The sequence below is a fragment of the Chroicocephalus ridibundus genome, chromosome 1 (genome assembly GCF_963924245.1).
Source record: "Chroicocephalus ridibundus chromosome 1, bChrRid1.1, whole genome shotgun sequence".
NCBI classification, from domain to species: domain Eukaryota; kingdom Metazoa; phylum Chordata; class Aves; order Charadriiformes; family Laridae; genus Chroicocephalus; species Chroicocephalus ridibundus.
In genome coordinates, this window is record NC_086284.1 from 7,126,009 (window position 1) to 7,270,187 (window position 144,179).

At 45.5% G+C, this 144,179-nt stretch overlaps 2 protein-coding genes across 4 annotated transcripts; both read left to right on the top strand.

Annotated features, from left to right (window-relative positions):
* Positions 1–60,009: 60,009 nt before the first annotated feature.
* GUCY2F (guanylate cyclase 2F, retinal) lies at positions 60,010–104,327 on the top strand. The gene is made up of 18 exons (XM_063330024.1): positions 60,010–60,748; positions 62,866–63,167; positions 64,937–65,291; positions 69,717–69,801; positions 73,045–73,141; positions 73,943–74,077; positions 74,882–74,962; positions 76,071–76,247; positions 77,102–77,258; positions 78,629–78,778; positions 80,846–80,994; positions 82,271–82,434; positions 82,718–82,910; positions 83,051–83,225; positions 88,322–88,420; positions 90,731–90,825; positions 91,899–91,984; positions 104,189–104,327. The coding sequence occupies exons 1-18, from the start codon at positions 60,010–60,012 to the stop codon at positions 104,325–104,327; spliced, it is 3,378 nt and encodes a 1,125-aa protein (XP_063186094.1).
* Positions 104,328–122,580: 18,253 nt separating this feature from the next.
* Positions 122,581–140,504, top strand: LRRC32 (leucine rich repeat containing 32). Of its 3 annotated transcripts, none has more exons than XM_063326986.1 (3): positions 122,581–122,830; positions 131,591–131,681; positions 136,801–140,504. In XM_063326986.1, exons 2-3 carry the CDS (start codon positions 131,595–131,597, stop codon positions 138,739–138,741), a joined length of 2,028 nt encoding a protein of 675 aa, XP_063183056.1. In that variant the 5' UTR covers positions 122,581–122,830; positions 131,591–131,594; the 3' UTR covers positions 138,742–140,504. The 3 variants fall into 3 exon arrangements, with proteins under 3 accessions (XP_063183056.1, XP_063183047.1, XP_063183037.1); XM_063326977.1 differs by having other exon boundaries at positions 122,822–122,950; XM_063326967.1 differs by lacking the exon at positions 122,581–122,830 and adding an exon at positions 127,124–127,719.
* The last annotated feature ends 3,675 nt before the right edge of the window (positions 140,505–144,179 follow it).

Sequence of the window (144,179 nt, forward strand, 5' to 3'; positions counted from 1 at the left end):
GCTCTTGTGACCTCAAATGCCAGGATGCCAAGTGGGATTGGGGGGAAAATTTCCCAAAGCGTCCTAGTCTGGGTGAAAAGAACAAAGAGGGAGGATTTGAAACATGAACCGTGAGGCTCTGGGAGAAGGGACGCATCTCCAAGCATTCCCTGCCAGCATCCAGGTTGGGTGACCTGGCTCGGGTCACATGCTCTCACTGAAGATGCCCATTCAATTTGTTCATGAAACTAATGAAATAAAACTTTTCTTTGAAAAGGACTGTCCTGATCAAGAGTTTGGATGACTCTTGGTGACATCGGAGCACATCTTGCATTGGTGAGATGTGAGCACATTAGAGGTTAGTTCGTGTTAGTCACACTGAGCAACGCCTCCCTCCTTACCTGAGAAGAGGTAAAGAAGCAGGGTTTGTTTGATAATAAAAGGACCTATCTCTGAACTAACAGCAAAAGTCAGTTTTATCAGCTGCTTGGCACACACAGCAGCTGTTTCCCTTTGCTGAGAATCACCCATTACTTTCTACTGACTATCAGCTAATAAATTGTCAAGACATTGACTCACGTCTGAGTATCAAACAATCATATTGCAAAGGTAAAGGTGACAAGATAACAATTGTAAATACAGTGTTTTGCTCAGGCAGCAGAGCTCCAAGTGGGCTGAGCGTGCTGGGTGTTTTCTGCTAGACAGCTCTGCTGATGAAGTGGTGGGACAAGGACTTCTTCCTTTGCAAAGTTCACGCTGGGGAGTCCTGTTTGTTTAACCATCAGCTGCTGTGTCAGGAGAGTTCACCAAAAGCGTATCACCGGAGTTCAAACTGTGTTCCTCTCCTTTGGAAACCAAAGGGAAAATTCAGACCAAGCTTCAATTTAAAGATGAATAGAGCGTTTGCAATTACTGATGCCAATACACCGAGAGCTCTTTAACCACCAGTAATGAATTTGGGAACCTACAGTGTCTTTTGGTGTAAAATGCTTCTGTTTTGTGTAACCACATCAGAGGGAACATCTTGCGTAATAATTGCGTCCTGTTTTGAAGATCCTTAAGCCAAGATGCACCTAAAATGGGACCTAAATGAAACATCAGGGGATGTCCACACAAGTCCTGATCCTGAGGGAACCCACATCTAGAGACTCAAAAGGCTGAGGAGCACAAAAGGGATTTGCCCTCAGGTCTGTACAATGCAGATGTGCAGAACAGGACCCAAGCTCCCTTCGAGGCCATGAAGAGCTGTCATCTCATGACCTTTCTGTAGCCAGCAGCAGCAATCAGGCTTGCTGCCTCGCCGTATAGAGCTGACACAGGGTCACACCAATCCCCCTCCCTTCCTAGTGTCTTCAGGACACGCATAGCTCCCACCGTTTGTCTGCGTGAAGGGGAGAAATTCAGCTACAGGGTGCCACCTTTCAGAGGACCATAGGATAATTTGGGCTGGAAGTGACCTCAGGAGGTACCAGTCCAACCTGTTGCTCCAAGCAGGGATGGTTGCAAGCCTGCGGGTATACCCTATAAATAAATACTCTTTGAATTGTTCATGGCTGGCGCTAGCTGCAGACTGAGATAGTCTGGTCTGAATCTGGCTGTCAAGGACCGTCATTTTCCAAAATGTGAGTCCTGAATACAGCCCAAAGACATTGATGCCCTCGGGTCTTAAATCTTCTCAGCTTCCGCTTAGGGATCTGGCCCTTCCTGTGGGGTCAGTGGGAATGTCCCCAGGGGCAGCCCCTTGTTTTCCCTTTACCAAAGCACTGGTCATACAGCAGGCAGGCTGCCCACGGTGCCGTGAAATGGGGAGATCCCAGTCTGATTTATTACCTGGGATCTGCTCATTAGAGACCTGTAATTTCCAGAAGGCCTCGTGCAAGCAAAAAACCAGCTTCCATAGGCTCTCAGGGGAAAAATCATCATTTCCACAGCCCATGTGGCATCTCCCTTAAAATTTGCTTGCAGCGCCTTGCAGCCCAGAAGCCAAGGTTACAGCAGATACCTTATTTCAGCTTTACCAGCTAATTATATGCTGCAAACGCAGCTAACATCCATGGTCTAACATTGCTTTAATGAAATCTCCCCAGTGGGGACTCGAAGGGGAAAAAAAAAATAAAAAGGGACAGGTATACACTATCTGTCCTGACGAAGTTGTTAATTTCACACTGACGACAGCAAAGCCCTGCGGTGTCAGAGTGCTCTTTGCTGACTGCCGACAGAGACTTCATTCATGGCATTAAAATTGCGGCCTTCTTGTAGCGTTCAAGGTCCCTTGGTCTTCCTACGTAGAAATGCCCTTGAGGGGAGCGTTTTCTTTCCCATGCTTTTGGCAGGTCAGGGACTGAGGCCTCGAAAATTGCCGAGATGCACGTCATCGAGCAGCGTGAGGTCAAAGGATTCATTGTGTGAGAAAGGTCTGGTTAGAGGAGGATTTGCAAAATCAAACCCAAACTGACTGTGAATTGTGCTGGCCCGGGGGAGCCACGTCCCTGGGATGTGAGAGTGCCACTTGTTCCAAATGCAGTGGGAAAGACTTGGAGCTGTCTTGTTTTTTGGCCCTGATGGCTGCTGGGCATGGTCAGATGAAATTTGTGTTAAAGTGTCCTGAACTTAACTGGACCTGCCCTTTTCTCTCCAAAAAAAATCCAACGTGCATCCTGTGCTACCTGCAAGGAGGAAATGATGGTGGTGCCCCTTTTCTCCTTGTGACCGTCTTCATTCATGACCATCTTTATTCATTACCATCTTCATTCATAACCATCTAGATTTGTCTCCATCCTATGGCAGTTCCTGTCCTTCGGGTGAGCAAGACTGGACAATTCCCTGGACCTTTAATCTGAAACACCAGGGAAATGAAAGCAAATCAGACCCCATTTTCATCTTCTACGTGTTCATCTCAGAGGGATTCGCTAGGCAGTGGTTTATCCTGCAGTTACTTCTGAACTGCGCCCAGTAAATTGTAATCGGCCTAAGCAGATTTTCAGAGAAAATATCAACTTTTAATTTCCAAAAGAAAAAGGTCATATATTCCAACAGCTAATCATTTATCTGTTATTTCTGTCTCTACCTTCGGGTCAGTGCACCCTTTGCTATTAGATCAGCAGACCATTTTAGTGCAATCAAATGTCCTTCCCAAACACAATTTCTAAGGATATGTCCTTAAGGAAAAGAAGTGGCCAAGGGCACGTGGAGGTGCTAGATGGGCAATGTAACACCTTTGGCTCCTTTGCTGAGCAGGAGGTGCTCACTGGGGCTGACCAGGATGGATTTCAACTTGAGTCTCGCACCTTTGCCTTCCCAAAAAAACGCCGTTGCCGTTCCAGCACCAGCCTCCCCTCGCTGCTAGACCTCTGTTCAAGTCATTAGCTGGAAACTTGGACTCAAGCCTACAAACGCGTGACCCTCCCTGTCATTCATTGCTAGCCTCTGAGCGAGTGATTTAATAATCCTGTGCTAAAAACATGGAAAGAAGAACGTGACTGTAAGAACATTGTGGGAACGGCGGGAGCTCAGGAAGTACCATATTCCTGCAGAGAGGAGCCTGAAAACTGAGCACAACAAAGCGTGGCCCAGCTCCAGAGAGGTGGTGAAAAAGCAGGAGAAAATCCTCTTTTTCACACTAAAAACCTTCCCTGTTTTATCGGTGCTGGTTAAAACAAATTCTCTTCTTCAGGAGCAGGGGTCTTATAATTGCACAGCTTCATACCTTTAAATAGAGAGCTCCTCTGACATATGCCTGCTGGCAGCGAGCACTTTCGTTCCATATGAATGGCTCCTATTTCCCTTCCTTTTCCTCAGCCTCACTTGTACTGTCACATCACGCACAGCATTTAACCCAGCCGACCTCCTTTTGATACATCTATTTCCCATATTTAGAAAACATTTCCCATTTATTCCGAGGGGCCAGAGTTCCTTGACTTGGATTGCTTTTATATCCAGCCTGGGGAAAGGGAAAGGTGGGGGGGACGCAGGGAAAAGTTCCTCCAGATCAGCAATGTTGGCACGACCGTCCCCGCACGGCATGTGGTAAAACATTACGGTCAGGGAAATGTCGGGCTGATTTGGCCTGAATGGCTGAGAGACGGGAAAAGTCCCAATTTGCCTGGCTCAGCATAATCTTTTGGGCCAGTGCCCTGGATGAGTATTATTGCAATATCCGTCCAGATCAAGCCCAGATATCAACAGGAGCCCATCTTCCTGTTTACCACGCGGTTAAACAAGGCCAGGGAGCAGTATGCAAGTATCTAAGGCATGTCAGAGCCCTTGAGGAATTTCATGTATGCCAACTGTACTGGTGAAAGGCTTCCTCACCTGTGATACAGTTGTCCAAGGACACTGCTATAGGAATATGTATCATCTTAGGAGGGTGGGCTCTCCACGCTCCATTACTGACTCCTCGTGTCATCCTGAGCAGGCCACGTACCAGCTGCTTTTTGGGTTGAATTCCCCAGCTGCAAAGAGGGTTTAACTCACATGTTCATCTTCAGTTAAGAGCAAGGAAATCCATGCCTGGGACATTTTATTTCTTAACGCCATGAAATTAAAGCTTTGCTCCATTCAACCGTTTCAGTTCATTTGGAAGATGGGTTTTGTTTTGTTTAGTCTGCAAGTTTTTTTCACTGTGTTCAGATGTCTGATTTCAATACCCATCCTAAGGAGCAGAAAGTGCCGTTTTCTGGCAGTTACTTCATGAGCATCTCTGATCTCAGGTCTTGGGAGGAAAGGCAGATTAAGAGAAAAGAATTCTTTATCAGGTGGATCTCATTTAAAATTAAGAATAACAAGAACTTTTCCTAATTGGGGGGTAAACTTGATGTTCCTCCTGCTCTGATTGTAAAATTATTTTTTGTCTGGAAATTAGCAGTCTGTTGTCAAAGGGAAGGAAGTCACTCAAGTTCGACAATGGCTCCTCGTAAGGCAGAAAGTAATCTGATTTACACAAAGTGATGCTTGCAAATATGTTCTGCACATATATCACGAGGTTCGTTCGGAAATGCTTTTAAAGGATTAGGGCCAAAGTCTACCTTGGTGATTTTGGTGCAAATCTGGATTAGTTTCACGGAAGTAGTAGAATTAATTCTGATCAAGGATGCTGGAAGGGAGTAGTGTTTGGCTCTGAATCTATTAAATTGTTTTCTTTGCCACAGTAAGTGCTCCAAAGGCCCATTTCTCTGGATTGCACAGAGGGATCCACTTTGCAAACCACCTTCTCATGCTATTACCTTACAGCTGTGCTAATTTTTCCCATGCTGGTGTCCTGACATTGGGAAATCTGACTGCTGGCCTTCAGGGATCTCACCCGAGAAGGGAATTATCAGAGTCTGATTTACAAAAAATGGACGCCTCTCTTTTTTTTGAGGGTGGGGTACCTCATAATCAACAGTTATAGGATAATATCAAACCAGACCTCTCCTCTTTCCTCCTCTTCCTCTCTCGCCTCCATCATTTCTGAGGGTGGCTTAATTGTCTTCATCTGTAATGTGGTGCTGGTACAAGCATCTTTCCAAATCTACAGTTCTCCCTGCGCATGGAGTTTTACCAAAACCATCTCTTCCCCCTTGGTTTCTCATACCTGAGATTGTAGTGTTGTCCCAGTGGTCCTAGCTAAAGACTAGGTAAGATTTTCTTCATGTATTGCCTGGCAGAAAGGCTTTGCCCACACTCCTTTCGGCATGAGCAGAAAACCCTGCTCAGAGGAAAGTCAAACTGCCTTCTGAGGCAGCATTGAACTTGGCTCTAGCTGGACAGAAGCAATCATGCCTTGGAGAGGGATCTAAGAGCACATCCTGGGGGTAAAACATGAGAAATGGAGGCTGTCTAGCATAAAGAAGCAGAACTGGTGAGGAGATGAGAGAAAAGTATATTCAAAGCTGACAGAGAGAGGAAGAAATATATTTTTCTTCTTGTTTGTGCTGTCAAGCAGCTCAGGTTAGATGCTGCCTTTGACAACTTTATATCTCAATCTGGTTGCCAAGGGCAAACATGGTGTGGCATCACATATTACAGTTGTTGGAGTTATTGCAATTTAGATGTTTTGTGGTTTGAAATTGTCGAGAATCATCAATTAAGAGGCTCTTTTGAGGTTCCTAGCAGTCTTCTTCATTGTGGGTCTGTGACCATACAAAATCTGTTAACCAGCATCATACCAACGTACCCATTTCCCTGTTTTAATATCCCGAGTGTCTGAAGGAGAATGATGCAGGGTCTGTTCCAAGAAAGGACACGTGCTGCTGTATTTTAATGCCCTTTCTGCCTAGAGGTTGGTGTTCACCCCTAGCTGCAATTTATATGAGGAGGACGGAATCTTCAGCCCCTCGGACTCCCCCATGTTTGACCTGCTTCCTTCCATTCTCCTGGTGATCTCCAACCATTCATCTGCCATCAAACCTTCCCGTTTCTCCCACTATTTTCCCTGCTCCTCTTCTTTTTCCAGTAAAACCAATGTTTTTCTCCTCTGGTGTCCCCTCAAAGTCAACAATGTTCCCCCGCTTCTGAAACTGATGTTCCTTCCAACTGTTGTTCCCCCTTGCTACATCTTTCAGTGTTCACAGGCGGAAGGGGAGATGAGGGTTAACTTCCCAGTGAACCTCTCCTTTCCTGCTATTTTTTTACTTAATCAAGGAAGCTGGAGAGTCTCTGTGGTTATGCTGGCTTGGATCTATCCCTCAGTTTAGTCCTTCCACTGGGGCAATTCTGTAGCTCTAATTTTCCAATGAGGTTTTTCTTCTGGGGAAACAGTGGACAGTTCTGTTGTTCACAGATATGGATCGTTAGCAAGTTGGACAGAAAATGGGAGCAATTCCTGGTCTGGAAATGACTTTTCCATCAGAAGAACATCACTTGGGCTTTGCAGAAGTGTCTACGAGAGGCTGCAGCCGCAAGTGCTGAAGAGCCATTATGTTTGGGACCTTTTTGTTGAACATAGAGCAGGAAACAATTGGCTTGGATTTTTGGACAAGTGGGCAGTTTCTCCATTTCCTGTTTTATCCCATGAGGAAATTTTTGTCTTGTATATGAGAAGGAGCGGAGACAAAGAGGGTAAATTGCACCTGTGAAGTTACCATTGTTGAGCAAAACTGCTTTGTCCCAGCGGGAAGACCTTTCGTTCAGTCTTTTTTCTTTGTCTTCTTTTTGTTTCACTGTTATTAAATCTTTTCACCTAAAAATATCCATTGATATTGGCATTGGGAGGAGGATACCATTGAGCAGCTGGTGATCCCTTGAGGTCCCCAGCAACTTACCCTAGGAGATCCTTACTCGATCTGAATTGTGTTGGGTTTCAAGCACTTGGCAAAAGGGTTTTTGTGGAAAGGACACAATTCAATTGACTCTAGACCTCTTAACAGGTACGAATATCACCTCTTCAAGGCCTGGCTGCTCCTGTCATTGCAGAGAGAAGGGAAAAGACAAAGAGATGGAGCCGATAGCTGTGAGGGAAACCTCTACTTAGGGGTCAGAGGATAGGAGACAAAGGCAATGAATAATGCTGTTGTTGCCTTATCTCCCAGAGGTCCACAGAGGATCTGTGACCTCCTGGTCTTCTCTCAGCAGCAAAGGTTGTTGAGAAAGTTGTTGGTGATGGTGGAAATGCTTTGGGATGGTGGTGGTATGCCTGACTTTCCAGGATCCTGACAGGTAGGCAGGCAGTGGGGCCAAAGCTTTTCAGGTGCACTGAGCATGCTGCTGCCCAAAGCGTTGCACCTCTCTGCATCAAACCCAATGAGACGTCTAGAGCACAATGTACTGCGTTCAGCCCAGCTTGAGAGACACCACATGTGGCTGGAGAGGAACCAGCCAGGTGGCAGCAGGTCTGAGCCTGTCCTCGCTTTCCTGGGCTTTGTTGCCAAAGTGACTGAAAATCCAGCTGAGTGCCTGGAATGGCAGATCTGAGTGTGTCCCTTTCTCCTTCAGCATCATGGACTGACCCTATCAGCAGCTCATGCCATCCTTCCTGCTGACCATTTTTTTGCATAAACGCGCCTAAATCAATCAGCAGGAAGGTATTTTACAGCTTGTCCTGAGTCCCACCCGTAACATTTAACAGCCACCATTAGTTTTCACAGGTGTTCATTGCTCCAAATCCCCATATTCCCTGGTTTTATCCTGAAAGCCATATTGCACTGGAGTCCAGACTTGTGTTTTGGGGTTGATCTCAGTCCTTACAAGGACATACAAATGTGGAACCAAATATAAATGGCTCCCAAAGGCTTTCAGGCTGAGTTCCTCCTCGGGTGCCCTGTGGGACTTGTGCCTCTCACTTTCCTGTTCCTGGACCATTTCTGTGGCCTCTGGCCTCCACAGTAGGGATGAACTGGTTTCCAAGTGAAAAACTCAACAACGTTGCATGAACTTGCAGTAAACAGCTCCCTGTGCTGGGAAAGCCATCAGGTTGTACTGACAGTGGAAATAGGCTCTCAGGGAAAGTGGAACATTTGAGGAGCTCTTTTTCTGCTTTCTCTCTCTTTTTTCAAATTAGGGCTGTGAGCTGGCACTCAACTCCTGCTGTGAAAAAATAACACAGAAAAAAGAAGTACCAGAACTCAGTTGTTTAGAGCTGCTGCCACAGCTCATGCCCACATGCTGGAATATGTACATCCCCCTGAATAATCCCTAGAGGCCAAAAAAAATTAATTTTTTTTTAAAAAAGTAATTAAAAAAATATATATATGTTGTAATGCTCTTGGAAAACATCATATTGGCATGGGCAGGGTCTGTCCCTAGCATAGAGGGGAGTAGGAAAAGTATCATGGACTGATAGGGAGCACAAGGTTGTGTGCTGGAGCAGAAAGAGGCACCCCAAGCTCCTGCCAAAGGAGGCAGCAGTTTCCATGAAGTCACAGGTCTGCCATGCTGCTTTGTCTTACCAGGAAGGGCTTCCTGGTGGAGTGTCTTCTTATGAAGACTTTGTCCTCATAACGAAGAGGTTTTGGTTTGGCTCTCCATTTTGCTGTGACCTCCCCACAGATCATGCAGAGGTAGAACCTACAGAGGGGCTGAGGAACCCCTAGTCAGCGTGTAACCCCCTCACCCTCATTCCCTTGGTTTTCAGTACTTAACAGGGGCCTCCAGGAAAGATGGGGATGGACTCTTGGTCAGGGAGTGGAGCAGTAGGTTGAAGGGTAATGGTTTTACACTGAAAGAGGGGAGATTTAGGCTAGATATTAGGAAGAAATTCTTTACTCTGAGGGTAGTGAAACACTGGCCCAGGTTGCCCAGAGAAGCCGTGGCTGCCCCATCCCTAGAGATGTTCAAGACCAGGTTGGATGGGGCTTGGAGCAACCTCGTCTAGTGGAAAGCGTCCCTGACCAGGGCAGGGTGTTGGAACTGAATGATCTTTAAGGTCCCTTCCAATCCAAACCATTCTATGGTTCTATAATTCTAGGAACTGTGGCTCCAAAGGGACTTATCATGGAGCCAAAACTGGCTTCAGCGTCTCTCACCCTGCTCCTGGTTGCTATTCCCTTCCCTGTGCTTCCCCATCCCCCTCCCACAGCTTTAGAAACTTCTCCTTTTTTTGGCAAGGTTATTTTTAACTTGGATCAATTCACAGGTTCAGCACAGGGCCCCCAGCCTGCTGCATGGGAAGGACTCAAAGGAGTTGTATGCATACAGCTGGGGAAGGTACATTGGGGTGGGGAAGAGGTGGGGAAAGAGTAGTTGCATCTGCTCTGCCAACAAAAATATCGCTGATGTTTTACCAACAGCTGAGGGAACATGGTTGATGCCAAGAGATTCCTTCTGCCAAGAGATTCCTCTCCTTGGGAGAGGCTGCTTAGGAGCAAGGGAGATGGGAAATGTGGGAGAGGGAAGGGAAGCAACCCCTTTTCAATGGTAATAAATTGCAGCATTGGCTTACTGAAGGGGGTCAACCACAGCCCAAAGACCTTTGCAAAGCTGGCTTTGGGAACAGATGAAGTCCTGAGTTGGTCATGGCCAGTGGTAACATTCTTAAGCACTTTGCGCCCTGTCCTGAAACACCCCAAAAGTGGCTTTACCCATTTTGTATTCCCCCCATGCTGGCTACAGACCAAAGGGAGCCGTAAGAGCCCATACTGGGAGATTCCTTTGGTTTTGTTTGGGAAGCATCATTTATCACCTTCAGCTTTTTAATTTTACGCTTCTCTTGCTGATATTGAGAGGGATCCAGAATGGAGGTGTCTTTGACATTTTGCATGCGTTTACTTAAATTCGGTTTTCCTTTTCCATTTGATTAACTCTGTTTGTGTTTGTTTTATTCAGTTGGTGATGGAATGTAGGATCATGCATGTCTGAAAGACTCTGTAATTGCATTGCCTGTCTTCTGATAGTGCAATTAATCAGGCATATTAATCATCGCTGCTTTCCAATTATTGCCTCCCATGTAGATATATAGCCCTGAAAATTCAAGCATAGACTTAAATCTTTACAGACTTATTCCTATTAATAACAACTATAGACGTGGTGACTTCCTCCATAACCTCTGGGCACCTTTTGTGATGAGTTATTTATGCCAGCTTGATTTGATTTGAAGACCTTGGTCATTTACATGGTTTAATTAATGGAAGTTATTTCCTTGAAGCTTGAAGTCTTATATTTGATTTATTTCCTGAGAAGAACAATCTGTTTATAGGTGCCCTGGACAGACAGTGTTTTGTGATATTTCTGTTATTGCTTTACTTCCTAATAGTCTACAAAAAGGCTGTTAAAAGTCTTTAAGTTGCTTATTAAGAGGAGTCTTGAATAATATACGGCTTGACTAATGTATGACCTACATGGATGGCAATGCATAGGTGGATTATAAACCTGTCAAAAGGCACTTTGGCTTTTAGTTATGTTCTTTGGCAGGAAATAAATGCCATTCCTCTATGAGCTCTATTATCTTAGGCATATCCGTGCCTCATCTGTAAGGAATTGTTAAGATTTATTGCCCAGCATTGGGCCATTGTGATACCTGAAGAAGTCTCCTGTTGCTGTGGCGGTGCTAGGTGGGAGAAGGGGTTCCTGAGGTGAGCAATGTCTACGGAGTATGGAGTGTCTGTGAGATTTTGGTGTCTTTGACACCCTGAGGTCCTCCATATTGTTGCCCCAAAGCATGAGAGCTCATAACAGTGTTACAACAGACCTAGAGTCCACTCTTGCTGTGGTGCTGGGTCTTTCACAGTCCTGAAATGCATGTCTGGGGACCGTCTGTGTAAGCCTCTGTGTGAAGGCAATATTTTTGTCTCTGGCTTCAGTTCTATAAGGTCAGGACTGGACTTATTGGGTGCTGGACTTAACCGCTGAAGGTCCGTGGTGTATTTTCGTTAAGTAGGTGGTTTGGAACAGGAGAGTTTTCAACAGAGGGAATTTCCAAAGCACTGAGCAACTCACTCCTGGTAGATGAGAGTGGAAACAACTGTAAATAGCTCGTTGCACTAATTATGCAAATGATTGTATTTACACTTATAGGAACTCAAGGAGACCACTCAGCTCGGACTGGATGCACACAGGTGTAACTAGAAAGCGAAGCCAAATCCATCATCTGTCTTGGGTCAGGACCTTTACAGACCCCCAGTAACCCATGGCTGATCATGGATCATGTAGTAAAAGGCTGTTCTCAAGGACAGAAACTTGGTTCAAAGCTTTTACAGAGGAGCATGTGCATGGAAAGACCTATATTACTGCTGTCACTGGGGTACAGAAGCTTTTTCCCTCCTTGCTATCCATTTTATTACCAACAGTTCTCATTTTCCTAATTTAATTAGCTAGCGAAAGACCATTTACATTCATTAAATAAATCAGCATTCTGGTTCATTGTGAAGCTAATGATCCAGTCTCTAATTCACGCCGTTACAAGGAACTAGATAAACAAAAGTAGCTGCTGCCAGCAAGTGCCTGCCCTGGTGAAACTCGGCTTTGCCAGCTCCATCCATTCAACGCTGGCCACCTGGAGAGCTCTGTGCCCCCTGCCCTGTCCCTTTCATACCTGGGTGCTGTAGAGTTCAATGGAAGATGTGTGTGGTCCCCGTTGTCTCCCTCTTCCAAGGGCATGGTGAGTCCTTGCTCTGTGTAGTACATGCCTGCTTATCCACAGCATTGTAGGTGTTGTACAGGGGGATGCCTGGAAAAGCTTACAATTTAGCTCAAAATTAAGTGTTTGTTTTTTGCAGCTTTGGAGGCTGTTGGTTTGATCTTGGGTACTGTGAAGGTGGGAAGCCTCAGACAGTTTCCAGGAATTGAGAAACATCCACAGCTCAGAACCAGTCACACAAGTAGCAGAAATAAATAGGAAGTGGACGACTAAAGAATTTCATAGTGTAGGATCCAGGGTGGAGGTCCAGGGGGGAGAAAAAGGACGTAGGTGCCCCTGCTTCATGGTGTAGAGCATGTGGTGGGCTTTGGCTCTTCATGAAGAGGAAGGGTGAGAGGACTGTGATCCAAGTGTTGAACTTGCATTGAACGTGGTGTTGAACTTCGAGGTCGCGCCAGATAGGGACACTCTTAAGGAGATGGGTCTCATTTTCTCACCACCATGGTAATGCAAGTGGTTCCTCTTGAGAAACCATGAGGATCTGATTAGAGTCTCATCTCTTTTACACCAGTAATGACAGTGTCACTGGAGTTACTCCAAGTTCAGACCAGAATAATCCAAGCTAACAGAGGATTCTGCTTCCATTCCCTCAAGGGTAAGCATCCAGAGATGGATGAGCCTAAATGAATCACTTCCTGCTCAATTTTTTTTTCAGGCAGCGGAGTGTCATGCTTTGAAGTCTGAAATCCCAGCTTCATCCATCTGAGATTAACTCCCCCCCTGGGAATACCAAGATGTCAGGATGGAATTTGGCTTTCCTGTCACTGCTGGGATGTTCTGCTGACAGCTCTGTAGACCTTGACTGCGTTGACCTCCTGTAGCTCTGTTACTCATTTCTTTGAATTCTAGCGAGGGGAGGTATCGCTTGCAGACCAGTCCATGGCTTTCAAACTCAGCCATATTTCTTAGCAGCTTCTTCTGATGGGCTTGTGTCAAACATTTTTGAGATAATCTAGCCAGGATGTCATGGAATTCTAACTGAAGTATCTGAGCTGAGACCCTTTTCAGACCGATATAAATTACTTCAACCTTCAGAGAGGGACTGAATCTAGTTAAGATTCAGGACTGTAACCTTGGGCCTTTACTGCAGCTTGGTCACTCTCTCTCTACAGGCAAATAACTTCTTAATGAATTCCAGATGATGAACTACACAACAGAAAGCTGACAAAAATGTTAAGTTTAACTGCAGCATTGTTCCAAAGCATGAAAATCTATTATCTTTTTCATATTTCTGAGCCAATACCCCTGCTGTTTCCTGAAAAGTCTTCCTTTTTTTGGTCCGTCATTAAAAACAAAGCCTATCTACACTTGTGCACAGAATAATTGGAAAGGAGTATTAGACTGAAAGGTAATGTAATAGCTCTCTAAGCACTTACAGGAAACGAAGATCTGTGGAAATGAAAAATACTGGAACAGAAAATGCCTTTGTCTTTGCAAGCCACTAGTCAAAGTGTCTGAGGCTGCTTTTCTAGTGAGTGGAAAGAGAGAGGCACTTATGCAGGCTGATTCAAACGACCCTAATGTATGTGTCCAAAGTGGATTGACTGAATTGCCCTTTGGACATCTCTTTCCTTTGCCTATAGAGAGAATACTTAGACTAAATGCTGATCTTTTTTAAACATCTAGACTTAGGTGATGTGAATCACACCCTGGCACCTAGTCAAATAACCAGCAGAGACTGCAGGAACCAAGAAGAAATCTGCAGGTGCATTGGCCAAGAAACTGCCTCTGAGTCCTACGGGTACAGAAAGACAAAACCTTCTGGGGAACCTTTCCACTGTCTACTTCAGGAGCTTAGTTGGTATGTTCAGGTCATGAGCACAGTCACCTAAGGTACAGCCAGTGGAGAGAAAGAGAAACCTCTTTGGAGCACAATTCAGAGCAGGAACATGAGCTGGCTTGACAGTAGGTGTACTGAATCGGGCTGTCATGATAGGCATTAATCTTAGGTTGTTAGGATGGGAGCAATGTCTTCCTTCATGTCCGCCCACCACCGCGAGTGTCAGGGCTGCTGCGGAAACCAGCCAGGAACCTTGAACAGGCAACAGCATCCCCTGAGCAAAGGTGTTAATCACCTTTCAGTAATAAAGCCCAGCCTTAGTACGTATTTGTGGCTTCGGCTTCAGAATCAATTTGGGTTGAAAACAGAAGGCAAAGGAAAATTACAGTGCCAAAACAGTCTAAAACCAATCAAGTCATTTTTGAGATACAAGATGTTAAAACATGAACCTTGAAAGGAAATTGGGTATGTTTTTGCCCAGTATGCTTTTGTTTTCTCTCCCCATGATATTGCGTCACAGCGAAGCACGCTCCTTGGGGTTTAATGAGAACAATGTGTTTCTTTTTCTGAGGTGGTAGGTTATTCTCACTTGTTTGGATAAATGCTTGTGTTTTGTGAAGGACCTCCCAGTAAGAGTGTGGATATTGCTGTTGCTTAGCATAACAGACTGGACTTGGAAGCAAAATGGTTTGCGTTTGAAATAAGGGTGGTGTTGCAGCTGATGCAAAGTTACAAAAACAAATGACAGCTGTTGGTAAGGTGTGGTAAAGGCTGGAGGAGGTTTCTCTCCTCCTAACACAGGCACAAACCCCGGGCTGACAAACCCCTTACCTATGCCTAAATATGCAAGATAAATCGGGACACCCACTAGACAAGCAGCTTGCCTGGGTGGCCTTCTGGTAAAGTGGAAGGGTGTTATGTATTTTCCCTTCCTCTGTATTTGTGTGTATTAATTAGGGTGGTGTTCACTGCAAAACACACTCTCATGGTAAGATCCTAAGAAGGCACAGTAGGCACAGACACAGTTCCTCCGATAGATGCACTGCAGTTTCTGTCTTGCCATGCTAAAACTTCCTCCCTTTTCAGTCCTTTTCAACTTCAGGGCTTGAGCTTGAAGTTAAGGACTAAATTCCCCCTCCATATTTCATTACTGGGGTCAGAAATGGGACTTTGGGGAGTGTGACCAGCAGGTTGAGGGAGGTGATTCTCCCTCTCTACTCCACTCTGGTGAGACGCCCCTGCAGTGGTGCCTCCAGCTTTGGAGTCCTCAGCACAAGAAGGACATGGAGCTGTTGGAGCGGGACCAGAGGAGGCCCCGGAGATGCTGGGAGGGCTGGAGCCCCTCTGCTGGGAGGACAGGCTGAGAGAGCTGGGGGGGTTCAGCCTGGAGAATAGAAGGCTCCACGGAGACCTTGGAGCCCCTTCCAATCCCTCAAGGGGCTCCAGGAAAGCTGGGGAGGGACTCTGGATCAGGGAAGGGAGCCATAGGACGAGGAGTAATGGATTCAAACTGGAAGATTCGATATCAGGAAGAATTTTTTCACTGTGAGGGTGGTGAGCCCCTGTCCCAGGTTGCCCAGAGAAGCTGTGGCTGCCCCATCCCTGGAGGTGTTCAAGGCCAGGTTGGACGGGGCTTGGAGCAGCCTGGTCTAATGGGAGGTGTCCCTGCCCAGGGCAGGGGGTTGGAACTGGATGATCTTTAAGGTCCCTTCCAACCCAAACCATTCTATGATTTTATGATTCTATGACTTCCTAAGACGTGACTGTAAAATCTGCCTCACACGGCAAGATTTGGGATGGTCAGCCACCCTCAGCTCACACTCAAGAGGGAGACATCATCCACGAGTGTTGCACATTAATCTCACGCAGCTCGTTTTGAATCCAGCCCTGCAGAAAACGTGCCCACATGCATTCAGCCCCAATCCTTGTTTCCAAAGTTAATTACCTTTCTCCCCTTAAAGAGAATTCCTGCACTGTTGACATTCATCATCCGTGTGTCAATCTCGCTGTGCGAAGATGTATTGCGCTGTGTACTCCGTGCAGAGCCGGGAGTGTCCCAGTGGCGTTTTCTGAAAGTCATTTTGAGTAATCATCCCTGGAGGGTCCCTTAAGCACATTCAGCTCTACATCAAGCAGCATCACCTCTGCCTCATTAGCATTCTGCAAAGCCGTGTTCCCTTCCCCCTCCTGCCCTTTCTGCTCTTCACCCAAAGACAGACAGAAAGTAAGTCCTTCCTCTCCTCAAATAGCTCCGCTGCTGCCTCGTCCGTCTTAGCACCTAAATCAGAACTGCCTGTGTGCCTGCTGTGTGCCATTATTTTTCACTCTGTCCCATCCCCTGCTCCTTTGGTGCCCTTCACAGGAGTTCATGATAGCAGCCTTCTCCCCTGCGGCTCCGACCATCCATTTATCTCCACCTTACTGAATTGTTTGAATAGCCAAAACTATTTCTACACTGACTTAGGAGCTTGGAAACATTTCGATAGGCCTTACTGTGCTCACCGTATTCCCCTTTCCACATACTTTATTGCAAAACTTGCTTTAGATTCGGGGCTTGGAAGCACACAGATGTGGCTTAAAGGTGCACAGGTCTCGAGTTGAGTCTTTCCAAACTTTCTTCTTGTGTAGATCTCAGAGCACTCTGGTCCTCCCACCTCTCCTCCTGGGTTTCTAAGTTTGGGAAGGGCTCTGCATGGATACTGCAGATGCTTCGAGCATGGCTGCAGGCTGGTGAGGATGCAGGACCTGTGATTTACCATCACAAGTTAAATCAGGTTGAGACAGGCTGAGAGAGTTGGGGTTGTTCAGCTGGGAGAAGAGAAGGCTCCGGAGAGACCTCATAGCAGCCTTCCAGTCCCTGAAGGGGGCCTATAAGAAAGCTGTGGAGGGGCTGTTTGCGAGGGCATGGAGCGACAGGACGAGGGGCAATGGTTTAAACTAGAGCAGGGCAGGTTTAGATTAGACATTAGGAAGAAGCTCTTTACACTGGGGGTGGTGAGACACTGGCCCAGGTTGCCCAGAGAGGTGGTGGAGGCCCCATCCCTGGAGACATCCAAGGCCAGGCTTGATGAGGCTCTGAGCAACCTGGTCTAGTTGAAGATGTCCCTGCTCACTGCAGGGGGGTGGGACTGGATGGCCTTTAAAGGTCCCTTCCAACCCAACACATTCTGTGATTCTATGATTCTACGATCTTTTTCTCACGGAACAGCTGCATGAAAAACCACTAATTGAGTCTTTAGCTTCAAGGTACATTGTCTTTGATGGCTTTCCTCCCTCTGCCACCTCTTGTTCCTGCTGTCAGGCTGCTGCATGCCATCCCTTTTCCCCTGCCAGCACAGCTGCTCTGCTGAGAGCTCGTTTGGGGAACGGATCCAACTTAAAAGCAGCATAGCCAAAATAGGTTTTTGGGGGGTAATCGGTTGCTTCCCTGATTCTTTTTATCCTACCCTGCTCAGCTACAGCTTTGTGGCACTAAACCATGATATGGCACTTGGGAGGGGGTAAGGGACAAGGACTGGGAGGCAATTGTTTAAGCTGATGTTGCTGCAAAAGAAAATGTATCAAGAAACCATAGCCTGAGGTGCAAGGCCTCTAAGTGAAATAACGGGGATAGTGTCAAGTTCCTTTAAATCCCCCAAAGAATTTGATTTACTGGACAGAGATCCTTTCTGTAAGAAAAGAACCCCAAACAAACAGCCCTTTATAAATCAGGAAACACTTATTATCTCCTTCACCCTCTGCTCCTTTCTGTCCCTCTTCCTGTCAAAGTTAGAGTTGTGAGGATATACAGAGATGCAGAATAATGCAATAAATAAATAAGTGCCCTGGAGCTCAATTTTGATTGCAAATATTTTAGATCTGCACGGGTTTGCAGAGGCACCGTAAGCTGAGCAGCAGAATGAAAGCCTTGCAGCATTCGCAGCTCCAGACCCCTGCTGAGAGCTGTTCAAATACAACTTTAAAGAAAAAGAAAATCATTGCAAAGGCTGAAAAGAGCAAGGCTTTCCTTCCCTCCTCTCGCTCCTCGTTTCTCAGTTCATCAAGTCCCAATGACGTTTCCTCAGGTGTAGGATGGGTGCTTTGAAAACCTGCCAGAATCCCATCATTTTTTCTTGGTGTTAGAGTCACCAACTCCACCACCTGAAAGAAGCCCTTGCCACCGAGAAAAATGGGTCTAGCACCCCATGGCATGTACGGAAGAAAGGCACAGAGGTGTTTTTTTTAAGTGCGAGTCTGCTGTTCACATTAGTTTCTGAGGCAGCTGAAAAATTTAGCACTGAGACTTTTGGAAAACATCTTCACTTCTCATTCACTGGCATGGTCCTCCCTGGGCTATTTCTTCTGCCACTAAAAGCAGCTCAAATTCCTGAGGCATGTGGGTTGGGACCTCACATGTGCTTGACTCTTTCTGGAGGTATTTAAGAGATGTGTAGAAGTGGCACTTAGGGCATGGTTTAGTGGTGGACTTGGTAGTGTTAGGTTAATGGTCGGACTCAATGATCTTAAGGGTCTTTTCCAACCTAAATGATTCTATAATTCTGCATTTTGTGAAGAGAAATAGGTGCCTCCAGAAACTGATTTGGCCATGCTAAGATCCAAATCACTTTTCAGGAGTGTATCTGAGTTGCCCCAGGCAGTAGCACGACATTGAACAATTTGGTTCCCCACGTAGGACTTTGGTCTGGTGTCAAATGTTGGGATGGGCTCTCCAGACCCAATGCTGCTGCTACCTTTTTGGAGGCTGGGGCAGAGAAAGCATGGGCATTTCTGGTGATGACAACCAGCTCACCGTGGACTGTGTTTAAGTCTGTCTCTTCTCTTCTACCTCCTTTCTTCATCTCCTGCATCTGATTTCTCTGTGGTCCCTTGTACTCCCCCTCATTTCCAGTTCCAACCACCCTGTGCACCAGGTCCTATCTCCTGTTGTGTGCTGACATGGGAATGTCCTGGGGATGTTGGACCATCCAGTTGATGCAGCTACAGTGCTACTCATGTCTGAGCCAGGGAGTGTCATGCTAGTTTTGGTGACAACCATAGTTGCACCTTCCAACCACAGTACAAACTCTTTGTCCTCAGGTAGGAGTTGGGCTTCACAATGATTGATGTGAAACAGCAGCCAAGGAATATGAATATTAGGCATTGCAAGACCTTGGAAAATCTGTCCAAGTGTAGCACAAAGAAAGCAGCTGGGTGTCAAAAATGTATCCTTCCTAAATGTGAAAAGAAGGACCAACGTGATGGGGATGTGTGCAAGCAGCACGCAAGGAGGCAAGGCTCCTATTGCCTTTATGCTGGGCGCCGTGGTGTGACCATGAACATGGTGCTAGAATGAGGAACCACTGAAAGGCCAACCCCTTTTCTGACCCTGCTCACTAATATGAAGCTGCAGGAACAAAAATGTGGCAAGCAAACGTCTCCGATTTCATCTTCTGGTTCCAGGGCAGGCTTAATCCAGCATCAGTCTGATTGTGTTGCCCTGTGGTTTACTGAACCAGTCTGATCTTGTTCCCTGTGGTTAATACTAGCTGCTGAAACTTTTTGCCTTTAATTCTTTTTTTGACGTCTCTTTTTGTCCTAGCTTAGGATAAAGGGCTTAGCTTCTGAAACATGCAACTTGGGTATCTCTAAAGCATCCTGAGTCCTAAAAAAGCAATATTTAAGTCCACTAGTTTTAATGCACCTCTTTAGTCTTCTTAATACCCTTAGGGGTATAAGCAGGATTTCTATTCTGTGTTTATGCAGTATCTTACCCTGAGAGGGCTTAGTTTGTGGCTGGGATTCTTATGCATTGCTAAAGACATCCGCAGCTTGCCAGTCTGTTCTCTTTTATCTGTCTTTAACCAGCATAGTCCAGCTGCAGACCCTTCATAGAGTGGGCAGGAGCTCACTCAACTTCACTTACCTGGGTGGAGGGGTCCCTAAACCAAGGTATGGGACCACTGCAGCAGGCTGCCTTGGGAAACTTTAAGTAAAGGCAGATGTGTGCCACTGCTCTGCTGGGAGACCTTGAAAATCCTTCACCTCTTAAGTTTCCCTACCGTGACTTTCAGGGGAACGGGTCCAGAGGGGTAGTGTTGGTGCAGCACAGCATCCCTGGGACCGGACCACGCCATCAGCGTGGCAGCAAAACTTTTCTCCGTGGCATCTTCTGAGCATCTGCTGCACCGAGCACAAAACCCTCCCTCTGGGACACACTGTGGGGGCTGGGAGCTTCCTTCCCCCTCATCCCCAAGTCCTTCTACTTAATTTGTGTCATTTTGTTCAGATGCAGCTGGAAAGAATTAAAATGTCAGCCAGGCACAATTGCCTCCATTGAGATGAAAAGCTGCTGGAAAAAACAATGCTAACAAGCATGGCAAAGAGAAAAAGGGAAAGCCTGGTGCTGTTTAGCTGGTAATGATTAGCCCCAGAAATGGAAAAAGGCAAGATCCACTGTGGCTCCCGTTCAGTTCAGGGGAGGTCCAGTTAGGACCAGGTCGATGAGCGCCGCTTAATTGCTGCTAATCTGTTACTGGATGGAGTCTGGTCTCCAGGAGGTGCCCGTCATGCAAAAGCATGTGGCAAGCTGGTTTCAGAGAGCAAGGGCAGGCAGAGATGCTCCTAAGACTTGGCTGTTGTGGGACCTGACTGGATAGGGTTACTTGGCGGCTGGTGGTTGTGGGGGTACAAGGTTTAGGAGATCCTTTGGATATTCATGTTATCCAAAATGGAGTGATAGAAGGAGAAGTTTTCAACTTTTTAAGCCAAACGACTCATCCCACCACAGCCCAAGACACTACAGGTAAAGAGAAATAGATTCAAGGAAATCACAGAAGCTCCACAGGTTTTTTCTAGGAGAAGAGATCAAATGTGTGACTTTTGGATCAGGAACATGCAACAGCCCTGCCTTGAAGACTCAGTCTTTTAGCCCACTGATTGGCCTTTGGTTAGCCTACTGGTTAGCCTTGGATAAACATAAAAAATGGGACTAGAAAGGTCCTCCAGGGTTGTAACTCCTCCTGTGCCTGTGTCCTCATACAGAGCTTCTTATCAGGGCTGAGTTCCTGCAAGCAATGTGGAGGATGCTCTCGGTCCACCAGTCCCTCTTCCTTCCTTCTCCTCTTTCCAAATCTTCCTTGTTTTTCTGGACAACATGAGGACAATCCAGACAGACTCAAACCCATTGTGCATACAGTCTCAGTTTGTAGCAGGAGCTGTAGCCAGTTGCACTCTTCCTTGTCTTCTTCACATCCTCCCAAAGCAGTTTCAGCACAGCACACATTTACAAAGCAATCTCCTCAGATGAGAGCCTGGTGTCAGTTCTTCTATAGTAGGCACGCATTGGGAAATATGGGAATAGAGATTATTGGAAGGGCAATGACATCTGAATCACAGAATCATAGAATGCTTTGCGTTGGAAGGGACTTAAAGACCATCTAGTTCCAACCCCTTGCCCTGGGCAGGGACACCTCCCACCAGACCAGGCTGCTTAAAGCCCCGTCCAACCTGTCCTTGAACACCTTCAGGGATGGGGCACCCACAGCTTCTCACACTAGAAGTACTTGTGAACTGGAGATTGACTGTCTCTGGTCTACCCAGATCTTAAAATCTGTGATGATTTCATGTGTTGTTACAGATCTTTCTTGTTTACGTGCCCTGGGGTATGTCAGTGTCTGCCTCTGTCGCTGCACTCTGACGCTGGTGACTCAGTTTGCATCCACCATCAGGTCAAATGTTTGAAGTGCCTGGGAACTCCTTTGTTTTTTTCCAAGCTAAAGCAGTTGGCCTAATAAAAGGTTATGTTCCCTCCCTACAAATGTTGCTTAAGCTCAGCCTTGAAGTCTTTCAGGCAATATTTATCCCACATCAATGCTGCGTACACATATTATTGCTTCTAGAAGGAGAAAGATGGGAACTGGGTAGGATATGTCAAACACCAGATAAAGGAGGGTGACAGGACATCCTGGAAATAGTTTTTAAGGTGGAGACGATGGCAGAGACGTTGTACATGATTGAAATCAGTGAGTCCTAAGAATACGTTTAGTTGTTTTCCTGGCCTGATGCCTAGGAGTTGCTCCATAGCAAAAGCCAAGGCAGAGCAGTGAGACCACTGCTGACCAAAGGACTACGGCTGCACCAGATGCACCGTGAAATCTAAAGCGTACTTTTTTTTTTTTTTTTTTTAATAATAAAAAGCCTGCCCCCAACATGGCAGGCTGAGTTCATACTGAAGTGCCAACACATGGGTGCCTTTCATTGCTTTTCGAGATAGGGGCTGCCCTTCTACCTCTTATCTAGTTCAGTAGCTGTGCCAAGTGTCGTGACATTTTCACAGCAGTGCAAACACCCGACTGAAGCAAGGTCCAGCACTTCTGACATCTGCTTGTACATGCCCCATCTTTTAATGCAAGCAGCAACACCCCTCCCAATTTGGTGGGGCAGAGAGCTTGTGATCTGTCTTGGTGTGTGTTTTCAAGGGGGAGGCAAGAGAAGAGAATGGGTACTCAGACAAAGCCAATTCTTACAGTCCAACGGTCCAGTCAGACCATTGTTCCGGTTAATCCCATCTTCTCAGATAGCAACTGCTCATTGGGAAGATGAGACTCTTCCCAGGATGCAGACGGTGAGCTGTGCAATACCCTCAACCGTGTGAAAAATGGCTTTCTCACCCTCCCATGTAAAAGTCTCATGCTCTCCGAAGCATAACGTTGGATTACCTGAATAATATTGTCTTCCTGCTTCTTTTGGTTGAGCCCTTTCATTAGCCTGAGATTTCTCCAGCGAGGCACTGAAGTGAAAATCACTCCTTCATGTCCCCTGTTGTAGTGATTTTCACAATAAACATCCTCTCCCCTTCCCCTGTTTTATCTCTTCCTTCAGAACAAAGGGGTAAAAATGACAGTATATGGTTATGACTTGTTTTGCAAGCGTGAGACACGGTCCTAAAGGAGATGTTTCTCCTGTGCCTGGCAGCAAGATCCCTTGCACAAATTTAGGGAGTGTTTGACATAGGAAAGAGCCATGTAAGAGATCTCGTACGTTAAGAGATCATGGAGGATGCTGTCTGCCAGGCTGTCCTAGTTTGAATTGCACTGCAGCTTGGACACACTGAGGACTGCTTTCCTATGCCTGCCTTGGACAGGCAGCTTGTCTACCACAGCAGCGTGGAGCTCCTCTGCACTCTCCTGCTCTTCAGGGAAGGGTTGGAGCCTTCAATGAACTACAGGATGCTGCAGCACTCAAAAGCTGAGTGACTGAATACAGCAAAAGCTTCCTGCCCCGTGCTGCAAACCCAGTTAGGAAAGTGGTATGTCTTGCTGTAGTGACACCACTTTTACTGGTGAAGCATCTGGAGAACCTTTGTATCAGGCCTGGGACCCTAATTGAAGAAATTGGGTTTGCCAACTGCTAAGCCATCATCTGAGCCTGGACACCAGCCTCTGGGGTTCAGTGGCGCCGCTGCAACCAGTTTTATGAAAACCAGTTCTTTGTTCCAGATGTGATAAACCCTATGCTGGAGAAATTTAGATCTTGAATAAAATTTAGGTGCCTGTTTTCTGGTCTAGTTCCCATCTCTGTCTTAAAAAAAACTTGGTCCTTCAGTCTTTTCTCTGTGGATAGAGGTTCTACACCCAGAGGTGGTAGGTCCCCATGTCTTGCCTTGAGTTCACTCAATGGTAGTTGTGCATGGCCAACCTTACAGGAGACAAGACAACCTGATAAGTGTATTAACACCTCTTAATGCAAGTTTTGTCCTGTTTTCAGGCAGTGTTTAGCACAGTTTGCAGCTTGGTCCAGGTGTTTGCCCCAGGGCCATTACCACATCCAGGTAGCTTCAGAGAAGGACCTCCAAATGGAGCTGATGCTATCCCAAGCCCAGCACAAGAAACAGGGGCAACATCTGTGCCTGGCTTTGCCTCCCCAGAAGACCATGACACCTCATCCCCTTGCAGCTCAAAGGCCTGCGGATGCCAGGAAGAGACTTCTTCTTCAAGACGGTGCCCTGGCTCTGCACTTGTGCTCCTTCAGACGATTGCTTCCCCTCCTTCTTCTTGGTGCTGCTGCCTGCTTCCAGCCTTCGTGAATTCCTGCAGGGGCCTCGGGAGCAGGAATTACCCCTTCGTTAGCATCGGTCTGCATCCCAGGCTCCCATCAGGAGGCCGGATGAGGGGGGCTTTGCCATCAAGGCGGTCTCTTTCCTGGCTCTGCCAAATTGCCCCAGGGTGCCTCATTAAGCCCGCTGCTCCCTCACTGCAATGGAGCTCGTTTCTTTCTTTTAATGCACGGGCTGACAGGCCTGGAAATATCAAACTCGGCAGCTTTGCGCCCTGCTCAGATCTGAAGCGCCGTGCGTCGCAGCTAATTAGCTGGATTTCAAATCAGAAGGGCAACTGGCTGCCTTCTCTGACAGCCCTGTTTCATCAGGACCTCCCAGGAAGATTGTTTTAAAGTCTCCCCTTCCCAGGCTTGAACTGAAGTCACAGGAAACTTCTCTTTTTTTTGGAGGGGGGGAAGGAGGCATTAAATATTATTATTTTTTTCCTTTGCCTTGTCCAATATACTTCATAATTGCTTTTAGTCATGTAAAGATCGTTTCACACCTATCAACCACCTCCGTTTCAAGAAGCAGTGGAGAGAGAGATGTTTGCTTTCCTGGGAATCTTCCTGCACCACCACCTCCTATCCCATGAAAATCACCATCAGCACAAGACCTGCTCTGAAAGAAGCTGTGCTTTTTTTGCATATTATGAGACAATACTCCCCTGCCTGCTGCTCTGCCTCTGGGAGGCCACCATGGTGCTCAGTCTCCTGCAGGACCACAGGTTTTAGGACTGGAAGAGGGAATTCTGAGCATCCAACGGTATTTTCCAAATTATATCCAATGCTCCCCATCTTGACCCTTACAATTCCACGACAGTCAGGGCATAGCTGAAGTCAAGAGCTGAATTCACAGCTTCTGGCTCCTTATGTGTTGGCCAACAAAAGATTAGTGGTGAGTTTGGCCTGCTCAGCTTTATACAGGTAGAAGAGACCTACATTTTAGAGGCAGGTGCTTAATGGTTTTTGCAGACCAAGCATTCACTGGGGTAGCATCAAAATCTCTACCTCTCCATAACCTGCTCTGATGTGCTATAGAAATCCCCTAAAAGCTTCTTGCGTGAATTTGAGCCCACCTGGAGCTGCTATTCCCGCCTCAACCCATTCAACCCCTCCTCTGCCTTCATCTCTGGACCTTTAATCACCTCTGCGGTGGATGCTGGGTTCCTACACAATACGTTGCTATGGGCAATTGGCAGACTCGGGAGCCACTACAATAAATTCCCACCTGAGTTCTCTGGCACCAATTCAGGAGGCACTTTCTTTTTTATTTTCCCCCCTCCACACCCCCAATTAAAAGTAATATGTCATTAAATTGCCTTTCTGTTTGTGTTGGTGGGCATGTCAAATGCTTTCACAATACCAGCACTTACAAAACCTGAGACAAAGGGTCCCACACGAACTGGCTGCCCTCCATCACTTCACTACAAAGTCCCTCATTGTACATCAAGCCTTAATAAAGGAAACCTAATGAGACACCGGAGGGGCCCCCAGCAACACAGGATCTGAGACCTGAGGAGGGGAAAGGGGGGGTGGGGGTAGGTTTCAGACATCTGCAGCCTTAGGTAGCAGGGGTTTTTAACTGAGTGGAGCTGCTATTCTCCTCCAGGAAAAACCAGCTGAGCCCTCAGCAGAAGGATTTCCAATGCCACCTCGTGCTGGGGGCCCGATGTCTCTGTTTCTGCGGAGCGATGTGTCTCTCCATCATGTGTCTGCAGAGCAGGGGGTGCAGCTCTACAGGAGCTGTGGGAGAGATTTTCAGGTGAAACCTTTGACGTGTCCTACGCAGGCTGCCTTATTAGTCCCTTGCAGTCCTCCAGTGGAAGAGGGAAGGATGATTCATTCCTGGTTTGACTGAAAGGAAACCAGAGCATGAAGAGATGAAAGGATACCATAAAGTAAACTTCTACTGCGCTGTCCTGAATTAGACCTTAATTAGTGACTCTGGGTGTATCTACGTGGTGTGTGGAGACAGGGATGAAGTCACTCTGCCCATGCTGAGCTCTCTGGACACAAGAAGGACAACAGCAGAGGCAGGGCTGGGAGACTATAGCTGGATCATGCCCCTGATAGTTCCCTCTCATGCTATGGCACAGCACTGTATGTGTGGGTTTGGGTTAGGGCTGCCCAAAAGCTGTCACATCCTGGCAGAGCAGCTTTGTCCGGCCTGTCTCCAGCCATGCCAACGTGCTTAATGAGGCATTGATAATCTGGTGATGGAGAGGGTGCGCCCGTGGTGACCCCAGAACTGCAATCTGTGTTGAGATGGTGGGCTGAGCAGGTCTGCTTGGGGCTGCAAGAATGGGCAGAACATGGTAAGGAGAGGACGTGACTCAGAAGGCAGCCCATGGATCATCCTTACTCCTCTTCAGGGAACCCAGCCCTTCTCCTGAGCTCAAACCCCTTCAGTCCCATGAGTGAGATACTGCTGCCCCACTGAGGAGTGTTGTGACCAAAAGCAAATGGCAGGCAGGGAAGGTCTCACCTTCACTGGCCCTGCTCCGGAGCAAATAAGCTCTGAGAAGCTAGAAGGGTCTACTGTGGGATCAGCAGGTAGGAGTTCAAAGCCTCATCTTTGGATTTGAACTGAACTCTGTCTCTGTGGAGCACTTTGGTGTTGCAGAAAGTTTGGGGCAATCAGTGGAAAGTGCTGGGAGTGAATCACTTGTGAGCCAATGTCTATGGAAAACTCATGTGCCATACCCAGGCTTGTTTGATAGACCCCCGACATCCAGGATGAATCTAACTCTTCTTTTTCAATCAAACGCACCCCTCTCAAATCCTGCTTTGCAAATCTGTACTATTGTGATCAGTTCAGCCTTTGCTAGAGGCACTCTGCTCTGTTTGAAGGGACCATAGTACGGGTTGCCTAATACCAGCAGCGGTGTCTGCGGCTGCGTTGGTCATTGCAGGCTCCAGTGTGTTCACTGGAGCAGCAGGACCCCGGTGGCAAAACTCCCCTAGCAGAAGGTCAATAACAGCAGTGAAGCTTTTTTAGGCAGTGGGATGCAATATGTGATGGAAACAGTCATCATATGTGATGAAACCTTTATTATGGGATTAAAACAATCCCAGCTTTGCCTTGCAGGTACTGGCCACAGGGGCTTTAATCATCCCATTTATACTGGCCAGAAGAAAGGTCTTATATTGTGGGATACGATTGTTTGTGGTCCTTGTTTCCTCTCCAAGCTGAGCACATGACAGTGTCCATCCTGGAAAGGAGATGATGTGAATATTTTCCAACATCTTCTCATTTCTAGGAAGCAATGATTAAACCCAACACATTCACTTATCAAAAGTGACGGAAACCTCTGGTCCTGCTAAGTGGTGGATGTGTGAGGAAGAGGGAAATGCTGGTGGGACCGACTGGACTTGCCTTCACTCGCTTTGCATTGCTGGTGTAACAGGAATGAGCTGTTTACATCCTCGGCCACACACTTGCCCTTGTGGGCTGGAGAACCAGGTTTCTGCCCATGGAGGGAACTAATGTGCAAATAGACAGGCACATGTTTGCTCTCATGGACCTTATGTGGAAAAGATGCTGAACTCTGGTGTCCTCCCCTGGCTGCTCGCAGCCAGGTGTTTCCCTTACCATCCTTAAAAGCTATCCCGGTAGGGAAGCTGGGCCAAGGCGTGGTTTGTCATATAAAGTTATGCAGCGTGATGCTATCCCGTATCTCTGCCAGAAGGCAAAAATTTCAGGACTTCTTGCACTGTGCCTGTTTTATGAATTACCAGAGGACTGCATTTGCTTAGCTATCATCTAAAAAATATGTGCTTACCCCACCCTAGCAGGGAGACTTGTGTCACTTCACTGGAAGCTGAGTTCCCAGCTCTGCACCAAGTCCAGAGGAACCAGACTGTTGAATCAGCCCAGCGGTGATGCGGCCAAACCAAGCTAAGCAGCTAGTCCCATGGAGTTTATGGATATTGTTCCAGTCCAAATCCTACTTCTAGCAATGGTCAAGACTGGTTGTATTGGAGGAAGATGCGTCAGACAACGCTCAGTGTACTTGGTGCGTGGGGAGCTGAGCACGTCATTGTTTTGGACAACATTGCATGTAATAACATTTGCTTTGAGATCAGTCAGCATCATGCTCCGTCCAGAAAAACTGGATCCTTCTTTCAGCGTGCAGAACTGCAGATGTTTTTAACAGCTGCAATGTTTTGCAGCTTTTAAAGTCAGCATCCATCCTTTAATCCAGCTTCTGTATCACTCAATGGCCCGGTTAGCAAAGCTAACAGTGAGGATGGCTTGTCTTTTTGTTTCAAATATATTTTCAGTGGCTGACCGAGAGGTTGAAAGATGCTCACAGGGGGAAGCAGGCAGGTCCTGTGACTCAGAGACAGAGTCTGGCAGAAAAGTGACTTTGCTTTCAAGGAACAGTTGGTCCTTGTGTCTCTTGTCCCTGTTTTATAGTTGGAGAAACTGAGTGATTGAGAAGAGACTCAGACTTGGTCTGTTTAACAAGCTCAGTTTCAAGAGTACAAATGGGGTCAGATCTCTTATAAACAGATGGGTTCTTGCTGGTGGAGAAGGTTTCTCCAGAGGAAGTTTTCTTTAAGGGTAACGTGGTAGTTACAACCAGGTGAAAGCTGCTGGAGGACTGGACATTCCTCATCAAAGGGGGAATCTGAACACCACAAGCACTATAATCCACTGTACGTGTTCAAAACCACCAGGCAAGTTCTGCGCTGCTTCATGCCCTGTTTGTTGCCCATTGCCTCCAGCCAGGCACCATGGTGTCCAGAGTTTTGTGTCTGAGTCGATTCCAGGTGCCCTGAAGAACAAGGATGTGCTTCACCCAAGTGATGCTCATCATCTGTCTGGGCAGAAATTTGGAAAAAATTTGTAACCCAGCCACTCAAAGGAAAAACAAAGCCCGGCACCAAATAAACCAGGTGCTGTATTCTGAGGGTCTTGGTTTTGATCCAGCTGGATCCTAGGACCAAGGCTATATGAGAGGCCAGACCCTGCCTCAGGGCACTCAGTCACTGGAATTCTAGACTCAAAAGCCTCGAGACCACAGTCCATCACTTGGTTTTATTTGAAAACTACCATCTGAAGTCATGACTATTTAAAGATCATATCTATTTAAAACACACACACACACGCACACACGAAAGGGAGATAGAAATAGCAAGGTCTGTGAGGAATGGGGGCTAAGCTCGAATTCTTCCTCGTCTAAACACATGGTGACTTGGATGCTTTCCATGGATGGCTCACAGCTGCTGTTCCTGGACTGCCAGTGGCAGGGAAAGCAACATCTCCCACAGGTGGTGACAGCCCCATGACGTTACAGCCTGGCCCTTCAGTTTATTTGCAGGCCGTTATCTCACTATTTATAGCTGGCACCTATTTCTAACCCTGCAGACATACTCGCACATGAGAAGCATCACCACTTCCAGAGTCCCTGGCAAGCCAGGAATGTTTGAAGTGTGACATCCGTGAGGACAAAAGAAGAGAAAGCTTGACACAAAAGAGAGATGGAGAGGGCAGTCAGGGCACAAAGTATCTCAGGACCATCAGAGAATCACATAATGGCAGGGGTTGAAAGGGACGTCTGGAGATCATCTAGTCTAACTCCCTGCCAAAGCAGGGTCACCCAGAGCAGGTTGCACAGGAACGCGTCCAGGTGGGTTTTGAATGTCCACACCGTCTCTGGTCAGCCTGTTCCAGGGCTCTGCCACCCTCACAGGAAAGAAGTTTTTCCTCATGTTGAGATGGAATTTCCTGTGTTCCAGTTTGTGCCTATTGCCCCTTGTCCTGTCACTGGGCACCACTGTGAAGAGTCTGGCCCCATCCTCTTGACACCCGCCCTTTAGATATTGGCAAACATCAATGAGATCCCCTCCCAGTCTTCTCTTCTCCAGGCTAAACAGACCCAGGTCTCTCAGCCTTTCCTCATCACTAACCTACCAGAGAGTGTCTCCATCTATATGGCACCTACTGTCATTCCTGCCTTATGGCTAGGGCGATGGGAGAGGAACCGACCCTTGGATAACCCCTAGGACTTTTTCTTTTTTGCAATATTCTTCTCTCTGTCTCCTGGCTTCTTATTTCAGGTTAAATTTCTTCTCTCTACAGTTCTGCAGCTTCTGTAGACATCAGCTGTTGTGGCCCCGTGGAGGGAACCTCCTTTGGGGACAGGTGTAGAATACAGAGTCATCTTCTCATTCCAGGTACAGCTGGTCTTTCTAATAAGCGCTGGGCTACCCCATGGGACTTGCTGTCCCAAGTGTGCTGCCTGCATCCCAGCCTGAGCAGCTGCAACCCACGGGCTCTGCACTGAGCGGAGACCCGGCCGTCGGCATCCGGCACTCCGTGAAAACGTTGGCTGCCATCCGAGCTTCTCCCTGCCTGTTATAGCACAACAGCTGTGAAATGCATTACTCACAGATGTCTATAATTAGGGTCCGGCACTGCCTTCCGATGGCATCTGAACCAAAAAGGCCAACAAAAATTGAACACGCTCACTTGAGCCAGTGAATAAAAGATTCACGCTCTGTAGACCAGTTTTAGTGATTGAGCATCATCCTAACAGTGGGAACGGATGGAAGGAACCCTGGATCCAAAGGGATCATAGCTGAACTGTTTTTTCCAGCAAGGCATTCCCATATGGCCAGGAGGCTTTACGTCCCGGAGTTCTATAGGATCCTAAATGACAGAAGTAGATCTTTATTGCTGCGTTTTGGGGTGGTTATTTGTGCCTTCCTGCCTGCCATGGAAAACTAATTTGCATCTCGACTAACACCAGCTGTTTGCTACTGTTGATGAGCTTCAGTCATCTGTAAGTTCTGTCAACAACATCACATTTTATATATAGCACATTTTCCAACACGAGCCAGCACCAAGAGCTTTTCCAGCCACCACAATATCAGAAAATCTCCTATAGAAAGAGAGAACTCTGAAAAAAAACCCAAATAAATTCACAGTTTCCCTAAATAAAACTTACTTAAAATTTTGTCTTCAGGGAGCTCTGTGCAGTTTTTGGGAAAGTAGGCTAAGCTTGTTGAAGGTGTTGTGTGTCCATAGTGCCTTCTGATGGCCTCAGCCCCCAATTTTGCAAGAACCTCTGCATGTACTTTCATGGAATCATAGAATCATATAATCGCCTAGGTTGGAAAGAACCTTTCAGATCATCTAGTCCAACCATCAATCTAACTCTGACAAAAACCATCGCTAAATCATATCTCTAAGCACTGTGTCTGCCCAGCTTTTAAATACCTCCAGGGATGGTGCCTCAACCACTTCCCTGGGCAGCCTGTTCCAATGCTTGATAACCCGTTCAGTGTAAAAAATTTTCCTAATGTCCAGTCTAAACCTCCCCTGGCGCAACTTGAGGCTGTTTCCTCTTGTCTTATTGCTTGTTCCTTGTGAGAAGAGACAGACCCCGACTGGCTACACCCTCCTTTCAGGCAGTTGTAGAGAGCAAGAAGGTCTCCTCTCAGCTTCTTTTTCTCTAGGCTAAACAATCCCAGCTCCTCAGCCGCTCCTCATAAAACTTATTCTCCAGACCCCTCACCAGCTCCGTTGCCCTTCTCTGAACACGCTCCAGCACCTCAGTGTCTTTTCTGTGGTGAGGGGCCCAAAACTGGACACAGTACTCATGGTCGGGCCTCACCAGTGCTGAGCACAGTGGGATGATCACTGCCCTGGTCCTGCTGGTCACACTGTTCCTGATACAGACCAGGATGCTGTTGGCCACCTTGGCCACCTGGGCACACTGTTGGCTCATATTCAGCTGCTGTCGACCAGCACCCCCAGGTCCTTTTCTGCCAGGCAGCTCTCCAGCCGCTCTTCCCCAAACCTGTAGTGCTGCATGGGGTTGTTGTCACCCAACTGCAGGACCCGGCACTTGGCCTTTAAGCACTCAAGCGGTCCCAACAGAAGGTCTTTGTTGGGCTAAGATAACAGACAACTGATGGAGACAGGCAGCAGCACAAAAGATGATATTTGAAGGTTGGTGGCCTTTTTTGATGGGGGTCTGTACATTTTTAGGAGGGTAGGAGGAGCAGGAGAGGGTGAGGAAGAAGAGGCAGGAAAGTGCCAGCACAAAAAAGATACGGTTAAAATGAGTTCTCACCAAGATCACAGAGCAAGAACCAGCAGGAGTCAAACCAGAGATTTTATCCTTGTGTTTCCTGCTCAGATCATCTATATGCTGTTCTCTCCTTTACTGCCATTTTCCATTTATTACTGCAGTTTTACAAAAGCAAAGATTAAAGGTGTGTTGTGTTGGTTTGGGGTTGTTTTTTGGTTTTGTTTTTGGTTTTTTTTTTATTTTGCAAATAAGCTATATTAACTTCATACTTGCAGATAGTTCCCATTTGTGGCTCTGCTATTTCCAGCGATAGGATATCCATCATTCCTGGAGATACATGCAAGCTGACATTTTCTGTTAGACCAAAATATAATTAGATTTGCACACTCCAAGCACAAGGTTATCGACCACGAAAACAAAAAGACATCTCATGAACAGGGAAGAATGTCTGAGAGACACGCCAATCCATCTAGGGACCAGCAGATACAAAAGCTGAATAATAGATGGGTTAACATGATGCTATCAGGGCCAATGTCCTGTCTGATTAAATCTACTTCATCAAACATCATCAAGGACAAAATGTGCCCTTTGCCCGTAGTTGGATGCATGATGAGTAAGAAAAAATATATTACTTCTAGCATGTTACTGAATTGCTCTATGTTTTCTGCATTTTGTAGCAAGTCGTCACAAAGCACCTCTGTGCTCTGGGCATCAAACTGGTTTGCAAGTACTCCAGTTTTAGGGATGTTAATTTGTTAGATATTGCCTCAAACCAGAAAATCTGCAGGGAAGCTATCCTTTCCAGCCTGCTGACCTGCCTGCCAGTAGACCCAAGGACATGAGGACATTCATGGACCTGTTGGAACGGGTCCAGCGGAGGGCCAAGAAGATGATCAGAGGGCTGGAGCACCTCTGCTATGAGGACAGGCTGAGAGAGTTGGGGTTGTTCATCCTGGAGAAGAGAAGGCTCTGAGGAGACCTTATAGCAGCCTTCCAGTACCTGAAGGTGGCCTACAGAAAAGATGGGGAGGGACTCTTGATCAGGGACTACAGTGATAGGACAAGGGGTAAAGGTTTCAAACTGAAAGAGGGGAGATTTAGATTGGATATCAGGAAGAAATACTTTACTGTAAGGGTGGTGAGACCCTGTCCCAAGTTGCCCAGAGAAGCTGTGGATGCCCCATCCCTGGAGGTGTTCAAGGCCAGGTGGGACGGGGCTTTTGGCAGCCTGGTCTGGTGGGAGGTGTCCCTGCCCAGGCCAGGGGGTTGGAACCAGATGGTCTTTAAGGTCCCTTCCAACCCGAACCATTCTATGATTCTATGACTCTATGCTAAGTGTTGGGAGTGCTTAGGGTCCCCTGCTGGTATGCATTTTCGAACCATGTACTCATGTTTATGTTTTCATAGAATCATAGTTGAACACTTCCAGGGATGTTTAATGTTTGCACAGGCACTAAATTTGATCTCCCCAGAAGCCTCAGGCTGACTGGAAAAACAGCATGGATTCACTCAGTGGGTCCGTGACCATCAATATTGCACCCCCTGCACGGTCCCAGCCTCAGTCAGGGAGAGGCTTAGCTTGGGGGGAAGCAACTCCTGGACACACCTGCTGTCAGCGCAAACCACAAGAAAAAAACCAACCTCAAACCAGTCCAGATGACAGGGAGAGAAAGTGAGTTATAAAAATCCATCAGCAACTGACCGAGGACTTTCCTACGACATTTTAACTTTCCTGGGGAGCCAAAGAGAGGGATCTCTCTCTCTCTTCCTGCAACCTGGTGACTGACAGAGGCTACATTCATGTTCAGAACTTCTTGAACAAGATGAACTGGCAGGTAAATTGGAAGTATTGGGTGAGACAATAATTCAATTTCTCTCCTCAGTTCAGTTAATGGCTTTCATTTAGAAGGTTCATGGAGGATCATTACTCTCCATTAAGCTGCCACAGGTAGACACAGACAGATGGTAGACCAGTTTCCTCAAAACGTTCTATTAAAACTGTCTACCTGGAGACAAATTCCTGAGCCTGGCTGTCAGAGGAACCTGTCAGGCACATGGATGAGAGCCTGGGAAAGTCCCAGGAGCTGGCTCCAATGAACTCTGATTCTGGTGGGCCTGCAGGAGGTCTGCAGGGTGTATGGGCTGAAGATGACTGCTCAGGAGCAACCATACATTGCAATATAAAGGTGAGCAGAAATTCAACCCAGGAAGCTCTGTTCTTCCACTGCAGGGAGCTGTGAGCTGGAAAATCCTTTGATGCTGACTGTGTATGACTGCAGGGACAGGAGACCCCTCTCTGTGGGTCGATGCCACCTGCCCTCCCTCCTGTGCCACAGGAGACGGTCAAGAGCCCTTTAATCCACGATGTTCTTCCGGTACATGTCGTGGGTGTTTAAACAACCTCAGAAAATTAGAAGCTCTGCTGATCAGAGTCCCTGGTGCCTCTTAAAGCAGTGATGTCTCAAAGGAATTGGCAAGAAATCTGGGTTCAAAAGACCTGGGTCCACAGTCTCTTTCTACTATAGGGTGAATTTAAAGAAATCACATCTGCTTTGCGTGATGGATGGGCGAAGAGATACAGTGCACCTCTGCACCTCTGCTGTGACACGTTGGAGATGGCCTGGGGCTAGTTACACTATGAGTCAGGCTGATATAGAAAAAGGGTCACAGCTTCAACATCTGTGCCTGGTCCCTTGGCTTTCCTCCTGCAGTTCCCTCACTGTAGCCCAGGGCTAATACAGGCTATGTGGCAGAGGACTGAGGCACCACACATAAGCATTTTCGTAGAATCACAGAAACACAGAATCATAGGGGTTGGAAGGGACCTCTGGAGATCATCCAGTCCAACCCCCTGCCAGAGCAGGGTCACCCAGAGCAGGTGGCACAGGAACGCGTCCAGGCGGGTTTGGAATGTCTCCAGAGACGGAGACTCCACCACCTCTCTGGGCAGCCTATGCCAGGGCTCTGCCACCCTCAAAGGAAAGAAGTTCCTCCTCATGTTTAGGTGGAACTTCCTATGCTCAAGTTTGTGCCCGTTACCTCTTGTCCTGTCACTGGGCACCACTGAGAAGAGCCTGGCCCCATCCTCCTGACACCCACCCTTTCAGTATTTCTAAGCATTGATAAGATTCCCCCTCAGCCGTCTTTTTTCCAGACTGAAAAGATCCAAATCCCTCAGTCTTTCTTCCTAAGAGAGGTGTTCCAGTCCCCTCAACACCTTGGTAGCCCTTTGCTGTCCCCTCTCCAGCAGTTCCCTGTCCTTCTTGAACTGGGGAGCCCAGAACTGGACACAGCACTGCAGATGCGGCCTTAACAGGGCAGAATAGAGCGGGAGGATGACCTCCCTCAACCTGCTGGCCACACTCTTCTTGATCCTTCCTAGAAAGGATCTCTTAGGAGATTGCTTGGGAGACGAGAAAAGTTTTATCCAAGCTGTTCAGAACTGTCAGAAAAGGAAATTTAAACAGGCTGATGTCATTTTCTCACTGTCACGTTGAACACGGCTTCTTGGGTGGAAATGTTGTTTCCTCTTTAATTTTCTCTGACTTGTTTTGCCCTGTATTACTTAGTAAAATTACATCAAGTGCTATTTAACAACCCTTCCTTTTACAGCATGCAGTCATGTCTCCTGGGTGGGACTTGTCATTGATGAGTTATCCTGGAGCAGGAAAATGTTGAAGAGCTCCAGAAGGCCTTGTGAGGGTGTACTGGCAGGAGTTATATCAACACACTAAATAATGGATGCCTTGTGTGGTCAGGCAAAGACAGGGCCAGAGATATGCCAGGCTTAAAGAAGGAGGATTCAAGCTGGCATTGCAGATGCGAGCACTAGAATGGCCCGCTTCAGATGTCCCGCAACCCTTTGTGGCCCTACAGCTGCTTGGAGGGGGTTGACAAAAAGCTCTTGGACATTCCAAAGAAATGAGAGATGTGGCGTGGACACAAAGAAAGGGCTATCCGAGGAGCTGAACTGGGCTATGGGGTCACAGAACAGGCGAAAGCCGTGACAAGGGGTTGTCCTGTGCAGGATGGGTGCTCAGAGGGGGCTTAAAGGATTGCTGTTAGCAATCAAGCTCCCTATGGAAACCCTCCTGCCACGTGACCCCCATTTCTTCTGTCCGTGACCTGATGCATGCAGTGAGGAGAGCAGCAATGTGATACTCTCAAGATAGAGAGATGCGATAGGAATATCCATCTTTAGAGGTTCACACATGCCCTGCCAATGGTTCACCATCACCCCTGGAGGATGGAGTTAGTCTCTGTGTCATGTACTGGGAGTAGCAGACAAGAAATGACTTCCTCCTTGCAGGTAGACATCAACTTGCTCTATAAAAGTCAAACCAAAGTCTCAAAGAGTGTTACTTTATAGGAGTAATAAGCTTATTGTGGGCTGGGGCAGCTCCAAGGTAATATCCTCCTTCCCCCTAGTATTCACCTCTTGCCTTTTGCCCAAAGCCTAAGTTGTCAATTCTCTACTTTGTACCACAATTCTCTCAGGATGCCAGGGGTTTGCTACAATTACCACAAGGCTGATAATGAGCAATGAGTGACAGGTAATCCACACACCTCCAACTCCAGCTTTGCTGCCTCTGTAATGCCTTAAACATTAAAAAAAAAAAAAAAGTCCTTAGCCAAAACGGACAGATGTGTCCACAAACTGCTGAATTTTGCCTGAAGTGAGTTAACTTGAACATGCCATTTTTCCAGTGGAGACAAGACCTATTTCTTTCCCTCACCCATATTCATTAGAGATGGCTCACTCTAACGTGGTGCTCTGAGCACTGGGGTCACCAAAACCTGCCTTCCTATGGGTCCATGTCTTGTGGTTGGTCCTCTCGTGTCTAGAAAGGATTGAGGTTTTGCTTCAGGATTTCCCTCTGGACAACCAGTAAAGATTTTCTCCATTGACTACGAGCAGAATATCTTCAACTGTGGAATACCTCCGAGGTCTCCACCTTTCCGTCAAAAGTGACTGAAACTGGACAGCACGTTCAAAAATACCTGGGGAAAAAAAGAAAATGACTGAACGGTTAGGCAGGCAAAGACACAGGGAGGCAATCGCGAAGGCAGCATGATTGCATAGTACTCATTTCCCTAGGAAACTAGGGCAAACAACATTTTCATTGCCTTTGATTATGTCCTGCTGTGCATTGCCATCTTCAGTCTGCAAACATCAAAAAGCCACTGCTGTAGTAACCACATATGACATCTAATGCTGAACAGGAGGAGATTAAATCCCCGCTAACAGGGGACCTATTTCTATCTAAACTTCCCAAGCAACAATGCTATAAAAGTGTTTTGTAAAATGCAGAAGAGAATGAGAAGCTGAGAAAACATTTTCCAAAAAATTCATTTCCAATCCCCTCTAACAATTGCCATAAAATCTTGAAATTTTGTTCTCATTTCAGTGCAGAGCGAAATAAGCGTTAAATAAGCTCCATATTATGGCCTGGATGAATCTGAAGCATTGAGACCTCTGTCTGCATGGGATGGAGCAACAGGATCACGGCCTAAAAAATAAGAGGGGGGGGTGTGATGTAACCAACTGATGGTGACATTTCACAGCATTGTCCCTAGACAGCCCCACGTCAGTTCCAGGAATCACTGTGCAACCTGGTAGGTCGCAAGATGCTGAGCAGCATTGTAGAGGGCAACTGCTAAAAGGGGTGCCAAGGTAGCAGAAATGGTGAGATGGGGAGTTCCTTCCTTGGAAAGAAGGTGTGTAACAGAGGGATATATTTCAGTCATGTTGCTTGTGACCTTACTTGTCACAAAGATTTTTGCTATTAACAATCTAGTCTCCCAGGTACTTCTACATCTTCCTTAACCAAAGCCAGGAAACAAGTCACTCCTTATCTACAGAAACGCAGAAACATTTTCTCTGAGTGCCCCATTAATAGAAAGAACCAGCAGGGCGTTCTTGAAAAGCATAACTAATACAATATATTTGCTGTATCATCTCAAATGGGAAAATCTGATTTTGCGTGTTTGTGTTTAGGTGCGTCTGAACACAAATTCTTTCTCCTTGTGTCTGTTAGTTGCAGCTGGATTCACCAGACATTATAGAACCATTGAATCATAGAATTGTTTGGGTTGGAAGGGACCTGTCAGATCTTCAAGTCCAACCATCAACCTAACACTGCCAAAACTACCACTAACCCATGTCCCTCAGCATCACGTCTGCCCGGCTTTTAAATGCCTCCAGGGATGGTGATTCCACCACTACCCTGGGCAGCCTCTTCCAATGCCTGATAAAACTTTCTGTGAAGAAATTTTTCCTAATATCCATCCTAAACCTCCCCTGGTGCAACTTGAGGCCATTTCCTCTTGTCCCATCGCCTGTTCCTTGGGAGAAGACACTGACCCCTCCTGGCTACCCCCTCCTTTCAGGGAGTTGCAGAGAGCGAGGTCTCCCCTCAGCCTCCTTTTCTCCAGGCTGAACACCCCCAGCTCCCTCAGATGCTCCTCACAAAACCTGTGCTCCAGACCCCTCACCAGCTCCGTTGCCCTTCTCTGGACACACCCCAGAATCTCAATGTCTTTCTCCTTGGCCCAGGAGATGCTCAATGAAACACTAGAGTCAGTTATGTCATTAGATGACAGACGATCCACCTGGGTACACGATTTCCATCAAGTACCTTGGAAGAGGTGACTGTGCAGCTGCAAACATCTCTGCAAGCCCCAGAGCTGGAACAGTGAGAAATATTGCAGCAGCAGCAGCATGAACCGTGGCTGCTAGTAGGATCCACAGTCCCGTGTGCCCAGTGGTGGGTCTGAGCTGCTCAGAATACCCCGTGGCCACTTTGCTGCAGAGAATATAATTTGTTTCCTGGGTTTCCTGCTGTAAACATATGGCTATCATTACTAATAATCACTGATTATGCCAGTCTCTAATTGAATACAAGACACCTTGGTGTGCAGAATAGGATAAGAAAATATTGGCAGACATTCTAAAAAGACGAAAATGAGGATTATGTGGGTTCATTTGGGGATGTGACGGTCTAGAAGAGTGAACCAGAACCAAGTTTGACTAGTCATCTCCCAGTCATACCACGATGTCAGTTTTGATTGCAGCTGAAGACACACCCGCTCGCTATTTCTTTCCTACCGTGTTATCTGTACTCATCTTAAAGTATGAACTGCATTGTGGAGTCAGACTCATAAAGGAAGCCAATAATTAACACAATCATTGCTACATCTGCTAACCACGGATTCATCCTTACAGGTCTTGGCAAGTCCCCACCAGGGTCATATCTTCCCATACTATTTCATTTTGGCAGCGTTTTCAGACATAACTGCCGTGACACCGAATGACACACATTGGCTGGAACGGCAGCTCTTAGGACATTGCGTTAATCAGTCATACGTTTTTATCCCAGCTAAATGCATTTGATTTCTTAATATTATAGTAGTGATTTGGACAGAAAGATCTATAAATTAAAGAAATGTGAAAAACTGGAATAAATTGCAAGAACGCTTTTTACTGGATCAAATAGAGTGTGTCCTGTCTCTGTCCGTGTCAGTCAAGAACCTGTAGGAAAAGGTGTAACGGACAAAGATAAAGTGAACGTTTCCTAACAGACCTTCTCAGCTTTTAGTAGCAACTGATTTAGGACTTTCTGACCTAAAGCTTGAATATGGGCTACGCTTTCTATGCAGCTATTAGGTATATATATATTCTTGGATGTCATCTAGAAACAAATTTCCATGCACCAAGTGAAAAAGAAATATGCCGTTCCTGCTTGTTTTAAAGCTGCAATAAGGAACTCCTTCAGGAGTTCCTTCATCACAAATCAGTGAATAATCCTCCTCTTCTCACTGCTCATGGCTGTACATATCATGATCTAAAAAACAGGTCAAGTAGATAAATTCACCTGCAGATTACCTAACTGGGAATTTAGTAGCTCTCTTACCCTCCAAACAATTGTTGTTATTTACATTTTGATTTTGGTTTCAAATAAGCCTCATCTGACTTGGCAAAAGCTTCTGCTGTGCTTTGTTTCCAAGGAAATATTTGGGCCAAACATAGCAACCAGAAGCTGCTGTTGTTATTATTATTTAGCAAATAGCCCAAACCTTTGCTCTCCATCCAAGCATCCCTCAGACTTTGAAGAGTTTGGAAATCTAATCCCACACTGAAGCTTTGCAAACAACCCCTCTCTTTATAATGGGCCAAGCCACAAAGCCAAATCCAATCACGCCGAAAACCGTCGCGTTGCTCAATACTCGATGTGAGCTCCAATTGTTGCTGTGTGTTTCCATCTCTGTTACTCGTTACCGCTGTTATGCTATACCTCCTTCTCCCTGTATCCATAGGAAAATGCATCAGACCAAAACTGATCAGCCTTTCTAATACTGCCGATGGTGTTATTGCAGAACTCTATCCATGAGGTACCTTGAGGTTTATTAGAAGCATCTGGAAAGTTATCCATCAAGTGTGTTGACAAAGACCTCTGAGATTTCACCCTTTTCCTCTCAGACAATCCTCTTTTAATTCCCTTTTGGGTAAGCAGCTTTCAAAACACCTCTGCTTCATCTCTAGTCAAAATATCACACACGAGGTAAACATACACCATTTATATTTAAAATTTTGCTTGCTAGCTTGGTTTTTTGGTTTGGGTCTGGGTTTTTTTTTCCCCTCCCGAATTGCACAATAAAAATTTAATGATCCTTTGCATATATTATAGACATATATGGAGATCTTCTATGCTGCTTAAACGTTAAGCATAACGTTCACTTCATAGCAAATTGCTGCAGAGGTTTACACTGCCCATAAACCAAGACTCAGCATGGGGCAATGATAGCCAGGAGTAGGCACTTATTCTTTGCTGCCTGGAGATGTGACCCACTTTAACCAACATTAAATGGAAATCCAACCACTGATACGGGCAAGGGTGTGAATTAAAAAACATAATCAGTTCCCAGTTTCTACTTATGTGTGTGCCCTTGATTTTTTCTGCCTTCTTGCTATATGACAGTTCTTGTGGCTTTTGGGCTTTTCTGCCAAAGGTTTTGAGTTTTCTATAGACTTCCCGGAAGCTGTGACATCTTCTTGGTGATTTTCCATGAATCTCTCTGGACTAAGTGGCTTCATCGGTTCTGCTAAGGAATATTCTGTAGGGCTGGGATCAAATAATACTGCTTGGTCTGTGTCCATGTAGCTTATTCCTCTCACCGCAGAACAGAGTGGTCTCCTCCATGCTGCCTAGTGGGAATAGCCCTTGGCCTGTGCTGTCCTCCAGATTACTGGGGCATTGCCTCATCCATTTCGTTAGCATGAGACAACACATCACCAACTCCTGTTAATGCTTAAATGGATTGGGATACTGCAGAACTATGCATGCCCTCATGTGGGTTATTCTGCTGGAATAGATGTAGACCACATCTGCTGTAGTTGTATGAGCTGGATGAACTCAAGATGTTACCCAAGGGTCCTTCCAGTCAAATGTTCCTTTGATCTTACCTACAGAAACTGAAATATTAATGCACAGGTGAGTCTTAAAAGGACGGTTTCAGATTCTGATATCTATTACTTTAGAGCAAGTCTGGAAAAACTGTCCTGACCAGGTAGCTGAGGGCACAATTTGCCATCAGAGGAGATTAAACAACGAAGTCTGAGGTATACAGAGTGGGTTATTGCTCTACAACTGAATTCAGAGCTGCCATTTCCCACTACGGAGAGCTGACAGCAAACATGGAGCTGGACTGCCCTCGACAGTAGGTGACACAGGGTTGGGTAGGTGAGTGCTGGCGTGGACCTTGCTATTCAGGGTGGCTGCTCTTGGCATCACTCCTTACCTCCACAGTGGCAGTGACTTTAGCCATCCACCTACCTTGAGGACAGCACCTTACCTTTAACACTGCAACCTACAGGGGTGACCTGCAGCAATTAAATGTCACTGAGAAGGAACATGAGGATAGGGAGGCTCTACAGAGAGACTTGGATAGATTGGACCGATGGGCCAATGCTAACGGTATGAGCTTCAACAAGGCCAAGTGCCGGGTCCTGCACTTGGGCCACAATAACCCCATGCATCGCTACAGGCTTGGGGAAGTGTGGCTGGAGAGCTGCCTGGCAGAAAAGGACCTGGGGGTTCTAATTGACAAGCGGCTGAACATGAGCCAGCAGTGTGCCCAGGTGGCCAAGAGGGCCAATGGCATCCTGGCTTGTATTGGAAATAGTGTGACCAGCAGAAGGAGGGAGGTGATTGTCCCCCTGTACTCAGCACTGGTGAGGCCACACCTTGAGTATTGTGTCCAGTTCTGGGCACCTCAATACGAGAGAGATATCGAGGTGCTGGAGCGAGTGCAGAGGAGGGCAACGAAGCTGGTGAAGGGCCTGCAGAATAAATCTTATGAGGAGCGACTGAAGGAGCTGGGACTGTTTAGTTTGAGGAAGAGGAGGCTGAGGGGAGACCTCATCACTTTCTACAACTACTTGAAAGGACATTGTAGAGAGGTTGGTGCTGGTCTCCTCTCACAGGTAATTAGTGATAGAACAAGAGGGAATGGGTTCAAGCTGCAGCAGGGTAGGTTTAAGCTGGACATTAGGAAAAAATTCTTCACAGAAAGAGTGGTTAGACCCTGGAATAGGCTGCCCAGGGAGGTGGTGGAGTCACCATCCCTGGATGTGTTTAAGACTCGTTTAGATGTGGTGTTAAGGGATATGGTGTACGGGAGAACTTTGTAGAGTGGAGCTGATGGTTGGACTCGATGATCCCAAGGGTCTCTTCCAACCTAAATGATTCTATGATTCTATGATTCTATGAACTTCTTTTTACAAAGGCCCTAGAAGACGCCACAGCTTAGAAGAGAGATGGTCAACAGAAGATGACTTTCCTGTTTGCACCCAAAACTTCATGCTGTGCCATTGGTTCAGGCTCATTCAGGATGATAAGTAGACGTAAGTCATCAAGACCAACTTGAAGTCAGCTTCTCAAAGTATAGCCATCAGTTATGTGTGGCAACAGACTGTCAAGGGAAACAAGACGGCAATGCCAGGACAGCCACCTTTTCCAGTTCTGTTCCTGCCTTCTTCCCATATTTCCTACATCCAGTGTGCGCCACATTCTAGCTCTAAATCAAACCTCAATTTTGCTGGGAAGCCTGAGCCACAATCTGTCTTTGATGCCTCCCAAAAGACCTGAAGACCTCAGCCTGATGTGTTTGGCTTCATGCATCACATTCATGTAGCACAGAAGTCTAAGCCAACATTGCTGAGCTCCAGGCTGTATAGTTTGTGAAGATGTTTGGTTTTCTTCACTGTACAGCCAGTCTTCTCTACGGGTCTTGCTCTGAACTAAACTAGCAGTGTCACCAATCTAATGCAGTTTAAATACACAGCTTTTTTGACACTGCGATGGTGTGAACCGAAATCTGGCTAGCAATAGCAAACTTTATCCTCCTTCATCACTACGCCTCATCTTTGCTTAGTCACTGCTTGGTGTCGGCAGTTCGTTTCCCCAGAACAACGTGTCCTCTGCCCTGGAACAAGGCTTCCTTGAGAAGAGATGGATGCTGTGAACAGAGATGCCCGCCCAGCTGGAGGGTTCACGCTCCAGGGGTGAGGGCTGGACAAGTTCTGTGCAGAACAGATGCTTTAATATGGTCCTCTCGCCTACTGCAAAAGTTAATTCACTGCAAAACATGACCCTTTCTGTATTTCTTGCTGGGAGCTCCTTTGACATCAGCACAGATGTCCACTCAGGGGAATTATTTGCTTTTCCTCTATTTATCTGTTTTTCTGCCAGACAATGAAATAACAGGGGTTAGCGCTCCCATCCTTGACTGGATGTTTACAACAAGCCAGTTCCCGCTAAACAAACTCTGGAGGAGAGATGTGTATATTTTACAAGACCTCAGAAATAAAGAATGCTGATAAAGATACATAAAACCTCTGCCGGAGACCATGCCCTGTGGCCAGGGAGTGGCGACTACATTTTGCGCACTGTTCCTGGACGAACGCACTGCGGGAACACCAGAGAATAAAGACCTGTGTATAAACAGCGAGCAGGAGACACAAATGCATTTCCATTATCATTTCGACTTGACTCCATCCACCCATAATTCAATGGCTCCCGTTGCCATAGCAATGGAGTGCCTCACCATTTTCATGTATTTTTCTTTGAAAAACTCTCGTGAGTTGAGGAGGTATTGTCTACACATTACAGATGGGGAAACAAGGCACAGCAGGAGGTGTTTTAATCTCCCTCTTTTAGCACCTAATTGAAGTGGTGGGTTCATTTTGACACCCTGGCTCATGGCAAGAACGCAGCCAGACACCAGCACCCCAACCCTGACCTGTCCTGGTGTCTCCCTGCTCGGGAGGAGGGGGAATTGCATGTGTAAGGTGTTTTACCAATTAAGAGGAGTATAAGTACAGTGCTGAGGGACAGCAAATCTCGGCCAGAGGATGGCTGGAGGTCTTCGGAAGATCACAAAGTTGAATACTGATCCAAAGCAATCCTTTTTACCACATCCATGATTGCTCAGACACAGTGGTACCCACACACCTGTGTGTACTTGGACCTGGAGGCACCATCTCAGGGGGATAAACTTGTGCTGTCATCCCTCCCGTTAGCTCCCATCCTCTCAAGCTGGGGTGTGGTAGAAGCTTCCTTTTAAACACCCCCTCTCTGGGCAGCTACCCCATCTCAGCCCCTTGCCATAGAGCAGTAACTGAACACCAGTTACCAGGCACATGCAGGACCCTCAGCTTTGAAAAGACAAGATAACGCGCTGTATGAGCAGGAAACTAAACTAATTCCCCCAGAGTCCCGCCCTGTGCCATCCAAAACTCAGCAATTAGCATTTTTACCCCTCTTTTTTTTTTTTTTTCTTGATATTGGTTTTAGTAAAATCTGAAGATGAGCCCCCAGAAAAATAGCCGGGCTTCTCACAGCTGTAATTTGCAGAAAGAACCTCTCTTTTATACCCCTGGTCTCGGGAATTTAGTATTTATGTTGGTATTTGAGGACTGTGGCTGGCCACCCTCCCCGCAGGATGGCTAGCTGAGCATCCTAACGCACAAGGATCCACAGGCTTTGCCACATCCCATCTGCGCTGTGGCCATAGCACAGGGAGGACCATCCAGGGCTGAGCCATCTCTGGTTTTTCCCTTCAAGGCTGTGCTTGTCTGCTCTCTTCTTACATCTCCATGCCTGCCCACTGCATTTGACCACACTCCTCCTAGGTGGTTTTCCTCTCTGACCAGTTTCTCTCCCATCCCACCCTTCCCAGTGCTCACTGGTCCTCTCCAGTCACTGCCCTGTTGCTGGTGCATGTGAAATGGAACAATCGTAGCAGACAGATAACCTTTGGTTGGGCAGATCAGTGCTCCCTCTCTTCAGCTTGAAACACCCAGATCCTTCCACTCCTACCTACCACGACCAGTGATGGGATAAACCGCCTGTTCTCCCCCTCCTCTCCTCACTAATGAAGAGTGACAAGCCCATAGCTCATCTCCACAATCTGCTCAGCAGCCTCCTGGGGATGCCAATTACAGTGCTAATGATGTAGACGTCTGTCCGTTGGCAGATGGATGGAGACCACCAGTCTGCTCCGCGTTGGCTGTCGGCTGCTGGTACGGTATAATTCACACTGAGCTGAGGTGCCACTTGACCATCAGTTTGCGGGCACACAGGGGACTTCCAGGGTCCCGAGAGATTTGGGCACCTTGGCCATTGGCCTGGATCTTGCCTCTTACCTCTTGCCTCAGGTGCAGCTCTCCTCGTTGCTGCTGTTCACACACAGGCTGGAAGAGGGGAAGGAGCACAGCTGGGTTTGGGTCAGTCACCTGCGCAGAGGCACCTTGTGTCATTTTAGATACTCTGGGGTATCTGAGACACCTGAGTGGGGCTGATGGTAGGCATGACACAGCCTATGAGAGACCCCTACCTTTCTGAAGTTGTAGGAGATGAGGTGGGACACCCTGGGGACCTCGAAAGGCATTAGGAAACCAGGTAAGGTTGGTTTGTGTGACCACACTCGGGTATTTAGTGGAACAAGAGATGGTCTAGGTCATTGGAGCTCCAGTAGAGCATGCAACTACTACATGAGACATGTCTGACACCACACTGATGTGTTCAACCCAGAGGACATCATATATGTCACTACATACCTGGGAGTGCAGCTGAATGGACCTAGTCAGCTCCTACAATGTTTTAGGGGGAGCCGAGTTACTTTCCAGGGTCCCTGATGGCTCCAATAACACTAACTGCTGTGGGATCCTGGGTACCCTGTGGGCATGGAGACACGTCCTGGTGTCAGCTGGAGGGCTCAAGCACACAGCAGTGCCACCGCAGGGGATGTGTCTACCACCAGGCACAGCTGTGAGGGGATTTCTTACAGCTGAAGGGCTGTAAGGAAAGGAATTTCAAAGGATGCCAGGAAAGGAGGGACAAACTCAATATTCAAGGCGTTTTTGGAGGACCCAGCTTCCCACCCAATGTTCATCGCTGTTCATCCAAAGAGGCCACTCCCTGGGCCAGCCCCCAGCCCCACTGCCAGGCTGCTGGACCACTCGTCTCCTCCAGTTTTAAAGCAGAGGCTTCATCTTGTCATCAGCAATGTCTTGGCCCCACTGCTCTGGTGAGGACAGCCTTTCTTCCCCTCTCCCAACCCAGCAGGGTGGTGGATCGACCACAGGCTCCACTGCTACCCAACACGGAGCAATGTGCGAGAGACGCAGCACACCAGGCAGGCAACACCATCCTCCCCCCAGCCACCGGGCCCGAGCATCACTTTAATCATGGCTGAGGGCATTCCCGTTCCCTGGAGGAATGAGCTGGGTGTTTTTCAGGCATCACACTTCATTAAGTGTTTTTATAGCAACACTTTGCAGCTGCAGGGCGCGGTAAGTGGGGGGCTGCATCTCCGACTTGCTCATTAGAGCAAGGACTCTTACGCACACGGCTCGATGAGACCCAGTGATCATCTGAGCAGGAGCAAAAACCCCTCTGAATAACAGAAAATCAGGAGTGGTTGTAAGTCTGGCATTTGGGGAGTCCTCTGAACTGTCTGTCATCCTCAGACGTTCACCACAAGGGAAACTTAATTAAAATGAAGCGTTGAGAGAGGCTCACCACTCTTCTCTCCAGAGCAGTTCACTGCTTAATTGGAGAAACAAAATGTGCTCGGTGGCTTAGTGGATGAAACAACCGAGGCTCTTTTGGACAGGAGGTCCCCAAATATGAAAAGAAAGGCTGAGGGCAGAGAAATATGTTTTAGCAGCAGTGATTTCAGCTTGCTCGAAGGATCAAAATCCTGCTGGTGACAGTTTAGTCTGGGTGATGAACTGGCAAATCACACGTGCACTCGGTACAACACGCGTCTGGGAGAACAGAAACCCCCTCCCTTGTGGTGCTCCTCTGTTTTCCTTGCGAGTGCTTGTGTCCTGCAGAAATCTCTTTCCTGGAAAAAAAAAAACACACCCTCTGACAGACGCTGATGCTGATGCATGGTGTCTGCTTCCCACGCATCTGACTTTGGTGGGATTTGGGTGTGAGTGGGGGGATTAGAGGGCAGCCCAGGGACCAAGCTACCCCAGCTGAGTTGCTTTCCAGCCTAACCAGTTGGAAAAGCGTGCGGTCTACCAGCGAGGGAGCGCTCTCTCGTGGGCTACACAGGGCATGAGTGGAGCATGTGTCAGCTCTGCTGGCTCAGAGGTGATTAATAAAGAAAATAAAGACTGTGGAACAAAGACATGACATAAGCCAGCACGGCAGTAAAGTGCAACCAGATGTCAGGTTGTTTTATCTTCTCCTTGAAGAACCAAGGAAGAGGGAAGACAAATAAGCCCCACAGCGTCAGAGCCACTTTTGGCACTCGCTGTGCTGCTTGAGGCCAGCTGAGATGAAAGGGAAGGTCCAACGTGTGACATGCCCCTGGCTGGGGGCTGTGGACTGCAGAAGCATGTAGGACAACAAGGCACAGACATGCTGGGCTTGCTCTAACTTCCCCCGCGTTGGGGCTTTGGCAAAGTAGCCAGCACCTGAGGACCAAAAATTTTGTGTGGGTGTTCTTCTGACCATGGTGGTGAGAAGCTGGTGAACACAAGGAGGAAGAAGAAACGCAGATGATGGATGGGAAGTCTGTTAATTGGTACATGATGGTTTGCTCAAGGCTGACTCATGTCTCTCCTTTTAAAGTCTTGCAGTCATGCTTCTTATCTTTGCTGTGGGGGTGAAATGATTTGCCTATGGTCTTACAAAAAGCCTGTGACAAAGAAGGAAACCCTGAAGCCAGTTCTCCCCCCTCCTGGCGTACCCTCCACCTCTTTGGACCTGCCTTGGTATACTGTGAAGAACATGCAAGTTACTCTGCTCACATCGCACCCATGTACCCATCTCTGTTGCATCTCATGGCACAGGAGCTTTCAGAAACTAGAACAGCCATAGAAAACCCCAGGAAGACAGCCGGAGGCTTTTCTAGCCCAGCTCCAATACATGGAGCTGAGCTAATGTTAGTTACTCTTACAGTTAAGCGTATCCTTACATACTTTACTGTATCCTTGGCCATTCCACTCAAAGGATAATGCTCAGAGGCTGGGATAGGACCAGAACCAGAGTTTGATACTGCTGTGGATGAGCATCTTCACTCTGTCAGCTGAATACCTGACGGCATATTTACAATACTCCTCGAGATCCTCCCTGCCAGTCACCCAGATATGAAGTCTTTTGGTAGATCCTCATTCAAACAGTCTAGTGCTCAGGAAAACCAGCATAAATTGTTTAATACAGGGTAAAACATGGCTTGCACATGTGTCTACGGTCTTAGGGAAGAAGCAGAAGTGACAGCTCTTTGCTGCACCTGCTACATTATCTACTCGGTATTTCAGTCACTCGCAGCGATGCTGATCCAGATACAGGCTTGGAAGTGTTTTGTGCTTTTTAAAACACAGGGAAAAGTAATCCAGGCTCCAGCATCTTATTGTATAAGACTACATGGTCTGCCTTAGAGACAGCTGCGGAAGGTAAAGTGATAGAAGAAAGGAGGCAGCGACTGTGTCCCTTTTTCACAGCATGAAGCCAGCAGAGCTAGTAGGAAAAAGCAAGCTGCCCTCCCCATTGCCTTGCCCCTACTTAATCCATCTGAGAAGGAGGCAGTCCTAGAACCTGGGGAGGTGGTTTCTGACCAGACCTCTCTGTTTTCCCTGCCTTTGAGCACTGCAAGCCTCACAGAGACACTCTTGACAGTGATTTGAAAGGTCAAATGAGAACTGGCCTGGCCAGGGTTGGAGTCTGGGCTCAGATCAGATGTGGGACTTTTTGGTCTCTGATGGGGAGTGAAGGCCAGTGAAGCTGGAACCATGGAAAGTCAGGGCCAGCCCATTATAGAGTCATAGAATCATAGAATGTGTTGAGTTGTAAGGGACCTTTAAAGGCCATCTAGTCCAACCCCCCTGCAGTAAGCAGGGACATCTTTAACTAGACCAGGTTGCTCAGAGCCTCATCAAGCCTGGCCTTGGATGTCTCCAGGGATGGGGCGTCCACCACCTCTCTGGGAAACCTGTGCCAGTGTCTCACCACCCTCATTGTGAAGAACTTCATCCTAATGTCTAATCTAAACCTGCCCTGCTCTAGTTTAAAACCATTACCCCGTGTCCTATCATTACACTCCTTGACAAAGAGTCCCTCCCCATCCTTCCTGTAGGCCCCCTTCAGGCACTGGAAGGGGCTATAAGGTCTCCCCAGAGCCTTCTCTTCTCCAGCTGAACAACCCCAGCTCTCTCAGCCTGTAAGGACAATCAGAGCCAAGGACGGTTTAGGAAGGGTCTTTCCTGACCCGCCTCTGGTAAACCTCGCTGCAGATCCCTTCCCCAGACCTAGATGTTGCTCTTGCCATTTTCTCCCATGGCTCTGAGCATCCAAGATTTTCATTCTGGCTTGCAGAGCTCTCCACAATGACTATGCATGCCTCATGTCTGCTACCCACCCACAGCAGCGCTGGAGGTAACAGAGCAGCACACAGTCAGCCTGAGAGGCTTATCGTTATCAGCTTAAGAGATGTAGGTCTCCAGGGAGTTTTAATCAGCAGAGACACTTTCACACCCAAAGAGACAGAGATATTATCAATTCCCTTAAACGGGCACCAGAAGAGCTGAGCTGCAGCTCTTGGGACCCTTCCTCTGTTCATCCCAGCAGAAATAAATTGTTCCACGAATGGCAGCAATGCCATGTCGATCCCCAACTGCTAACGCTCCGAATCTTCGTCCGCCGATGTACTTTGGACATCCAATTTCCCTGAAGGATTTCCTTTACCTTGAGGAACATGCTGTTTATTTCTCTCACCGCTCTGGAAGGCACCCTTCGTGATGGGCCACCCTGAAAAGCTGTGCCAGGACACAGCGGGCTGCTGCTATTTAAAAACCCCTGGCTGTCTTCTGGGTCAGTGTTTATTTTCACCGGTAGTTTGGATCTGTTTTTTCTCTCCCTCTCTCCGAGGGCACGCCGCACTTGCCCCGCTGCTGCGTACCCATGCCGTGCAGCAACAGATAATGGGGACTTAGCGAGGTCTTAGCCTGGATGTACGTATTTCAGATGAAGGGATTAATATCTGGGGGCTCGTCTGGGACTCCTGCAGGCTCCAGGTTTGACATACGGCAATGTTTACACTGGGATTTCTCCTTTCTCTTGCTCCTGTCAACGTCTTCATTAAATTATAATTCCTTTTTAAAAAAAAAAAAGTAATCACATGGTTGGCATGAAGATAGATAAGAGCAATTGATTATTTTATTTTTTTGCCCCTTCTGTGGGTAGTTGAATTGCAGGTATTGCTGGTTATTTGATGGCTGGGAGGCAGATAGGACTAATTGTTTCTGTACCCACAGGAAGCAAAGAAAAAGAGACATGGGGGATGTTTTGCTCTGTTATCTCTGGTCTTAGCTTTACTGAAGAGTTAAAGCGTGTTTTTAAGAGATGTGTCACTCTAGCTGGGTTAACCGAGTTTGAGCAGCACTACAAAATAACCATCTGCAACATTCCATGTGGTTCGAATGTCCCTTGGAAATAGTCACCTCTGGGGTTGTCTTTATGAATGACAATTAAAGGGGACTAAAAAGCAGGTGTGCTCTGAAACTGGGTACATTGACCCTCGTTAAGCTTTGTGTAGGCTCTGGAAATGAAGTGAAATCAAAATATTTCCTTCAGAGAGAGCCCTCAGAAAAGCTTTAAATACAGTTTTAAAAAATGCCAGTAGAAATTCCTACAGATTAGCTTTTCTGCCAGTCTGAAATGGGGTTAGTTAATTACCAGAAAATTGAGCAGGCGCTTGTCCAACCTTGTGGGCACAGAGGGGATTAGTGGGAAGGCTCAGGAAGACCATGGGCTTTCTGTGGGAGATGGCTTTGCAAGGAGTCAGCAGGGCCAGGCTGCAGCCAGGCAGTGACTCTCTTGCCTTGCTGCTAGACACTGCCAGAGCAGCCCGGAGGATATATATAAAGAGCTGAATATATGTATATATATATAGAAAAAAAATAATATATATATATATGTAACTGAAGTGGGAGAGATGAAGCCACCAGGTTGCTGGAAGCTGCTGCCTGCTGAGACCTTCCACCTACCCAGGAAAGTTCATACCTAACTCATGCTCCATATTACTTAATTATTTACTTTATTTATGCATTTATTTATTTTCTCTAACTCCTCGCTATGGATGAAGTGATGTTAGAAAATGGGCATATAAGAAATTATTGCATGTGCTGCTGGTAAGTTAAAAAAGCGTGTTGCGACAGGAGAGCTCTTATGCAGTAGAAGTCGGGTGTCGGGGAGCCCAGATGCTGTCAGAGAAGTGATTTATGGCTGCATGGACGTGCAGCTCAGAGCCTGGGGTTTTTCCTTTCCCTGCTCCTGTATGATCTTCTGTGTAACATCTGGCATGTCATGCAGAGACCTTGCCTTAAAAATCCTGGCCTAAATCCTCAGTGATAGAAGTCTACTGCTATAATAACACAGGTAACATATCTTTCCAGTCTTGTTTCATCCCACACTAAAAAGAACATAAAGCTTTAGGTCTAGTACACGCATTTCCTATGCGGGCTAGGTTAGACAGCTAAATTTTGTGAGTCCTCAGTTTCTAAACCTTCAAATTATGGTAACAATGCTGTTCCACCACCAAATATTGTCTAGATGCTTGGGTAGCCTGGTAACAGGGGACAAGGGTATATGTTGTGATAGGCAAGGTGAGAGCTGGAGGAAGATCGTAGAACGGTTTGGGTTGGAAGGGACCTTAAACATCATCTAGTTCCAACCCCCTGCCCTGGGCAGGGACACCTCCCACTAGACTAGATTGGTCCAACCTGGCCTTGAACACCTCCAGGGATGGGGCAGCCACAGCTTCTCTGGGCAACCTGGGCCACTGTCTCACCACCCTCTCAGCAAAGAATGTCTTCCTAATATCTCATCTAAATCTCCCCACTTTCAGTTTAAAACCCTTCCCCCTCATCCTACGTCTCCCCTCCTGCTCCAGAGTCCCTCCCCAGCTTTCCTGGAGCCCCTTGAGGGACTGGCAGGGGCTCGAAGGTCTCCTCGGAGCCTTCTCTTCTCCAGGCTGAACCCCCCCAACTCTCTCAGCCTGTCCTCCCAGCAGAGGGGCTCCAGCCCTCTGATCATATAACACCAGTACTGTATGGCCTATGCTGCAGTTCAGTGTTCAAGTTAAAGTCTCTCCAGCAAATGTTTGAAAGCTCAGATGTTTAGATAAGGTTGTAAATCTGGCTATTTTCTTCAAGCTGACAAAGATGCCAGAGGCTAGGAGAGACCTATTGGGACAGAAGATGTTCTGGGATTATTTCCTCCGTGGGGTTTGTAAAACCTTGGTGTTAAGGAAACGCAACTCAGTGTCATGTTCAAGCTTTATTTTAAGAATAAATGTCATTTATCAGATCTGGCAGGATCTGATGAACGCTCCAGTGAGGTTGTGCGGTTGCGGGAAAGTTTGCAGCATAGCATAGGGTAAGTCATCATGCAAAACGTCAGCCAGCCATTCATGAGTCCGTTGACGCATTTGGAAGTCTTGTTACCATTCACTGAGAACAGAGTTGGCCAAAACCCATCATTCTTTGTCTGCCAGAAGATTTAGTGTGGTTTTTCTTTTCCTTCTCTTTTTTTTTTTTTTTGGCCGCACTTTGATGAAGCGATTTAATTTTTTAAATATCCAAGGAACTGCAAGCTTCCTGAACTCTACAAGTGCTGGGTGGGTTTGCTGTTGCCCTCAGGTTTTCTGTTAAGGCCATCAATGAAATTGTTCTTGCCCCTGAGCTGCTGTAGCTGGTTTCCAGGCTTCTCAGTGTGGGGCAGGCTTGCAAAATATACATCAAACACTCATCCACTTTCAGCTTCCCTGCCTATGAGACAGACTTGCTTGATATCTTTATGCCCAGATAAAACACCTGGAAATTTCTAAGGTCTCCAGACATAGATCCAGACATGTCTGAAGTTTTTTTGAATTTGACGTATTTCAAGAAAAACATTCTAGACACATTGGGCAAGGGCTTTTTCAGTTAACACCATGAGACACTCCATCTCCTTCAGTATCTGGCTTTAACTTGCTTATTGAAAGTCCAGCCTCACTAAGCCCCATGTAAAGCAAATGATGAACAGTAGCCACTTCTTAGGCTGAATCACAGCTGGATTCTAAGAGGTTTGGAAATGTCCCCTGGAAGAGGAGTGTTTCTCTGCGTATTGCTATGTAACGAGCTTCTGGAGACGAGGCTGTCAAATTAAACACTCAGGTTTTGATGCCTGAATAAATACACGTACAAATACTTCATCCGGTGTTATGAGACTGTTTCCTGCCAGCTCTAATATTGACTATCCAAACTACCGGCAACGTCATATATTCCACTAATGCCAGGGACAGAGGCTTCAGATCTCACAGCCTACAAAATCAGCTTCCAAGAAAATCAAATAAATCTAGCCATGTGGGTAAAAAAGTGGACCCACTTGAACCTGCCTCCACAGGACTCTTCGGGGCCGACACATAGCCGCTCTGATACAAACCAGATAATCTGAAGAAGAAAGGGCTTCCATGTGCTGGACTGCAACTTGAAAACAGGATAATATGGCACAGCAGGACACTCCCCCCCCCCCCCAAAAACCAGCTCCACCAAAACCATGGGACATCAAACCCTTCCCGTGCTGCATGGCCAAGAAACTGATGTCAGATTGGGTTGATATCCAGCTTACTCAAAGTCATGGAAAGGACAAAATCGAGAGGAACTTGTAAAGAATTAAAGGATGGAGGTTAACTAATGCCAGGCGGGGAGGCTGGAGCGATAATAAATCTTGTCAGTCTGATTTTACATAATTTTTGTGATCAAGTTACAAGTCTGGCATGTAAAGGCAAGTGGTGACATTGTCTTCTTAAACCCCTACAAGTCATCATCCTACTGAAAGGCGATACTGAGAGAGAAAATCAGTGCTACATGGTCAGTGTGTCCATGTCATAAAGAAATAAAAAAATATTAATTGATATTTTGAAATAAAATAGTAGATGAGGAGCCTCCTTTAGCAGTGTTTTCATGTGGAGCCTCTGGGAATCTCATTTTTTCCAGTGCTGTTCAATAACCGTATCACATTATCTAGAAGAAACAGAAAAATCATTATTCGTAAAAAACTTGTGGATTGGTCTGGACCTCTCTTTAAATGGACATATTTGAAAAGTGTCCACTGAACTAAAACCAGAGAGGTTTGTGTACGTCTGGGAGCAAAGAATTCATACCACAATTCCAAGGCAGATTTTGCATTAAAGGAAAGCAGAGATGGGCTCGAAAACAGTGATGCTGCAATTGTGTTCACCTGAGGTATGGAATTAAAGTGAAGAAAAACCGAATAGGTGATAAAAGATGCCATCACCTCAAATTCAGCTTTAAGGAGTGAGGCTTACTAATGGATGCTGTTTTTAATTTAGCAAAGAGAAGGAAAATTAAAAATGAATGTCAAGAGAGCATGGCAAGGATGAAATCCTGAAAGCAGGCTCTACGGCAAAAGCCTTAAGGAGCTGTTTATTTATTTTGCTCGGAGGATGACTAGGATGTGAGCTAATTATGGTGTGCAAATGCCTACAGGGAGGTGGTATTTATTGTGCTTCCTGTTTTTTTTGTTTCATGGGCAAAGGCGGAGTGAGAGCCAGTTGCAGGAAGCTGAAGCCAGACATGCTAGACGTTAAGTGGGTATTTTTAATGTTGAAGGTAATTAACAGTTGGAATAATAGACGTGGGAACCTGGTACATCCTCCAAGGCTGGAGCTTTTAATTAAGGCTCAGAGGACATGAAGAAAGGCTAACGCGAGCGTTGCCATGCTGCTCTCCCTCGATTTTCTCTGTTATCAGTGGAGATACGAGACTTTTCTGCGGAGAGAGTCAGAACAGGAGCCAAGCCTTTTCCCTGTCTCTCTCTGCTGGCTGCAGAGGGGTTTCCAGAGAAATCAGCTTTATTCAGCGGTACCCTCTGGTATAATTCATTACAAAATGCATTTTATTTCCAGGACGCTTGAAGAGCTGCGAGCAGCAGCAGCTCCTGAGAGGCTGTTTGGCCAGGCTGATGTGGGAGGTCAGAGCGAGAGATTAGAGCACCCTCTTCTGCTCTAAAAATTTAAAGCAAAGCGACACAGCTGTGGCTTAACCTTCCCGTGGGAAATGTTACGGCTGTATGAATGCGCGTATCTCTCACTCACTTCGGTGAGTACGGAAGAGTGTTGGGAATTGATCTGATGGTGCCAAATAACACAGGATTACAAAAAAATCTTTGCTCTGTGATGTGGTTGCTGCAGTAATGATGGGTTTAAGATGTGAGAAAAAAGCAAGGTTTGGAGGCATATGCAAGGTTTTAAACTTTAATGCTAATTACAGCTAGAGAATTCATAGAATCATAGAACGATTGGTGTTCGCCCTGTCCAACCTGGCTTTGAACCCCTCCAGGGATGGGGCAGCCACAGCTTCTCTGGGCAACCTGGGATGATGTCTCACCACCCTCACAGCCAAGAATTTCTTCCTATTATCTAATCTAAATCCCCCTCTTTCAGTTTAAAACTCTTCCCCCTTGTTTTGTCTCTCCCCTCCCTGATCCAGAGACCCTCCCCAGCTTTCCTGGAGCCCCTTGAGGGACTGGCAGGGGCTCCAAGGTCTCCCCGGAGCCTTCTCTTCTCCAGGCTGAAGCCCCCCAGCTCTCTCAGCCCGTCCTCCCAGCAGAGGGGCTCCAGCCCTCCCAGCATCTCCGGGGCCTCCTCTGGCCCCGCTCCAACAGCTCCGTGTCTCTCCTGTGCTGAGGCCCCAGAGCTGGAGGCAGCACTGCAGGGGGGTCTCCCCCGAGCGGAGCAGAGGGGCAGAATCCCCCCCTCGCCCTGCTGCCCACACTGCTGGGGATGCAGCCCAGGCTGTGGGGGGGTTTCTGGGCTGCCAGCACACATTGACAGCTCATGTTGAGCTTCTCACCCACCAACACCCCCAAGTCCTTCTCCTCAGGGCTGCTCTCCATCCATTCTCCACCCAGCCTGGATTTGTGCTTGGGATTGCTGTGACCCAGGTGCAGGACCTTGCAATTGGTCCTTTTGAACGTCATGACGTTCGCACAGGCCCACCTCTCAAGTCTGTCCACGTCCCTCTCTATGGCATCCCTTCCCTCCAGCATGTCGACTGCTCCACACAGCTTGGTGTCATCAGCAAACTTGCTGAGGGTGAACTTGATCCCACTGTCCATGTTACCAACAAAGATGTTAAACAGCACCAGCTCCAGCACTGAGCCCTGAGGAACGCCACTTGTCACTGATCACCACTTGGACATTGAGCCATTGACCACAAGTCTTTGAGTGAGGCCACCCAACCAGTTCCTTATCCACCGAGTGGTCCATCAGTCAAACTCGTGTCTCTCCCATTTAGAGACAAGGATGTTGTGTGGGACAGTGTCCAATGCTTTGCACAAGTCCAGGTAGATGATGTCAGTTGCTCTTCCCTTATCCACAAACGCGCTAACCCTGTTGTAGAAGGCCACCAAATTTGTCACTTTAATTTTTTACCTTAATGATACTTTTTTTTTTTTTGCCTTGGCTGCTTGATTTACCTTGCTTGTTTATTAGTGAGGCAAATCAGGCAGTGCCAGGACCTGAGCTTGATTCACAAATGTAGGAGCATTATTCCCAGTCCTGGGTGCCCTGAGCATGGGACAGTCGTAGCAGAGCTACTTTGGATAACCAGGTTTTCCTATGGAGGGTGGATTCCTGCCACTGCTATGACTTGATTGCAGGAGGGTCTTTTCTTCCACTGGCAAAGAAGAAGCAGAAGAAAAGGGAGAAAGTAATAAAGGTTTCAACCCACTTGGCTATGGACAAATATGAATTGTTAAGGGTCAGAGTAATTCTGCTAATAAATAGACCTCCAAGGCGATTATTTTTTAATCTTTCGTTGTTGGATGCCTGACCCACATTTTGTTCAACACAGGAGATTTTAATGATAAAAACATCCCCTAGAAGCGAGTGACTGGAATTTTGCAGCTGCTTCAGAAGACTTTGAGACGGCTGACCCTCAGTGGAATTGAGCCGTGCAGCACCCTTGTCGATACCAAAAGAAATGAGATAGCAGTGAGCGTATGATATATGGGTAGAGATGTAGGTATATTTGTATATAGAGAAATCAAACTTTTAAGCTCAGTTGAAAAAAATCAGAGTCCTATCTGCAAAAGCTTTATTTAGTTTTCTGCTTTGACTAAAACTTAGTGTCAAATCCTAATGCACTAGCAGCATACAAAGCAAAGTTCTGAGTTTAGACTTGACGTTAGCGTGTCTTTTAGGCACTTTCCAAATGTGAAGCTATTTGGTAATTTCTGATAACTATCTTGAGCTATACCAGTCTTCAATGAAGTATGTATCCAGGAACCTTCCTGGACCTGAGCTATGCAAGGAAATCAATGAGTAGAAGGAAATTAATGAAATGAATGGCGAGAGCTGCTCTCCCCGCTGCATCTGAAAGACTTTGTGGCTTCCCTCAATCATTAGTCATGAAGAACTGCTTCTGAACACACACCGATCAGATGTGTATAATTTATATGATGTATTTGAAGTTAATACTGCTAAAAGGTTGAATTACAAATGGTTCCCTCTAGACCGCAAGCACTGGTCCTGTGACCTCAGCTAAATTATGGCAAGGGGCTTCCTAGCTAGGACAGGCGTGGAGACACTTGAGGTCTTTCCAGGATGACAGTTCTATTGCCAGGTCCACTGGGGAAGGAAGATGTCTAGTAGTGTGGGGAGCGTTATTGTAGGGCTCAGCTGTAGGGAGATATCGAGAGGACCCAGGGAAATAACAAGACGGCTTTGATGTAAGTGAAAAAAGCTCAGTGCGTGTCATGATGGGTACAAGGAAGAAACAGGGAAAAGTGGAATGTAACACATCAGCAGGATGGTAAAGCCCGAAATCAAATATTCTGCTTACCCCAAACCTAAAATAGCTCGTCTCTGCTGCTTACGGGGCAGAAGAGGAGCTATCCCCACTGAGGCGCAGGGAGACTTAAGGAGCTGTTCTGCAGGGACAGATCCCAGGAGCTAAATCCCACTAATCCAAGGGCAGAGCTTTAAGATGCCATCTCTACAATTACTGAGTTAGATATGAGTACACCTGTGCACTGAGGCAGTTCAGAGTGAAGCAGCCTTGGAGCTCTGCAAGACCTTCATCGAGGAACTAAGGGCTTGTGAGGATATACCCTAAGTCGTGAAACCTTGGAGGAGAAGGATGGCCTTCACCAGAAGGGACATAGGAAGCTTTTGATACGACGTGGAGCACACCGTCCTAGAGCACACACCAAGTTGGAGTGGCCCATGCAAGCAAGGAGTTGAAGGAGGTGGGCACCCAAGTGCACTTGTGGGGGAGGCTGACCATGCATCTCCTATCCTTGAGGCGAGACCCACATCTGAGGATAGACACTGCCACCGGTGAGAAGCTGCTCCACTGGTGGTTGGGTCCTTCTGGAGGTCTCTCTCCATCAGGCTAGAGGACCTGTGGCTGCGTTTACAGCACACGCTGCATTGCGGGTGCTCTGTGTTGCATGCCGCCGTGGCTGAGGATCCAGGATAAAAATACTTCTCCGGTAATGAACAGGTAAGCTGGTGTCAGGGGGCTGCTATTTTTAGAGCTCAAACCTGCCTGGATCAGCAAATTTTCTAAGCCACGGGGTGACACTGCAGATGGCGGGGAGACTGTTGTGGGTTTGCAATTTCTGTACCTGGCTGTGAAAGGTGAGGTTGCTATTCCCAAAAAAACCCCATGGCTCTTGGTCTTTAACCAGGAATATTTTAAGCCAAGAGTGAACACAAAGCTTTTGCCCTGACAGTTATTTAACAGTTCTTTATCTAAATTCAAATCATAATCCTCCTTTTCCCTCCTTTTGTGATTACCTGTTTATCCACCTTTCATTTTGCCAGATTTAAGAGTCTCTGTCATGAGTTGTCCTTGAAAAACCTTTTCAGAAAGTTTTTAAATCATATGTCCATACACATGATCTCTAACTATATGTATATATATATAGGTCTATATATGTGTGTGTATATTTATGTTTGTGGGGGCTCTGATTCATATTCAAAACTCACCAAGGATTTTGGATTGGCAAAAATTGTTGGCTTATTGCGTTTCACCTTTTTATTTTCTTATACGTGTGTTTGTCTGTGTGGTTTGGGAATTATCCTTCTGAAGAACCCAAAACACAGTGTGTCCATAGATTGCGTTTACTGCTGCAAACAAAGCAGACTCACTTTTCGCTACCTGGTTTCAGAATATATTGCAAAGCATTTTGAGATGTTTATATAAGTGTCCATTTAAGGGCTACGGTACGTCTAACTGACACGAGTTGGACGTTCGTCTGTGTGGTGTGGTGCCTTGTGTGGTGCATGTCCACGTGTCTGTGCAGGGTTTGGGCACCTCATAGACTTGCACCTTGAGAACTGTTGTGTAATTTGGGCTGACTCAGCTGTGTCTACACGCACTGAACAAATACGTGTACAGGAAGGCAAGTGTAATCTACTTTTCTTCCAGCAGCTGGTAATGGACTGCCTGGCTTCCTGAAGAACTCGGCACAGACCCACCCACCTGTAGAACAATGTCATTTCTCCTACTGTGTCCTAAGAGCTTGTTCAGCGTGCTGTTGAGGCACATTAGATTATATCAGTTCAACACTGGAAATTCACCCAAGACGTTTTTCCAGGCTCTCTGGTGTCTGCTGTTGGGAATAATCCTACTTTCCTCTCCAGCACTTTGTTCTGTTTTTAAAATTGGACTGCTCGGCCCCTGGCACTGTGACCCCTTCTTTTCCAAAGCCTTTCCCCACGTGGCTGCCAGGTTAGCAGTGGAACGAATAAGCAAAGATCCTTCCTTAGATCTTGGCCACAGGCTGGATTATGTGGTCCTGCAAGAAGAATGTGAGACATCAAGAGCTTTGGTTAGATTCATTGACTTTGGAAAGCTTTCCTCAGCTTTCGTAGGCCCTTTGAACCCTGGCTTCTGTGAGGTGGCTACACTTTTAGGGGAAAACTGGAATAAAGCCATCTTCTCATGGATGTGCATCAATTATAAACTGGATTCCACCATCCACCACCCTATATTCGTAAGGACCCTGCCCTCTCCAACCCGAGTTTTGTTTACAATAATGAAATATTTTAACTGGGCTCATGTTGGCATCATTGCTTCCAATGAGGATATTTGGATGGACACAGCCAACAAGTTAGCGAGTGCTCTCAGGAACCAGGGGCTTCCTGTAGGCATTGTTACATCTGTGCGTAAAGGAGAAAAAGGCATTGAAGACACCTGGAATGAGATTAAAGCAGTTGCCGGCATTAGAAGTAAGTGCTTTGAGTCTCGTTCTTTTTTTTTTAATTTTCTCCAGGGTAGGACTGCATTGTTATTCAATGGGCATAGTTTAGAGAATGATATTTTGAAGTCATTTAAATCAAGCAGAATTTTATCTCTGACCCTAATGGAGCCAGGGCTTCACGTAAAAGAATGCTGGACATTTTGTATGTGAATGGAGATAGGGCAAAGTAGTCTTCTACAACATGAAAGATTGGGTACAGGTTGTCTGAAAAAATGATATTTAGTATATGGATGTCTGTGCTTGACCCTGTCAAGTGTAAAGTGGGGTTTTTATACAAGGTTTTAAATTTATGGTGGTTTGGATTATGGATTATCAAAAATCTCATGCTTCAATGTTGTGTCCTTGCTATGTGTGGTTCAGTGAAGGCATCAGAAATGAAAAACAGTGTTATATACCACATACTAAAGGAGTGCAAGGGCCTTTGTTGATGCACAGCACATAATAAAGAATGATCTTTTTTCTTTTGAGAAAATGTGGGGGAATAGTTATGTTTTTCTGGTTCAGAGTCTTGTTAGGAAGTCTGTGATGAAGCTCTGATCCTGGGTGTACACCTCTGCACTCAGCACTGTGAATCCAGATGAGGATGCATTTTACCTAAGACTTCCACTTTTCTGCCAAAGACTAATGATGGTAGCAAGGTGCTATCTAACTTGGAGTTTTATCAATGCTCAAATCTATGCTTGAGACCAAATCCACCTTGAGTGGGTTAATCTCATCACCATCATAGCTCTCCATGTGAGTTAGCGATGATGGGCTCCTTTCATAATCAATGGAGAGAACCAGCTCCTCTTCAAACATGATTAGAATCATAGAATCATAGAATTGCCTAGGTTGTAAGGGACCTGTAAGACCATCAAGTCCATCCATCAACGTAACACTGCTAAAAACACCACTAAACCATGTGCCCCAGCACAACGTCTACACATCTTTTAAATACCTCCAGGGATGGTGCCTCCACCACTTCCCTGGGCAGCCTGTTCCAATGTTTGATAACCCTTCTGGTGAAGAAATTTTTCCTAATATCCACCCTAAACCTCCCCTGGTGCAACCTGAGGCCATTTCCTCTTGTCCTATTGCTTGTTCCTTGGGAGAAGAGACCAACCCCCACCTCTACCCCCTCCTTTCAGGGAGTTGCAGAGAGCAAGAAGGTCTCCCTTCAGCCTTCTTTTCTCCAGGCTGAACAGTCCCAGTTCCCTTAGTGGCTCCTCATAAGAGTCATCTGACAAGCTTATGCTCTCTACTATAGTATGGGATGAATCACTGCCTAGTACCTGTCTCTTTTCTGTAATTCAGAGACCTGAAAATGGTCTTGTTCTCTTCAGCTTCTACTTTGCTAAGGATATTTATTCTCTTAAGGAAGAGACCATATATCCTGCTCCCTCCTGGTTTATTAGCAGGCAGGTCTCCTTTGCACCTTTCCTTCCCATCATTGCCCTACTTTGCTCCTCTCACTGACTGAGTTTTGAAGCGTGGTATTGGATGAAAGATCAGGAGTGATTCCTTTCATGAAGGGCCAGTGAGCACCGTGGAAAGCCTGCAAAACAGATACGCCTGTATTTCAGATCTCCTCACAAGACATGGGGACATTGACCCCATAGCGTTTTGCAGGCAAAGACACAGCATGGACCAGATGTTGAAACACAACACGGTGCCCAACCTAAGATCCATATATATGGTGACAGGTGGGGCTTAGGCACTGCTAATGCCTGTGTGGTGTCTGTCATCTCAGGGCACACAAAGGGAAAGCTCACATCTCTCAGCCCATGGCGGCACAGGACCATGAATTCCTATCATGATAGGAATGAGGTCTGTGCCTCACTTTTGTCAAAATTTCTCTCCATTCCTCCTTCTGTATGGCTCCAGGAATGGGTAATGCTCACAGCCTCTTTAACTAGGTGTTGCAGACCTCCAGAGGTTGAACAAAGTGATTGTAGCTCCCAGCTTCCTCAGAACATCACACTGGTGGGGGACCATCAGGGTCTGACCTGACACAGCAGTTCAGACAGCCCTTTTATTAGTGGGAGGGACCTATTTTGTCTTGAAAACCCCACATGGATTAACAACGCTACAATCCTTGTGTTTCAGTTATACTCCTGTGCATGCATTCTGTGCTCATTGGAGGAGAGGAACAGGCCAACTTACTCACAAAAGCTCTGGAAATGGGACTAGCAGATGGAAGATACGTCTTCGTTCCATACGACACTTTGCTATACAGTCTTCCTTACCAAAACAACTCATTCAACGTCTTTGATAATAACAGCAAGCTCCAGGAAGCATATGATGCTGTGCTGACAATCACACTGGCGTCTGGAGAAAGGACTTTCTATGATGCATTCAGGGAAGCTAAAGAAAGTGGTGAAATTACCAGGGATTTGGAAGCCAGCCAGGTAAATATTCTTTCTCTTGGGCTTTTCTGAGACCTGGTAGTGGGAGACATGAGACAAACAATAGCTATAGAGAAAGTACAGGCAAAAGACAACCCAGAATGCGTGCTTTTATTTTGAGAAATATATGGTGATAGTTGAATGTGGTTTGCATTGGTTTGGAAAGGATGTTTGTCCTGAATATATGGCAATCTAACTCAGTTCAACTGTAGGACAATCCTGGAAATTCAGAGAATCATAGAATGGTTTGTGTTGCGAGGGACCTTAAAGATCACCCAGTTCCAACCCCCTGCCCTGGGCAGGGACACCTCCCACCAGACCAGGTTGCTCCAAGCCCCATCCAACCTGGCCTTGAACCTTGAACCCCTCCCGGGATGGGGCAGCCACAGCTTCTCTGGGCAACCTGGGCCAGGGGCTCACCACCCTCACAGCAAAGATTCTTTTCCTAATATCTAATCTAAATTCAAGAGAAAGGAATTGTCTCTGAGGCTCTCAGATTTGATTTGCTACATGTTAACTGGTGTAGGCCCAAGATGAAGAGGTGTCTCCTAAGGTGGATAAAGTCCGTGGAGTTTCTAAGGCATCAGAATAAGATGTCCACATGCCTGAGAATGTGGGGGGATGTGACAGACAAACAGAATACTGGGTGCTTCTAGAGGGAAATGCTTAGGATCATTGTGGCATTATTCATTTCAACACTATAGTCAAAGTTATTCTTTGTCAGCACAATTATCTAAATGTCACCGGTAGCCTAGAAAAAAAACAAGTCAGTTGCGACCTTGGAAACGTTGCAAGAAAAATTGGGGAATCTGCCATACTGGTAAAGAGATGCTGGATTCAGCTGAGCTAATCTTCAAGTCTCACTATGATCTTTCAAAAAATTATAAGTACTTTTAAGGCATGATTTATCAGATCTGCATGATGTCTGCCTTAGGAGGAGATGAATCATGCCCTGAAAGTATCTATTTCTTTCCTGTCATTATAATGAGAGCCCAAGTTAACTATAATGAGTGTAGGATCTACGTTGTAAGTGTCTATATCTGGTCAACAAATCCCAATAGAGATGTGAATTTCTGTGAGTCCCTACCGCACACATCATTTTATCATGAGTGAATGGCTATATTCTCTCTTCACCTACCAACTGTGAATGACCATGTGATTGCAAAGCCAGCATGGGTGTTTTTAGGAGAGGGTACAATTATAGGTTCCTAAGTCAAGTCCGGCACAGAAGGGAGAAATGCACGGAGAAAAGGCTCTGGTACCCCAGAGAATGAATTGCTGTGGCTCTGCTTGGTGGTTTTTACATCTTAGGAATAAAAAGTGTTCTGACAGAGAGAACTGATCCCTGGGGCATGACATTTTCCCTACCTGGGTAGGGAGGCGAACCTCTGGCTTTGATCTTCTGTTTATTGGAGATGTTTTAGCACAGTGTTTTGAGGCAGGCTGTGATAAAATGCCAGCTGAACATCAGGCTCAGAGTCTTGGCTCTTCCCATGATAAAGCAATTTTACTCAGTTTTAAAAATATTTCAAAATTGTATTTTGGGAAGCAGCCATAAGAAAAGACAGATATTCAAAGTCACGCGTATATTGGGTCGATCCATAGCTACCTTCAACCTAAGATTCTTCAAACCCATTGCTCCGTGAGCATTAACGCCCAGATGTCTCTGTCCTTGAGTTTACAGCTTAGTCAGTGGGACATCTTTTGCCACAGATCTCAAACCACAGGTTGGCAGCAGTATATCCTGACCTCAATTTCTCCTGTATTTTTAGGTTTCTCCACTTTTTGGAACAATCTATGATGCCATTTACTTCATGGCAATGGCTATAGACAGTGCTCGGCGGAAAGGAGTCAGAATCTCAGGAGCTCACATAGCTGAGCACACAAAAAACTTCAGTTTCCCTGGATTTAGTCACCGGGTAGAGACAGACCACTGTGGGAAGGGGATGAGCAACTATGTGGTACTGGACACAGATGGTGGTGGGAACCAGCTCTTCCCAACCCACTTGCTGGACTTGTCTTCAGACTCTGTGAATTCCCTGGGCCGGGACATCCACTTTCCCAGCGGAGCTCCACCCAAGCCAGACTCCAGTTGTTGGTTTGACCCAGATGTTCTCTGCAATGGAGGTAAGAAAGACTAAAAAAACCCGAGGGTCAAGTGGCATTGGGTCCTTGCTTCTTTTTTATTTCATCTTTTACTCCAAGGGAGAGCGCCCCAAAGAAAAAAAACCTAAACTCCAGAAATTCATATAAATATGAACAGTCATCATGCTGCTTGTAATGGGAGTCCTATACAGAGATCCCACAATTGATCCACAAGACTCTTTCATCGCTTTTTAGTTCAATAAGGTTGTTGCCACTGTTGTGTGCTGGAAAGAGTCTTCCAGGTCTAACAGTCAACATTTGCATATTTTGACAGCAACCAATACATGCCAGAGGCTCCAGCCAACACTGTGTCCCTGTCCTTCTGAGGGAGAGGGCACTAAGAGGATTTGCACTGAAGACAGCCTAAGAGAGCTGCGCAACAGCAGATGCTCTCGCCATCTCTCCTGGTTAAACCCAGCTTCTTTACCCAGTTAGCTATGCAGCTTTAAGGATCATCAGTGCTCACCTCATCAAGAAAAGATGATAATCATTACTCAAAATAATTTGAGTTACTGTAGACAACAGAGGTGGTAATCGAAGACTTGGGGGCGGAGGTATCTGTGCCGCTTCCCGGGTCTGTGAGACTGGGCATTGCCTTTACTTATTGTTTTTAATTTACCGCAACTGTGGTGGAGTTTTAAAGTCCACAGGGAAGCCAAAATCTCAGGGTAGGATACTTAGCCTCCACTTGACATATTTACTTATACTACCAAGCATTTACTCCTACTGCTCCAGGATATGACTTAAACAGACAAAATTAACCACATCTACAGAATATTTCATTCAGCAGCTGAGAAAAACGTTCCCCTTGGCTCAGCCATAGCTGGTTTAAATCAGTGTCGCTCCATGGAAATTGGAGATATACTGACCTTACAGCAGCTGGCAAGCTATAGAAGAGACAAGTATAATGCTATCATATATCTAATTTTGCACTGCCATTAGGAACAGCGTAGCAATTTAACATCCCATTGCAGTCTATGGAAAAATCCCACTGATTTTTAGAGAGATGAGATTTTATGTTCGCACCTTTACGAAAGCATAAAGCTTGAGGCATTTGTCAGTGAAGCAGTTAATTATTATTATTGCTAATATTTCAGAGACTGAATTTTATGACTAGAGTTAAATTCAGGCCTCGGTCTGGCTTTTGTATGGAGTTAGGGTTGGAGAAGGGTTGGATGTGAAGCTGCCAGGCTGCTGTGGTTCCTGACCCCAGGTCCACCAGGAGTGGGGCTCAGTGGGTGCTCCTAGTACGCACGCACGCACACAGAATGCAGACACTGACACACTAACACGTACAGGAGAACAATGTGTTTACAGGCACCTCTACTCACAGCCAGCGTTGCCAAATCACGGGACGACACAAACAACCTGATGCTCTTCTTATGCACCACCTAATCAGGTTCCTGCACACACACAAATGCATCCTCTGGTAGGTGGTCCAGACCTGTAATTCCCCCATAGACAGCTCTCAAACCCTCTGGCGTCTGCAGGGCTAGCCTCCAGATTTGTGCTCTCTCATGGGCTGTAGATGTCAGGACTTCTTATCTTACCTGTTGATTAGGTTGACATGAAGCCTACAAATGTCATACACGGACAGAGAGCACACTCACCCAGGAAAAAAAAATTTAGGAATAGGGGTTAGGAAGAAGGTAGGACAGATGGTGATGATCAGGAGGAGGGTTTGGCTGGAAAAATGCGCAACATGACTATATGTGACCAGCATCTCCATCCAGTATCCCACACTTGAGCCTCCCCAACTCAACCATATTCCTCCCTTTCCCCATTTTTTCCCTTCCTCTAAACAACCAATAAGAAGTTTCATATACTCCCCTAGTCCCCTTAAAGCATCCCCTAATGAGTTTAACAGAATCCCACAAGTATCCTCAAGCATGCTGGAAGTTTGCTCTTTCCCATGAGCCCGCGATAACCTTGTTTTCACTTCTGATTAGTTATAAAGCTCTGGTGGAGGTTTCTCAAGGCTTTGCATCGTTCCTGCAATGGCCCATCCATGAGCGACATGGGCGCTCTGGTCTTTGGTATTGCTTTCACTATCTCCTATTCCTTAGGGTTTGTTTATCTGGGTGTTTATTTTCCTCTTCTCTTGTCCTTTTACTGTCTCTTGTCACCCCAGTGAATTTTGTGCTGCAACCAGTTCTTTCTCTCAGCTTATCAGATGCTGCTTCAGTGAATTAAATTATATTTGGATGTTTTCCAGCTTTGGAAGAGTTCTCATGTCATGACGGGTAACAGTGCCCATACTTTGAGCAAATCATATGATCACGGACAGGCCCTTTGCTATTCCTCAGTTTTCTGGTAACACGTTCAAGTACCACATTGCCTTAGAGTCCTCTAAAGTATGGTCAAGCACTTGTGGGTTATAAAATGTAATGGCAATAAGCAAAAGAATTTATCTGAGACTCTTTCTCAAAGAAGATTTTTCAGACATCAGAGACTTTGGGGGCTACCTGAGGAAGCTCAGGGGATGGTGCCAGTAAAAAAACCCCAACCTTGATTGAATACAGAAGAGAGCATTAACAAACTCCGTATTATCCCTACCATATTGTGGTCTGGGTTACAGATTCTCTCTGGAAATGTTAGAAGGCCATGCAGAGATGTGAGATGGGCATTTCATACCCCTACACTTCATCACTAGTTTGTTCAGGAGGCATTTTACTCTTTGTCCAGCAAGAGAACCAACCCATGCCCCTATGACTGGGCTATTCAAAGCTCATTCTCTCTTCAGTAGCAAGTTTCCCAGCAGGTGTCCAGGGATCCAGAGCATTAGGTCTTCTACAAGTCTGCCTCTAAGCTGATCCAGTCCCTCCTTTTCCATGGATCTAGCATTGTGGAAGACCTTTATGAGATGTGTTCTGGCTTCACACTCACCCTTCCGAAGGGAAACACCTCTTCGGCAGCTCCCTTGACTCCTAGGGATGAACATATGAATATCAGGCTGCTGTCACCTGCTCTTACAGGAACACCAACACTCTGATTTTGTCTTTGCATGAAGAACAAACTCTGGCCTCCAGGCCAGGTTGCTGTGACCCTGCTCATTCCTGTATTCAAGTTGAGCCCCTCCTGAAGAAAGCTGTCTGTGTCTCCATTGCACTTTCTTTAGTGGAGCGAAACCTTGGTCTACACCCACACTGTCTGTGAGGTGGAGAAATGGGTGTGAAGTATCAACTCTATTGCACCTGAATTTCTTCTCAGATGGAGGCATACAGGGCTAGTTCCAGGCTGAAGCATGAAAGTGGAGTGACTTCTTATATAGAATCATAGTACCATAAAATCATAGAAAGGTTTGTGTTGGAAAGAACCTTTCAAGGTCATCAAGTCCAACCCCCTTACCATGGGCAGGGACATCTTTCACTAGACCCAGTTGCTCAAAGCCCCGTCCAACCTGACCTTGAATGTTTCCAGGTATGGGACATGTCCCACCTCTCTGGGCAACCTGTTTCTGTGTATGCGTGAGAACAATCAGGGACCAGGACCCTGGGCTGAAGCAGAAAGTAAGTCCAAACCTGGCAGGAAAATTTCAGCTAAAATGCTCTGTCTATTCCTGAAAAGAATGTTAATTTTCAAAAATTCCTGCAGCTTTCACTGGGAAGCTCTTGGTCTCAGTGCTTGCAAAAAGGCCTGTGATTTAGATGCAGGAGTGACTTAAAGTCATGAACCTTTTATCAACCCTAATTTCTCCATGCTTGTTTTTGTTTAAGGATCTTTGAACACAGACAGAATAAAATAGAGTAAACAGAAGACAGAAGAGGCAGAGACAGCAAGCACTTCCCACTGGAATTTAGCTCATGCACTCATGTCAGCTTTCCTTACCTCTATAGCAAAGACAGACATTCGTGAGCAAAATATGTGTCTCCAGTATTTTCTGTTGATGGGCCCATTGAGGAAGACATCAGCCTTCCTTTCAGTGTTAGAAATCTGTAGCAGGGAATGAAAAATCCCAGATGGGCTGGTGACTCACTCTGGCCGTCACTTTGGTACCACATGATAAAGCTTTTTCAGTGTTTCAGTTCCTGGAGAGAAGAGGGTCAAATGTTCAAAAGTTACGAACTTTGCAGAAGCTGCCTCTAAAACTGAATTCTTCCCTGCAAGTCCAGTCTTTATTTACTTGAAGAAAAAAAAATATTTTTCCACTCAACCAGGGCTCTAGATCTGTTAGGGAAAAAAAAGTGCATGGAAATAAATAATTAAAGTAGTTACAGTCTCATGTAAATAAAGTCAGTAAGTATTTGTGTATTCACAAATTAATATCACATAAAAATTGACTTCTAGCGTTCTCCTGGCTGAATATTTGACTTTGTAGTCTAATGGTCTGATACTGATATTTTCAATAGTATTGCCTAAATCAAAGGGATTTTCTAATTCACTGATTCTTTCCCCCTCTTCACACAGGCATTGAGCCTACAGTCATGATTTTGGGAGTAATGCTGATATTTGCCCTGGTGCTTTGTGCTGTGGGCCTGACTTCTCTCATCAGGTGAGAATCGCAGTACGTATTTGATTGGGTGCCACTTTTCGCCTCTGTGGGAGACTTGCATTTTAACCAGCAGTTTGGACCATGGGAACACAGAGCGGGTTTGACTGTGGCCTCTGCTCTCCATCCACATGTCTCTTCACTTTATGAAGTGATAGTGGCTTAAGCACTATGGGCATTGGTTCTGCAGTTCTCATGAAGAGCCATTTTACCCTTAATCCAGTCCAGGTTTGGAAGAACATTGCCACCTGCTGCTGGAATGATTAGCTGGATGATGGCTCTGAAGCATTAGGAAGGTGACTATAACTTTGGAAGTGCAAAGTGTGCCATACAAACCAACAATAGAATCTGCTTTAAGAACATCAGGGTGGAGGCTAAGTGGGCTGCCATGCTAAACGTTTTTTTTCTTATTCCAGCACATTCTTTCCTGGATTTCTGTCCCTACTGTAATCATGTTTCCAATGAAACACCTAGGCTGACCCTCTTTACTTTCTTCAAGTACTAAAGAGAAAGAGAGACAGTATCTCTGGAGAGGGTTCAGAGCAATGAATTAGGATACCTCTTTATTACCAATCTGATTCACTCCCTGTTTTGAACTGGAGTCCATCTCCCTGGTCATTCACGTGGCATAGAGATTGGTTTGGGCATGGGATCTTTGGAGCAAATGAAGTGGTCTGCTGGGGAAGGGACAGTTTCCAACAATCGCGTAGGTCACACTTGTGTCCCGACTCTATAACCAAGGTGGACATGAGCCAGAATGGACTGGTTGGTCCACGAGCTATGGGTACCTCTTTAGCAAGGACACTATGGCCATAACCTAAAGTAATATGCTCCAAACTGGACCCTGGAGTAATCTGTCTCTCATTAGTGATGTCTACTTGGTGCATGACTGAAATTAGAGTGAAATTAGAGTGAAATTAGAAGCCATATTTAATCAGCAGCAATTAATTCAACAGAGCAGGGTTCCTGGATTTTCCCATCCAGCTTTGCCTCTCAAATCATCCCAAAACATGTTTTCTCTCCACTCCTGAATCATCCCTCCTAACCCAGATGATATAAGGCCACCCAGAAAGCAACACCCCAAACAGTTCCCCTGCTTATAACACACAGCTGTTCCTGATACCTTATAATTGCAGGCACTGAGGAGGTCGCCTCCATCCACCCGCACTTTAAAGCCCTCGTCTATTCCTTGGCCACCGACCTCAACAATTACGTAAATAAAAGACAGTCTTACTGCCTACTCTACTTGTAAGCTGTTCCACAAGTACCAGACTGTGCTTGGGAAGGCTCAGTCATGAGTGAAGATGTATGGCCATCTGTAAGGGAAAAGAAAAAGTCTAGCATGACTCAGGCAATGATTTATGTAAGGGAGGGGCATGTCTGGAACTAAATTTAAACCACAGCGTCGTCTGAGTTCAAACGTGGGAGCTCTGGCCTTAGCTCTGCCAGGGATCTGCTCCATGGCTTTAAACAAGTCACTCTGCTCTCCGTGCTTTGCTTTCAGCAAAGGAGTGCTTTCCTCCACGCTTGGGGGAGAGGATGCGATTGACCAAACAAGGTTTTCAGGAGGGCAGGTGAAAGGTACCTAAATGATGAGATTTTTGCATGCACCTGGGTTGGGTGGCTTGGGGCAAGTGGTTAGAGAAAGATTATAAAAAATCATCTCAGGTGATTATGACCAAGGTCATATGGCCAAGGCTCCCTCTGAACTCCAAAAAGCTGTCTGTGCTCTTCTAAAATGCCCGGAGTGGTACGTGCAACGGAAATCATGGTGATCTATAGATATTTTGCGAAGTGGATTCCTGCTATAGTACAGTTAGAAAAGGGCACCCTATTGCCCACTTCATCAGGCAAAGTCTTAGATGTGTGCAGAGACATCTGCTGTAGTGTAAACAAAGTTCATTAAACAAATAAAGCAACACTGAGGGCAGCGAGGGAGCTTTCCTTTCTTTTCTCTGTTCCTGCTTGATGAGTTTTTGACTGTCTAATAGATATAGTGTGCTTTGTGCTCAGTGCTAGACCTTGACGTCTATTGAAATAGTGGGTTCAAAATGATGGGGTATGACTTCTGCCTCTTCCCTAAGTCCCTAAAATGGCCATGTGGTGGGTACTAGTGTCAGATGAATCCCAGCTAAAAACTAACAATGAAATGCCGGAATGTTTCATATTGATTTACATGAAGTGGACATAAGCCTGTTTGAACTGTCCCATGAACACGTAGTCCTTGACAGTGCACCGTTTCTTGTTGTGGCCTCTTCTGCCTTGTAAATTCAAGAGAAGTTGAGCCAGTAGCAGGATGCAGTCAAGGAACAGATAGTCTCTTTACCGGTCTGACGACTATACCGAATTTTCTCTCTCACCCGTGGCAATTCTTCAAGTCTGGTAGCCTATCAAGGAGTGCAGAGAGTCATCCCTTGGAAAATGGGCAGCAGCATCCTGTGAAGATGCCAGAAACACATTTGTCCTGTGTTACACAGTGCATGATAGATATCCCGTCTGGCTCAAGTCCTGGAAGAAGTAGCTTTAAATCAGCACGGTCTTCTTGTTCTAATTACTCCTGACCAAGAGGAGCAGCACTGGCTCAGCAATACTGCTTCCAAGACCTCCACGCTGCATTGCACTGTCACACATGCCAAACTGCTCATTCCCTGCAGCTTTTCCCTCTGTACGAGCTTGCAGTCATTACAAGGTGGCATCTTGCTGTGTGCTTTGTACTGCACCATGCTACAATATGGAGATTCAGCCAGTAAATTTTGATGGTGACTTTTGCCCAGGCAGCTTTTATAAACTATCCATGGTTTGCTTTCAGTCCCTAGGAAAGGCTGGTGTGCCTGAGAGCTCATCAGCCAGACTGGCTGGTCTATTAAAACCTATTATTGTCTCCTAATGCAGAATGATTTGGCGTATGAAAAATAAACCCAAGCAAAACAAAGTATGCATTACATAGATGTCCAATTCATATTTGCAGCCAGATTGACTCAAGATGTCTATTTGTGATGAGACCCTTAGAGATTAAAGCTTTTGTTGACTGTGAATTGGTTGAGCCTTGCTGTTTGACTCAGGGGATATCAGTTCAAGACACGACATCATGGTTTGTCTACTGCTTTCAACCACGTCCATCCCTACTGCTTCACCGCGTGCTGCACTTTCCTAATACTGCAGGGAAGCCAGACATGGGCGACTTGAAGGTGGTGTAAACTGGTTACCTGCCTAATAATGATAACTGTGACTCTCCAAATCTCTCAGGCATAGTATCTTGAACAGCCAGCTATTCAAGGGACCTAACAAGATAATACTGACCTTGGATGACCTCGTCTTCATCAACCCAGAACTACATAAAAAGGTAAGTCCTTCCACTCTTGAAAGTAATGCGGTGAGACACTCAAAGATAGGTTTGCTTTGGGTATTTTCATACCCATGAAGCTCTGGGAAGGTCATTCACTTCTCCGTGTCTCATTTTCCCCCGCATATCAAAAAATTTCCCGTACGCTGAGTGTTTTTGAGGCTCAGATTAGATGCACATGCATTGTCAAAGCTGTTATGATGATGTAAAATAGTACCCTTGGTTGTGTGTATTTTAACATCCAAGGCTTATTCTTTGTTCTTGAGGTTAGATGGCATAGCATAGTTCATGTCCATATAGCTAAACCATCTTACCTTCTAAAATAAAGCCTCTGCATCCAAATTGCCTATTGGGAACCGTTCCTGTCCTGTGCTGGCTCCTGTCCAGAGCTGGGGATCTCCTGAGGGAGTGTTATTTGGTACAGGCCAGAGCCATGCCCGGGACCATGCCAACGATACGGACTGCTGCGGAGCAATCCCTTTGCCGAGGTCACTGGCACAGATACAGGCTTCTTGTCTATGCCAGAGGAGACATTTCCCTGTGCCCTGCTCAGAGAGACACCTGACTCCTCTGGTGTCTCCCCTGAGCCACGGCATTTCCATCACCTAGAGTGCCGCTGTAGTGTTTCAAGGTATTACACAAGGTCAAACTCATGAGCCTTTTAGAGGCATTCAGAGAGGTGAGATGAGAAGTTTGGGAGGTTGCTAGCATGGGTGAAATGTACGGCCTGAGGCAGAGCTGGAGTGGAGGTTTGCATCCAGAGGTGGTAATTGTCTTGCACCCGCTTTTGTTGCCTTCCAGAGACTGACCTTGGACAGTCTGACTGATGCAAACAGCGTAGCAGCGGATGGCAGAAGCTTGAAATCTGTAACCCGCTCCTTTTCCTTGAAAAGTGCAGCTGCCACCCATGAAACCTCCAATGTGGGTTTGTATGAGGTAGGTTGGGACCTCATGCAGCCTTCTCCCACTGCTTCAGTTGAGGTCTCAGGATGTGCATACTGCTGACAGACCTCGAGGGTGAAAATAAGTTACTCCCAAGCATGGACCTACCGGTGCTTAAGGTGACTCCACCCCAAACCTCACTCCAACACTTGGAGTCATGTTGGGTGGTGCTATTTGACATCCTTATGTGGTGTTGCCAGGTTTGGTCCCTGTTAGAGATGTCCTGAAGGCACTGTGAAGAACCTTTCTCACAAGATAGAGCCTTTAGGTGGTGACATGTCTAATAAGGACCTTTCTTACAAGACAGGATCCAAATACAAAGGATAAAGGCTATCAAATTCCCCCGTGTGCCAATAGGACTGTATGGAGTTTAAGCAGAGGCAGGGGCCAATAAAAAACACACCATCCATCAGTTCTTTCCTAAAACCACAGCTTTTTGAAAAAATGGCATGATGATTCTCACCGAAAGAAGCAAAATAAACTGGATCATTAATGCCAGAGAAAAGCTCTGGACAGAGTTACTTGCCTTTTGAATTAAGTTATCATTGTTTATCAGATACTAATACACCTTCCAGGTATGAATTTCTGATCCAGGTGAAGGTCCCGTCTCACCCCAATTTTTTAGGGATTCCACTGGATATTCTTATTTGGGTGCAATATAGAAAAAATCTACCACCACGAACACTGAAAATCCCCAGCCACTTTCAAAGTCGAGGATCTGGAATTCAGACCCAGGTCCCAATGTTGGCTGTTGCTCAGAGACTTGCTCCATCATTCACCCTCCTGTATTGTGGACAGGGAGACTGGGTGTGGCTGAAAAAATTTGAGATGGGAGCCGTTCACAATCTGCGGCAAAGCTCCACCGGCATCTTGAGGAAGGTAGGAACAGGGGATGGCTGGGTATGTGGAGGGAAGGTTGCTTGGGGGACCTTTGTGACTGCAGCGTATTTTTATCCTCCTTGTCTCCTGTTTATCATGGAATCACAGAATGGTTTGGGTTGGAAGGGACCTGAAAGATCATCTGGTTCCAACCTCCTTGCCATGGTCAGGGACACCTCCCACTGGACCCAGTTGCTCAAATCATGGCTGTCACTGAGTCATACCCAGTGAAATCTGTTGGAATGGACCATGCGCGGTTGCATCTGGCAAACTTACCAATGACCCATGTGTCAGAGTCAGCAGCTTGCAAAACCCCAGCCTGGACCTGACACTTCAAAGCTGGTGCAGTGCTGAATGTATGACGAGTCCTCTAAGTGGCCTTGTCTAGAAAGGCAGGGCGGTTTGGAGGAGATCATCCCTGCCTGTGTCAGGGCAGGGTGATGCACTGGGCGCTATTTTCATGTGTTATTTGTTGACAACGTGGCACAGACACGGTTGTGCATTTCTCTAGGATTTGCTTTGTGTCTCCAGCTAAGATTCCTGTTAGAAGTTTACTTTTAGCCGTCCATTTTATTATTATTATTAAATGACGAGCAAACACATTTATTTTCCAAATTCAGGGCCGTTAGTTGTTGGCAGCTACTGCTAACATAGGAGTGGCATTTTTATGCGTATAACAAATTTACCAGGGCATGTCTCCAAAGCCACCACTGATGGATAACTTTGGATCCTCCAGGCATGGTATTCCTTTCCAGATCACACTAGAGCTGGAGCAAGACTCCACATGCTGAACTCATTTTACCCCCGTGAAGCCATTTTGTCCTAGTGAAAGATCCAATCCAGCTTGTCTAAATAAAAACAAATTTCTGTTCAGTTTGTTTTTCCTATCTTGCTTTCTTTGTCTTAACAGATAGACTAAGAAAAGCAAAGTTAGAAAAGAGTGTAGGATCGCTGAAAGTAAGCAGCAAAGAGGTTGTTTGCTCCCCAATCCTTGTGTGAAAGACTGTTTGGAAGTACAGGAATGTTAAGGACATCTAATGATATAGAGAAGCTGCTGAGCAGATGTCTGGCTGACTTGTTCTCGCTGTGATTCACTGTCTTGTTTCAGATGAAAGATCTGCGTCATGAAAATGTGAATCTGTTCCTGGGCTTTTTCTCTGACTGTGGCATCTTTGCCATCGTGACAGAGTACTGCTCCCGAGGAAGCCTGGAGGACTTGCTGAGAAACGAAGATATGAAACTGGATTGGATGTTCAAGTCCTCTCTCGTGATGGATCTAATTAAAGTAAATCCATTGCTCCTGCTGAGGCATGACCTGCATGTGACTTTTATATTCACATAGCTATTTCATCCAGAACTTTGGGATTTTTGTAGTAATGCAGGGAAAACCAATGTGAATGCAATTATACTGGTATACGCAGACATCTTATTCCTGATTTGTTAACATCCGAGAGAAGCACTATTCAGGGTAAAAGGACTACATCCACTCAGCAGGGTCAGACGTTAAAACTACATTATCAGGCCAAAACTGATCACTTAGAACAATGACTTTGGTAGCAAATTCTTACTTTCCAAAGGTCCTTTCTTGTCATAAATCAGAAATGCATCCAGCATAGAACCAAACCGTAGCCATCCCCTGTCACGGTATGGCTATGTTTAAGGTCACTTTAGAAGAGTGTTCATGCTCCAATCATGTCCCATGGTGAACAACCAATCTGGGACAAGTGGCCTACAGAGGACAGACTGCCAGAGCCATTCTTTCGGCCCATGGTCCACCTTCTGATCCTCCTTGAGTGAGCTGGGTAAGGGCATCCATCTCTTAATGGCTTGCCTTGACCTAACCATTGGGTACCACTTGTGTCCACCTTGTCTAAAAGTACAACTTCTGAGTGCAATGAGTCCTAGGGCTACAGAGGGAGGCATCAGACTGTTACTTTAGGGTGCAGATGGCCCAATTCCTATTCCTAATCCATTTCTGAACTTTTCCCGTAGTTTCTTGGGTTGATCAGCACTGCATTTCACATAGAGTTAATGCTGTATTTGATGCTATCCGCGGTGACAATTTGGCTTGGTGTCTCTGAATGCTGACAGATAACATAATTCTTAAGGAACAGCCTCAATCTTTTCTGTTTTTCATAGGGAATTAGATATTTACATCACCGAGATTTTGCCCATGGACGTCTCAAGTCTCGTAACTGTGTTGTGGATGGCCGGTTTGTGCTGAAGATCACTGACTATGGTTATAATGAGCTCTTAGAAGCACAGAAATGCCCGTATGTTCAGCCACCTCCAGAAGGTAGGTGTCATAAGGAATTATTTTTTTAGAAATATTTGTCTATTGATTTAATAGATGCTTGTCCTAACGCAATTGCAGGCCAGTGGCCACAGAAGGATATATGTGCTCAGTCTCACAATTTCTCGTTGCCTGTATACAATGCATTGTTACAGGAAAGGATAACCAAAGTTTTTTCAGACTTCCCAAAAGTGAAGTGAATAGCAGAGTGTCATGGTAAGTAAAAAAGATTTTATTGTAAGCAATGACAGACCTTAAAGTTGTTGTAGACAGAGAAGAATTTAAGTGCCCCTGAAATCTGATCAAACCTGAATTTCTGTGACCAGTGGAATTGGCTTCACATCTTTAGCCCCAACCCTATATTTGAAATTTTAGGTTAACCCAAATGCCTTGTTTGGTAAAACTAAGCCATCTGAAACACAGGATGGTACAGGTCTTTTTGAAATAGGTCTTCTACATGCCAATCACCAAAGGCTGCCAAATGACATTCCCACCACTTAGGGACAGCATCTCTTGGGACCAGGTTTGGAGACTTTGGCAGAATTTCTTTCACCTGGCCATTGCCTTGGGGTTCCTCTGGTATCCCAGTTTATCCTTCAAACTTCAAACAAATTCATTCAAGTAGTATGTAGTGTTTTGATCCCTCTGTCACAGGATTCGATTCCTACACACTTCCAATGTCTCAGACAGGGCAGTTGCCAGAAGACCACCTTCTCCTCCCTTACGAAAGTTATATGTATTGCAGTGTCTGAAATGTTCCTTATTCCCATTACTCAGAATACACAGTTACCAGGGTAACAACATCCCAGTTTGAAGAAGATTCATTTCTTGATGAGGCTGGGTATGTTTTACAACTGTGTCTTGCATCACTTGAACTATCGGATTACAAAGACTGGTCATGCTTCAGACTGACACAAACTGCTTTTACGGAAACTACGTTCATTTAAGAAGAACTACAGAAAGTATTTTATTAACTGTTGCTTTGTAAAATAGTGACAGTAACAAGAAATCCAGGCTTCAGCGACAATATTTTGTCTGATTGACATTGTCAAACAAAAAAGGGTGTTAAATCTTTCGGCAACGGTGAGAAGACTTCTTATGTTGAAGTTCAGGGTTGGTGTTATAGGATATATGTTGTTGGTATGACATTTTTTTAACATTTTTTTAAAAGGTAGAGTGAAATTTGGAAAATTCAATATTTTTGTCAGGATGGAAGTTTAATATTTCTAACACATCACAAGAAATAAAAGACTGAGTAATGAAGTACTTTCCAACCTTTCCTCAAATGACCGAAATGAAGTGTTCATTTAAGCACTTCATTTGCAATAGTCTGAGCTCAAGTGTAAGAAGCATGATGCTCTTGAATTTTTTAGAATTGCTCTGGACGGCTCCTGAGCTACTGAGGGACCCGGACATGTGCAGGAAAGGCACGTTCAAAGGGGACATTTACAGCTTTGCAATCATCCTACAAGAAGTGGTTGTTCGGGGTCCACCATACTGCATGTCAGAACTCTCAGCTGAAGGTAGGCAACTATTTCAGTACAATTTTAAGGCTTTACACAGAGTGCTCATAAAATGTCTGGCCAAGCCCCTTGGGTAAAACATTAGTATGGATATGATGTTCCAATCTCATGACCTTTCTCAGTGACAAAAGACTGTTTTCAACAAAACATACAAAATAAACATTGAAATGTGCAGTTCTGATCTCAGCCACAGTATGAGACCCATCACTGCTATCAATGGGGTTGGGGATCTGCGTCCCCCTGAAGAGGCTTCAGAGCTGGCCGGCACTGCTGCATCTCCAGTTCCCTGTCCAGATTTTGACTCTTCATCACAGTGTGGGGTGAAGTCTGATGGCAGAATTTCCCATAGCTTAGAAACTCCTTTGCTTCCCACTCATCGGCCCTTTTTTGTTTCCCTTGCTATCATCATATTTTGTCCATCTGCCCATCTGTTTTTCCTTAATTACTTCCCCATTTAAAGAGGCTGTCTCATCAGCAAAGATCAAAGTGATACATCCTGACCCTGCTGGCTTATATATAAGGTGGTTTGTAACAGAAATAGCAAATAGGTGAACTCCTTAGGAACTGCTCATGGTGCAACTCTCATTAGTTCAAGCCATGTTGTGCATGCATAGGAAGAGCAAACACACTGCAGTCAGGGTTAGGTCACAAGCATGTGAACAGGGAGGGAGGGAGAAAAAGCAAAAAAAGAGCTGGTTTCAGTGAAAGCCCGTTCTCAACATATTTTAAGCTGGACAGTCACCAAGTGGGGCATGGCCATTCAGTAACTGCCAGTTCAGTGCCTGAAAAAATGGGTCTCTGACCTTGTTGTGCACCAAACTGCTGCAACAACGCAATGACAATGAACACGATGTAACCCACCCTGTAATTCAGAGCTGGACCTATGATGTAGCCTATGATGTAATTATCAGGTGTCCCCCTACCTAGTCCCCATGGGAAACCTCCAGCAAATGTTACACATAGTACACTCCAGTTTCCTCACCTGATGAAATGATGAATTTCTACTCATTCCATCCTAACCCTCAAGGAGCTTTCACTTGTGGCGTGAACTTTAAAACTGTCTGGGGAAGGCGTTTCCCCTTGGCTGCCCCAGGAAATATTTGGGTCAGGTGCTTTCTTTTGTTCGTTTGGTGGAGAGCGGTGGGATGAGCCAAAGAGCTTAAAAGTGAACTGTCAACACTGAAAAGCTTTGGGTACTCACAGTAACAGCTGTGGAAATGCAGGGCTCTTGCCAGAAAGAGGGTGGTTTTCAATCCAGATGACTGCTCTGCACTACACAAGATGAAACTTTCAAACACAGTCACTTTGGGTGAAAAGAAAAACACATTTCCTCCAGGGTGACCTTACTAAGAAATACCAAAATTGAAGCTGGGGTTGGATTAAGACATCACACTCCCCTGTCCGTGGTTCAGCTGTCAATTAAACTTGCAGCTCCCCTCCTTTGCTGTAGGACTGTTTTATCTAAAAACCACAGATTCAAGGGCTGACTTCTCAGGGTCTGAAAGACCAAACCAGTTCCTCATTAGTCTTATTTCACCTCTGGATAGAGAGTAATTTCCCACACATTGTTTTAAACCCAAACTCTCCCCCTTAAAATACTTTCCACTGTCTCTATTCCCATCAGCCTCCTAAGTACTGGTTTCCAGTCAATGGTGAAGCGTCACAGACTGGTATCCTTCCTGTCTGGGCTTGACCATAATTCTCTGCTCCCATAGAGGATCGCAGAGCCTAATGGGGAGAGTCAGAGGCAATCTCAATAAACACAAGCCTGCAGGCTCACACATCCATCTGTCACACAACCTCCCCCATCCAGCCCCTTTATTGCTCATAACCTGGTTCTCCAGGGACAAAAAGGCAGATGAATCTGTTATCTTTTAAATCCTCCAAAAGACTCCTGGCAGAGGAAAGCAGAAAATCCCAGGTCCGTTTGATGCAGCTGGTGGGTGGTGAGGAATAATGGTGATGGCTGAAGGAGTGAGCAAGGGACAGGCGAAAAGGTCCATGTCCTTTGTCCCCACCGAGACCACCCATCTCACAATGTGCTTCCCATTCTTCTCTTTGTCACAGAAATTATAAAGAAAGTGAAGAAGCCCCCTCCCCTGTGCCGCCCAAACATAGCCCCTGAGTTGGCCCCCCTGGAGTGCATCCAGGTAATGAAGCAATGCTGGGGTGAAGCCCCCGAGCGACGTCCAACTTTTGAGGAGGTATTTCATAAGGTCGGTGAATAGACCAGCAGGTGGAATCCTTTGTTTGTACTTGGCAGGAAAGTGTGTTTTATTTCTTTAAGTGAACCTTTAAATAATGATTGGAGAAGCCCCAGAGCTCTAGTCTTGCCTTTGCTATTTATTGTGTTATTTTATGGTTCATGATATCTAGATATTTGGGTTTGCTGGCTAGGCCTGGCCTGGCTTACACCTTGTCCTGAACTTGGGCTGCCATGGCACCACCACATGGGGTGTGAAGCAGGCTGGACATGGGATTAGTGTCTTCACATTTGCAGTGTACCTGCACAGATGTTCTCATGGACATCAAAGACCTGTAAATTATGATAGCACCTTCAGATCAATATGTTGTTTGATCTTCTAAAGTATTTAAAAGGTGATTAATTTAAAAGGAAAATTCACCAAAGGCTGTTAAACACAAAGATACAACGTTTGGCATAGGAGTTCTCTGATCTGCAAATTGGTGTATGCTGGGAGCATATCCCAAGGAAATATGGCTGTAGCTGAGCCCTCTTTGAACAGCTTTCCCGGACATCTGTTACTGGCCAGTGTCATGGACAAATACTGGCAAAATGAACACCTTGTCTGATCCAGGAGTACTGTTCCTATGTTCTTAAAAGGTCAAACTAGGTAAACTTTTCCTAATTTTTACCTTTCAGTCCTATGAAACTGTGATTAATTTTACACCCATGGGACTTCACTGTTGAGTCTAAAGCAGTGTCTGAAGCCTCAGATTATCCAAATGGTCCAGAGGCTCAGCTTCAGGTCAAGAGGAGAGAGAACAACTCAATGAGCAGCTGGGGGTGGCGGATGGCAGCACACGAATACATGACAGTGTGCAAAGGTGGATTTAAGACCAGTAATAGATAAGCAGTTTCTAAGTGTTGTTGATGCCCCAAAATTTGCACCTCTGAATGCAAAGGGCTGCAAGTCACCCTAAAGGCTGGTCATGGGATAAATGAGGGTGCAAATTTGCTGCATGCTAGAACTCCGTAACAACTCACACACACATTGGCAACTCATGGAAGGTGGTGTTTCACTTAACGCTCACTGAAAGTTCATAAAAAAGAACATGCTCCTGGGCAGCTTCCATAGTTAGTGATGCAAATTTGTCCTCTAGTTTGCCTTTATTGTTGATGTCTTGCCACTGACAAAGCCAGTCTTTAGCATTGTCCCCTTAAAAATGTTTGCTTTTTGTTCCTTTCCAAACTTAGAGAGCTACAATGGTGTAATGAGATGGTGAAATAACTCTCTAGTTTGATTTTTCCAGTTCAAAACCATCAACAAAGGGAAAAAGACCAATATCATTGACTCAATGCTCAGGATGCTTGAGCAGTATTCGAGCAACCTGGAAGATTTAATCAGGGAGCGAACTGAAGAGCTGGAGATTGAAAAACAGAAGACAGAAAAACTACTGTCACAAATGCTCCCCCCGTAAGTACTGGTACTTTAGATGGTAAAAAAAAAAAAACATCATAGCTAGACTGGACAAAAGAGTTCCCCAGGAGTGAGCAAGATTGCAGAGCTGACCTCCAATTTTGGCAAGCACCTTCCAATCAAAGTAATAAACTTTAGTCAGTGTTTGTTACAGCCATATAGATCCTTCTATTTGTTGGAAGACCTTTTGAGCACAGTAAGGCAAGACTTTCTAAGCTCTTGGGCATGGCCTACAACAAGGGTTTGTGCCCCGTCGTCTTTGCTTGTGTTGTTATTTCAGATCGGTGGCAGAAGCCCTCAAGACTGGTGGCACTGTGGAGCCGGAGTATTTTGACCAGGTGACCATCTACTTCAGCGACATCGTGGGCTTCACAACCATTTCAGCCCTCAGTGAACCCATTGAAGTCGTTGACCTTCTGAATGACCTTTACACGCTGTTTGATGCTGTTCTTGGAAACCATGATGTTTACAAGGTGAGGAGTACCTGGACACAAGGATCAAGCCATGCCTGGGTCAAACACTCTTGTAGTTTTATTCTATTGCTCTTTCCCATCTCTTTCAATTTATTTATTTTTTGCTTTGTTTTGGTTATTAATGCCATGGTATTTGCCAGGTGGAGACAATTGGTGATGCCTACATGGTTGCCTCAGGGCTCCCAAAACGGAATGGAAACAAGCACGCGGCTGAGATAGCCAACATGTCCCTGGACATCCTCAGCTCGGTGGGAACATTCAAAATGAGACACATGCCAGACATCCCCCTCAGGATACGAATCGGGCTCCACACAGGTAGGTGGCTGCACTCGCCTGTGCCTGAACATCAAACAACTACTTCTTTGAATGCTTTCTCCCCGCCTGCCCCAAAACAAGCACCCTTAGAAGACGCTTTAAAGTCTTCCATAGCAACAAGGACATTAAAATGGAAGCACAAACCCCAAGGAGGGAAATGGCTCGGTATCATTTGGGGGAGAAATTGTGTATTCTGTCGCAGTCAGAAACTGCATCAGACACATTAGTCACAAGGGTTTCATTGTAAGGGCGGCTCCTTGATGTGCCGTAGAGTCTTCTCCAGTGTGATATGGAGACATGTTTGTAACTCTGCTCTGAAATGAAAAAGCACAGAAAAACAGGCATACAGGGTGATGAAAGAATGAAAAAGGTTGGGGAGATTTATTACAGGTAGGACGTAACTGGAAGAATATGTGATAGAGCTATATTTAAAAAAAAGCATGTTATAAAGAAAGTAAATCATCTCTAGCACAGAAGTCATAATCTGCTCAATGAACAGAAAAGTGGCTTGTTTAAAAAGAAAATAAGTTCCTTTTTTTTTTATACAAAGTGTAATCAAACTGCAGAACAAAACAAAACAAAACAAAACATACAGTAGGATTGCAGTCATCAGATAACCAAAAGTATGACTGGGATTTTAAACAGAGGAAAAGTCATCTGGAGTTATCATAGAATCAATATTTTTGAAGAGATATGAAGCTTCATAATTTTATACCACAGTAATCCATTAATAATTTTTTCCCAGCTGTTCATCACCAGACTTCCTGTATCTTCTTCTGAAGTACCAGGTACTGCCCATTGCGGGAAGCCAAATAATTAATTAAGATTGTCCAGGAGTCTGACCCAGTATTACAGGGTTTTTTGTCCTTCAGTCTATCCGATAATGCCCACATTTTTGCAGCTTTGACATGCAAATGTTTTACAGAAGTCACTATCCTGTTGTATGCATAAGGAAATAAGAGCAGAGAAGAAGAATCTCACCCAGAATATTCTGAGAACAGAGATGTGACTTGAGCAGGGCTAAAGTCATTATTTCGTATCTCCTAGACCATATGAGTTCTTCTTTTGGGGTTATGTCTGAAAACTCAACTCCCTTCCAGTTTTTTTAGCAGTTTGGGGGTTTTGGCTGTCCCTTCACAGAAGTTTGAAGTGTTAAGGAATGATTGCAGGAGCACTGTGAGTTTTATACTCTGGCAGAAATGAGACGAGACTATGGCCCTAGCTTGTCTTGCCCAGAGCAGGAGTCTCTGGAGAATCAGCAGCACATTTTCAACATGGAAAGAGAGGAATCCAGTGCGCAACATCTGCTGCTGCCTGTTGATAGCAGCTCTGCAACAGGTCTTCCATGCACCCAGACAAAAATCTATCCCTAGGTGATGTGTGCGGGGGGTATTTACATTTTTTCTTGTTTTTCTGAACTCTGGGTATCTGGAAAGCAGTGTTGCTATGAGCTGTCGTGTAGGGTGCAAGAGGAAGACAGGGAGGAATTGGTATTTTCTTTCTAAAGAAGCAGAAGCCAGATCTTGTTTTGCACAGATCTGGCAACGTCCTACTGTCATGGGAGCAGCGAGAAATGCATGCTCCAAAGCAAACCAGCTCTCTGAGCCACTGAGCTGACAGCAGAGTTTGATTAACCCTAGACCCTGTTTCTCCTGAGGAAAGAAGCATGATGAGGGAATCACCAGCATCATGAAAGCATTGAGGAAGCACTTGGGGGAGAGGAGGGCTTGGTTTACACTTTCACTGTCCTGGAACAGATGGAGAACGGGTGTGACCACCAGTTTTGTGGGCCAACTGTTCTCTGGAAACTGATGCCAGGAAGAGCTTGTGTTCCCCTCTCTGAAAACGCAGTAAATGCTGTTTGGACATGGGCTGCCCGTGTCCGTCCAACCCCAATGGAGAGCTGCAGTTCTGGGAACATCTCCTCGCCCATGCCCGTGGTCCGCTTGTGGCAATGCATGGGTAAGGCGAAGAGGATAAGACCGCTGTTTGGTCTGCAGTTTCTCCTCTGCTTTAAATGCACCCTGGAGTCTTGGCTCTCCTCTCTCGACTTGACTGCACGTCCAGAAAAACTCAGCTGACTCAGCTGTTTCCACACCAGTCATCTCTGGGCTGGAGCTGGATGGCTGGGGAGAGTGGTGGTGAGAAGACAAGTTTTTCCACGGAGGTTGAAGAGGATCTGTTTATCAGTCAGGCTTTTTGGCAGCCAGCCCCACACTTCGATCAAGCTTATTAACCTCCACTGATGGTTGCCGCAGAGTCGTAGCCAGCACGGCTCATTAACTGACCCTGCAAGCCCTGGCAAAGCGCCGCTTCAAAACAAACCAGCGAACCTGTATAATTAAACAACTCGGCCATAATGTTCTCATCACAGGGTCTCTGTTTTCCTCTGAAACTTGTTACTGTGGGAGATTTATCGCTGGGAGTTTTTGTTAGCCCTTTGCTGAGGCTGTCTAGACAAAGGGGGAACACACACAGGCAGCGAAGGCAGCGAGTGAATTAACTCTTGGATGCTTTCACCGTGGAGAAGTTCTTTGGCTGTGTTTGCACTGCAGGGTTGGTTTTGAACTAGCAACTTTCTGCAACAGGAGGACGGGCTTAAAGGCAGTGATCTAGAAAAGTAGTGCCCGTCCCTAAGAATCTTGCCTATCCTAGGTTGTGAGCTTTGCAGAAATGATTGGGTGATCGTACTGACTCAGTAGGAAACCTAAATTTAAATAGAATCATAGAATTGTTCTGGTTGTCTGAGACCTTTAAGATCGTCAAGTCCAACCATTAAGCTAGCACTGCCAAGTCCACAACTAAACCATGTCCCTCCGCACTATAGATAAATGTCTTTTAAATGCCTCCGGGGATGGTGACTCCACCACTTCCCTGGGCACCCATGTGCAGATGTTTCCAGGAGTGTTAGGGAGCCTGCACTCACTTTGTGGTCAGTGGAGATCTGGTGGACATGTAAACGGACCCTGGACAGTTGCTCAGGTGGAGGACTGGAAAGGCTCACCCAGTTCAGTTGACTGCATTGACTTGGCCTCCACCAACTACAGCAGAAGCTCAGCTACCTATATTTGTACTTTGAATCAAATCCTCCTGAGTGAGGTCTGGTTTTTGACAAGAACCACTTTTTTGTGTCCTTGCAATGCCTATTACAGCAGGGGCTTTGATTCTTACTGAGATTTGAGTGCTGCTGTCATGTCGTCACCACAAGATGAAGAGAGGCGATGCCATGTGAGTTCGTGTTTTCTCAGGGAAAGCTCTTACTGAAGCATGAATTAAAATGTCTCCAATTAGATCCTTTTTTATGCACACATTAAAGACCAGTTAGGTAAGCGTTAGGACCTTGACACCGTAGTATCAACAGTGTCCTTACAGTTGTGCTATCAAACTGCCTACAGACTAGACCCTGAAAAAACGGCCTCTAGTGGATATAGCTCCTCCTGAAGAGCTTGAACCAAATTAGCAAGTATTGATAAGGATGGGAATTTAATTAGAAGAAATTCTGAGGGGCGGTGTCTTATCCAAGGCCGCACCATTAAATCATCTTTACTTGACCTCCAGCAGTCCCTGCATGCTGTGTTTGACCCAGACATGCTGTTTAAGTCCTTGTAACATTTTTGGTATGAAATATTCTCCCTCTTCTTTTTTTTCTTTTTTTTTTTTTAATCTTTAAGCAAGTGATGCTCCGTCAGGCAGGAGTTAAATTCCATCTAACCTCTCAGCTTGCATCCTCTGTAAATTATATTGAAATCCTGTTACTTGGACTCTGCAGCAACAATTTTTCAGAGGTCACAGCAACAGGGGTTCTTGCAAAGTTGCCCATAGCTTTCAGCTATGGAGTTTCAGTGTCCTGATGTATATGAATACTATATGAAGAATCATTTTTTGTAACTAAGGCAGCTAAAATCACAGTAAAATTACATTGTCTTAAACCAAGTAACCGATCACTTATAAATTAGGCTGCAATTATTATTACTATTATTATGACTGCTATTATTACTATTTTAAAACTTCTTAACCTACAACCTTTCATATTAGGAAAAACTTTATCTATAGCATAATTTCAGATACTATTGATGTACTACTTTCACGTCTCTTGTAACCTGGCATGGGAAAAGACTTCCTAGATGTCAGCTTTGTTAAATCTTAATCCAGAAGGATCATGAACTTGAAAAGGCAGGCGGAGCCTGAAAAGACATATAACATACATACACCGAATGCAAAATACAAAGAGGTCTGTCTTTTCTCTGCAGGAAGCCCCGCACCTCCTTACATTTCTGAGAACATTGTCTTTTTTCTTTTTTTTTAACTTTTTAGTTTGGTTTGGTTTTTTCTTTTTTTTTTTTTTTTTTGCATTTATTTTGCAAGCCTGATGTTTTAAATTGTGGGTGATGAAATTTAGCAATTCATCCCTCAGAGCACAGTCCAAACATTAGCTAACCCGAGTGCCCCAGATGACAGTTGTCTGTGCTGTTTGCCTGCCACACATTTTGTCTCCGTGTGTGTGCGTGTTGGTGTGAATCCTGCACGCATACCTCTCCCTGAGAACTTGGCACTGGTTCTTTGGGAGCTAGTTTGGAAGGGAGTGGATCTCATCTAAAGAATGAGAGAGAGGAAAAAATAAACAGTCTTTGGCTAGACAGAAGAGCTAATGATGTCTTCCTTTCCAAGGAGGGGAACACAAGGAGGGGACACAGGGTGGTCCAGCGTGCTGCCAGCATCCCTGGATGTCCAAGGGTGATTTTCAGTCCTGCTTCACCGGGACACAGGGCATGTTACAGGACCTTATTTTTTTCAGACGGAAAAGGAGGTCTTTTTACAATGAGATTTCAATAGTTCTTGAGATTCCATGAGCTCTGAAAAATTTGTCCCAGATGGTGGTGAACTGAGGTCCTACCACACAAGGCCTTTGTCAGGCATAAAACACTAATGCTTGATTTTTGATTGATTGTAGCAAGCACCAAGGCCAATAAGATCTTTAAAAATCCTGTATTCCCACATGGTTTTTCAATATCAGAGGAGAGGATGAGATTTGTCTGTCAGTGGGCCCCTTACTTTGTGCGGAACCTTCTGGATTATACAGATGACGTGTCTTTCAGGGCCTTGCGTGGCTGGCGTGGTGGGGCTCACCATGCCACGGTACTGCCTCTTTGGAGACACGGTGAACACGGCGTCACGAATGGAGTCCACGGGCCTGCGTGAGTATTTGGGACGGTCCCTGGGGTGGGTGGTTGACAAAGTTCTCAAGACAGACCAAGAAATGCGCATTTTTAATTATAAGCATTGCAACTGAATCGGCTCTGAAGAAAAGGGCAAGTCAAACAACAAAATTCAAAGCAGCCTGAAGAGGATGTCATCAGTTTTGCCATTGTAGGTCAGCTTTAAGACCCTGCCTTCCAGCTACAGTCCTCTGATTTGGATCCCATCAACCAAAAGGAATACGAATATTGCCCTTGATTCCTCCTACATGGGTTGGATCTTGCTTTCAATCATTGCTGAGGACCCTTAATTCAGACCTCTCGTTGCACAGTAAAATAATGCAGTTACCCGTCTTGGCCAGTGCAAGGGAAAGGTTGAAGCACATGTGGGCAACCAAAGGCAACAATGTCCTGCAACATGAAGGACATCATTTGTAATGGCTTCATTTATCAACAATAACAGCTCCACGAGTTGGCGGGTCCTAAGGAAATCCTTAAGCTTCCCTTCCCCTTTGGATTTTCTTGATGTCTTTCTTGATGGGTTGATGTTCATACTATTTTTCCCTCAAGTTCTTGCCTTTATTTTTCTGAGGCTTCCAGTTATAAAAGGTGAGTCTACGCACCCTGAATCAATAGCTGCAGCAGATAAGATGATACCATCCTATACATGTCTGGAGTCTTCCAGACATGTAAAAAAAGGTGGTAGAGAAGGAACATTTCCCTGTATTTCAGTCATATGTGTATCCAGATCTGCTTTTTCATGGTGTCCTTGGCTAAGACACAGATCTGTAAACCATAGGGGATGAACTGTGGATGACACAGTGGACAGCAGTGTCAGAGCCCTGGATGAATTTCAAATTTGCTTCTGATGTCCAGGTTATCAGTACAAGTTTATTTCCAAAGGCAATGTCTCATGCATTTTAATCCCTGATCTCTGGTCTCTCTTTTGATATTTTCAACAGCTATAAGAAATTACCCATTGTGGCTGGTTTACAAGCTACACGAAGTTTGTGATATTTAATATTGAAACCTTGAGGTCCTGCTAGGCTAGAAACACGCTGCAGTATATATGCTACATTGGAACTTTTTCACTCTTTCATACAATCCTCACATTTTCTAGCTTTAGTGGTTTTTATAAGACTAATTAAGACTAGCAGTTAGGCTAATCATTAATTAAGGAACATTGCCTTGCTTGTGATTATGGCTGGCTTATTTTAAGAGGCATGCGTTGCATTTGGAAAGCAGTGGAAAGGAGGAAATACTTTGATAGCAGATTTCTAATGGCAAGACAGATATTTGAAGAATCTCAAGGTTTAGGCCCTTGGAAGTGCAAAGTCCCACTGAGACTGGAGACAGCAGGAGCACTGCAGAAACAGGAGCATCATTATACATTAATTGAAATGTATATAGATACAGAGTAATAGGAAGATTGTATGTTAGTGTCTCAGGAAATGTAGCTCAAAGCTGTGTGGTCTTCCTCTGTATATTTGAACTGATGTTCTTCTTTCTGATTATTCTGCAAAAAAAAAAAATTAATTGGTTCATCCCCTGTCCTTCAAGGGGGAAGGGAATGCGATTGACAGATTTGAAACAAAAGTTCAACAAAAACAACAACAAAGAAAACTGGGGGGGGGGGAAATGTTTTAGGAACATTCCTTGAATTAGAAACATTCACACCAACAGAGCAGCAACAAATTTCAGTGATTTCTAGCAATGACTGTAAAACAAGCTGGTGGGAGATGGGAATTTGATAAAGATCTCCACCTTTGCCCTTTTTGTTCATAGGCTGTTAATGGCAGCTCTGGATGGAATCAATTACTGAAAACCCCAGATGGATCTAGATGCACAGCCACATTTTCATTATTTCCCCTTGCAAACTCCATCTCTCTGCTCTTCATCCCAACTTTCAAATGATGTTGGGTGTCTGGAACAAGACAAATGGTTATTTTTCTTTTCTTTCTTGCTGCCTAGTTATGCTGCGGCAATAGATGAAAATGGTATTCTTGATCCCAGTTGGCAACGGTGCTGAAAAAACATTAATTAAGAGCTGGACTTCTATACTTAGAGTGTTTCGTAACCTTCTCCGGGAAGTCCCCAGTGTAGATCTCCTCTCACCTTGTGCTCGTTACAGCCCTGCATGGAAGCATCCATCCATCAGCATCGTACTCTATGTAGAGGAGCACCACACAGCTACACCAGATACATGCCTGCATGCCTTGGAGAACTTTTCCTTGCCAGTATGAAGCAGTGGGGAATTTGCAATGTGTGTGCGCTGTATAATGATCCAGCTGTTTTGCTTTCCGTTCCCAGCTTACAGAATTCATGTCAGCCAAAGTACAGTGGATACGCTGCGGAGTCTAAACGAAGGCTATGAAATCATACCTAGGGGAAAAACAGAACTGAAGGTAAGAAGGCCAGGGCTGTGCGAAATGCTTCATAGGGGAATCCTCTTGCTTAAGGAATTTTCATATTAAGCTCTTATTTGGCCTTCATCCACCACTCTTCCACTGGATACTTCCCAATTGTCCCCATCAGTTGTTTCAGTACATGAGGTAATTCTTGAAGGACCATGGGATCAAACAATCAGCTGTATGTGCTGGATCTAGTTATTTATTTAGGACTCTGTTTAGTCCACCCTTGACAGAAGCTGCTACTTTTCACAGTGTCCAAACAAGACAATACTTTCTAATTCAACTAATTCAAGACATCACTTCTCCCTTTACATAGTCATTAGGCAGAGGTAGGAGCTTTGCTTGCCTTAAACACCTACCATAAGAGGTCTGCGTATGGCCCCAGGTCTCTCAACAATCTTTCATGACAAGTAGAATCATCTCACCCGGGTTCATATGTCTGCAAGTGGAGATCTGAGGTAATTATTCCAGGTTTAGTCAATGGAAAGAAACCTTTACATAGTTAGTGAAGATAAATTGGCACTTTAGGAAATTATTAACCTGACTTATTTTCAGGGGTCCAGTTTATGTGAAGATGAATGTTGCCTTATAGAAGTGCCTGTTTTCCTCCACTTCTCCAGTCAAGGGTGATTGACTCTGATTATAGATGCCTATATTTCATCAGGTGCATCTCACCTTAAAAGCTAAATCATCAGTGGTGGGAGAGAACATTATTAGTCTGATACTCAGCCCAGCAACAGTTGTGAAATCTCTCAATTAATGATGATAGTGCTGCCAAATAAGATGGTTAGAAAACCCGTAGTTTCTCATTTCTGCTAAGCTGTGTAGTTTCAACGACCCAGATCAATGAGGGTTGTTTGTAGATGACAGTTTGAACAAGATGTACTCTTCTAGGATAGGGAAATTCAAATCATCCCTGAACCATTGTGAAGGAGAGCCCAAGATTTCCAGCCATGCTCTGTCTCTGGGTGTATATGAAGCCCTCAGAAACCCAGTGAGAAAGTTCTGTATTAAGAAGAGGATGGTCAGAAAGCCGCTTCTTATCTGGATTTTTGTTTTTATTTTAGGGTAAAGGAGTAGAAGACACATATTGGTTAGTTGGGAAAAAAGGCTTCCTGAAGCCCTTACCTAAACCTCCTGAAATAAAACCAGGGTAAGTGTGACTTCATCGCTGTTCAATACATTCACTAGAAGGTCCTTGTTGGTGTTGACAGGATGAATAGCTCTCTTTCCATAGTACCTGTTTGCAAAGTCTGCATCATTTTCGGCAGGTGACTTACATTTTCAGGCATAGTACTGGGACTCAGAAGTGGTGTGGTTTCTTCAACTCCTCTCCGTAACGCCAGTTCCCAAGAAGTGGCAGGGAAACTTGCTGCTTCCCCCCTATAGTCCCTTGGAGATGGAGCACCGGGGAGTTCCTTCCTGAACCTCCTTCCTACTCCATGTGCATGTGGGACATGCACAGGCAGGGACATTTTCATAACTCTGGTGTTGTTAGTGTATGGGTGACACTCAAATTTTTCTCTCCTTCCATCAACCTCCTGCAGAAAACACCAGCCTCATGCACCATATAAACATGTTTCTTCCCTGTAGCACTGTTCATTCGAACAGAACAATAAAGAGATTTTGTGTTGTAAAAACATGGCAGCATTATGTAATTACAGACTTAATGATGTTGCCACCATGCAAGTGGTGGTGAGCAAAGACTGAAATTCATTAGGCCATTTTGTAGCTTTGCAATGCCTGATTTTGCAAATGGAGTACTCCCTGTTCGGTTGTTGTATGCTGTGTGCCTGGAAAGGACACTGTGGTCAGGACATAAAAACCAGGAGAAGGATTTGTTTGACAAGAACAGTGTAGTCACCCAGATTAAAGCTAGTCAACCTTGACTCCCTTTATAGTCAACAAAGAGAAATACATGCTCAGGGGTCTGATTCAACTGGCCTGCTTGGATGTCTGTATTAGAAGATTAATCCTTCTTGCAAGATGCCTGTTTTATTGACTGTATAGATGTCCTGCAGTGACTAGCTGAGAGACAGATGTCTGACAGCAAACAGGGTCTGGTTTTACTTTGGCTCTGACTTCCTCTGCAACCAAGGAAGCCCCAAGACTTCTACCTTGAGAGTAGGTTCTTCTCATCCTGGTTTTACCATCTAAAAGTATGCGTTAGGCCTCTGTTGGCTGCTGAGGTTCGTTCCACAATCCTCAAAGAGCCTGTCCTCTGCTCATGTGTGCCAAAGTTGGACTTACGCAGGCCCAAGCTGTTTCTAAACATGGATTGTAAGTGATAGAAAATACATCAGGTCCAAGGGGACAATAAGAGGAGGCAAAAAATTTTCCCACTGCAGAGAGGGAGGTGACCTTCTGCTCTTGTCCCAAGGCCCTGATCTTCACTGTTCCTTTGCGGTATTTCTGTCCACATAGATTGTCGTACAGTAGTTGAACGATTATGAAAGTAATCAGAGGAAAAAGAAAAGTTACATGAAACTGAATCTTTCCTAGTGAAGGGTCAAAATCAAAGCTATGCCCTGTAGAAGTCAAATGTCAAATGGGAGGAAGAAATAACTGGATGTTCAAGAGAAGCAAATATTTGGAGAACTGCCTCATGCATAGGCTGTGACATTATCAGATAGGTATCCGACATTATATCCCATTTTTCCAGCCTTATCTTGATGATTCAGTTTTGTACCAGTTTATGAGAGGCTGAAAGTTGTTTCTCTCTTATTGGCCAATATGATGGTTTCAAGTCACTGCCTCATACACTTCCATAAGGATTTCCTCATCTGTAGGCTTTTGAGCTGAAGGAGGAGGTACTGAATAAATTCCTCCTCTGCTCATGTTTTCACCCTGTCCTGGAGCAACTCATCTTCTATTTAGGTTTTTCCTTTCCATGAGCATTTGCTTTTATCTCATGCTTTATTTTGTGACTTTGGTGGCAGTTGTTGTGGTCTTGCTGAGAAGTGGTACTTATTAAGAGAAGATTAATAAATTGTGCTTGGCTTCATGTCTGTGCTATGGAAATGCAAACCTGTGGGCCAAGGATTTAAGGGTCAGATCCTAGAGGTGGAAGTTCTATGTGAAGAAAGGGCTCAAAGTAACCCTAAAAAAATGATTTCATCTTCTTAAAATCTCTGGATCTGTGTTTGACCCCACGAGTTATCTCCTGGAATTCGTACAGACCCAGATAACTTGATGCGCTTGGTTTCACTCGTGGTCTGTTAGTGCTTCTTACTGCCATGACAAGTCATGTCCCTTGAGATATGGAGTATTTCAGGCCTGCACTGCAGTGGTTTGTGGAAAAGACAGCAGGTGACATAAAAAAAAAATAGAATTGCTATCTTCCTATTATTTACCATGACATAAAACCCATCAGCCAATCAAAGCTGTAAGCACAGTCCTTGGCAGGATTTCTTGACAAGAGAAGGCGCTTTTTCATCTGTGGTAGGCGGTCATGAGCAGATCTACCATCAAGTACCTCACAGAGCTGTTCACAGATATCTAGGGACAAATCAAGCTTCGTTATCCTACTGTGCTCGCAGTTGTCTTGGCACCGGAGACCTGGACAATGGTCCTTGACCTTACAAAGCTGAGTTTATATTGAGGTTAGAAGCCAAACTTCATTAATCTTAAAAATATGGAAGAATATTTAATTATGTGATTGGATTAATACTAACGGTCCAGCAAAATACTGTGATAACAACTGCTTCTGGTATTGCTGAAATTGATGAGAGAATACGTCAGTTTGTCTAGTAATAAACCTCAAGCCACCACCAAATGACTAACAAAGGAACAATCATTGCACCTACATAATTTGAATTTAATTGATATTCACCGACCTCTCTGTTTAATCCCAATTACAGACTTATTGGAAGCATTAGTTGGAACATTCTCATTGATTTCCACTCTCCGTACCAGGATTTCATACCTTTACAGCTGCGTAAGGAAGTTCAGATAAATGCACTTGTAAAATGCAAGTGCTGTGGGTGACACGGCTCATGCAGGATACAAAACATTTTAATTAAGAAGAAACATAATTCCATTAAAAGACCTAATATGCTTCTTACCGTCCCTACTTTCTTCCAACCATGAATAAAATCAAAGGAACTAAAAGACTATTCTTAAAATTAGCCTTAAGTCCAGCTGCTCCGGGTCTGTATATCTGTTTTCAGAAGCAAAAAGCTTACTGGGAATCAAGTAAGACGCCCCTTCACAAGCTCTTTTTATGGGATACAGGGAAAGTGCAAGTTTAATGTCCAGATTGCAGGCTCCTGCCCCAGAGAATTTTCCTTTTTGAAGGATAACCTCCTTCTTTCTAGGTCTGGTCACATCTCAATTTTACCTGCTTTATATGGGAGCTTTAGGTTAACTTTGCATCATGAAGAACAGGACAGGCAGTTCAATAGGATCCTTGGTCCTTTCCTTGCTCCAAGGCAAATTTCTACGCCTTCCCTGGCAGATGTTTGCCTTGTAATGAATATTATTTCTCCTTCTTCCTTGCAGCTTGTTAGGATTTGTATTACTGTATCTCAGGATCTTGTGGGTTGGGGCTCCGTTGTGCAATCGCTACAGAAGGCAAAGAAAAAAGCTTTCTGCAAAAGCCTGGTACTGCCACAAGAAATAAGAGCAGATTGGGGTGGACATAGAGAAGGTGTAACAAAATGACAATATAGCAAAAAAGAGCATATTGAGCAGTGGAGCAGCAGCCTACCTGTAGGATAAATTTTTTTTGTTTTTTTGAAATTTCACAGTCAGATAGGTTTAAAGGAAGGCTGGGAGGTTTCTTTAAGGATACACCAGGAGACTAGTTTTGGGGCTGCAGAGCAGTCATGGAAAAAGCGCAAAGCCGCTAGGTTATAAATGTGGGATATTGGAATTTGGCATCCAGCGATGCTCTGGCACGGGCAGCACCTCGTCATCACTGTTGGAGTGCTCCTCTTGTCCAAAACACCAGAAAAGATATATGATTCCATGAAAAGATATGATGTTATACAAATCTAGGAGATACAAGCCTGACCTGAACTAAATCACAGATGCATTTGGCGAAGCACTGAAAAAATATCTAGCACTAGGAAAAAATTCAATAGCTAAAGAAATTCAGATAAACCGCCCCAAGAGCCAGGATCATGTTCATTTGCAGTTCCAAGGAGATGAGTGACATACTCAGTTTTCTGACTTTCCAACTTTTACCATCCTGTTTCAGAAATCCTTTGCTCTACTACTGAATACAGCGCTTTCAAGCAGTAGGAGCCCTACTACCCAGGGGGTAGTTTTATCTAGAAACTTTCCCTTTCTAACTCTATTTTAAATTAGCTAGGAAAGTAAACTGGAGGGAAAAAAAAAAAAGAAAGAAAGAAAAGAAAGAATACAATTCAGTGAAGAAAGATACAGATCGTGGGTCCTCTCAAGGGTTTTTAACCATGAATCCAGTGCCCAGGGAAAGAACATACGAGAGTTTTGGATTTTTATCATCAAACCCAGATCCCTTCTCTTGTATCAAAACATACAGGTTCTCAAGTCCAGGAGGGCAAATAAAGCATCTAGGCCACCACCATCCACAATGATAAGTACAACCTGACTTGAGAAATCACTAAAAACTTAAGATGCAGACAGGGACAGGAGGAAGTTTTGGGGCTCTCCCATCCTCATATACACGCGTATCAGCCCTCGAGGAAGCACCAAGATCCTTGTTTGAAGGTGAAATGGGTGAGAAGCAGAGAAGGATGCTCAAAGAATCCATCTCCCAACACCAGATGAGAAGCATCTTTGTACAAGCCAGGAAAATGACACCCATTAGGACAACACGACAACTTCTTCTGCCCAGTACAAGGCTCTCATTGCTTTGTCCGTGTTGAGGCACCCTGGCAGGATGGGAGATGATCAACAGAGAGGACCTAGTGCTGCATTGCTGTTGATGTGTTTTTTCTGGGGGCGATAAGCAAAAGGATTTCCATTCAGGCTCCTATTTGAAGTTTTTCACCCAATGTGCTTCTAAATCAGAAATAAAAGAGCTTGTGAAGCAAACAGCAGTGAAAAACTATTGCTGTCCTTACATAGCTGGAATTATACAACAGCAGCACAACATTTCATAAATAAACTTTATATAACATGTAACAAGAGTTATTTGGGGAAATCAAAACATCCTCTGGCTCATAGGCTTGATCACCCAACGTCAGGACAGATGTTTTTTCCTTCACAATCAATGCTTTCTTTTCAAATTATTTCTGAACTCCTAACACAACAGCAAAATGAAGAAAAAGGAATATTCTGGTCATGGCTATGGTATAATGCAGGTGAGAAAAAAGACTTTTTCTCTGAAATCTGGTTGAAGGGAGAAAGGGAATGAAAGCCAGTGACTTAGCTGCCTTTGAAGAAGGCTCTCTGACTTGGAATGCTGTTACTTCAGCTGATATATTTTAAAAAGCTCTTTTTGAGCAAGCTGAGGTTTCTGGGAGAACTGGCTGGAATATTAGATTAGATAATAACTGCCAATAACAAGAAACCCTAAATGCACTGAAAGGAAGCAAAGTCAGGTCGTGGCATTGTTTGGTTGGAAGATGGGATTCAATGTGTTACCTTTAAAGATCATCTAGTCCAACCCTCCTGCCATCAGCAGGGACATCTTCAACATAGAGCCCCATCCAACCTGGCCTTGAATGCTTCCAGGGATGGGGCATCTACCACCTCTCTGGGCAACCTGGGCCAGTGTTTCACCACCCACATTGTAAAAAATTTCTTCCTTAGGTCTAGTCTAAATCTTCCCCCCTTTAGTTTAAAGCTAGAGATGTCAGTGCTGTTTGCACTGGATCTTTTTTCTTGTTATTGTGCTGTGTATGAAAGTCAAGTCATTATCAAAGGGTTATTTGATATTTGTGTGAGCAGTGTTTGGAGGTGGCGCACAGGCAACATGATACTGCACTTCACCCCCAAATATTCTGGTCAGGTCTTCACCTTCTGTGGGTCACAACCTGCTGCACAGGCAGAATGTTTCTGCCTCACAGAAACAGTCAGCAACCTCCTCTACTCCCCTGTGGATGAAGTCCTGCTGGTTGGAGTCAAAGAATAAGCCCCTCATGCATGGCTGAATTTTGCATAAAGGCGCTGGAGATGGCCCCTTCCAATGGGTAGGATTTCATCTTATTAAAAGCTATATACCTCTAGCACAGAGTCCTCCATCCGAGCTGGTCATCTTACACTCCTTTTAGAGTCAATGCAGAGAAACAGGCACTTCTAGATGCACCTCTTCTGCTCCACAGAGGACATCCACTTTGGGATACACCCCCACTGTGGTCCAGTACAGCCTGCTTCCCTCTACTGGCTCGGAATAGAGGCAAAGATATTTGGCTTGGATGGAGACATCTCTGTTGCAGATACCTAAATTTCAGGGAGAGGAATCCTACCTGAGTTGTAGATTCCCAGAAGAAGCCATTCCTCATTCAGCCCATCAGGGTTGTATCTTCCTGGCTTCACTGTCCCTGGGACGTAGCCCTAAAGGCTCCAGCACTCATGGGGGGGTTTATAAACAAGGATCATTGTTTCTGTAAAAAGGAAAGATGTCTCCAGAGCTGAGGATTTAGGTAAGGCATAGAAGGACAGCTTGGCTGGACGTTTCCATTTGTAGGACAGAATTGGCAAAAGCGCTGAAACTTGACTCCGATCTCCCTCGGGAAAGGCTGTTAAATTTGTGCTAAGCTTTCAGGGAAAACTGGCTGCCTCTAGGGACAGCTAAATAGGATTTCCATTTGGAAGTGTGCCCATGGCTTTAAGAGCTGAGACTTTCTGAAAGCAACAACCCTGGAAGACCAAAAGGCACTGAGGCAGGAGCTGAACTAACAGAAGACAATGCCTTCACAGCAGTTTTGTTCTGCTCTTCCCTTTGATGAATGAGGGGGAGGATCAGATGAATAATGCAATAATTCTCCCAGGATTCATCTTGTCTAATAGATTCTGGATACAGCCATGATAGATACCTCGTTTGTGCTCCTCAATCAACAAAGTCATTCATCTCATCCAAGGAGAAGGGTCTAAGATGTGTCAAGAGCCTTCTGGAAGTGCTGGGCTATACAGATTACAAAAGATGCCTTTCTCAGAGCAGGCATCTAACTTTGGGACATTTAAAATTAAATTAGCTAACCTCTCCCTTTGCAATAAGTCAAGTGGAAGCGATACAAGAGGGGAATAAATAAAATCGGAACCAGGTCCAATACTTGTTTTCCTTTTTCGCCCCAGAAGACACTTGCCTTTCCCTTGGTCTCTGTTACGGTCTGTTCTTTATTGCAGATGAAACTGAACTGGTTCTTTCTCTAATGGCCTACATGTTCACTGCAGGTGTAGAGCTCATGGGTTACCCCCGGAAGAAATTGCAGAGTTCAAAAGGAGGAAAGCTGAAAAACTCCTTGGCAAAAGGGCCTAGATCTGAGGTAGTAGCTGTAGGACAGTCCCAACGTAGCTGTGCTGTTTAGTGTCTGCTTATGTGTTATTTGTCTGCACTTTGCTGGTTTTAGTGTCATGCTTTTTTTCTTTTTTTTTTTTTTTTTTTTTTGTGGTCAAAAATATGTATTACTCTTTTAAAGAGTCTCATTCAAGGTGCTCGGAAGAGCAGCAAAGCTGTGTAGAGATAGCAGTAGCCTTGTTGGGCGATTTCCTAGCAAATTCTTGACCTCCTGTTATCACATTCGTTCCTGAAAGACATACAGTATTACTGTGCTTACCTGCAGTGTATTATCGATCCACTGGATGTCGATGTGCACTGTACCAGGAGGAGCCCAGTCCATGGTAAACGCAGAGATAAAGCTGGAGTTCAAGCCTGGAAGAATCCAAATTGCCTATCGTTGCTTTCCTGAAACGTGTATCTCCTGCCTAGTATAATTCCATATCTCATGACATGGAAGAGGATCCAGCTCTGTTACTCAACATTATGGTACCTGCTGGTACAAAAAATAAATGTGGATTTAGGAGGATTTGTTTGGAATTCAGAAGCTGCATGGGGTATCACAGCATGACCTGAGGTGCCTGATCAAATAGGTGCTACCAGAGCAAGTCTGGCATATAAGCACGTGCACCCACGCATGCACATAGAGGGTCTGATGTCCTGTGAAAACGCTGTATGGTTGTGGGTTTTTTTTAAATAATAGCTCTGAAAGCAGCAATAATGCTTCTATTCAGTGCCTCTGAACTAACTTTTACTTAATTTCCACTTTCTTAGGAAAAGGTGCCTAGATACAGGCTGGTTAAAAACCCCTAAAATACGCCGTATCAAGCTGATAGATTACTGTAGAGACTAAAGCTCCATCCAATTTTCTCACAAGGATAAACCCCAGCAGAAGACTTTTGGCTGCATTACTCTTTCCCAACCACAACTTTTAAAGATTCAGGGAGTGTTACTAAGCTGCTTTATCTCCCTTCAGAGATTTTTAATTTTTTATCTGAGGCTCTCCCTATTCTAGGAGCTGGGCAGAAATTCCTCGTTTAAAAAAAGAAAAAGATTTAAATATGGGACATACTGTGCAGAGACCTGCATAAGCACTACCATATGTGAACACTCACTGCTAAATATAAGCTCCAAGGCACAGAGGATTGCTTTGCTGATCTGCACCTATGAGGACAAGCTAATCCTCCAAGGCCAGAGACAAAGAGGATCTCTCACTTGGGTTAGCCCTGCTTGACAAAAACTGCACATATACTGATAGTAAAATATTTAGCACATATATCACCCACAGACTTAATCTTCTGCACTGAAGCAAGGCTGATTAGCAGTGTATTATGGAGAACAGAAGGTCCTCATTAGCCCACTTGGCTCAATCCATGGGAAACAGCAGAAAAATCAATAAGGCATTTATACCTGGAGCTTTTCAGCAGTCCTAGTTCAATCCTTCTTGTGTGCGTGAAGCTTTCAATGGAGGCAATTATGTCCTCAACAGCCACTTATTCACACGTGCCTGCTTGGTGGCTTAGTGATGTTTCCAGCTAATCTATTTAGACATTTATGATGAAAGGGATCATGCCATAATAAGCTTGTTTTTTCCTTGATAGCAATAAAAGGACGCTCTACAAGGGTCTCAGATGCACTGATCTACAGTTCATTCACTGAGCTTACAGTCCCATTAGTCTGGGACTGTAAACTGCTAACAGTCTCACAGAGTCCTTGCTGTGATGATAGGGATCCCCATCTCAGGGCTTTTGGAGCATTCATCTGGCCTGGAGTCTAGAAGAAGGCCAAAACTGTACTCCTTGTGCTCAGAAAGCGAATCCTTTAACCTTGAAAGACTGACTGTCGACTCTGTTTTCCTTGGTGGACATCTGTTTTTGAAGACGAGTGATGGTTCTGGCCAGATCTTGATAAAAACATACAACAAAGCATGAGGAATACCAAAGTGCATCTCCAGTAACCTGGAGATAAACCTCTTGTCTATACCGTTAGTGATCCTTCTACTTTCTCCTGCAGTAGGATATTAGATCTTAACGTGGACCTACCAACCCACCCATGCAAGTGGGATTCAGGCCAGAGCACCATGGTTGTCAAAGACACCTTTGCAAGGCTGGTAGATGAAACAGCAGCTGAAGACCAAGCAGGATAAAACATGGCATCTCAAATACTGCTAGACCGTATCCTCAGGCAGCTGAATCCCACCCCTAGCATCTTACGGAGAAAGGGATTTTTCTTTTTCCCTCAAGGACCAGCAGACAACTGTCCCACAGGGAGGTCAATGACTCCCTGTGATCCTGAGATTGATCTCACTTTAGAGATGAGACTCAGACCCCGTGCAAGTCAGTCAGAGTTCATTGTGGAGTTCAAAGGGGCGAGATTTCACCCCAATGTGGTTGGTCGCTGCTGTATTTATGGAGGGATCCATGGTGTATAAATCTTAGTGCCACCTGTATTGATCTTTGCTGACCTTTAGATGTATAAGCATACGGGTAGTGTGTCCTGCATAGGCAAAGAAACAGTCTGAGATCACCTAAAAGTACCGAGGCTCAATTTTTTAAGTTATTTTCTCTCCTTTTTTTTTTTTTTTTTTCCTCAAGACTTTGCCTCTCCCTCTATTCTGACCTCTCGTCCCATGAACTCAGCTTAGTGACAGGAGATCCCCCAAGGTTCTTTCTCATTCAGGAAATACAGTAAACACCCAAATTATTGCATTTTGCTGGCCAAGCCATAGACTAGCAAGGTGTGGCTGACCAGCCGTAAAGATCTGAAAGCTCATTCAGAACAGGGTTTTTGATAAATATTCTCCCTGTCCTCAAAGGTGAAACCCACGCCTACCCAGAAACCCATACAATTACAGCCCCACTGCAGGGCTAATCTCTGATCATTTTGCCTGCCTGATCCCTCCAAAGATTAAAACCAGAACTGCAGAAATCAAACACTCATTTCTATTGATATTTTTTTTCCTATCGCACCATCACATCATTCTTCTCTTTCTCTTTCTTCCACTCTGCATCAGCTCCTTCTTCTCTCTTGCTATGCAGGGACATTTCCTGGCAACACACTGGAAGGCCTATCTTCTTCATTCAACACCAGAAAGGTGTTGGAAAGGTGTTGAAAAGGACATTTATTTTCCTTGTCTCCTTAGTGGTTACAAAACATTTGGGATCATCTTTGACAAGGGCATCAGCTCTTTCTCATAAAGTTCAATGAGTGAATGTTCAGGGTCGATCCTCCACTGGATCCTAAATCGTATTGGGTTGATACATTTGGGTGATTTCTTAAGATTCAGCAATTTGCCTTCAGATCCCTTTCCTGGTTTTTGCCCTTGGTTGTCCTTGGCTGCCCTTGGTCTCCCGCTGAGTGAAGGGACCATGATGTGTGCTGAGTTTGGAGGTCCTGGTTCTTCTCTTGTTGCATCCAGATTTAATAGCCAGTCCTCAAGCACAGGTAATCAGACCATCAGACACCATCTGCAGAACTTTAGGTCGAATAATACAATACAATTCCCTTGAATGATAATAAAAACCATTAGATACGCGGTGTTACACTACAAAGTGTCTGAGTGGTCAACCCTGCATACCTGGTTCTGGTGCCAGTGCTATTAGCTGACTTTGCTATAGTCTTATACGTACTTTAAAGTATATGTATATACTTTATAGATGCTTAATAGATGCTTTAAAGACAGCTTATCTTGGGCTGTCATTGAGGGCAGTTTCATTAGGCTGCTTAACAATTCTATATTAATAATCTGTCACTAGTGTGAATAGTCCTTGGGCCTAATAACATTCATTCCCTGCCTGTCAAGACCTCACATCTTACACTCTTGGGATCCCTGCTTCATGTAGTCAGTTTTACATATATTTCTATTCTAAAGTAATAGCTTGTTCATTGTACACAACAATGGTGTGTACAATTTAAAACCATACATATATGTATACACACAACAATTTCTCAACTAGTTCTTTTTAATACCTATATAATCACAAGGGTGTTATTGGTATGGGTTAGAATTTGGTTCTTTTTGGTTTACAACAGCTGGAATGATACTTTCTTCTATTATAAATGGTAAATTTCATTTCATGAGGTGCTTTATGCAGGACAGGACAGCTGCAGAGTTGAGACCTACCTTAATCCCTCAGCTCCTGGCCTTCTACAAGTCCTTGATGTTTGTTTTGTCTCTGAAATCCCCATTCTGTTACAATAAATCTGTCCCTACCGACAGATGGTAGAACCAGGGCACCAGGGACATTTAGAGAATCATAGCAAATGATCGTCTTCAGCTCCATCACATCGGTTTAGTAGCCTGGATCTAGAGGTAGTCTCTCAGGTAGGCCAGCTCTAAAGTCCTAGTACTCAGCATAGCATATTCTCTCAGGAACAGTGCCAGGCTAAGCCAGTGAAACAACACCTGGGTCTGAGATGGATGGCAGGGCTTTCTGGTTCTCTGTCCATCCCATCTTGGCCTTGGTGAGATCACGGGGCTGTCAGAGCGGCTGGACCTTCAGATTTCTCATTGGTGGCAGTGAATGCCATCAAACCCAGAGAAACCCAGCTGATGAACAGGGAATCTCTGTTAATACCAGCAAGGGGCTTTATGAGGTTTGTGATGTGCAGTTAGGAATGTTTTTCATGAGCAGCTGAAGCCCTCTGGTTGTTTTTATGTAAATATAATTTACATTTGTAAAGCGGGTATCCTTGGATGAAAGCTCTATGTGTCTCATTAAACCATGCAACAGCTGCAGCGGTTGTATGGTCTACTGGGACCACGAGGTCCCTGCAGTTCTCAACCAGCATCCCTCCTTGCCTGGTGCTTCTTCATGGCTTTGAGAACATCTAATGTTTCTGCTTTGTCTGACACAAAATGATGCAAAATGAAAGACTATTCCTTATCAAGCAGGGTTGCTAACTCCTTCTCTCTTCCCTGTTTTACAGCTTCAACTGGACAGATGTACTGACCAGGAAACTCAAATTTGTCCTGAGGGGCACAAAGAAGACACTGACAAAAGCAACCTTTAAAGAGCTGGGGAGCATGAAGGAGGCCGGAATAAGCATTGAAGAGGATGAACTCTGAGAAGAACTAGTAAGATCAGGACGGACTCCTTGAAGCCAACCCAGCAGAGGAGCTCACACCCTCCATTTCATTCCCTTCCAGCCAAAAGCAGTATAATTGATGAAGCCTCTTAGCTCTTGCAGAGGGTGAACCTGAGCAGGCAGATGAATCCTGACCATCACCTCTTGTGAAATGGGACACCAGCTCAGAGCTGTATGTATGTGTTTTTGGCAGGGATCCATTGGGGAAGAAAGTAATGGGGATGGTGATGGTGATGCCAGCTCTTCATCAGCATCTGTCACAAGGATGAGCCCAGAAAACCTTTTAGCTAGGTCTGCATGGCAGCACAACCACGTCCGGCTGCACTTGGGCCTGGACTTGAACAATAATGCCAAGTGCTAAAATGGTTTAACTGTTTTGCATTAAATAGGTTTGTTGTTGTTGTTGTAGGAAACTCTGGTTTCATGAAAATCAGTGCAATTGAGAAGAAAATGATTTTCACAACAACAAAAAATATTTTTTACTCCCCCACAAGGGGAAATTTTGAATCAAAATGTTTTGTTCCTGTATGTCAATTTAAGCTGAAACATTTTCTTTTAAATTGACATTTCAGCTGCAAATGCCATTTTAATGCTATTTTCAAACTGAAATGACAGTTTTGAAATGAAACAGTTTGGTATGAATCAATATTTGTTTCCAAATGCCAAAATGTGATTCTGCCCAAAATGTCAAAATATGTCGTCTTCGCAATTCCAGATCTAAACTGGAAGAACATTTTGTTTTGCTTTATACACACACTCATAGAGCATATCTAAAACGTTTTACGCTTTTCATCCCAAAGCAGAATGCCAAGCTATTGTAAAACTGAGATGCAGAGAATGACATTCTGCAGTTCCTTTAGCTGAGTAATACTAATGAGATATGAATTTTCTTTCCTGCAAAAGTGGGGCTGAGGGAATGAAAAGTACATCACTTAAGCAGTGCAAAGTCTAGGACGCATCACTCTTTTTTCTTCCCCGTCTCCAAGCGGTCTCAAAAGCACTTGTCTTCAAAGCAAGCCTCCCAGTGGGTAAAAATACCTTTCTGCAAAGGCACAGCATTTGGCCTGTAGGCACTTCTCACAGAGCACACTTCATCAAGGCCAAATAATTTTCTTCTTGGCCATTTCTTCTTCCAGGTTTTTTACTCCTGTTCAACATCTGGCTTCTAACAAACTTCTGGGAATTGTTGTTCTCTCTTCTGCAAGGCTGAAGAGAACAGCAGATATGGTAATTTAATCAATATTACCACCAGAAGGTGCTCATTGAAAACACGAAGGCCTTCCTCAAGCTCAGTCTGAGCTCTTCTCACCGGAGCAATCAGAGCAGATTTTTATCATTCAGATGATAAATAAGAGTCAACAACCACTGACCAAACCTTCTTTGGTTATGGCAAATATCTTTATGAAATGAGGCAAGCCAGGCTCCACAAAGCTAAGGAAGATACAATTTTCACACCTAATTCACCGTAGCAAGTGTAAAACGCATGTACTCTCAAAGTAAGAGCAGTTTGGGGTACGAAACTCTGAAAAGTGAAAACAGAAGGGAAAATCATTAATGTTCTTCAATAATGAGATTGCACTCTGTGGCACCTGGTTTTGTGAAAGAAGTTTTTGCCTACTCAGTGATGAGAGTAGGTATTCCATGTGGAAGAATTTGGCCCTTGAAAGCCATCTGTCAAAGGGCTCATACGACACTTGAGCTGTCAAGCAGGGCTTAGGAAAGCTTTCGCCTTCTGCTCTGTGCTCGCCCTCTGTTTGCAAATTAATTCAGGAATAAAGTCCTGTGGAAGAGACATGGGCCAGGCAATTCTGACACAACGTGCCTCAATATTCAGTTCCAGGGAGGGACATTATCTGGACTGGTCTGTGCAAACGTGAGTTTAAAATGAGGAAAAAAACCCAACCAAAACGAACACCACACCTCTTCAAACTACCACTATGCATACGTTCTCCCTTTCAACATCTACACATATGTAAAGAGATATATATATATATATATTTGAGTTTGGGGATACCCAGCTTTTTATCTCATGATTACCCACTAAGAGCTAATCTTTTGAGTGTGTGTTTTTGTTAATGCAATAAGAGACAATTTTATGAAAATGTTGGGTAGCCAAAACCTGAATTTTCCAGCTGAAGATGATTTAAACAAGGGGATTTCAATCTGCCCTTCTGCACACAGTTTTTGGATTCTTTCTTCAGCCTGTAGTCTTCAAAAATAAACAACATTCTTTGAATTTATTTAAAAAAAATAAAATAGTAAATCTGTGGGAAAGGGTAGCAGAGAAGCAAAGTTCTGATCACTGACGACTTTAGTAATCCCAGGATAATTCTTAATTCTCTTTGAAGCCAGTGGTATTTTTTTTCTCTTAATTTCAACAGGAAGAGGCCAAGGACTCATCCCTGAGTGTGATAACCTCTGCTGTTAGAGAGCCATAAAATATATTTATATTTTCCTGGCGTTGTTCTGTTTAGACAGGTTTAGGTTTACTCATGAGATTTCTTCCCATATTAACTGTGATTACTGTATCAGGCTCTTTTCTTGTTATTTTGCTCCTAAAACTAGTCTTTGGATGTTGTAACAAGGAAGATGGGGGCTGGAAGCAGCATATGTGAATTTTGTAGCTCTGCAGCAGACTTCTCAGGTGATTGTGGACAAGTCACTTGGTGGATTTCTCGGATAGTGAAGCGCACACTCTAGAAACCACTATCAACAGGAACCTACCATGTGATTGCCAGAGGTTTTACCACTAATGTTATAGGGTGAATTTTAATGCAATCATGCAAACACGCTGAAAGCTCTAGAAGATGTATTTATGCACAACATACAGTGTCTGAATAGAGTTCATATTTCATACAGTATTTTTAACAGTGAATTAAAACCAAATGCCAATAAAGATCCTTGGAGACTTATCCCTCCACCTGTAAGTCTTTTTTCTTTGTATATTTATCCTCATCTCAGCTTACTTTTCAGCTCTCAGTGCAGATGAGGTACCTATGGAGACCCCTGTTCACGTATTCACTCCATTATTCAGTAATTTAGAGGCAGATCCCCAAAAGATCTCCAAATACATAAACGAGCAGCAGGACAGTCAAGTAGAGGAGGTATGAGGAGATGCAGAAGAACCCAAGGAAGGTATGGAGTAGCCATGGCGTGGATGGTTATCAAAACAGTTGTAAGGAAAGTTTCCCATGACAGGGGACACTAAAGAGGGAAGGGGGCAATACCACTCCCCACAGCACATTTCTCATTGGAAAATGTCAAGGTCCTTCTCTGAGGTTTGGAGCTGCAGCCGGGTGAAGGCAGGAATAAGGCTGAGGATAAGTCTTCTGCAGCCTTACCTCTCTTTGAACTCATGAAACTATGTTGTCTCTGTCCTGACATCCTCATGCAAAAACATCAACATGTCCGCCTTCCCTGACATTCTGGTTATTTACCTTGGCATTGTAGGGACATGTCCTTCAGTGGTGAGGTCAGGGACAGCTCCACGGTCACTACACGGTCAACTGTCTGTCCTCACACCAGCAATGGATTTGTCCCTTTGTTGAATGCATGGGAGACATCAGGGCAATCTGCTCCCTTCTGTCCATGTAACGGAGAACATGGTCTGGCAAGGTCCTATGCACAGGGAAACGCTTCCCCCCCCTTCACCCGCCTACTCACACACTGTAACAGTGGTCATCAGCTGGATGCAAGTCCATGGGCATCTCTGGTGAAGGTGGGATAAGGATTTCCTACTGTTGTAGCCACACATCCTTGCATTTCCCTTCAGTCGTGCCACAAAGTCCTAGTGTGACTCTCATCACTGACCTCATTTGTATTAAAAATAACTGTTTGAATAAAAGGACAGAATCATAGAACCATCTAGGTTGGAAGGGACCTTTCAGATCCTTGAGTCCAACCATCAACTTAACTCTGACAAAAACCATGACTAAACCACATCCCTCAGCACCACGTCTGCTCTCCTTTTAAATACCTCCAGGGATGGTGCCTCAACCACTTCCCTGGGCAGCCTGTTCCAATGCTTAATAACCCTTTCAGTGTAAAAATTTCTCCTAATATCCAGTCTAAACCTCCCCTGGTGCAACTTGAGGCCATTTCCTCTTGTCCTATCTCTTGTTCCTTGTGAGAAAAGACTGACCCCCACCTCTCTACAACCTCTTTTCAAGTAGTTGTAGAGGTGGGAGGAGGCAGAGGAACTACAACTCTCCATGCTCATGCTGAAGCACTGTGAAATGGTGGCCTTGGATATAGCTCTTGCAGGCAAAACTCAGCCTGATGAAGAGCTATGGGGTTGCTGTGTCAGCTTGTGGGGACAGCGCGGTAGCATATAGAGAGCTGATGTAAGGGGAGATTGAGTTAGCACACAGGGTTGGACCAGATCTCCCAAAATGCACTGAAAGCTATTGCATCCAGGATGATTTCCAGACCCTGGGTATAGGAATCCTCTCCTCCAGCATCCTGCAGCTGGTGGGTGGGCAGCAGCACGCAGGAATCCTGGGCCAGTGACTGCTGGAACAGGCAGGCACATGAAGCTTTTCAGTATTCGTCCCACACCAGGGTACTCCCCCCAGTCTTCTTGCAATGACCAAAAGGGAGAGTTCCTGAGCTGATGAAACCAGCTCCATGCTCTGTGCAGTGTAAGAAGCACCTAACTCTTTTTCTCTGGTGCTTGTGCCTTTACAGTTCTTGGTATTAAATTTCATTCACCATCCTTTTCCTCACTCACTCGAGTTCCTCACAATCCTCCCCAAGCCTGGCCTCATGATTTCTACAGATGTCAGTCTCCCTTGGTTCTCCTCCTTTCCTTGATGGATGTCTCTGAGACATTCTGAATCACAGAATCACAGAATGGTAGGGGTTGGAAGGGATCTCTGGAGATCATCTAGTCCAACCCCCTGCCAGAGCAGGGTCACCCACAGCAGGTTGCACAGGAATGTGTCCAGGCGGGTTTGGAATGTCTCCAGAGACGGAGACTCCACCACCTCTCTGGGCAGCCTGTGCCAGGGCTCTGCCACCCTCACAGGAAAGAAGTTGCTCCTCATGTTTAGGTGGAACTTCCTATGCTCAAGTTTGTGCCCGTTACCCCTTGTCCTGTCCCTGGGCACCACTGAGAAGAGCCTGGCCCCATCCTCCTGACACCCACCCTTTCAGTATTTCTGAGCTTTGATAAGATTCCCCCTCAGTCGTCTTTTTTCCAGACTGAAGAGACCCAAATCCCTCAGCCTTTCTTCATGAGAGAGCTGTTCCAGTCCCCTCAGCATCTTGGTAGCCCTTTGCTGTCCCCTCTCCAGCAGTTCCCTGTCCTTCTGGAACTGGGGAGCCCAGAACTGGACCCAGTGCTCCAGGTGCGGCCTCACCAAGGCAGAGCAGAGGGGGAGGATGACCTCCCTCCACCTGCTGGCCACTCTCTTCTTGATGAACCCCAGGATGCCATTGGCTTTCTTGGCCATGAGGGCATGTTGCTGGCTCATGGTCATCCTGTTGCCCACCAGGACTCCCAGGTCTCTTTCAGCTGAGGTGCTCTCCAGCAGGTCAGCCCCAACCTGGACTGGTGCATGGGGTTATTCCTCCCCAGGTGCAGCACCCTACACTTGCCCTTATTGAATTGCCTAAGCATCTCTAAATTCTGTTAAACAGCACAGGACCCAGTGGGGGACTGCAAGGACCACCCACAAAGTCATTGCACAATGAGTCCTGATCATGTAATTCTCCTCTTTGCTTCCTGCCTCCACATCAGTCTTGATCCATAGCATTTGCCTTTCGCTTTGTCATTACTCGGTGCAATACATTCTCCTTTCCTCCATGGGACCTGCTTAAGATCTCCTGAAAGTCAAGAAAAATTTTATCAGCTGGTTCTCTTTTATTGACTGCTTCATTGGCGCATTAAAATAATTCTATTCAAAGGAACTAAATCTCCCTTCTGCCACTATCTCTTTGCAACTTGGGGCTGTCCAGGAGCCAAACTAGGTAATACAGACTGCAGGCGCAGTTAAAAAAAAACGTACAACAGACTGAAAATAAATACTCTAATTTTCACAAAGCTAGATGTCTGGAACATTTTTCATGAACATATGCAGAGAAGCTCAGGGAAAGTCGCTATAGGGCCAAGGACCAAAGCTGAAGTATGTTATATCTGCATAGGACTGATGTCCAAATGAAAACCACAATACGATGCATGAGATTCCAGTTGGTCTTGAACAGAAGGCATTTATTAGCGCTGAAGCTTTTTTTGCTATTGTTGTTAAGGTTTGCCAAGTTGCAAATGTTCTGCAGTTTTCAAATGGAAAAGGGTCTGGTTTTCTAGCAGTTTGTTTGCCAGAGAGCTCAGCTGCCCGTCTGCTGGGCCATCTCCGTTACCCGTTCCAGCCTCTCGCTGCAAAGCAACCCTGGAGGCAGATGTCTCGGATCCAACCTCCACATCCAATTTCCTTCTTTATTTATTTTCTCGCTCAGAAGCTGGAACTGAAATAACATTTCAAAATATTGAAATCCTGCAGGAAACCAACTGACCTCTCTCCACGCTTGCCAGAAAACTGTGGGGAGGAATAGAGGGCAGCAAACAGACTCTGCGTGGATGAAGCTCCGGTCTTGAGGTCTTTGCTCACCAGGAGCAGTGCACCGTCCAAACGCAGCATAGCACAGAATAATATCTGACGGCAGATGTACTGCAATTAACTGCTTTAAAAACCATGGCTTATTGAATATGTCTTCTGTTGTAGCACCAGAGGGTTTTAACTATGTATGAGAGTCTGGTGGTGTAGAAACTCCTTACGCCTCTCTGCATGTGAGCTTTGCTCTAGCACATTATTGCTTTAAAGAATAAAGCTGAAAATTTTTAATCTGAACACTTCTTATTTTAAAGGAAGTTCAGGCTTGGCTCTGAACATGCATTGTGTGACTCAGGGCTGTTTGCAATAAGAAAGCATCACAGGAGCAGCACATTGCTTGCCAATCCTTGTTTTGAGCCGTCTGTGAAATCTTGGCACCGTGTCCCGAGAATGCAGTGTGGAAATAAAGCTTTTGTTTAACCTACTTGTGTGGGCTCCCTGCGGAGGTGATTGTCTGCCCGGCCAAATCTGTAACTCTAGCTCCCCAGACACCATCATCGCGTAGAAAGCACCAGAGGGAATAATCCCAGGTTGTTATCCAAATAATGTGCCAAAGTTTATTCGTGGAGAGATGTCATCGAGGTTGCTCTGGTTGACTGCACCTGTCAGGGCTGCAACACGGCCAGGTCAAGAGGGAAATATGACCCAATACTCATGGTAGGTCCAAGCCTCAGGTCCAATCTGCAGGGTGACCCAGTGAACGCTGCTTCTTGGTCTACGGGGAGGAGGGATCAGCCTGGAAACCTTTTCCTCTCTACCCCTACTGCTTTAGCTTTGTACTGGTGGCTGAGCATTGGGAAAAGTGCAGACTGTCCAACACTCGTGTGTGTGGAACGAGACAGGAGATACAAGACCAGGCAAGGTTAGAATACAAAGGTGTTTGTTCAGGTGGGATGAACCTGCCTTGGTTGTAAGTTCAGGCACTATTGTCCACATGTGCCCAGCCAGCAGAAGATAAGGCAGGTGGAAAGGATTTGGGTGAAGAACCTCCCTAGCTGAGGAGTCCTCTGGCCGTGGTGGGAAGCAGGTTTCACATCCTGAGAGGTCTCCAGCAAATCATACCCCCATATCTAGAACACCAGAAGGCCCTGAGCATTGGGAGAAAACTACCTTGCGTGAGACTTCTGTGGCCTTAAAAATGGAAAAGGACAAAGGGATGCTCCACAGAAAGCAATGGTGACACCCGCATGATTAAATTACACCCTTCCCTGGCACTGGAACCAGCTAGTAAACTTCCCTCTCCTCCCGAACACCCGAACTACATGGTGGAAATACCCCTGGCCCCGGACATGCCCTGGGATTGTTTGAAGTGGTGCTTGTTGGCCAAGGGACCACTGGTGGTAGCAATTTAACAGTTGAATCCAGCACCCAGGAACTGGTCACTGGTTCAGATGGAGCTACTGTGAGACAGAAAGGAAGATGAGTACTGCCACAGTCACTGGACGATGTGCTATAAATGCTGTGTTTGGACACTATGGACACCACCTCCATGTTGCCTAAGGCTACCTGGGACATGGTGTGCTCATCCCTGGGCATGGTTTTGAAACACAATCCAAAGCAACTGTGAAATTGGGATAACACTCTACAGAAGGGCTTGCAAATCTCAAGGTTGCCAAGGGCTGAGGGTTCTTTTCCCAAAAGGGAAAGACTGTAGTTTTATTTGGAAATGCTGAGTGGTGAATGAAAATGTTGAAACAAGAAGTTTCTCTAGTTCTCTTCCCTCTAGACAAAGATAAACCCTGTCAATATGAATAGAGCCTAAGAAGCCACCTTTGCTGCCCTTCCCACTGTAAAAGGTCACATCAAAGACAAAAGGCTAAGATACCAAGTTTAGGCAATACTTGTTATATTTATATAAGTCCTGAGAGCTGCAGTGTTGAACACACCTATCTTCACTACCTCATGCCCAGGTGCTGGACACAGTTGTAGGAAATATGGTGTTGAGCCCTTGGTGAACTGAAAATAAACGCCATTGAGGGGCTGAAGGAATATATCTCCTCCAAGCTTTCAGCCCAGGGCCACCTTTCTCTCTGTGTCCTCCTGCTAACCCAGGCCGGCATTGTGTAGGGGAAGGCACATCCATCCTGCAGCGGTTATTTTTATGCTGTCCTTTATTTTCTGCAAGAACTGGTCCTGGAAAAACATTTTGCTCTTGATTTCATACAGCTCACCCAGTTTCGCCAGAGTTTATTTATAGAGAGGAAAAGGACACACGAAGAGCTCACTGGTCTCTCCAAGCTGGAACAAACTTTCAACTATACTTTTATTATTTTCATGCTGAATTATTTTAACTTATCTAAGTGTTAGCACAATCGCAGTCAGGTGGAAAATCTTCAGCATTTAAAAAGACCAGCTACGGCCAAGGACAGCAATTAACTACCACTCACATCTGCAACATTCGGGTTCAAGGTACAATTCAGGTGAAAGCATTTTCCACCATATATGTCATTGCATATGCATAGGCACATACATATATATATATGTACATGTGCGTATGTGTGTATATATATACTATATATATAGGTAGCTATATATAAATAGCTACCTATACATACAATTAATCAGCAGCCATTCACCACCAGAGGGCAGGCAAAGTATATGTAAATCAGTTGTCCTATGTGTTCCCTGCACAAACCAATGAGCAAATTGTTCAGCGGCCAGAAAGGTATTGACAATGTTTTCTTTGACCATCTCCAATGACTTTCTTACCCTGAATCTCGAGCCTTAAGACAACCTGATGTTGCACAATGCGCTGGCTATTTTTTTTTTTGTTCATTTTTTTAGAAATTCTCTGCATTGTTCAAGGATGAGATGGGCTGAGCCGGGAGCAGGCCACCATGGGGTAACCGCAGGGAGTGTCACGTGTGGAAGGTGAGAAGCTTCCTCAGTGCTGCGAATGAAAGAGGAGTGGATATTGGCACGTGTGTGTCTGGAGAAAGGGTAAGGTCGGTGGGAGCTGTATGCCTCCACTTTTCAGTGGGCAGGTCCCTTCTGGGGTCTGTTAAACATCTCTCAAGACTGTGTTACCTGACAGCTGAAAACAGTTGAGATCTGAATCTAGCGATGTTGATGTGAACCAATAAGCAATGAGGCCACTCTCGTAGTCCTGAGTCCTAGGAACAGCTTATTTCATCCATTAAGATATGAGGTGTGCTAGCAGGAACGTGGACCCTCTGGACAGACTAGATATCAGACTAGATATCAGGAAGAAATTTTTTACGCTGAGGGTGGTGAAACACTGTCCCAGGTTGCCCAGAGAAGCTGTGGATGCCCCATCCCTGGACACATTCCAGGCCAGGTTGGACGGGGCTCTGAGCAACCTGGTCTAGTTGAAGAAGTCCCTGGTCATGGCAGGGGAGTTGGACTAGATGGCCTTTGAAGGTCCCTTCCCACGCAAATTATTCTGTGATTCTATGAGCAAATGAAGGTACAATGAGCAAAGAAGAGCTTCTGTTCTTTTCACTCATGCTCTGGAGGGTATAAAAATACAGGAGTCTTGACACCAGAAATTAAATCCTGAGAAGCATGCTCCTCCAACCAGGAGATGCTTATGATGTGGCAGAGACAGACCTTTTAGATATGGTGTCTCATGAGATCATTGTCTAAAATCCAGTGCGTTTGACCTGAGTAGGAAAAGGGATGTACAGTCTGACCCCAGAAGCTACATCCTAACTTGCTAACAAAGAATTTGCATTTGTGAATAAGGACATGCTTTATAGAGGTACAGACACTCCTCAGGGCAGGAATCCTGCTCCGGGCTTCGCTCAGCGGGGTGGTAGATGTCAGACCCTCAAAGCAACAGTAGAATGGCGGAATCACTTATAATATTTGTAACACATCCAGAAATACTATCACCAAGTGGCTTCTTCCAAGGAAATCTGGAAAGTATTTTAAGTGATTGGTATGTCCAACCTGGGCAGGAAAGCTGGGATTTGTACCAGCAGGAGGTATTCCCACAACCAGCAAGAAATCCAGTTCTCTGTTTCCTGACTGCAAGAGGGACTCATTTCCTTTGATTTTGAATCTGTGTCTGCGTTAGTCACTCACCACTCCCTTCGCGTTCACAGGAGAAAGTAGGAGCTCCTTGTGGGTGACTCATCTGCTGGAGAATGAGATGAATCATCAGCAAGAAGGGCTTCCATTTCCCTCCATGAGCTGCGAAGGATATCAAGATCAGTGGTTTATTTGATAGATGCCAACCTTGCAGATGTCTACATTTGATCAGAGATAGCTCATCTTTTTCACCCATGACATCATTCTGGGGTTACAAATTTGTATAAGAAAAAGGAGACCAGGAGTTTGCTCTGATCTTCAATGCTGCTCCTGTAGCTTCTTCTACTTGTGCTTGACAGGGGGCTGATGATACATGTTTGAGCACAGTTACCTCTGCTTCTTTATTCTCCATATTTCACCATTCCTGTGCACTATACTTCCTAGTGGAAATGCGGCCTGTGCAATGGATCCAAAGCTTTTGCCGAGTGCATCCCACCTCCAAAATCTAGAAGGAGATGTTCAGCATGAAATTAAATTTCCAGTCTTTTGAACAATCAGAGAGATTGTTCAATGAGCAGGACTAAAAACGCATTTTTTCAGGATGTTGCCCTATGTCTGCTTTCTCTCTCCACTGAAATAACTCTAATGTTCATTTCCCCATGTCTCCCAATGTACCCCCGCTTCATTATTTGGTGTGGAGGGGTTGTTAGATGGTGCGGGTACTTTTCTCCTTCAGGAGTATGTTCCACTCAAAGCACTGTGCACAGGGATGGCCATGATGTACTGTTTCAGCACAGCAAGGAGTACGTTCATGGATGAAGCTTGGGCTTAAATATTTTTCCCTCCATGCAGAAAAACCCAAAATACATCATTGGGGGTGGGAGCTAGATTACTCAAAAAAAGCCAACACACTGCGCAGGAAGCAAAGACATTTTGGAAATAACCCAGAATCCAGCTGTGGGCTATAAAAAAAAATGCTTTCAATAAGCGATGACGTAGTGATGGATCAAGGGGCTATGGGAAGGATCAAAGGGTTTAAGGAACATGACAAAAATAGAGTGTTTCTAAGTCATTTCTTCTCTCCCTAGGATACGATTGCAACTTTTTTTCAGTGTTTGCCTGAAAAATCAGCATAGAAGTAGCTAAAGAGAGGGCAAATCACACTCTCAACCAACTGTGGTGAAAGCCTTTTTCACGAGAGCTGAAAATTACCCGTTTCATGATCAGCCTCAAGGCCTTGCAGATATAATGCCAGTAATGGCTTCACTATAGCTTGCCCATGGTAAGACACCACCTACCCAAAGTAAACGCGGCAAAGAGGTGGAAAGAGAAGCAACAATAAAAAGGGAAAATTGATTATTTCAGTGGTGGTTGATAGCTTAAAGTAATTTTCACAAGTTCTGAGTCAATAGCAGGGACTAAAAAATCCGTGGCAGAGACCAGCTTTCCTTTTCATTCTCCCACTCAAAAGAAAAAGAAAAGAAGGAAGAAGAATGGATGATATTTCACATTTTGAATGGAGCAGGGGATCTAAAGAGAGAAACATGATCTTTAACCTCATTAACAGAGACGGCAGAGCAAACTGTTCTGCAGCTTGTTTGGCACCACCTGATTCATGGATCCTCCTGCTACTGCGGTGTCAGGCAGAGATATGAGAAGTATTTGCAAGAGAAACCACATCAGTCTCATCTGGTTTGCCATTTCAAGATAAACCAGATTTGTCACATAGAGCACAATTTCCTGAACCTGTTGATAAAACTTGGGATTTTTCAAGCACAGGCTAGAAGACATCCCTGGAGATGGTAGAGGGCGCAGACAAAGCCCAGAGACACTTGAAAAATCTATGTTGGATGCAGGCTGCCTCCAACCATCAGAGCCAGCAGGGCAAGTGCAAGGCAGAAGGTCTCCGCCTTTATTTTCATCTTCTCAAGACGTTCACCTGGCAACTTTGCCTGCAAGCCACACCTCGAAGTCTCACTGGGTAATGGTGTAAGTCTGAGGCCCACAGCCATCAGGAAATTAAAACAGAGGACCCTGGCGGCAGTTTTGGCCCTCCACAATACAAACACAAATTCCACTTGCACTGTTTTCTCCCCCCAAAAATGATGGGACTCTCTGCAGCTCCTGTGCTGGGCTTTTTCTTGCCTGGCAGTTTTGCCCACATGTTTTCCCTGTTCTTTCTCTCTTACTGTCTCACTGCTTCATGTCCCATCAACCCCCACATCTGTCCATCATTTCCTCTCCAGCTGTACTTTTGTTATCTTACGGAATCATAGAATGGTTTGCTTTGGAAGGGACCTTTAAAGGTCTTGTAGTCCCACCCCCCGGCCATGACCAGGGACATCTTCAACTAGATCAGGTTGCTCAAAGTCACATCCAACCTGGCCTTGAACACGTCCAGCTTCTCTGGGCAACCTGGGACAGTATCTCATCACCCTCAGAGTGAAAAATATCTTCCTAATATCTAATCTAAATCTCCCCTCTTCCAGTTTAAAACCTTTACCCCTTGTCCTATCACTACAGGCACTGCTAAAAAGTATGTCCCTGTCTTTCTTATAAGCCCCCTTTAAGTACTGAAAAACCACAGTAGTGTTTCCCCTGGAGCCTTCTCTTCTCCAGGCTGAACCCCCCCAACTCTCTCAGCCCGTCCTCCCAGCAGAGGGGCTCCAGCCCTCCCAGCATCTCCGGGGCCTCCTCTGGCCCCGCTCCAACAGCTCCGTGTCTCTCCTGTGCTGAGGCCCCAGAGCTGGAGGCAGCACTGCAGGGGGGTCTCCCCCGAGCAGAGCAGAGGGGCAGAATCCCCCCGCTCAATCTGCTGGCCACGCTTCTTTTGATGCAGGATACGGTTGGCCTTCTGGGCTGCCAGTGTACATTGTTGGCTCATGCCCAGCTTTTCACCCCCCAGTACCCCCAAATTCTTCTTGACAGGGCTGCTCTCCATCCCTTCATCCCCCAGCCTGTATGGATTCTGGGGGTTGCCCTGACCCAGGTGCAGGACCCTGTACCAGCAGAACCTCATGAGGTTCACATGGGCTCGGTTCTTGAGTCTTGTCCGGGTCCCTCTGGATGGCATCCCCTCCCTCAGGTGTGTCAACCGCACCACTCAGCTTGGTATCATCCACAAACTTGCTGAGGGTACACTTGATTCTACAGTCTATGTCGTTGATCATAGAATCATAGAATCACAGAATGGTTCAGGTTGGAATGGAAGGTGTTAAAATGTACTCGTCCAAATATGGATCCTTGAGGGACACCGATCTGCATCTGGACATTGCGCCATTGACCACTACCCTCTGGATGTGACCATTCAACCATTTCCTCATCTACTGAACAGTCCACCCACCAAATCCATAGTGCTCTAATTTAGAGAGAAGAATGTTGGGGGTGGGGTGTCAAAGGCCTTACAGAAGTCCAGATAGACAACATCTGTAGCTCTTCAGATCTTCTGCAGTCTCTCACTCTGCAGAAGAGTCATCTTATCACCAAAGTCACCTCATCTAAATCCTATGGTGGTACCTGCTCACACTGGGAGTTTCAACAATATCTGCGATGCCAAGGGATGTACAATGTCCCTCAAGCACTCCACAAATTTCTCGAGTACTGTTATGTGCATTTTGCTTTCTTGTTCAATTTTGTAGCACTGCCTGCCTAGGCATCAAGAAGTGCCTGGGAACAGGCAGCCACCCAAGTGACAAGATGAGCCAGGACTTTGTCCATCCTGCAAATCGCTGCATCATAGCATGAACACAGCTGACCCCTTCATAGCTAGTCGTATCTGGGTGGGTGATTGTGGAACGTCCCGGGGGAACTGGACATGAGTTTTTTACCCTACTTTTTGGCTTAATTTCACAGCTACTTTGGTTACTGCTAGATGGTTTGGAGCTAGCTAAGGCATGCCTGCTTTGCAGTTGTAAGTGGAGCTGTCTGCACCTTGCAATTCAATGTCTTTATGGGCCAAGGCCAGGTAGATCTGAGGAAGGTTATGGTTGGTACCAGAGGGTACTAAGCCAGGCCTAGTCCAGAGAGATATCAAGAGCAGCATCTTCCTCCAGGATAACTAAAGACACAGGGCCTGAGAGATGCAGGCAACATATTGATGAGTCTGAGATGGGACAGGAGACACAGCTAACCTGGTGACAAGGAGGACATCTCCCTGTCCAGCTTACCACCAGCGTCAGCACAAAGGCAAGCCGAAACCCCAGTGTGCAAAGCATCATCATGTGGCAAACTTCCCTGAACACCAGCAGGAACAGAAAAAGAGAGTCCAGAACAAAGTTCTTGGCCCTCTTCTTCCTCATGTATTTTTTTTAAAAGAACAGCCTATAATTGGAGCCGGAGGAAATGGAGCATAAATATCAAACTTTGTTTAGTCTGGGGAAATATCATTTGTAATTAGAGATGGGCATCCTGTTGACATGATACAGCCTATTTTAAGCGTGAGGTGAGCACGTGTTCAACCTCTAATCTTTTGCAAGTCATTAAAAACTGCCAGATCATCTCTGCCCGGTTGGTTTCTTTTCTTTTCTTTTAGTGTAATTTCTGAAAAGCAACTGGGTTAATGTCAGCTCAAGATAATGATGCTTATACTGGCAGTGATGTCTTGGAGCACCTCAGTAGCTGGGTGTTTTGCTTTCTGTTTATGTGCTTCTGCTTGTCTCCATGCCAGCCCCAACAGCCAAGCCTGCTCACCTCTCCCATGTAAGAGTGGGAAGCCCATGAGACTTGGAGGGGTTGAGCCTACAGCAGGACATGGCCCGGGGTTGATCTTGTGTGACCAGCACTGACATGTGGCCCTTTTTTCTGAAGTGGGATTTGCTGCTTACCACATCCTGCTGCCCCAGTGTGGAGGCGTGAAGGATTTTTGCATGGCAGATACCAGCAGAAATCATTGCAGGATTGGTGCTTGTAAGCAATTTTGGAGGCATGATGCTACAAGTCTTCAGGGTGTGGCGTCCCTCCTGGTGTCCTCAGGTTCTTTCATGGGGTTTGCATGGGTACATCAGCACTGTCAGATAACCTGGCTCCCCACAGTCAACCACATTGCGGGTTAGCTCTCTCATGGGTGCCCTTCCCCACCAAACCAGCTTGTTCCCTCCAAACTGGGTGTAGTTCTGGGGTTTCCTTCAGGGCCTGCATCAGGTTTGGCTTCTTCTGCTTCACAAAGTCCTCCTTCACTATCCCAACAGGCTTTGCACGCTGTCTCTACATTATTCAAGGTACTCTGAAAGAAATGTAACAGTGAAAAAATGACCTTCAGGGCTGTGAGGACACCATCCAGAGCTAGATATCTGAGTGCTGCATACCTGGACATAGCCAACTTGCTCTAGAGAAGACCCAAGTCAGTGCGGATCAGGCCAGGGATCACTCCCTGGGAGACGCATCTTTAACGGGATAGATGTAACTGGAGAAACATCAGCATTCAAGTGTTACTGGGAATTAGCCATAGGTTGACCCAAGTCTTCTGCGTCCCACACACCAGAGATGGAGGTCTAACAACAGCAGGATGTGTGGGAATAATTCCTTCCGCTTGCTTGTAAGTTTGAAATTTATTGTCAGGAGACTTCTTTTTCTTTCTGTGATAGGCCATTTTCCTATTATCTAGCCATGCATCACTTGGAAAATATAATTGGACCCCTGTCTCTAAACAGCAGGTCCACAGCTGTCCTCCAGGCTTGGCTGCTGTGACATCAAGCTGGCCATCAGGTTGGCCTGGCATGGTGACTGGAGGGGACAGAATATGTCCTTGTGCCTCAGTGACATCTCTTTGTGGGTCAGCCCCAGCCAAATAAGCCAGGAGGGAGTAATAGGCGAGTTTTGGCTTGGGTGGGAGGTGTGTGCATCAACACATCAATGTCGAGCTCGTGTCAAACCCAACAGCGCGGACGTATTGACTAGGCATGGTGCCACAAGATGAAGTGATAGTGGACAGTTAGTTTAGGCATTGTATGGAGGGGGCAAACACAACTTTGAGATCACAAGCTCACTCCTTGGCGCTGTGCAAAGTACCTTGAAAGTGCCAATCTGGGGACATCAATGAGGTTTTAGGACTGCTGCACACAAGCAAGCGTCTCCATAGGATCTGCTGCTGTTGCCGAGACAAGTCAATAAGAGATAGTTTACTTAGTAATTCTTAAGCCATTTGGCCTCTAATAAATACTTATATACAGCTATACATGTACACAGGCAACGGCGATTGCAGCAATAAAATCATTATTGTTTACTTCTTGATCATTAGGTGCACGTTACTATTAAATTTATTACCCTTGTTACATACTTATTGCAACAACATGTGCAAAATATATTTACTGCAACATTTAACAAACCACAACTTTCACATCTGTAGATGTTTTCGTCTTGGGTCTCCTAGTATGCTGCAGCATCTGAAGTAACTCTGACTCACAGGAGCTGGTGTGCTACAGAAAATGAGCAGTAACCTGTTGCAGAGAAGCAAAGGCTGGGAGACAGCACACGTTTAGCAGAATCCACAAGGCTGCTTGGCACATGGTATAAAAGGACATGGCTTTTATGTGATTTTAATAAGTAGAAGCAGGAAAGTGGAACAGAATTGATATTGTCCAGAAGAAGGGAGTCAGCACCCCGTTTTTTTTGGTGAAAATTGCCCATCATTGCACATCACAGTGCAAAAGGGGGAAAACACCCAATGCTGAAGCCAAACGTCTCCTCCAAGGGGGAGGTCACTCAGTGAAGGTGTTCCTCATGCACCTGGGGGAGAAGGTGGGAAGTTTGCAGTGGTCCCTGGTGGGGCTCCCTGGTGGGGTGGCCCTGGGGAGATTGGGTCCCGGCTGGTGAAGCCAAGACTCAGTTTGGTCCTAAGACACCCACTCAGGAGCTGGTGAAACCCTATTAGAGGTTTGTACTCCTCAAACCAACTTGTGGAGACAGTGGACACCTGCCCAGTCACTTCTGAGCAGAAGATGACATGGGCAGTGTGCAGGTCTCCTACTGATCTACATGAGAGCAACTCTTCTGAAGTAAAAGGGGGTTTCACACCCAAGGAAAAGAAATAAAGCTCTGTCCCTTTGCCCTTTCTATGAGGTATTTCCATTAGTACCCATTCAAGTGTTAAATTGAATTTATCCTTTCCCCCGAGGGTGCATTTGGCCGTCCCACCGCTGTGCCACAGAGACACACCTGAGCTGTCAGGACACCAAAGGCGATGTGTTTGCCCTGCTACAGTGCTTCCCTTCGATACACCATTTTCCTCTGCGCCCCATCCTGCAGGAACTTGGAGTTTAGGGTTTGCAGCCAGCAATTTACCCCAGCCCCGGTGAGAGACGTCCCCGAGCACCTGCAGGTCCCTGTAGCTGAAAGCCACGCGCTCACATCCGTGGGACAGGCACGGCGAACTTCAGAGACAAGCATGTGTCCCCGAAGCCCACGGAGGGGATTTTTTGTGGTATTCACAGACTTGTTTCATGTGTCAATACGAGAGGAGCGTAATTACCAGCTGAGGAACAGCAGGAAATAAGCCAAGGTTGAATGAACGAAATGGAAAATAAAGAGAAGCGCAGAGGACACACACATTTTAAAACTATTACGGAGGTATGTATTCACGTGCTCGTGGGAGCCTGGGAATATATAAGAGCTCATGACTGCGAAGGAATGAATTCAAGGACCAGTCTATGGGGAGTATTTTTTTTTTTTTTTCCCTGTGACTTCAAACTTCTCTCGGAGCTCGCAGAGTTTTAGTCAGCTGGCATGCAACAGAGGTACGACTTCCCCAAGGAAACTCTTCCTCGGCTTGCGCTGGAAAGGCTGCTGGGAGAGTCCGGGAGGCAGAAGGCTGCAAGCAGAGGCGAATCCTCCTCCTCCTCCTCCTCCTCCTTCTCTTCCTCCTCCTCCTCCAGGCACAGAGCAGGTACGTGGAGACGCGTGCGAAACCGGGAGCCTGCTGGAAAGTTGAGCTTTCGCCGGCAGGAGAGACGGGGGCTCCGCTGACTTAGAGCTGCAGCCTTTAAAAATAACACAGATGAGGAAGGTACTGTATAAATAAAATATGTTGTGTTTATGAATAGGCTGAGGAACGGACTAAACACCCTGTGTAGATGGCTCTAATGCACACAGCTGTATATTTAATCCATCAGGGACTTGCACTGCAGCGAGTGAGATCCTTCACGTTAAGGAGGCACTGGTTAGTTTATAACAATACAGTTGTCATATGCCTGATTTGTTATTATTCTCTGTGTTTACAGTAACGGAAGAAGGGGAGATGTGGTGGGGTTTGGTTTTTGGGTTGGTTTTTTTTTTGTTTTTTCTTTCTTTCTTTCTTTCTTTCTTCACAGGACTTTAGTCTATTTATGGTGTTACTGCATTGTAGCGCTCTGAACCAGGAGTGCTGCAGAGCCCAGCACTGTGCGCTGATTAAGCGCTGGCTCGCCCAGCTCTCCGACACCGAACCCTGATATAGCCTTGGGCAAATCACACCGGTCCCCGGGCAAAATGGGCAAAATGCTGTTTTAGCTCCTCTGCTCTTCTTACTCTCCGCTCTGTCATTGAACTCTGCCTCGCGGAGCACAAGGTGTGAGACGGCAGGGTTATTTTTCTACTCTTTAAGATCCTGACAGCTTGAATGTCACCTTGGGTGAGCGGTGACTTTACTGAGAGGGCTTTGCTGCACCTGGACTGTTAGGACAAGGAATTCATGTTTAGACAATATTTGGAAACAGTAAAGTTTCAGAAAATCCTAGTTTATCTAAAAGTCACAGATAATTTTCTAAAGCCAAACCCCGTTGTATTTTTGATAAAAGTACAAACATGTTTCCCTTAAATAGAAGCCAAAGTTTGGCTTTCCGCAGCAGTGTAAATTTGTTTTTTTACTAAGATGTCATCATTTCAACCTTAAAATCATCTTATTATTCCAAAATGCTGAAATCCTTTAGTTTTCAGTGACAGAAATTCACTATCGGGCACCTCTTTCTAAAGCAGATGGTTACAGCTCAGTAACTCTATCAGTGCTTGGCCTTTTACTGGTACAAGGATGGATGGCTTCGAGGGGGTGTATCAGTATCGTGCAAGTCAAATCTATCAGAAATAGTTTTCCTCCTTTCGTTTTATCTCCTGTTGGATCAAATAAATTGAGTGCTCCTTTCCTCAAACACTGACTCCACCATCAGTAAAAGAAAAATTGCTGAATTTTAAACTAATTTCTCTCTTTCTTTGCTGCGCTTAGATTAAAGCTGGTGAAAAGAGGTTCTAGTCTGGTTCCTGGATTTGAGTTTCTCCAGGAATTTGGTTCTCCAGGGAGAGCATTTCATGTTCAAATAGTTTAATCTTCAAATGCCAGTTCACGTCAGTTTTTGTTGACGGGAGTGTTTTCATTTTCCCATCTACTGCTGTCCCTTCATCCAGCCCCTTGCCCACAAAGTCTCCAGGCTGGTGGGCTTCATGTGATTGTCGTTCATTTTCATTTTCTCTCCTGGAGAAAGGAGCAGACAAAAAGGCGAATAACGGAGGGGAAGTGGCTAAACCCTGTGTGTCCAATTAATTAGAAAAGGTTAATTTTTGGTGGGGAAATGCTGTTGGCTGCACACCTGGTGGAGGTGCACATGGAGAGAGGACACAGAGAGAGAGAAGGCAGGCAGGCAGCAGCTTCAAGAGGCAGGAGAAAAGCCATGTTGGGATTCCAGGAGATGTAGGAGTCCCTATTTTGGTGTGTGGACTTGACAGCAGAGAGGCAGGAGGCTGCGTCTGCCCATGAGAGACCAAGCACAGTGCAGAAGGCATGAGCAAACCAAAGCAGGAGAAGCATCTCGTAGGGTCTCAGCAGCTGGAGCTGTGCCTCCTTCTCAGAGGCTGTGGCTGAGGATGGCATGGGCTATTCATTGTTTAATAGGATTAATATTAATATTACCTCCAGCTCCCTGGTGGGATGAATCACCGGGGAGCTATTCCAGTCGAAAGGGAGCAAGACTTGTCCCACTCCTGCCCTTGCAGTTCAGACCCACTTTCTAAGGCGGGAGCTTGTTTTGTTTACTTCTCTGGAGAGTTTGATTCATGCGGCTCGACGCAGGACTCAACCCAAAAGCAGTGCCTTAGAAAGCAGCAGCCTAATGGATGGACAGGCTCCAAAAGGTCTGGAAGTTCAAGACACATAATCGTCAAGACATATTCTTGTTTACCCAAAACCCTTGGGAACCTGCAGCAGATTATGGACTGGCTGGTGAGAGCCAGTGGCTGGGATTCGCTTTTCCTTCTTGCTCTGGGAGAGGCCAGGAATAGGGTTTGGAGGGCAGGAGAGGTCTGACAAGGTGCCCACCAGCCCTCATCCCCATGCTGTGCTGGCTTCGGGTGACATGGGGTGAAATCTTACTGATGTTAGCAGAAACTGAGCAGGCAGCGATTACTGAGGAGACCACAGGAAAATCAGGAAGGGCCTGATTTCACCGAGTAGCAGGTGCAACCCCTTTGGCAACAGTGGGGTGGGACAACCCTTGCTATCTTGTAAGGGTGGGCAAAAGAGCTTGATTCTCCAATCTGACTGATGGAGATGACCCAACCTCTCCAACAGAGAAGACCCAACCTCTCCGATGGAGAGGACCCTTGCTCTGCAGACGTGGCTGCCGAGCACACACCATGTTAACATTTCAACACCACCATAGGGAGTAACCTGCTGGGTAGCCCGTAGCATGAAAATATTGAAAATGGGAAGTCAGCCACATGCTTCAGGGTCTTTGAAACTATTTGCTGTCAGATCCCCTTTAGGAAAGGGCAAAGATGGTAAGGACACCGCTGATCTTTCCCGGCGCGGTTGGTGTGCCTCCAAGGCCGTGGTTTTAATGAAGCAAAGTCCCGAGCAGCAGAATCAGTGCATGCCCTTCCCTCCTGTTTTGGCATTTGTTGCCGTCCAGGCTTTTCTTCACAGTTCGGCTGGCACAGCTGCTCGGCCACTCAGTAAAACAGCTTGAGGAACAGAGCTGGCTTTTTAAAAAACACATCCAACAAAAACCCTGCTATTTTTTCCCCTCTAAGTGCAAACTTCCCACAGTGCTCTGAGCATACAGGTGTAGGAAAATGTGAAGTCACAATCATCCAGGGCACGCGCTGCTCTTCGTTACGGGCATGATATTTGTATTCCTTCTCTGAATCAAATTGAAACATCCTATTCAAAAATAAAATCATTAAAAAAAAGTATTTTTCTTTTCTTGAAGACCTCAAATACTTGAGGTTTTCCTTACGAAAGTGGCTGTGCATCGCAAGTGCTGTTGCATGCTGCTGATGAGGCAAACCCTAAACCCAGAGCATCCCAAAGGCATTTAAACCTCTGGACACCGCAGCGGTCCCCAGGTTGAACTGAGGGGATTGCAGACGGAGGGAGCGTGCCAAAGGCATCAAGCTGCAGCCAGCTCCGGCCAAGGGAAGCTCAAGACACTACGTGCTTGGGGGAAGGTGATCAAAACCAGTGTGACGAGAGCCCAGTCGAGGGGAGCCTGTCCAGGGTTGTGATAATCTCGCTGGCAGGCTGTTCCCACGAGAGCGAAACATGGATTTTTCAATGCATTGCACCTAACCGTGCCCCTCCCCTGCCCGCATGCGTACGGCTGCCTCTTCATTCCATTTATGCCGCTCATTTCAGGGCACATCGCAAAGCTAACGAGATGATAAAAGCCCAGCTCTTTGGCATAGTATTTCAACCATGGGGAAAGTGCATCGCAACAGCTCAGGCTCGTGAGGCTGGGAGAGAGCAGCGGGGAAATCTGTGTAAAGGCAGGTTTTCCAGAAGCAGGTCTTAATTAGCAAAAGGAAGTGGGGAAACCAGCAATTAGACAGCTGCTCCAGCCCTAGAGGGCAGCACAAAATAATAAATAAAAAGCTGAACTCACAGGCAACCTGAAATCATCTTCTGCAGGGGAAAAGCAGCCTTTTTGCAATGGGAATGTTTCCTAGCAGGTCCGGTAGATTCAGCACTATGTATTCGCTGCCAAAGATTCAGCAGCTCACCCGGACATTTGGACTCCCCCTGCCTTTATCCCTAATTCCTGCCTCGTGTCATGAAAACCCACCAAGTCAGGTGCGTTGTAGCTGACTCTGAACCCCCGTCCTGCCCACAGACTGCTACCACACTCTGATTGGTGTGACCGCTGTGAAGAGAAAGAGTTATTTCTTCCAGGACAGGTTTTCAGGTTCTGGGCTTTTATATTTATCAGCCGTGAATTTAAAGCCTTTAGTCCTCAAGCGCTGCTTTCCTAACGATGCAGAGAGTGATTTAGGTGCAGGGGTAGGAGGCTCCAACCCTCCAGGAATGTAACCCGCAGACACAAAACCCTAAAGTAAACACACCGCCTTGCACCACGCATGCAGCTAAACAATGGCATCGGCAGCGATAAGTCACTTATTCCCCTCAGCAAACTCGTGGCCCGATCCTGATAGTTTCTCTGGAAAAAAAAAATAAAAAAATACCCCTTGTTTCTCAACGCCTGCCCCTGAGCAAGGGCTTCAGGATGTCGCACAGTAGCTGACTCCGTCCGGAGCACAGCGGTGGCTAGGACCCAGCAAGAGCCCGGAGAGGAGTCCGGAGGAAGACAAGCAACATAATTTAAAGCAGACATTGTCCCAAATAAGGCTACTTCCCTTGAAAATGCCTTCGTTACGAAGTTATGAGTTGAGCCTCTTGGCGTCCCGAATGGGTGAACGTGAAGCTTGAAGAACAATTTCATCGGTACCGGGACTGAGGTGGTTTCGAAGAGCTGGATATGCTTTTTAAAGACATGATAAGCAGTGTTTGGGGATGCGAGACACCCTTGAAAGAAGGTAAATGTGAAATATTCCCTCTTTTTAACCCTGAAGGCTCTAATTTAGCAGCAAAGAGTTTGTGTGAAAAAGGATCACACCCTGGAGAGTTTGGTTTGTGTTTTGTGTATTCTCTTGAATTTAACCTCTCTGGCACAGGAAAACGTCTCTGTTAATTGTCTAAGCAGTAACAAAAGTTACCTTGGGGGGAAATTTGGAATGTGCTGCAGTTGTTAGCTACAAGCAATATCTATGAAGTGGTTTCAGGGTTAATATTGTAACAGAGATGGAGGCAAACGCTGCTCTGGAGTGGGAACTGGGCAAACTGGGATAAAACCCTGATTTCTTCCATGGTTTCAAATGTGTCTTGGGGCAAATCAGTGCTCTTCTCTGCCTTTTCCCTCCCATTTGTTAAGTGGATATGCTGACGTGGTTTGGGTACCATGGTTTTTCTAAATGCGAAATTATTTGACCCACTTAAGAAGATTCCTTGGGGGTGTTACGCACAGAAATCACCTATATTTTTCAGCTGTGGATGGGGCTGGGTAATTGTGAAGTACGGTGATGGAAAGCTGTGACACTGAATGCGGTTCAGAGCTCAGTGCCGCTCTGAGGTATGCTGGGATTTTCATCACGGCTGCCAGCAGGAGCAAACTGGCACCGAGCACGAAGCTGCCTCAACTCTAGGAAAACCTCAAAGCAAGAAAAAATCCTTTAGGTGGAGTTGCTGCTACTGCTGCTCCCAGACTGTTTTTGGGAGCTGTGGTTAGAGACCCCGGTGCCGGTGCCAGCAGGCAGGGTTTAGCGGTGATGCTCTGTGAATCCAGGTCAATGGGGATCCTGTGAGCCCTGAGCTCTGCACTGGGAGAGGGTGGTGGGCACCTGAGACCTGCCCAGAGGGCAGAGAGGAGGGGGATGCAGTGCTGACTCATGCTAGGCAGAATCATGGAATCATAGAACTGCCCAGGTTGAAAGGGACTTTTCAGATCATCGAGTCATCCATCAACCCAACACTGCTAAAACCACCACTACCCCATGTCCCTCAGCACCACGTCTGCCCGGCTTTTAAATGCCTCCAGGGATGGTGATTCCACCACTTCCCTGGGCAGCCTCTTCCAGTGCTTGACAACCCTTTCTGTGAAGAAATTTTTCCTAATATCCATCCTAAACCTCCCCTGGTGCAACTTGAGGCCATTTCCTCTTGCCCTATAGCCTGTTCCTTGGGAGAAGAGACCGACCCCCCCTGGCTACCCCCTCCTTTCAGGGAGTTGCAGCGAGCGAGAAGGTCTCCCCTCAGCCTCCTCTTCTCCAGGCTGAACACCCCCAGCTCCCTCAGCCGCTCCTCACAAGACTTGTGCTCCAGACCCCTCACCAGCTCCGTTGTCCTTCTCTGGACACACTCCAGCACCTCAATGTCTTTCCTGTAGTGAGGGGCCCAAAACTGGAGGTGTTTCTGAGGATAGTCTAAGGGTTGTCCAGAGAAAAGCCAGGCAGGGAAAAGCTCCTCATCTGGACAGCTGAACTGAAAACCTCCTTGGGAAGGGAATCTCCATAAGCAAGGAGGCTGTACTCTACCATGAGGAGGGGCTTACCCTCCTCTGGATGGAGTCCATGTGGTCTTGTATGGAAGAGACCATCGCGTCCTAATGCTTCAGCATGTGACAGCCTCCTTTGAAGCACCTTGAGGGACAGCATCCTTGCTTACTACAGATCTGTCTTGCACAGCAAGCCATTCAATCACGTTTTTGTGCTCAAATACATCAATTTCCCAGTTGCTTTATAAAATTACACTTTAGGAAGTTTCAAAGCATGTTAAGACCTTGGATTGTGTCAGGTTTATTATTTAAGAAGCAAAGAGACCATGTTTTGCACTGGCAAAGACAAGAGAAAACATTGCAGACCACACGGGACACGTGCTGTCCATCAGGGTGGTGCCATGTTGTGGGTAACATCCATGGAGATTTCCTCAGCTTAATTCATTGGATTTGAAGAGAAACAATTTCCATTTGAGGGCTCAGAGTAAAGCCTTGTAATCATCGGTAGGTTTGTCTTTTCTCTCAGTTCCAGCAAAGTAATACCCAAACGATAAAACTCATTATCTCCTCCTTAGAGGAGACATCCACTACTCTAAGCCTGGGGAATGCGGAACAGACGGGGAATGACAGAGACATTATAGATGGTGATATCAGCAATTCCTCCTTCCACAGGATGATTTCAGTGTATTTTGCAAACAATAATTAAAAGGGTTTGGAATTAACACCCTTGGTCTTCTTTTAGGAGGGGGAAACAGATTTCTGTTCCTGCTGCTGAGCCCCAAAGACAGGCTCCAAGCTCTTTCACCTTGTGGTCCCAGTTCATCATCCATCACTAGTTGTTGCCCTGCACTGAAAGGAATGTGCAATCTGAAAATAGAGCAGTGGTGGTCAAAGCCTCCCCAGTTTCTCTCTTCCTTCTTTCTCTTCTTCTACACAACTCTTTCTCTGGTTGGGAAATGGAGGGATGGGCAGGTTACCGTACTGAACCTGTTGGCGTTGCGGTTCAGCAATTGCCATTGCTGCGTGGAAGTGCGGCCATCAGCCACGTCCCTCAAACACTGACTAAGCGGAGGGATCTCCACCAGCTGGGAATGATCCCATCTCTTTTGTTTCCAGCCTCCTGATGCTCTGCGGGTGGAAGCCGCTGAGTAATGGTACGTTGATGCCGGTTTTTGGCGGCATATGTGCATGGGATCGGCGTGCATTTGGAGTTTACCAGATGCAGGCTTGCTCCTGGAAAGACTTAAGAGCAGTGCTAGCTAAGCACTGCTGCGTGGCTTCCAGTGGGGAGCTGGTGCCTCTCTCACTGGCTCTGGATGTGGGCAGGACCAGCTCAGATCTGCCTGCAAGAAACCATACAAATACAGACAGATTCGTCATGTTTACAACAGAGACTGTCATAAAGAAGTGGCATCTGGAGCTCACGTCAGTGGTGACCACAGCCAGAGACCTCATTACTGTCCATCTAGAAACGAGCTGTTTGAAGGATGAATGCTTTCCCCAGCCCCGTTTGCGTTTTTCTCCTATTGCCCAGTGACAGGCGTCCCAGTGTTTGGCTCCTTTTGCAGTTATTTCTATGCCTTTTTCCTGGAGTGCTTTCCAAGCAGTTAAATTCTGATGAATCCTTTGTTTCATGCAAATCCACATCGATTGTATCTGACTCTTTTTAAGGCATTTGCTTTCAAATGTATGTAAAAGCCTGCCCATACCTGGGGTATATAAAACGGAAAACTAACATTTGGACAAAAAGTTCTTAGTCCATTCTTTAAGCTGTTTATATTAACTCAACAAATTTGGATGAGTCTGTAAAAGCTCTTTGACACTCTGGGATGAGAGGAGTGGGAAATGCTGTGGGTGGAAATGGAAACTGTTCCCAACGCTTGGTGTTTCTGAGTGGCATCCGTTACCTTCGGTCAGGACTTGGCACCCCAAAACTCCAGCCCAGTTGAAAGTATCTGAGCTGCTTCTATGGACAGAGTGAGGTGGTTCTGGAAGGTTACTCAGTCTTTGGTGGTTGTCTTCCTCAGTGATGCCAGACACAGTGCTCAGTTTGAGCATCTGGGGTTCATTGTGTGGCCTGGGTATCATCTAGGTAGCAGCTGAAATCACACCGGGGCAATCCCATGAAATGTCTTGGTTTTCCCTTTCAAGTCCTCATATAAATATCTTTTTCCCACGAGGCTCAAAGGGATTTAAAGGTAATAGGTAGGTTGTAAGTGCTGTAGGCTCAGAGGTGGGTTAATTTATTGCACTGCATGTGTGCTTTTCCATGTTAAACGATGATCTGGTTCCAGCTTTCACATGCGTTGACTGCCGTGTCACATTTGAAATCTAACCACAATTACTTTTTCCTGCAGAACCATGAAACTGTACATCGTCTTCTTCCTGGCAGTGGTGAACAGAGGAACCTCTAACAATCAGCCCACAGAGGGGATGTCCTGTGAAATGGTAAGGCTGTCACCCTACTCGGGCCCCTTGACATCCTGCATGAGGTTGGGACACCCTTGTTATAGGCACGGCACAAATAGCTGTGGTCTCTGAGAAGGGAAACCCTCCCAGGACCAGACTCTCCGTGATGGCAGAGGTGGGCTTTGTTGGGTTGGTGGATGCTCTTCAGACTCTTCTTGGGCTCTGTCCTTGCTGTACTGACAGCACATAAAAGCGGGTAACAAAGAAGGGTCATTATCTCCATTTTTTAATAAGAGAGAGCTAGTTGAAAGAAATTTGACCTGATTTCCCCGAGACTACAGGGACTCTGTGGCTGACATAGTGAAAGAACTTAGACCTAAAATCAACTCCTTTATATCAGGCCTCAGTTCTTTGTGCTTTAAATAAAGCACCTTCTGTGAAATGCATCTATACCGGCCCTTTTGTAACAAGAGGGAGAATGACCTCCTCTGCCCTGACACAGCACTGCGGCCAGGGGACTTGTACCTGACTTCTGCTGGAGGTACAAAAAGTGACAAAGCCTCTTGTTCCTGTACAAAGTTTGCTCCTTGAATTTTTGCAAGCACCTGGTGCAATATCATAAGTGTTGTCAGCTGAACTTGCTCCCTTCCCTATCCAACTGCTGCTGACCGTAACAGGCCATTTAAAAATACTTATCTTTTTTTTTTTTTTTTTCTGAACGTTGAAGCTGTTCAGCACACATCCTCAAGAACTTCCAAAATAGGGAAAAAAAATAATTTGCTAGCTGTACACATCTCCCTTATGGGACTCATTCCATTCCGGCCCACCCTGCTGTATTGCTGCACTTCCTGAATTCCAGAGAAATTAAGACCTAGTATATATAAAAAGATCTTGGGAAGGTGACTGGGTAGCTCAATTCATTGGCTGGAGAGGGAAGACTGATGAAGCCACTGTAAACATGACAGTTTGGGACCCGTGTATCACAGTCATATGAAGGCTGGGCGAGACACGCAATAATCCAAGCAGATTCGCCCCGTCCCGTTTCTTGACAGGTCACAGATCAGGCCAATTGCTGAAAAGTAAACACATGCTTGTTTCCACCACTCCACTGTAAACTGCTTTCATCAAGCCAACAACCCCAGGCTCTACGCAATGAGGCTGGGATAAATTCATCCCCGACAGAAAACACGCTGCAGTCGGGGGCTGGGATTCTCATCTGGTATAAATTAACAGCTCAGCATCGCTAATGTCATTGTTGATTATCTTCCTTTGCTGGGTGCTTGGTCCAATGGAAAGAGAAGGGTGTAAATCCAAACACAGTTTAAAGAAAGAGGAGCTACTGTATTAGCTGATTGGTCCATTGAGAGTCCTGCTTACTTCACATGGTAATTCTTCATCGCAGCCTCGCTGTTTCATGTGGTACTTTCCCTGTGGTGACACCTTTAGAATAGCAAAAGCTCAGAAACAGACACTTTCATCCCAAATCCCATGGAAGAGGCATGAGTCAGAAACCCGTACCCCACTCTGACTCACCACTGGTGCTTCTGTCGTTGAACCAAAGTCTTGTAAAAGAGGTTTTAGGAAGTCAACAGTCCCTACCAGACCCCTGATATGGGAGTGAGCTGCACTGGTTATACAAGTTACTGCACATCTGCCTGCTAGCAAGACATCGAGGCACAGCTGAAATGTCAGGAGGTTCTTCCTAACTTATGTTCCCTTCCAAAGAGAGGGTTTTCAACTAGTTCATGTTTTACCTCACAAAAAAAGATGTTTCTGCTAATTTTTGTTAACTGGTAAAGAAGGATTTTTCAAATAATTTATAGAAGGGAAGGGTTTCTTAGTATCTTACCTTGCATTGAGGTGATGCAAGAACATGAGCATGACCGGTTATCATAGGTCAGCTGGTATGTGGTACCTGGGGAAATTTCTAAGGTTTGGTTGTAGCTGAGCCTCCACTTGGGCAACTCCTCTAGAGAATGGGCATGCACACCGTGCAGGTGCAAGTCAGCGCCAAGTGGCTCCAGCCCAAATTTTTTGTTTCAAACGCTCGTGAGTTGCTACAGGAGAACACGAGTGGAGGCTTGGATCCAGCTGCTTTGCTTGTAGGGCTCTTAACAAGGTGGGTGACCACTTCCACCCAGTGCTGAGCAGTGAAGAACTGGAATCAGAATCCAAACGATGCTCAGGTTTTGAGCTTTGGGGTCATTTTTTCACCAGCACCTGAATGCGACCAGACACTGAAGGAACCAAGTGCTCCCCACCCTGCAGTACTTCTTAACAATGGACTTCAAACAAACTGGTGGCAGCACCAGCAGAGATGATGAAGTCAGAATGTGAGACTGGCAAAAATCTCTTTTCCAGCCGCAGGCTGACAACCCATTGGGCTATGGGGTGGGAGGATGGGACATACATGCAAACAGATGCTGTTTGTTCCATCCCACTGAGACGTGCATCATCTTTTCTTCCTTAGCGCTGATGAGAACGAAATCCGTGCAGTTTGAGCCTCAGGGAAGAAAAGATGGTACAGAACAGACTAGATAAGAAATTCAGCGAGGATCAGAATAGTCAGTGAAAAGGAATGAATGTTTTAAAAAAAAAAATGGGAGGGGAAAAGTTATAGGAACAAATGGCAGACAGTGGGAGGTATAGATTTTATCGGTCCCTTTTATCACAGGGAGGGTTCAGTAGATGCAGATTAAAGGCCCAATCCTGCAAGATACACAGTGAACTGGGACTGACCTCTCCCCCATCGACTTCAGTAAAAACCAGCTGGCTGGCGTCGACGGGAGTTGGATCAGGACTTTGCTAAGATGCTGGGTGCCCAGAGGGAGCGGAGGGTGCTCAACCCTTGTTGAGATCTGGCTCAAAGTGTGGGAAGAAACCTGGCATCTGCCTTTGGCTGCAAAGCGGCTACTGCTTTTTCACTCTGGATTTTTGCATCTTTCTGGCTTCTCCCTCTTCCACAAAACAAAGAGGAGGAGACTTCCTGCTCTGTTATTTGGGCCTCAAAGCTGAGACCAATGTTGTGCACAGTTAAACTCAAAACAAGCAATTCTACAGTGTCTTTTCAGTAAAGAAATAAAGTCAGGAGGAAGCCAGGAAATTCCCTTCTTTTCTTTTATTTAGCTGGGGTTTGTGTGAGTGAGTTGGAGGGAAAAAAAGGATGGGACTCCGGTTTTAGTAAGCCATCTGATGGTTGGACTAGATGATCTGAAAGGTCCCTTCCAACCTAGGCAATTCTATGATTCTATGATTTACTTGGGATCTTTGAGAAAGATGTATCACGGGAAGGACTGTGGAGCAGCCTGTGTATATCTAGCGTTTGGATGAGCACTTGCACTTCTCTGGCACATTTTTGTGCAGCCTCCAAAACTCACATGATGCAAAAGAGATTCACAAAACGCTGACTATTGCCCCACTTCTCCTAAACAGACCTGCCGCCTCATTCACCTGAAAGTCCACATGAAACAGATGGGTTTTAATATATTTTTACTTTTAATGTTTCTTTCATGCCTGAAAAACTTTGCGTCATGGAATCTGGATTCTGCTTCTCCACAGAAATTAATATTCGACAGGGTTTTTTTTCTTTCTTTCCTTTCTGATCTTTCTACAAACAGTCTATGACCCAGTCACCCAAATACATTCATAACAAGAGTTTTCCTACAGTAGATTAAATGCTGCCTCAGCCTTTCACATTCCTCTTCCTCCCGCTGCTGTATGTTCTCCGTAATAGCAAAATACAGCTTGACATTTATGCAAGGTTGAGCATGTTCATGTTTCCAATGTTCCTTATGAGCACGCACTCCAGATTTTGGACACAGATTCAGTCCTAGCTGCAATTAAACAGCCACGCATCTAGAAGATGAATTTGCCTTTGATACTCGGGTTTTTTCTCTACCCTGCTGCTGAGAACTGGACTGAGAAGGCATGGCCCTCACTGCACATCACAGCTTTTTCTTCATCTTAAAAGTTAGCTTTACATAATTTTTCTTTTCCATATTGTATCATGGGAGTCTTGTGTGGGTGGTTTCATAAGGCGTGCTCCACATACAATAAGAAGGGAACTGTTGCCTTAGGAAGAGGATAAACAAGGATAGTAAAAGAAGGAGGAGTTTGGAGGCTTCCATCAGAAACGTTTCAGTAGTTGAATGACCCATTTGGTTAAAAATGCAGTGTTTAACTAAGCCCTGGCTAAAGGAAGACACACTTAAATATCCAAGGGGTGTGACTAAGAAGGAGAGAGATGGTTTTTGTGCCATAGGATCCTTATATATTTCTCCACCTCCTTGCTTTGGGAGCTATGCTACCAACAGAGCGGAGCTCTTGTGAGTACTACTTACTATTGCAAGTAGAGTTTGCAAAATCAAATACAGCGGTGAAGCTGAGAAAATTAACTATCAGAACAAAAGTGAGGAAACAGTGTTTGACTGAAACGGAAAGAGGGCAAAACTCCTTCACTTAGGACTGTTAAAATGAGACTGGGAAAAAGGTACAAAATGGAAAACTTTTAGTAGGTATCACATGCAGATAAAAGTCTCTATTGTTGCAAGTCAGATGTCTGGGACTCTTTAGCCTGGAGAAGAGAAGGCTGAGGTGGGACCTTATTAATGTTTACAAGTATCTAAAGGGTGGGTTGAAGGAGGATGGAACCAGACTCTTTTCAGTGGTTCCCAGTGACAGGACGAGGGGTAATGGGCACAAGCTGGAACATAGGAAGTTCCGTTCAAATACGAGAAAAAACTTCTTTACGGTGAGGGTGAGAGCGCCCTGGAAGAGGCTGCCCAGGGAGGGTGTGGAGTCCCCTTCTCTGGAGACTTTCAAGACTCGCCTGGATGCAGCCCTGAGTAACGTGCTCTGGGCAATCCTGCTTCAGCAGGAGAGTGGGACTAGATGATCTCTAGAGGTCCCTTCCAACTCTGAAAAATTACGTGATTCCGTGATTCCATCTTTAAATGTCTTTAAAATTAAATGAGTGCTGTTAGCTGCAAAGAAGTGTTAGGATTGTTGTTCTTGCTGTCTGGATGCTCAGAGAAAATAGTGTGATCAGTGTTTCAGAAGAAGGATCTGATTGGATGCTGAATGTTATTTTCTTTATATTTCATGCAAAGACGTTTTTCGTTTGTCACGTGGCAACCCCTTTTCTCTCTTTTTCTGGCAGGCAAATTCACAGGCATTTTGCCACAACAAAGACCTTCACCAAATCCCTCCCGGGCTCCATCTGAATGTAAACAAAATAGATCTGTCTGGAAATCTGATTCAAAGCATCCCTGAAATGCCGTTACCATTTTACACCTCCCTCCAGTGCCTGGATTTAAGCTCTAACCAGATAAGCTTCATCACGCCTGGAGTCTTTGCACACATGACAAGTTTGCTGGAAATAAATTTAGCCAACAATCGCTTATATGAGCTTGCTCAGAATGGGACAGAGGGGATTGGACTTTTACCCAAAGTGGAAATACTGGACTTGTCCCACAACAGTCTGTACAATGGGATGGCTGAGTATTTCATTAAACAAGCTCCAGCACTGCGGTATCTTTCCTTGGCAGACAACAGTATTATAATGATATCACACAAGATGTTTCAGGGATCTCCCAATCTTGTGGAGATAGATCTTCAGAGTAATATCATCATGGAAATAGAAGAAGGTGCTTTTGAGACTCTAGTGAACCTTTCCAAACTCAATCTCTCCATGAATTCAATTACTTGCATCTCTGATTTCAACCTCAGGCAGCTGGAGATACTTGACCTTAGCAGGAATAGCATTGAGACCTTCCACACCGCAAAGTCAGATGATGAATATAGCTTAAGATGTTTGGATCTGAGTGAAAACAAACTGCTTCACTTCCCAATCTTCCCCCAGGTAAATAAACTAGTAACTCTGAATTTATCGAAGAACTTAATCCAGCTCACTGCTGAATCCCCTCATAATAAAATGGACTATATGGAAAACGAATGGCTGGATGCTTCTTTTCATCTTCTTGATCAGAAGCAAAGTAGAAACAAAAGTTCTCTTTATTTATCCCAGCTTGTATATTTAGACTTAAGTTATAATGAAATCAAATCCATTCCGGATGAGTTCTTTGAGTCAATGTTGTCCCTTCACACCCTGAATCTCAGTAAAAACTGTCTTCAGGCATTTGCAGTAACTTATGACAGTGCATTGGTCTCCCTAACTGTCCTCGACTTGAGCTACAATGCTTTGCAGAGCCTGCTCCTAGATGCTGGCACGTTGTCAAATTTGAAGGAGCTCTACATTCAAAACAACCATCTTCAGACCCTGCAATTTGATATCTTCTCAAGTCTTCCTAGCCTCAGACTGCTTAATCTACAGAGCAATAATATCAGCCTTTGCAGCATGTACTCAGGATTAGCTAAGCAAAGACTTCCTGGAGAGGAAAGTGGTTGCGTATCATTTGTTGATTCTCCTACTCTTCAGTACTTGTACCTAGCCGACAACATGCTGAACATCCTACCAGCATACACTTTCTACAAGACTTCTCTGATTGTCTTGGATCTCTCCATGAACCCCGGACTGAAAATAGAAGTTAAAGCATTATCAGGACTGGAAAAGTCTCTGGAATATTTGTATTTACATGGCAATAGCCTGATAGATTTAAATATTGCCTTGCCTTGTTTTAGTCACCTTAAACATTTAAACCTCTCTGAAAACCAGCTGAACTGGCTGCCTAAGTGGGGTACTGACTCTCCACTGGAAGTTCTGGACCTACGGAACAATAGATTTAGCACATTACAGAACAGCAATATTTTAGCATTAGAAAATTCCCTTAAAAACTTGTATCTCACTGGGAACCCACTCAACTGCTGCGGAAATATCTGGCTCTCATCAATGATCCAGAACAAAAATGTCCATATCTCCAACGTGGAGCACTTAACGTGCCACTACACTCAGAACTTTGGGTACCAGGAAGAAATGCACATTGGGAACCTTAGACCAGAAGACTGTGAAAAAGAGGATCTGAAGAAAATCAACTTCCTTATTATATTAACATTTGTGTTGGTTTTATCCGTGCTCATCATTGGCGTGGGTTCATTTTTTTGCTTCCGCAGGCAAAACTTTAGCCATCAGTTTAAAGCATAGGAACACAAATTGCCTTGAAAACCGAAGAAATCAGGTGCTACACTGCCGGTGTGTAGAAATGAAGGGTAAAATTCTCATCTTTGATTTTTAACTGTGGATTTTAAGATGGTTTCAAAGTGCCCCTGAACTGCACCACTATAGTGCTTTGGGTTGCAGGGACTGAAAGGAGAATTTGTCGTGTTTTGCACTTGCTTCATTCACAAGCAGATCTTCTTTAAAAGCTTATACAGTGGTAGAAGAGGCCACTGTAAACCCCTGATGTTGTTTTGAGGGATGTGTAATTTAAACCAGACCAAAGGAAAAATCCCTCTTAGGTCTTGAGATTTTTCAGAAAGTTCAGAGATACTTGGTGATGTCGCCTTCACAGAAAGACTTTATGAAAATTGAGCATTGTAACTGCATCACCTTTTTATGACAGTCACAGATGACACCAATTGAGGAAGAAAGACCTTCTCGAAGTTATGTGCCTCCATGAGATATTTTGATTTGGTCTGAGCTTTGTTTTTCCTAACCAGTTAGCTCCTAACCCTTCTTAAACTGAAATCACACAAACCTACATCAGGGAAGGCCAAAATACAATCTTTCACTCCTTGGAGTTGGTTGCAAATCTCCTAATCATTCCAAAATAGTGAAAATTTAGCTAAAAAGGGAAATTACATTTTGTGTCTGTTGTCTTGTGGCTGCCATTTAGAAAATACACGGCTGACCATGGGAAACCAAAGACCTTGGAGGTAGGAACCTCTTCGGATGCCTCTCTTTGCTTGTAGTACATTGCTCCAGCCACTGGGGCCAGATACGTGGGGTAGATGAGGTCAATTAGTCTTTGCACTTAATACCCATGAGGGACGGAAGAGAAATCTCAGGTGTGAAACAGCTGCACTATATAATACTCAGATCTGCCCAGAAGGTCACAGGTCCACAGTTCAACTCAAAGAGGAGAAATTTGTCCCTCGCGTGCAATACATATTTAACTGGGTTTAATGTGAAGAAATTCATCTCTGGGGTGAACACTTTTAAAAAGAAAAAAGCTTGGAGAATGAATTTCAACCAGCTAACATTGGACTGAAATGTTTATATTTCTAAGGAAAACCGTTGGGAAGTCACTGCATACAGTTGCATTTCAATGCAAAAGAATAATATATCTATTTTTAAAGGTGACAGGTTAGACAGCAAAAAGGTGTTTTAAAGATACAGGTGAAAAAAAAATACACAGGGAATCTAGTCCTGGGCCATTATTCAGATCAGATGTCCACTGTTTCTCCCTAAAAAAAAAGATGTTATGGACTAGAGGACTGGCTGTAAGAAAAGTTATGTAGATTCTGTGCTGGGTTTAACATGGCCAACCTGTTGTGTTGCTAAAAGCTGACACTGACATATGTTATGTCCCATGCTCTGACAGCAGATTCACCCTTTTGAAGTGAAAAGTGGGAGCCTGACCTACTAACAGGGTTCAATGGCTTCGAAAGGAGCCGTATCAGGTTTTCTGTTAATGCCAGAAACTGTACTTTAAAAGAAATAGAAGTCAAACCAAAACCTGCCCGGGTAAATGCTCAGAGTCTAATTGCTGCTCCACTTCTGTTTCTTCCAGGTAGTGAATATCAAAATTAACACACTACAAAAAGGTGTATAATTCTATTTTTAAAGTGGTTATGTAAGAAACTGGCTGGTAGTTTTCATTGTGGAGTTTTGTACAATAAAAACACCTTTGAGTTTTGTAAAAAGCACAGGGTTGTGAATATATTAAAGCACCGGCTTGGAATGCTCCACAGATGCAAAGCTATGTCTTCCTATTTTTCTATGGTGTTCAGACTCCACCTTAGACAATTACCTTCTGGTCCTGAAGCAGGGGCAGCTGCTCCATATCTTAGAGTGAATACTTAGAGCCATACAACCAACAGAGAACAAGGAGATCTACTGAAGACGTAGGCAAGCATGTGCACCAGCAGCAGCAACAGGGCCTGATCTAACATCTACGAAACTCAACGCTACCCATTGGATCAAGCTCTTATTCTGTAGGAGAAAGTTTGCACAGGCAGCAGACCCAAGGATTAGAGGGAAGCCCGATGTTGAAGTCGGTGAGCTTTTCCTTTGGTGTGAACACAAGCGGAGCTCTGTGCCCAGATGAGGGCTAATTTACCCACACGCTGAGTTCATGCCTTTTGTGTCGAGCACGGCAAGATTATATCTCCTTCTGAGAGCCAGTATTAGCTTGGCTGCCATGACTGGAATTAGTTAATAACCTGATGACAGAGCCAAACCCATTTAATTAATGGTTTTAACACTGCTTTTGTTTGGCTGTACCAAAAGGAAGTGCTTGTTATTACTAAACATCTGGGACTAATTAGACTTCCATTGACTTCCCTGGGAGCAGAAACAGCTTTCTCGAGGAATAAGCCTCAGGAGTAAAGTGCAGCATGGCTCATTTGCATTTCTCTGTTAGCAGCATAAGCAACTGAGAAGTGACATGATCCTGCTCCAGCCAATTCTGTTATTCTGGATGGGATGTGGAGGATGAGGGAAAGAAAATATGAATAAAAGAGCAAAGAGAGGGAAAACAGGGAGAAATGAGAGCTCTCCGTAATATTACTCCTCAAAATCCTGGGCTGCATCCCCAGCAGCGTGGGCAGCAGGGCGAGGGGGGGGATTCTGCCCCCCTGCTCCGCTCAGGGGAGACCCCCCTGCAGTGCTGCCTCCAGCTCTGGGGCCTCAGCACAGGAGAGACACGGAGCTGCTGGAGCGGGGCCAGAGGAGGCCCCGGAGATGCTGGGAGGGCTGGAGCCCCTCTGCTGGGAGGACGGGCTGAGAGAGCTGGGGGGGTTCAGCCTGGAGAAGAGAAGGCTCCGGGGAGACCTTGGAGCCCCTTCCAGTCCCTCAAGGGGCTCCAGGAAAGCTGGGGAGGGACTCTGGATCAGGGAGGGGAGCCACAGGATGAAGGGTAATGGTTTTGAACTGGAAGAGGGGAGATTTAGATGAGATATCAGGAAGAAATTCTTTGCTGTGAGGGTGGTGAGCCCCTGGCCCAGGTTGCCCAGAGAAGCTGTGGCTGCCCCATCCCTGGAGGGGTTCAAGGCCAGGTTGGACGGGGCTTGGAGCAACCTGGTCTGGTGGGAGGTGTCCCTGCCCAGGGCAGGGGGCTGGAACTGGATGATCTTTAAGGTGCCTTCCAACCCAAACCATTCTGTGATTCTACGAAAATATAGGTACACAGATGACAGCCCAACTCTTGCATCCTCTCTCTACTTTTATGACTGCAAGAAGCTCAAATGCCAAAGTACCTGATCCTGCATCAAACGTAGCCATTACTCACACGTTACACATCTTTCTGCCACTTAGCTCCATTGTCCTAATAGGTTGGCACGATACAGGCTGTTTTGACTGGTATTTTGTAGCCAAAAATTACACCCTCATTCACTGCTTTTTCATAAAGTCCTTGCAAAGGCCTCTGCAATAAGAGCTCATGCTGTTTATCTAGGGAATATCTTTCTAGGATATGTAGTAGATCATGTGGGATATACACAGCCAATACGAACTTTTTGTTTTAAATTGTTGCAGGCTTCCTCTCTGCAGATATATTCCTGGGGCGGGGCAATAGATGTCCTTCAAATATTTGCTACCTCATTTTGCTGCGGGTTGTTCCCCAGAACAATCCTCTGCAGTAGGGTCTGGTAGACTTAAGTACTGGAAGCACTAGAAACACTCCCAGAGAGAGTCCCTAAACGCACAGCAAGTCATGACTCATGTTGGCCATCCATGGAAAGTCCACTCTCAGTTTCCAAAGGCGTTGGCTTTTCCTGCAAACCCAAGACCAAACAATACCCCAGTGGAGTACCAGAGCCTCTGGCTACAGACCTGTCTGCATGGACCCTGTGGTGGATTAGTATCAAACCCTGTAAGTGCCTTCTAATATTTCAGGAGCCCAGAGCATTTGTTTTCCTGTTCCTACGTATTCTTATGTAATACATTCCTACGTATTACTTGTCTGGGAAGGAAAAAAGCAAAACCACAGCCTGAATCCCCTGTATCTCCACATCTTGAGAAAAACATATCTTACCTTGCATGGTGAGGTATCCTCTGGCCATATCTATTATTTTCCATAAAAAATGGCCTATTCTGTTCATGCACACATGTGCAAAGGCACAGCCGCATGCAGGCTAGCGTAAGAAATACATCGCTTCAGGATTAGCTTTGTTTAACCTAAATTAGAACAGCCTGTACTAAATGATCTTCTATAATAACAACCAGCCCGTGGTGCTGGTGCCTGTGGATTCCGATTTCATGCCTGTCTGCATGAAGCAATTTGATCAAGATTTTCAAAAGCGATCAGTGATTCATTTCAGATGCCAAAATTTGCAGCCCGCATCTCACCAATCCTGAAACAAGTCTGATTTTCCAGAAAACTGGGTCCGTCTCTTCTCAAAACCGAGGCTCTGTAGTATGTCTTACACAAGCCCCCGCAAAAAACTGAGATTGTCCAGATGTATATATAATTCTTTCACTTACTGCTTTCTAATGATTGTTGCCTGCTCTGTCAGAGCTGTGTTGAGCATCTGAAGAGCTGAAATACAGCAAAGCTACCCACCAACACCTCATCTGCCCTGCTGTCTGCTCTCAGAAGGACCAAGTTAAATATATCCTCACTCACAGAGCAATCATTCACCTGCTGTTGTGACTTAATTTAAGTGAAAGAGGGAAATTATCCATAAGGAAAAAACAGAAATTAAGTCTAGGGTCTGTAGCTTTCTGAAAACGCTGCAACAATGCAGCCAGAACAGAGTTTGGTCTCACGGGTCACGGATTGGTGAGGATCCAAACAGATTTTGCCAAGAAACAAGAGGAAAGGGGGATGAGAGGAGTTGAGAGCCATCAGAGACCTCAGGGTGAGTGATGGGTAAAGGAGAAAACAAAATGTTGGAGAAATTCCCTCCAAGCAGTGGAGAGATGAAAATACTCCAGAGGAACAGGTAGTAATGGGTACCTACCCACCAAGAGCTTGGAGGAGATCTGTGAAGCTTCAGCCCATCTCTTGTAGCTTAAAGGTGAGAAGAGAGTCTAGATGACAGATAAGAGAGGAGCAGAAACGAGGGATGATAGAAGTGAAAGGTGGAAGGGATATGGAGTAGGTAAGAGGGGGTTTGTACAGTTCATCTCTTCATGATGGGTAACCATGAAGTGTAACTGGAAACTGAAGAGCGTACAAGAGAGAGGGGTGGGAAAAGCTTTGCAGAGAGGCAGAGCTGAGCCGTGGGGAGCAGGGGAGACACGGGCACCTTGGCTGGGTGACATGCTAGCTGCCTGCAAATAAGTGATGCATGTAGACAGAGGAGGACATCAGCTCACGAGGGGTGACAAACAGAAGTATATAGTAACCAGGAAAATGGGGCGAAACAGAAACGGGAGGGAAAAGAGACTGAATAAGCGCAGAAGAACTTTCCGAGGAG

Excerpts from the sequence above, each read along its gene's own strand:
- GUCY2F (XM_063330024.1), top strand. The coding sequence starts at position 60,010 with ATGTCATTTCTCCTACTGTGTCCTAAGAGCTTGTTCAGCGTGCTGTTG. Across the intron at positions 65,292-69,716 it reads AGATGTTCTCTGCAATGGAG|GCATTGAGCCTACAGTCATG; the intron begins GTAAGAAAGACT and ends CTCTTCACACAG. Across the intron at positions 77,259-78,628 it reads TGTTCAGCCACCTCCAGAAG|AATTGCTCTGGACGGCTCCT; the intron begins GTAGGTGTCATA and ends TGAATTTTTTAG.
- LRRC32 (XM_063326967.1), top strand. The coding sequence starts at position 127,697 with ATGCGAGACACCCTTGAAAGAAG. Across the intron at positions 127,720-131,590 it reads CGAGACACCCTTGAAAGAAG|AACCATGAAACTGTACATCG; the intron begins GTAAATGTGAAA and ends TTTTTCCTGCAG. Across the intron at positions 131,682-136,800 it reads AGGGGATGTCCTGTGAAATG|GCAAATTCACAGGCATTTTG; the intron begins GTAAGGCTGTCA and ends TTTTTCTGGCAG.